The sequence below is a fragment of the Mugil cephalus genome, chromosome 1 (assembly GCF_022458985.1).
Source record: "Mugil cephalus isolate CIBA_MC_2020 chromosome 1, CIBA_Mcephalus_1.1, whole genome shotgun sequence".
Classification (NCBI taxonomy): domain Eukaryota; kingdom Metazoa; phylum Chordata; class Actinopteri; order Mugiliformes; family Mugilidae; genus Mugil; species Mugil cephalus.
Window position 1 is genome coordinate 46,255,788 of NC_061770.1, and position 126,162 is coordinate 46,381,949.

General features: G+C 42.6%; 11 protein-coding genes across 14 annotated transcripts in view; 4 read left to right on the top strand and 7 right to left on the bottom strand.

The window, feature by feature from the left end:
- The first annotated feature begins 860 nt into the window (after window positions 1–860).
- LOC125022109 (thialysine N-epsilon-acetyltransferase-like) lies at window positions 861–7,463 on the top strand. Its single transcript, XM_047608421.1, has 6 exons — window positions 861–1,031; window positions 1,239–1,290; window positions 2,458–2,541; window positions 5,226–5,327; window positions 5,446–5,486; window positions 5,724–7,463. The coding sequence occupies exons 1-6, from the start codon at window positions 969–971 to the stop codon at window positions 5,889–5,891; spliced, it is 510 nt and encodes a 169-aa protein (XP_047464377.1). The 5' UTR covers window positions 861–968; the 3' UTR covers window positions 5,892–7,463.
- Window positions 7,464–10,174: 2,711 nt separating this feature from the next.
- Window positions 10,175–18,988, top strand: tnfsf12 (TNF superfamily member 12). The gene is made up of 6 exons (XM_047573255.1): window positions 10,175–11,012; window positions 12,400–12,481; window positions 14,220–14,279; window positions 14,429–14,452; window positions 14,538–14,665; window positions 16,187–18,988. Exons 1-6 carry the CDS (start codon window positions 10,839–10,841, stop codon window positions 16,460–16,462), a joined length of 744 nt encoding a protein of 247 aa, XP_047429211.1. The 5' UTR covers window positions 10,175–10,838; the 3' UTR covers window positions 16,463–18,988.
- A 2,331-nt stretch (window positions 18,989–21,319) lies between these two features.
- On the bottom strand, window positions 21,320–63,205 carry chd3 (chromodomain helicase DNA binding protein 3). 3 transcript variants are annotated; one of them, XM_047597662.1, is made up of 40 exons: window positions 62,652–63,203; window positions 60,056–60,183; window positions 59,770–59,958; window positions 59,566–59,693; window positions 55,937–56,175; window positions 55,647–55,780; window positions 55,403–55,532; window positions 54,699–54,874; window positions 52,767–53,036; window positions 52,480–52,683; window positions 52,097–52,320; window positions 51,892–52,023; window positions 51,582–51,678; window positions 51,284–51,475; window positions 50,989–51,189; window positions 50,739–50,876; window positions 50,374–50,495; window positions 50,000–50,173; window positions 48,819–48,960; window positions 48,409–48,540; window positions 48,112–48,229; window positions 46,914–47,038; window positions 46,606–46,837; window positions 46,094–46,278; window positions 45,834–46,011; window positions 45,547–45,633; window positions 45,057–45,142; window positions 44,455–44,588; window positions 44,232–44,376; window positions 43,112–43,274; window positions 42,857–43,014; window positions 42,292–42,499; window positions 42,102–42,197; window positions 41,473–41,604; window positions 40,463–40,571; window positions 38,907–39,039; window positions 36,415–36,610; window positions 35,489–35,652; window positions 35,080–35,206; window positions 21,320–23,646 (listed from the first exon to the last, which is right to left on the bottom strand). In XM_047597662.1, the coding sequence occupies exons 1-40, from the start codon at window positions 62,812–62,814 to the stop codon at window positions 23,543–23,545; spliced, it is 6,195 nt and encodes a 2,064-aa protein (XP_047453618.1). In that variant the 5' UTR covers window positions 62,815–63,203; the 3' UTR covers window positions 21,320–23,542. The 3 variants fall into 3 exon arrangements, with proteins under 3 accessions (XP_047453618.1, XP_047453609.1, XP_047453600.1); XM_047597653.1 differs by lacking the exon at window positions 21,320–23,646 and adding an exon at window positions 28,268–31,316 and having other exon boundaries at window positions 45,547–45,612; window positions 62,652–63,205; XM_047597644.1 differs by lacking the exon at window positions 21,320–23,646 and adding an exon at window positions 28,268–31,316 and having other exon boundaries at window positions 62,652–63,204.
- Window positions 63,206–68,013: 4,808 nt separating this feature from the next.
- On the top strand, window positions 68,014–71,121 carry naa38 (N-alpha-acetyltransferase 38, NatC auxiliary subunit). Its single transcript, XM_047597700.1, has 3 exons — window positions 68,014–68,162; window positions 68,890–69,064; window positions 69,420–71,121. Exons 1-3 carry the CDS (start codon window positions 68,124–68,126, stop codon window positions 69,542–69,544), a joined length of 339 nt encoding a protein of 112 aa, XP_047453656.1. The 5' UTR covers window positions 68,014–68,123; the 3' UTR covers window positions 69,545–71,121.
- A 102-nt stretch (window positions 71,122–71,223) lies between these two features.
- On the bottom strand, window positions 71,224–77,441 carry dnajc3b (DnaJ (Hsp40) homolog, subfamily C, member 3b). The gene is made up of 12 exons (XM_047597675.1): window positions 76,936–77,441; window positions 75,429–75,539; window positions 75,120–75,244; window positions 74,942–75,016; window positions 74,707–74,850; window positions 74,444–74,625; window positions 74,211–74,330; window positions 73,991–74,096; window positions 73,752–73,872; window positions 73,334–73,466; window positions 73,097–73,245; window positions 71,224–71,429 (listed from the first exon to the last, which is right to left on the bottom strand). The coding sequence occupies exons 1-12, from the start codon at window positions 77,018–77,020 to the stop codon at window positions 71,278–71,280; spliced, it is 1,503 nt and encodes a 500-aa protein (XP_047453631.1). The 5' UTR covers window positions 77,021–77,441; the 3' UTR covers window positions 71,224–71,277.
- A 1,104-nt stretch (window positions 77,442–78,545) lies between these two features.
- On the bottom strand, window positions 78,546–81,256 carry cldn15a (claudin 15a). Its single transcript, XM_047597688.1, has 5 exons — window positions 80,887–81,256; window positions 80,485–80,649; window positions 80,076–80,157; window positions 79,883–79,990; window positions 78,546–79,169 (listed from the first exon to the last, which is right to left on the bottom strand). Exons 1-5 carry the CDS (start codon window positions 81,101–81,103, stop codon window positions 79,073–79,075), a joined length of 669 nt encoding a protein of 222 aa, XP_047453644.1. The 5' UTR covers window positions 81,104–81,256; the 3' UTR covers window positions 78,546–79,072.
- A 6,307-nt stretch (window positions 81,257–87,563) lies between these two features.
- Window positions 87,564–90,559, bottom strand: fis1 (fission, mitochondrial 1). The gene is made up of 5 exons (XM_047572383.1): window positions 90,411–90,559; window positions 89,798–89,930; window positions 89,167–89,243; window positions 88,359–88,464; window positions 87,564–88,266 (listed from the first exon to the last, which is right to left on the bottom strand). Exons 1-5 carry the CDS (start codon window positions 90,453–90,455, stop codon window positions 88,163–88,165), a joined length of 465 nt encoding a protein of 154 aa, XP_047428339.1. The 5' UTR covers window positions 90,456–90,559; the 3' UTR covers window positions 87,564–88,162.
- Window positions 90,560–90,746: 187 nt separating this feature from the next.
- zgc:103586 lies at window positions 90,747–93,196 on the bottom strand. 2 transcript variants are annotated; one of them, XM_047597712.1, is made up of 5 exons: window positions 93,010–93,196; window positions 92,765–92,881; window positions 91,974–92,085; window positions 91,823–91,880; window positions 90,747–91,005 (listed from the first exon to the last, which is right to left on the bottom strand). In XM_047597712.1, the coding sequence occupies exons 1-5, from the start codon at window positions 93,014–93,016 to the stop codon at window positions 90,892–90,894; spliced, it is 408 nt and encodes a 135-aa protein (XP_047453668.1). In that variant the 5' UTR covers window positions 93,017–93,196; the 3' UTR covers window positions 90,747–90,891. The 2 variants fall into 2 exon arrangements, with proteins under 2 accessions (XP_047453668.1, XP_047453675.1); XM_047597719.1 differs by having other exon boundaries at window positions 92,982–93,196.
- A 1,531-nt stretch (window positions 93,197–94,727) lies between these two features.
- On the bottom strand, window positions 94,728–97,282 carry LOC125010382 (C-type mannose receptor 2-like). Its single transcript, XM_047589003.1, has 4 exons — window positions 97,067–97,282; window positions 96,590–96,862; window positions 96,034–96,363; window positions 94,728–95,704 (listed from the first exon to the last, which is right to left on the bottom strand). Exons 1-4 carry the CDS (start codon window positions 97,092–97,094, stop codon window positions 95,358–95,360), a joined length of 978 nt encoding a protein of 325 aa, XP_047444959.1. The 5' UTR covers window positions 97,095–97,282; the 3' UTR covers window positions 94,728–95,357.
- Window positions 97,283–119,961: 22,679 nt separating this feature from the next.
- LOC124998829 (transmembrane protein 272-like) lies at window positions 119,962–122,767 on the bottom strand. Its single transcript, XM_047573411.1, has 5 exons — window positions 122,056–122,767; window positions 121,541–121,633; window positions 120,717–120,767; window positions 120,435–120,629; window positions 119,962–120,345 (listed from the first exon to the last, which is right to left on the bottom strand). The coding sequence occupies exons 1-5, from the start codon at window positions 122,060–122,062 to the stop codon at window positions 120,128–120,130; spliced, it is 564 nt and encodes a 187-aa protein (XP_047429367.1). The 5' UTR covers window positions 122,063–122,767; the 3' UTR covers window positions 119,962–120,127.
- Window positions 122,768–124,500: 1,733 nt separating this feature from the next.
- Window positions 124,501–126,162, top strand: part of tm4sf5 (transmembrane 4 L six family member 5) — a 6,551-nt gene continuing 4,889 nt past the window's right edge. The window contains exons 1-2 of the mRNA XM_047573398.1: window positions 124,501–124,797; window positions 125,956–126,036. Of these exons, the coding sequence (XP_047429354.1) occupies window positions 124,624–124,797; window positions 125,956–126,036 (255 nt within the window). The 5' untranslated portion in view covers window positions 124,501–124,623. The remainder of the gene's footprint in view (window positions 124,798–125,955; window positions 126,037–126,162) is intronic.

Here is a 126,162-nt window from a genome sequence, read left to right on the forward strand (position 1 = left end):
GCAGTGTTAAATATGATTACAGAAATTACAGCTGGACAACCACATGGTTGTTTAATACGTCTGAGCCTATGACGAAGAGGATGAATATGCTGTGGTTCAAGTCAAAAGTAAAACACCCAGGGATAAAAATAACGGCTGAGAGAGCAAAGTCTCAAACCCAGCTGCGCCCTCTAGAGCCTAAAATGTTTATTGCACCTAACAAAAAAAAGCTGCAGCGAGAGATCACAACGTCAACCGAGACCAGTTAACATCAGCAAAGGGGGGATTGCAATCAGATGATACTAAATAAGAACAAATTACTCCGGCCTTTTTTTTTCTTGAGCCTCAGGTCCGGGAGCAACCGTGCATCAATCACTCAATCAATCAGACTTTATTTGTACTGCACTTTTCATATAAAATGCAGCACAACGTGCTTTATACAATAATCCCACCTGCACCCCAACCCCTGCCCGACACAGACACACACACATACCACTTATTTCTAGGTAGCGTCGGGCCAGATGGCACAAAGCGAACATAGCTGAGGTTGTATGGGCTTTATCAATCAAACACGTGCAAAGAACTGACTGAATGAAGAAGTTGTGTTGTGCAGCCTGTCACTGGTAAGGCTACAGGAAACAAGCATAGTTGAACACATTGGGAATCAATAAGAGTTTTTTTTTTATGTTTTTAACCCTGGAGACTCCCCAGAGGACTAACGTGGATCACGCAGGAAGATAAACAGCACTCAACGAGGCACTTGTCAATAAAATAAAGCATTAGCAGACGAGAGGAGCCTTTTAAAAGAAGACGTCTCGCGAGCGGCGCGAGAGGCTCGTTCCCCCCCAGTGACCTCCACCCTGGAGAGGGCGCTCCCTCCTCAGTTTGCAGCGGAGCTTGTGCTGTCTGACGACTGGACCAGTTCCTCTCCCAGTAGGTGTACAGTGCAAACCGACAGACTGCTGTGCGTCCTCCTCATCTCATTCAACATGGAGTACTCGATCCGGGCGGCCAACGCGGAGGACTGCAAGGACATCGCGCGCATGATCTTGGTGAGTACGGAAGTCATCCAGTAATGACTCACCGGGTTTACCTCGGGGTTCATATACACGATCCCCGCTGCTGTCACATCATCGGCTTATTTTTTATGGATCAGTTCAGCTAGGTTTTGCTGGATTGCAGATGTGCACGTGTTTGCAGGTTCATGCAGTGCCCATACAAGTCATGTTTAAATGTCATTTTATTTCCGTTTCTCGCAGGAACTGGCAGAATACGAGAAAGTGGCGGATAAAATCAAACTCACCCAGAGAGGTAGAGTATTATCACGTGCAAACACTCACGGAGAAACCTGAGGTGAGACAAGCAGTGTCTGGGTTGAGGTGCAGGGTTAATTCATGGATTTGACCCAGGTGCCACAAAAACGGTGGCACGGAAATGTGCATCATTCTGTGCACCTGTCAGTTTTAATTTCTAGAGCATTAACACAAATTCTGTCAAGATGCTTTACATAACCCAGAGTCCCCCCCACCAGAGCACAGGTGTCAAACATACAGCCCGCGGGCCAAAAGTGGCCATCCAGAGGGTCTAATCTGGCCTGCGGCATGAATTGGCAAAGAGTAAAAAATTACCTAGAAGACTTCAAATTTTCAATGAAAATAAGAGAAGTGGACATAATGAAAGGCTGAGACCAGGACTAAACAGCAGACAGCAATGTTAGAGTAGTTTATTAATGTAAATGTTCTCCAAAGTCCTTCTTTGCACTAAAATAAATGGGAAAAAAAAATCTGTTGTTGTCCTTACTTATAGGTTATTATGCTGTTAGATTACTGGTCCGGCCCGCTTGAGGTCAAATTGGGCTGTATGTGACCCCCGGACTAAAATGAGTTTGACCCACCTGCCCCAGAGGAAGCTCTACAGCAACGGTGACAATGGGAAGAAACCCTAAGTGGAATCTTAAGCACTCAGTCATCACCATCTAAAAAACATAGCATGAAGAGAAACCACTATATACCATTAGGTCTTTTATAGCCGCCATCTTGCTGTACTATGCCCCGTGACGTCGGAGAAGACGGAGCTAGAGAACGACAGAAGGTGAAAAATACATATAGTGGGACTTTGCTCAACTCCAGATTAATTATCAACAGTTTGGGTAAATTCTGGCAAACAATGTTGTTTTAGTGTCCTCAGCTCTGGGAGCTGAAATTGAAGGACGACTTAAGATAAGATATTAATATTTGTGGCTGCCGTCTTAAACTTTTTACCCTGTATCCGGGACAATGACATGAGTTGAGCTGCAAAAAAGGAAGCGGTGAAACAAACTGATACCACACATACTAAAATGAGGATGATATTACCCAAACAGTTTCAGTGTTTGATGCATACAGGCAATATCGTGGTGGAAAATCACTGGAATATGGACCAGACCACAGGAAAATATTCTCAAAGTGACAAAAAAAATTATTTATTTATTTTTTTCAGATTTAGAACAAGATGGCTTTTCCAAGAACCCGTTTTTTCACGGGATCATCGCTGAGGTGCCAGAACAGCACAAAACCAAAGAAGGTGAGTGGGTTACTGTACGTCACTGCCATTATTTACATACAGACTGGCACAAATCCTCCCTGAAATATTGTCTGTTAAAAAGTCTGTTAAAAAAAGCACTAAAACTTTCTTGTATCCTCTGTCTGACCTGTGAAGTAACAACTGGGGCTTTTTTGGTCAAATGTGCAACATATTTAATTTTAGTGCAGTGGTATTTTTTTTCTGCACAGTGAATTTCAGTGCTGATTAACCCTTGATGTATTATAATGTCAAAGTGTAACGTCGATTGTTCTCTTGTTCAAACTTGAGGTTATTTGTTTCTATAACCTATAGTGTATACTTTTAAACAGTTTACATCTGTCTCACCAGAGTGACCGTAGACTAAAGCAAACTATGCCTTTGTGTCAAAATAAATCTGGAGTAATCAAGAAACTAAAAGCAGAGAAGCTCGTAATATCTTTGTATATCTTACATAAATGGTTCAGCCAACAGTGATGTTTCTATGCCAGTATGATTTACAGGAAAACTGCTGGAACACTCCAGTTCTAGCTCGCACTAAAATAATAAAACATTTATCTAAATGGCCTTGAAGTGGGTTCAGAACTGATTTGAAGCCAGTCAACTGCTTTTGAGGCCAAAAGTCCACTTTAGTGGCAAAACTCTAGTTGCTACAACATTAATCTAGTTGAGGAGTCTCGCTGTCGTTATCTGCGTCTTAAAAATGTACGATATCATATGATTGAATGAATAATGAATAACGAGGAACATTGGCATCCTTTTGAAGTTGCTTTTTTTTATCCACATGATCAATTTCAGTCCGGTATGCAAAAAGTCTTTTACCTCTGTTTTGGTCTCCACCAACCTCCTTTGGAAAATAATTCAGTTAGTCACCTTGCTTACGAGCTAATAATAATATTGGTTTTATGAGTTTTCTAAGCCCCACATTAGCTTCAAGCTAATTTGCTGATGCTTCTTCTGTACTGTTGTGAATCTGATCGCTGCCGGACATTTTTGCTGGAACCTGTACTCAAAATCATACTAGGCATCTGTTGGTGTAGAAGCCACAGAGTCAGGTAGTTTATCATGTTAACAATAAGGGTAAATTAATGGAAGGAAATGCGAAAGCGGAGGATAAGACTGAGGATGGGACCAATGGAAAAGTAAAGAAAATACAGTTTCTGGATACATTAGCCTTCCCAGATTTTCCTTAATAGGACCCCGTTAATTACAATAATAAAAGCCTGAATAGTTAGAATCCCATTTTGTATATGTGCAGCCTCTTAAGATATTTCACGAGCCCATTAAATTACTGGATCAATTCCTTTTGCAGTAATTGTCAGCCAGTCTCCACGTTTATTAGCCCATATTTATTAGTTGTGTGACCTGATGTAACAGCACACTGCTGATGTGGTCTCTCTCTCTCCTCCTTCCTCACCTCTTACATAACGAGGCTAATGCACTGCTGTTCCTCCTTAGAATGCTTTAATGAGATCATTGACACACGCTCTGCCGCCCAGCTTGGCCTTTTCCTTCCATGACACAGGCCCTTTTTCCATGCAGTCACCACTGTCCGCGATCCACAAGCCTCAGATATCTGACTCCTCACTGAGGAGCGGCTGCTTGTATACGTGCGTTAGACCTATAAAGCCATGATGATCCACTACTGACCAATCCAACCGAGCAAATAAGTCAAGCATACGCCGTGTGTATGTTTGCATTACAGGATACAGATTTACTTCTGGTAGCAAGAATCAGACCGATAACTGTAAACAATACCAACTAGCATGCTAACCTTTTTGAGATTTAGCCACTAGCAGTAGCTAACAAACTGTAGCACAAACTCGTATGAAAGAACAAAAAATAAACACAACATAATGTAACTTTTAAATGTCAGGACATCGAGTTGACTTTTTTTTTTTTTTTGGTACAACTGCACCTATTTTAGGCTAATTGTTTTGCTTTAATTGCCTTTAACTCTTTGTTTATGGTTCAATTCTTTCATGAATGTTGTTCCAAGCTGCAAAAAAAATATATATATACATATAATAGCCCCAGATAAATTAAGCGCACAATAGCAGAGAGAAAACCAGTTAGCTGATGTGTGCTACTCGCTAACATTGCTAAAGTTATTAGTTAAAATGCGATGACTGGAAACATTGACTCCAGGCTAATGCTAATGTTGCTCCTTTCTTTGGACGTGTAAATTGTTCTGCTGCCAAAGAGTAGGATATATGTACTACAAATGAAAGATCTTTTTTTTTTTTAGCCAACCTGGAAAAGCTAAAATGAAAATAACAATTCATCTCTGCTGAAGTAGGTTGTACTAACAAGTAAGGCTGCGGTTTCAAAGATCTGTTTCCAATAAATATGTGTGCAGCCATGTTTGACAGTTCAGCAACACCACACTGCTGAATAGTAAATCAAAAAATGATCATTTCGCAGATGTTTAGCAAAAGAACCACAGTCATGTGTGCATGATATTCAAAAACAGATGGTTTTGAGCTTTGTGATTTGTGATATGAACATTGTAGTTATCTTCTATTATTGTCTTGGCTAAAGTCGCTGAACCCAGTTTAGTAGAGAAGGACCGAAAGAGCAAATGTGGGTAATTTTAGTTTTAAATGCTGAAGTTATTTTGACTGTGTCAAAAAGCAGATTCCTGTAACTGGCTGAAACTGATTTTACACTATGACCTTTGCTTGCAGGCCATACGAAGATAGGCTACGCACTTTACATGTACTCCTACAGCTCGTGGACCGGCAGAGCCATTTATATGGAGGACTTGTACGTGATGCCTGAGTTCAGAGGTACAGCTCGCTGTCTTGACTTGCCATTGTTACGGTTAGCTTTAAGTGAAAATCTTTAAAAGCTTTAATATCACATTTGAATGTGCAGGAAATTTAAAAGAAAGTCTCTGTCTTTCAGGGAAGGGCATCGGTAAAGCACTTATGAGCAAGGTCGCACAGGTGAGTAAAACAAATAATATCAAACTGTGAAACTAGAAATAGAAATGTACTGGAGGTGTAGGGTATTTTTCCTTTTACACACGGTAGGTTGTCACCTGCAAGGAATGCAAGTTTAATATGTAAAATAATGTGGATTTCACAAAGGTAGCAGACATCAGTAGAGTAGTCAGTTATTTAAGTACATCTTGAAGCACGGTGGTCATACATTTGTTGCTGATCCATTTTGCTGTCTTGTAGCTGGGATTGGCTGCCGGCTGCAACCAGCTCAACTTCACCGTCCTGGACTGGAACAAATCGTCTCTGGACTTTTACACGAGCCAGGGATGCTTCAATGTCACAGCAGCCATGGGCTACCAGTGTATGCGCTGCGAGGGAGAGGCCCTTGAGCACCTGGCCCAACCTTAGCTCAACACTAGGCTCCTGACCTCAATAACCACTGCAACCACAAGGTCAACACACACACATAATGCAGGGACAGTGACCCCTTTTCCAAAACTTGACAATGACAATCGTCAACAACGACTGTTTGCAAAACCTTGCCCCCTTTAGTCACTGTGGATATAAATGTTAAAGCCATTCTAAAATGAAGGGTAGACTTACCTCTCAAAATTTGTGATAACATCTTTGAGTTTTGTCCTGTGCACTGGAGTGAACGCCTGTCAAAAGGTTCTGTTCACAACCATCCATCTTCGGCTGAAAAGTCGGCTGCTGGTAGGATTGTTGTAGTTAGCTAATGCTACAACAACAAGAGTCTCTACATATCTACTTATCATATCTACTTACATATCTACGTACTTGCATTCATTGATTTTTCATCCTTACTCCTCTTATAATAGCCAACAGATTTTTGACTGCTATAAAACAATACCGTCTGTCAAAAAACAAAACGGCAGCAAACGAAACTACACATTTCAGTTTTAGATCTTCCCAGAAATAGTTTTCTTGTATCTCAGTGATTTCGACTGATTTGAACCCGTTATCACAAAAATTAGAGTGAGGATAACTGAATAAATACACTTAAACCCCCCCCCAAAAAAAAAAAAAGAAAAACTCCAAGCATGGCCACTGTCAGCCTCCGTAGCTGAGAGCTAGCTTTGTACACGTAAGAGCATTACAGAGTTATTATTCTGTCTTATAGTATTATAATATTGTATGAATGTTATGCTGCCATAAGTAGACAAATGTTTAATTTGCGTTTTTCTAGTGTGAAGTCCGTTAGCACGGCATGCTAGCGTTTGCAGCTTAATTCATTCCATACAATTTTACTCTTGAGATTTTACACATAATTGAATCATGTTATGCACCACAGTATGGAGATGTGTGACAATCACTCTTTGGGAAGGTTTTTAGCAAGCGGTCAATTGTCTTAATAATTGTCTTTGTCTTAATTATCTTAATTATCTTAATACATTTTTTTTAAGTATTGGAACTGGGCCTATGCAATATGTATAATACAGGAGCAATGAAATTTGTGTTGTGTTTTTCCCTTGTGATGTTTTTCTGTGACAAATAGATCAGATAACACAATCGATCTAAAACCAATATGAGGATAAGTGTGTTTGTGTGTGTGGTGAGATTATTAGAAAGAGAAAGCCTTGATGTGTTAAAACATCATTATCCAGAAAATATTATTAGCACTTTGCACAAAGATCCACAAAACCTTATGCGTTACTGCGAAGGCAACACATACATTTCATCATGCGGACAAAGTGACTTTCACATGTGCTGTCCCTTTAAATTTATTGTGACCTGTGAACAGCAACCAAAGAGTCGGTCACCTTTCCCCTTGTCTTCCAGATGAGAAGTGTTGTATAGCTGTCGTAAAGCACAATCCTGGTATTTGCACTGTTCTTTTCCTGCGTTGTACATAGAGAGTTCTTGTGGAGGAGCCGGTTGGACCTAAAACCTCCGTCCACGCAGCCAAACTTTCTGAACTGGTTCGAAAGAAATAAAAAGTGGCATTGTTCTGGTCCGCAATTCAGTTTTATACAGTCTCGTTTTTTTTTTAAAGAGGCATTTTTTTTTGTATCATTTCCAGCTTTTTAATGAAAGCAAGCTGAGTTGTGGGTTATATTTAGCCTGTCTTCTTTCTCTCTAAACAAGTAAAACCACTGACCCGTCTTAGTAACTTTTAATTTGCATTTGTGTTTAAACTAATTCAGTGAAGAATGTGCAGTATTTTATTTCACCATCCATTCTGGGAACTCCAATTAACGCATCTCTGCTTTAATGCAAAATACACAAACTACAGTAGATCTGATATGCCGTGATACTACAAAGTGCGTTGCGCCAAAAGTAAAGAGTCCAAGGAATTACGAAGAGATGGATGTCTCAAGCTATTTCAAAATAAAAGTTCAAGCCGGTTCTTGTCAATTGTAGCTGCGATAAATCTCTGCAGATCAAGCTGAATGCGAGACTTTAAGTTCTACAACTTCGGTGCAATAGGTGTTCACAAATCATGATGTCTTCTTCCAGATGGTTTAATGTGTCCATATTTTCTTATTTTGGCCCATAAAAATAAAGTTTGGCTCAAGCCCTGTGAATCCAAAGCGAACGTTTCAGGAGCATTTAGGATTTTGTCTGGTGCGTTTTAAGGGCTTCAAGGGATCAAATAAATTCTCCCAAACTCTCAAAGGGGCATGAACTCCCTCCGCTTCAGTTAAAACGGTGAAAAAAACCCCAAAAATGGAGTCAATGGTTTTTCACATGACCTCAGCCAAAAGCTCGACGCCGTGATCTTGGCCTCAGAAACGTAGCCGCTACAATTTCGTGTCATTTGCTGGGACAAAACCTGCATGAGAGTCAAACGTCGGTGGTTTCATAAAAGGTACTGTATACTTGTGTGTCACCCCCATGAAAACCACACGTGTTTCACTGTTTACCTGTTGAACTGCTCAGTTTACACTGATCATGGTAATAAAGTCTGCTAAACTACAGCGAACCTGAGTGGGTGATGTTTTCTGAATTTGAGAACTACAGGCACTAATGTAATCCTGTACGACCTATAGGGGGCGCACCACCACCACCACCTGCTCGTTCAGGGGCCCAGCGAACATGATATCTCTGCATACGCTGTAAATGAATATAATACATGTACTAAAGGGGGATTAAATGACATGGCCACGTATCAGGGCGAGGTAGCAGAATAAACCATGACAAAAATGAGCTGAAAAGTGTCACAGTTAGGAGGCACACGTTGCTACATGTTCCATGTGAGGACGTCACAAGTGACGATTAGTGAGGAGTTTTGAACTGCTAGGTATATAAAGGTATATAAAGGTCATACTTGGACATAAAAGCAAAATAAGAGCGCTTTCAAACACCATTCTGCAAAAGTACCACAGGTGTTCTTATGCGGAAAAAGTAACTAGACCCTTGACCTCAGGAGGTTGTGTTACTCCCTTTCTCCCTTTAGTGGAAGTAACTTTTTTTTTTGGAGACTTGTTTCAGGGGCGAGATGTTTGAGGGTTTTCTTGAACGCGCTGTCCCTGCCACACCATTTCAAATCTGGGCACTGACCAGGCCGTGCCACATCCCATCATTCCTTCTCTCCGAGCCTTTCCGCGGTGGAGCTTTCGCGCAGATGGCCTCGGGTTTTCTTCAATTCGTTCTTTGATATGATGCAGAATTTACAGCGGGAATTCGTGGAACCACTGACCGCAAGCTGCCCGTGATATTTCCACCACGTTAGTTCTCCTGAAAAGCTGTTACAGTCTGGGATTCAACTCTCCAGGTCACGTTGTGCTAAAAGGGCCTGGTCTAGCCTCCTTCTGATTGTAGATGCATTAAGTAGTTACCACTTTACATTGTGTTTTTTTTATTTAAATGGCTCCAAAATATCAGTTTATGTCTAATCATTGAGTAAACCCGCTTTACCTGTAGACACTGTACCAAGCGTTTTCTTGTCTAAATATGAACTAAGACATTTTCCGTGGGCTGCAGATGGATAAGAATGTTCACGCTTCGTGCTAATCTGCTGATCAACACTTTAGGGGTTTAATGTGCCAAGAAAGAAGGCCGCTACCTGGAGACAGAGTTTCTAATTTCTCTTTCAACACAACACAACTAAAAAAAAAAAAAAAAAAAGATACACTTAAAGTGGAATCACTCCGCTGACTTTTAAAAGGTGGTTGATATCTTGCCTGATGCGTGGGAGGGTTTGGCTTCTAATTCTCAGGGAGTGGGGCCTCGTAAAAAAATGCACCAGGGCTTTTAAAAATGTCTTAAATCCCTGTTGTTTTAAATGAATAGTTCTCCGAGGAGTGGTGTGCTTATTTAACATAACATTCAGAGATTGTACCCTTGGTATTTTTAGCGCTATGGGTCTCAAGTTAAGGGCCGAAGACCTCGACTGAGGGTCTCCTGTTTTTGGAAACATTCCCCTCCGATATTCAAATAAAACTTTCTGTTTAATGGATTTAAGTTTCAAAACAATCATCTACTTTTACGCCTAAAGTGACAAAAAACACATTAAGATGCGTTTACTGAGTTGTGTGATCTAAGATCTGTCCGTGGAAACTCTTTCCTAGACTCCAGTCCTTGGCTCACCTGTTGATGGAGCAGTGGAAATAAGTCCGGTCAATCTTTACCTATACGGCCATCGTGTGGCTAGAAAGGGTACTGTTGTACTGTACGCATGAATGGCACACATTTCGAAGGCATGCGACTTGATGGAAGTGATTTGACAAGCGAAGGAAGCTCCGGTGCGCCTCGTACGCTTTCTTTGTCCTGGTTTTAACGCTGGATGTCCGCTGGTATCGCAACATCAGAGCTCGCTGGGCGCGCACGCAAAGTTCAACTCTAGTAGTTTCTCTGTGTGTGTGTCTGTCTGTGTCTCTGTGTGTGTGTGTGGATTCAGGATCATGTGTGCTCAGTCAGTCTGTCTGTCTGTCTGTCTAATAGACTGACCCCCCAGCACGCCGTTTAAAGGGAAGACAAGAGAGCTGAGTCAACGAATCACAAGGAGAAGGATGCAATAGTTGATGTGCGCAACTTGCACAGTTTTTCTCGTATTTGGAGACGGCGTGCAGCGCACAAGGAGGATGGTGGCTCTGGTCTGTAAGGAGAAAGAAACGGATGTTTTTGCGGCTTTAAAACTGTGAGATAACCCTTACAATTAAACACCAGACCAGCCTCTCTACAGCGCAGAGGGAGTGAGTTATTCGCGCTCCAGTCGTGCGTGTTTTTTTTTTTTTTAATATATTTTTTTTATTTTTTTATTTTATTTATTTATTTTTTTTAAAACCCAAATGGACATTTGGACTGAAATGCATTTGGAGGGAGTCCGCGCTCTGCTCGAATGGAGTTGAAGCGGCGCTTTCTGCGGTGAGGAGCAGTGCAGTCTGCACCAACATGCATCGGATTCTGCAGAGGAGGCGAGTGCGCAAGCTGCGGGTCGTCTGGGCTTCTCTGGCGCTGGTGGCTCTGTCTCTGGCCGCTTGCAGCGCGCTGTTTACGGCATGGACTTGGCGACAGACGCGGGACCTGTCTCAGTCCTTTAAGATACTGCAGGACCGACTCGAGCAGGTTTGTATCACCCTTAAAACAACACTCACACCTAACCTAGAAAAAAAAGAACACCACTCTCCTGAGAATGGCATGCATTCCTGCACCAACGAAATATTTCACTCGTTTCCAACTTCGACAGACTGCAAGTATTTCTTATGTAACTTCTTTTGTGGCCGCGGTTACGCAGAGTCTTAGTGGGGGGTATACGGACAACTCCACACTCTTTCTCCCATTTGCACGCACCCTATTCGGTTTCACTGTTTTTCTGCTTGGCACTTTTATTACCCACCAATAATTGCGGTAAAGTTGTGCGGAGCCGCTGCTTATTTTTTTATGCCCCACCACCACCACCGCCGCCGCCGCCACCACCACTCCTCCTCCTCCCCCCCGCCATGTTTAATTACTCTGGTGCCAGTCGTGCTCCAGTTTTATCTCCATTTACTGGAAAGCCTCAAACTATTTGGCGCAGGAGCATTTCATACCCCACTGGCTGCGCCGAGGCAACAGGCGTGAAACAGGCTGGATGATAAAGTGTGGCAAGTGTAAATCATTTGCAGCCTGCGTATCCGCTCCTCATGCACAGGTCACCTAAAGCTCGCAGAAAAAAAATAAAAAATAAAAAAAAAATACTCCCGAATCCCGCGCAACCTCACGCAAAGTGCACTTTTGTTCAAACAGCGCGCACTTGCAGCAGATGTTAGAGTCTGGCATGAGGTTGCATCACACGGCTAATTATTTTCTCCGAGGAGCCAAGGGGAGCTGATGGAAATTCTTCTGGTTTTTGAGTTCACAGTATTTACACAACCAAATTGCGCTGGATTTCAGATTATCGAGACAGGTTGGCCGTGTGCGGTGTTGACAAACCTGCACACGCACTATCACCCCAAAATTGGACACGTGGAGTGTTGATGCTGGAGCCTTTCCCGAGGGGCCCCTCTCAGGTCCATTTGACCGTTTGCCAACTCTTGATGAGAGCCAGCTAGTGAGCGTCTGGAGAGCGGAGTGCAACTCTCTGCCTCTATTTCCACGGTAGCAGTAAATTTAAACATACTTTCCCCTGAGCGTCTTCTCCCCCCGTACTCGATTTAGGCCTCGTTTGGTCATCGAGTGGGCCCCAAGCCAGGGATTTAAAACTTGGTCGGCTTGACAAAAAAAAAAAAAAAGGAATGTAAAGCGCTGAAAACATGCATTAAGTGTTGCAACTGGTCTCTGAGGAAGTGGTCGCCCTACGGCCTTGCATGGCGGCGGGGGCAGGATACTGGAAAGGATGAGCCGGCGTATGCCGATGGCTGGAAGAGGTCCGCCACCGTGGATACGTGCCAGAGAAACGTCAGCAAGAGCTAACTGGACACTTGCTAATGGTGTTGGTTTTTTGTTTTTTTTTTCTCTCTGTCCCCTTCAACAGGTCAACACGCAGAGGAAGGCCATCGTCCAGCTCATTCTGGAGAAGAGGGAGCTGCTGGTGGGGCAGCGAGTGAAGAGAGACGGTATTCTAAAAAATCAATAGCCTGCCAGGGCCGAGCCGCTGCCACCAACATATAGGAGTTTTGTTCTTTTTAGCTGCCCGGATCACCACAGACACAATATACTTACAAGTGCAGCCTGTTGTTTTTTTGGGAAGAACATTTAACACAAACGCTGGCCAGTGTTGGCCCACATGCCAATTTGGTCAGGTCTAGCGGGCCACAGGCATTGCCCGCTGCTAAAAGTTGACACAGGAAAAAGTAGGCAGTTGGATGACTGTTTCAGAAATTACAGGTCTGACCAGAGCGCCTCAGGGCCCAGAAAACCAGCTGGCGCGGGAGCGAGGCCTTGTTGCACGCTTTTGGGCAATGAAATTGATTTTCTTTCTCCGCCCTGAGCACACGACTGACACATCCACGGTTTGTTGTGAAAGCAGCGATATTTGATGACCTATCATTGCAGTATTTATAGCCCCTGCTTGCGTCACCATCATGGGACCGCTTGATTGTTTCACATTTTGTCCGGGGGTGAACTCGCAGACGTTTTTTTTTGTGTGTGCTGGAATTCAGCTGAGCAATGAATGTTTCGGGTTTAACAAAAGGATTCCTTCAGAGAGCGGCGTGTCTCGCCAGAAACATCTACGCCGATATCCTGTAGGTACTTATCTTTTTCCTTTAGCAACTGATATCCGATTTCGTCTTCCAGAACACATTAAACCGTTCAGAAATCCATGGCTGTCAATGGAAACAAAAAAAAAAAAAAATCCCAGACAGCTTTTTCCAGTTTGTGGAAAGTTGACCACCGCGGCGCAGCGTTTTAGCAGGACACTGCCGTTATGTTCTCTCCCGCTGACTGACAGCTTAAGTCGGGAAAATCTGGCCGGCCTCGGGGCTTTACGCCGGCCCGTAGCAAATCCTAAGTCTACAGGGTCACCCACCTGCGAGTTATTTTAGCAGCGACTTAATAATCCTGAATGATGGCGGGGGCCCCGGTGTTTGGGTGCCCCGTCCTGAAACATAAAGTGTGCTGTATTTTAAAGCTCGTCCGGGGAGTTGTATCGGCGTTGGAAACGGCTCCCCACAGGCCAGATTGCGAGTCTAAAATAAACCTTTAGTGAGTAACTATCTCAGGCGTTGTTCAGCCCTGGCCTTTAAGTGTTGCGTTTTATTTATTGTATTTATCTGAGCAAGGGGCCCTAGCTGCTCCTCCACTCCTGTTCTCGACTATTTTGCATCACAGAGCAGCCAAAGACCTTTTTGACCGTCTTTTTCCAGCACTTCATTTTTCTTACTTAGCCCTCGACGCCCTCGGCTCCGTCTCTTAAAGCCTGTCTTTAATGCTTTCTTATCCACTTTTCTCCTGTCCGTCTTGTTTTTTGTTTTTTTTTTCTTTTTCGCAGCTCTCCATCCTCCTCCTTCCATCCTTTCACTCTGTTCTGCATTTTCGAGATGACTCGGAGCAGCTGGCGCTAAGATTAGCCCCCCACTGGAGGAAAAAGATAAATAAGTAAAAGACACGCGCTTCTGACCGAGAATAAGGACTTGAGGAAATATATGGAAGCACGTGAAAGGAAATCCTTTGCCCATCTGCTAGCCACGTTAAAGCCGGCCAGGCTCAATCTAAATGGCAGCAAATTAACACACCATGTCATTAGACAGATACAAATGGGAATGGCTGTTTTATCAAAAAAAAAAAAAAAACCACAGACCTTATTTTCTTTGCATTCACACTCACATTCGGTCTGTCTTTGCCTTCCGAAAGGGGGAGCGGCGCGAGGAGGGAGGAATGGAAATGGAAAGAAAGCGGCGTCTCATTTTGAGAGTAAGTGGCTTGGCAGACCCCTTATGGCCGTCTCACGTAGCATCTGCTGAAGTGTTTTCAATCATATACCCCTATACGATTGCACTCATAAAATCTTAATTGACTTTCCCTTTTCTTTCTCTGTGTCGTGTCATGTCTCTTTCCACCAGTAACCAAAGTCTCCTCTCAGCAAGGTAAGAGTCGTAAAAATGACTTATAGGGGATCATTTTGAATCTTTTGTCCGTGATGAATAACCCTGGGCTGTGTGTGTGATGTAGTGGGAGAAGGCGGCGTGATAAAGGGCTGGGAGGAGAGGACGTTGAATATGACTAAAGCGGTGAGGTACAACAAGGAGCAAGGCACCTTCACAGTGGAGAAAGCGGGCGTCTACTTCCTGTTTTGCCAGGTGAGTTTCTGTTGGGAGCATTGAGCTGCGGTTTGACCTTAGCTGTCCCTTTAGTGATATGGAGCGTTTTAGCGTCTTTGAGCCCGATGTCTTGGTTTTCTGGGTCTGGCAGCTTCAAATTTAATTTTTTGGGTCTCAATCTCTGGTCCCAGCATTTATTTTTAGTAAAACAAACTGTGGTAAACTGATTGAAGGCTGCCACACCGCCAACAACAACAGTTAGTGTCTAGCTGGCGTGCATAGCCATCTGTATATGTTTATCTGTCGAACTGTTTTATAAGATGATAATACGCCAGTCGTTTCAGCTTTTACACCGAGTGCAAATAGCCAGAAGTGTATTACAGCAGCGTCAAGTTGCGGAATGCCGTGTATTACTTTTGCAAATCGATGTCATCTTACAGTGTCTATCCAATTTAGCTGATGGATTTTGGCATGAGGTCCGCATATTTATATGTTTCCCGTAAAAACAGAAGTTGGGAGCCGTCCTCCCCTCAACCAACAAGCCCAGTCTTCTGTGATTGGGCTTTTAGAGGAGATCTTGCCAGTACTTGTTCGACCCGAGAGGCATTATAGAAGGAAAGACACAGGTGGAGGGAAGCAAATGGAAATTGAAGAGACAGTTTTTGCAAATTAGTACACGCCCTCAAGAGCAGGATGAGTCATCAATACTTTTAAATTACTTTGCACGAAATCACAATCTATAAAACACTAGACCAGGGGTCTTCACCATTTTCCCGGCAAAAGAACCTCCTAAAATGAAGTAGGGACCCCCTACCTACCTACTATACGTGTTCTATATTACTCTGGAAATAGTGCCGTTTATAAATATACTATTATTATTTGGAATTCAATATTAAGTTATCACTTATCCCTGTACTCAAATATATTGGATTGATGTGTATTTAACGAAATTTAAATTTGGGAGGGAAAAAAATGTATATAAAAAATGTCTAATCAACCAAAGATTGTGCGACCCCCCCTGCAGTGCCTCTGCAGACCCCTTGGGTGTCGTGGACCCCCTGTTGAGGACCTATGCACTAGACAGTACCTACAAAAAGACTTATTTTCTTAATGTTAAGTCTGGTAGTGACATTATTTTTTTTTTAGCTAAAATTGACGTCGAGTTTTATTTCTTTAAAGTAATTTAGTTTGTGATTTCTCGAGTGAAGCTATCAGATATAGAGTCTTTGCTAATGTTCACACATCATCCTGGTCTTGTGATTTACACAATCGGCCTTTATTTTGGTGAAGCGGTCATATTGTAGCAGTGTGTACAGTTTTGTTTTTAGAGAGGTGGATATCAGGTTTTGGGTAATCTCACATAGCCAGACCCTCGTCTTGTCAGGTTGACAGAAGTCTGGAGAAAATCTGGCCAAAAGGGAAAAAAGAAAAAAGTCCTGAAAGCAGCCTTTTAACCTTTTAAATCCGGAGGCAGCCTGGTTAGTTTTCATTTGGAACAGTTTCTGTCTGTGGTCCTGCTGACTTCTCTTTCTGTGGTGTCCCCCCCCCCTGTCTCCTCAGGTGTTGTTCAATGAGCAGCAGTCTCAGTATGTGAAGCTGGACGTGGTGACCTCCGGCCCGAAGTCTCAGAAGCTGCAGTGCATGGAGGGCTACGGGACAACTCCGTCCGCTGGTCCGCACCCTTTCCACTTCCTGAAGCCCTGCCAGGTGTCAGGCCTCCTGCGACTGGACAAAGGCACAGAGCTTCAAGCCATTACAGGCTCATCCTTCAAACTCCATATCGTGGGCAGTCCTTCCGCCTCGCCTCACGTCTTCAGCATCTTTAAAATCAACTGAAGATTTTCCCCGATCTGATATACGCTGGGATCTTTGTACGAGCACACAAACTCGCGTACCACGAACTTACCTTGTTTTCCTATGGATGAGTTTCTTTTTTTTTTCTAAATGGTGAATCAGTCATGGTCTGTTGAGGCATCACTTAATGCTACAGCTTCCTCCTGGAGACATTAATTTGAAAGACAAACCTGAGACTTGTGGAAGCTGTTGTGGAATTTTTCTTTGGACTGCGGGGCTGTTTTGGAAAGCAGATTTTGGATTAAAACCAAGACCCACAGTGAACGAAATGCCTCGATGATCGTGTGCCGAGGGAACAGATGTGATGGAAGCTGTTCTGTAGATAAAGAGCTCCATATAAAAAAAAAAGAAAATTCCTTGGAAGTTCATCTTAGTCTCTGTGTCATGCAATAAATTGTGCTTACTCTCACTTTGTAAGACTGACAGTAAAGCTGCGCATGAACCCTCCACTTCCACAGCTGAGAGCACGTCTGCCAGAGTCTCGACACTATAGAAGCCTGCACAAGTTGCCATTGATATTTTATATAATGTGGCACCTGTGTGTATGAAACAAATCAAATTATTCTTGTTTATACTGATTTTCTGATCTTACCAATGCAATCCGTGTGTGTGTGAAATTAACGGAAGCCTTTCCTTTAAATACTCTGTACATATACGGTATACACATTTTATATATGGGCAGCAAGTGGAACATTTTAAACAACATGGATGTGAATTTGTTCTCTTTTCTAAGGTCAAATGATTGTTTGTATATCTTTCTTTTGAAAAGTAGGTGAAAGTTATGGGAAGCAAGACATACAGCTTTAAACATAGCTCTGTCTGTCTTTTCTGCCTGTCTCCTGTTTGATGACACAATAACCATCACTTCCCTGTTTTTTTTTTTATAAACGACCTGAATTTTTAATCTCTCAAAGTAGGATTGATGAGACCTGAATATATATCTAAAGCCATACCAAGCCAAGTTGACAGGGCATGGTTTTCCCTATTAAAGGACGTTTTTCTTTGTTTAAACCACTTCACCACTGTATGATCACCTGACCTCGTAGCTTTTTAGCAAAGGTGATCATCACCAGCTTGTCAAAATTCATTTAAAATTCCCATTAGCTTCAGCTGGACTTTGAGTTCTGTGCTAATGATCAAACACTAGCATGCTAACATGTCGACCACACATGCTAAATGAACATGTTAGCATTTAGCTCAAGCGACTGCCTCAGAGAGCAGCTAGCGCGGCTCTTTCATAACTTACAACATTAGCCCTGCCATTGAATACCGCACAGCTAGCTGCTAATTGTAGCCAAACATTTGTGCCTTTATTCCGGTGCTTTATTTACACATAAAGACATGTGACCTCACAAAAAGTTCAGCTAACAAAGGAGGTCTGTTCCTGCCTCCACCGTAGGCTAGTTTTGAGTTTTGGTGCTAATTAGGAAATGTTAGCATGCCAACATTAAACTGAGGAAGCATTGAGAGCAGGCTCACTTGCTAATGCTAGCACTTTGTACAGTGTTAGCACGGCAGCAGCTAGCATGCCTGTATCTTTACCCTAATGTGGCTTAACTTAATAGTTGTATTTTTTATTTTTTTTTTCACTGAATTGATAGAAGCCAGATGTTACCCGTTTGCCCTGACACTTCTGGATAACTGCAAAAAATAACCTTTAAGTTTCACTTATTATGTTTGGAATTTCAAATCCAAAGATCAGTATATCCTATCCAGATATCCATATTGTTTTTCAATCACGTCCTCTCTTTTATGTCTTTTCGGAAACTCCTTCCATTCTCTTATATGCTGCTGCTTTCTGTAATATTCCCTGCTACAATACAAACAGTGTGTATTTCTAGCAGTGGGTTTCAGCACTCCCACTCTTGTTTATAAGTAGTTTTTGCGGACAGACCGCACTGGTTTCTCCTCAGCACTTTACTGCAGCGATCGTAGAGTTTTTAATTGCAGCCAAACATTTGTGTTTTCAGATGGAAAAATGTCATATTTTTGAGGTGTAGACATTGTATCCTGTTTGATTTCCTCACCATTTTCCTCTTTCCTTTTGGCGTCTCAGTCACCCCCGTCCACATCCATGCGCACCTCATATTTCCCTGTCAGCACCAATCAAACTGCAAACGCACACACACACACACATGAATACACACACAGGACTCTGAATGTCCTCTACACACGCACACACAGCAGCAGCCATCTAAATTTTCACTTCCTGAATCTCAACCTGAACCACATAGCTTAAGGTCTTTGAGGAAAAACATGCCTTGTCCCTCCCCCGTCACCACACACACACACACACACACACACACACACACACACACAGCCGCACTTCCCTGCCCCGATTCCCTTTTTTTTTTTTTTTTTAAATGTCAAAGTTTATTACCACCTCGGAAAATTTTGTGAAGAAGTTGTCTGTAAAGTGATGATGTATGCATCGTCTTTTTCCTTTTTATTTCTTCTGGGCTCGCTCATCATAAATGTTGAATAAACCTTCCTCGTTGTTTTTGAAAAGCTATATTTTCAGTTATTAATGAAAAAAAAAGAGCAATGAAGGTCAGCAGGAAATAAAAACAGTAAATTATAAAAAAGGAATAAGTCCTCCTGTAAAAGCTGCAGTAATAAATATTTTTCATATTACCCTTAGGTCAAATAAGTGTTTTTAATGTGAAAGGACTCTTTTATAATAATAATCCAACACATTAATATCACTTCAGTTCCTGTCAGCTTTTTTTTTTTTTTTGTGTAAATAAACCCCTTTAAACCATAGGTATTCAACAGGGGGTTCGCGACCCCTAGGGGGTCCGTGGAGGCACTGCAGAGGGGTCGCAAAATCTTTGGTTGATTAGACATTTTTCTGTACATTTTTTTTTTATTTTCCCCAAATTTAAATTTCTTTAAATACACATTAATCCAATCTATTTTAGTAAAGGGATAAGGGATAGCGTAATATTGAATTCAAAATTATAATGATGTATATTTAGAAACGACACTATTCCACATTTCATATAGAACACATATAGTATGTAGGTCCTATGAGTCCTGTGAGTCCTTGACCTGAAAAATGTTGAAGACCCCCTGCTGTAAACCCATTCTCTGATAAACGTATGGAAATGGTAGCTAAAATTAATTAGCTTCTAAGCACTGTGCAGCCACCTAAAACTTCAGAGACCAAAACCGAGCTAAGCGTAGAGCGAACATTAGATGTACATTCATCTGGTGGACTGAAACACGAAGGGAATAATGGTGTGGCTCCATGTCTGCTGGATTTGTGTCACAATCTGCTGTCAAATCCCTGATATTTTGCAGGGCAAAAGAAATGTCCTACATGTAGTTGTGCTTCACCCCAAACTATAAACAATCTCAACCCTTCGACTCCCCAGTAATACATCATTGGCTTAATGTTGTCATAAACTGTAAGCAGTCTGCAAGTTTTCATGTTTATGTGTTGCAATAATGTAGAGATAAAGGCAATGTCATACTAGTTTTCAAATTCAATTAGACAGTCTGACATGAAGTAAGACTTAGTCTATGTGAGAACACGAGATAGCCCCGAGACATAAATGTAAAATGAATGTGCATTCAGTGCAGAAGAGCGTTCGTCTGAGAAAGTCGGTATTTTATGCGCAACGAGCCTTCGCTGGAGTTGACATAATTCCCGGGCTCTCCCATTGGAAACCATGAAGCTGTGATAACAGTAAATAGCAGAATGTGTGGCATCAATCTATTCTGAATAGCAGAGACGTGACTTTTAACCTTCAGTCTTCATGAATCACTGACCATCTGCTTCTCAGGGCGTGTGTGCGTGTGGGGAGGGAGACGGAGGAATATGTGATATAGTCCTGGGAAGAGGAGAAACTGAATTAGTGTTGTTCACACAGCCTCCCACACGCCTCTTACAGCAACTTCCTGCTTCCATGCAGCATCCAATGCCGTCATAGCAAGATGACCAGGCAATTTCCTTTCTCCGAAGACAACTCTTACATTTATTTTTCATTTGCGTGCATTAAGAGCTGATGAATGTGGTATTGCAGAACATATATAAAAGTAAGATTTCCCAACACTGTCCTGTGATTACATGAATCATGCCTGAATTATGAAGGAGTTATGGGAAGGTTTTTGCCACTTAAAGACTTTTAATGTGAGGTAGAAATCGATTGGTCTTTTGACACGATTAGATGCAAATGTTGCAATACACTCAGTGGACCACAGGTTAAATCATCACCATGTTAGCTCACACAGGGTGACATTGCAGAACGGACAACTTGACACAGAACAAAGGCTAAGGTAGGACTACATATACACACACACACAGGCAGAGGACTTAACGATGCTCAGGTGAAACTAATGAGGGAGGAGCACGCGAGGAGAAACCAATTCAAAAAAGTGAGGAGCAGAGTCCAAAACTCAGAACCAAGACAGTGTTAGCAAACTCTGGCACTATTAACGGTAAAGTCAGGTCAGGTCTTCTTTTGCTTGTTTTCAGACCTGAATAAACTACTACAATGTATAAAAATGTTTTTGAGCTGGTTTACAGAGAACGACTAATTCTAGCCTAAGCTAGCTCTCCAACATGTCTACATTGTCAACATGCTAACACGCTAAGTCACTAAGCTAAAACGTCTGACTCTGCTCACGGTATAAAAAGTGGAAAAGGTGCTACGTCTGAGAGTGCTGATGAAAATGAAAATACTGGGGACCATTAAATATACTACAGCGAATCCCCTGAGGAGCATGAATGTGTGTAAAAACTGCTAGCCCCTCTGCTAGCATGGCTAACAACATGAAAAAATTAAAAAAAAAAAAAATGTATGAAGTCAGAATAATTCCACGCAGGCATTTTTGATCATTTCATTCAGTTTTATTACAAACAAAAAAAAAAGAAAGAAAAAAAAGGAGATGCGTCATTATTGACATGTTTTAAACTGCCACTCATCGTTTGATCAGCACCACTACATACACGGTGACACAAGATACCCAGAAATCAACACAAAAAAAAAAATTTGGAAAGAGGACAAAATAAAAGTGAAAAAAAGAACTAAGTGCTTTTTTTTGACATTTTAGTTCGGGGGTTGCAAAACTTCCGTTTGAAACGTAATACATTTTTAAAATGGACTCAGACTACTTCCTGGGAAGATCAGTTTAAACTTTATAGGGTAAATGAACTCTTCGATATCTCGTTTCTTTTTTCTTTTCTTTTTTTTTTTACTTAAAACAGACAATGCAGACTTGGATTTACACGTTGACATCAGATTCTTAATTCATTCAATGACTTTACATTTGTTCAGCTATGTTTATTAAGGCGTTTTTAATGATGCGGTGTATAAAATGGATTTCCAGCCACTGATTTTCCAGATAATAATCATTTATTTTTACTGGAGTTAGATAGTAAGCATTTTCTTTTTGCTTATAGAAGCATTTAGGGTTACATATGGCCTATTTTTCTATATATCATTTGCAAGCCCCAAATCTAAAATGTAAGCAAGAAAAAAATAGTTTTCTTGTTATATATCTACTTCTGAAGTTAGCTCAACTTCTTCGTTTGCGCTCTCTTGAAATATTAGGACCAACATGGCAAAGAGGTGTGTCGTGTGTGTGTCGCGCATACTGTGTTGTTTTCCATAGTTTCTCGTTACAAAAAAATGTCTCTTTTGGTAGAAGCTCTGTCTCGAATAGCAACGGCGAAGGAACAACGGCAACATCGACAACAACAATACTCATAATCGCGAGAGTAAAAACACAAGAGAACACGGATGAGCGGTTTAAATATGCAAAGTATATCACAGGATTTTGTAGAAAGAATTAGAAACTTGGAAAGAAAAAAAACCCTGAAAAACAGGAAAAAAAAAACAATGATTGAGAGAGGAGCGGGAAGGGAAGACGAGGAAGGGGAGTGTTAGAGGTGGTCGATAGGTTTCAATAACACTGATTTGCTTATGAAAGGTTATAAACATTCGTAGGAGGTTTCTGAAAAATAGCGTCGGTCGCGAGGCCTTTTCTGGAACAAACCCCCCAAAATACCTCAAAGCTCTGTACATAAAGGGGGGCGGGATGGGTCGTCGTAAAACACTTCAAACTAGTCCTGAATATATTTGTCATGTCATACTTTGCTGCGCATTTTCGTCAGAACATGTACCATCGCAAAAAAACAAAAAAACGAGACCAAAGGCCAAAAAAAAAAAAAAAAAAAAAGTAAAGTTGTGGAGCTGTGCTTGGAGCTGCTCGGACTGAGAAATCAGGAGTTTCAACCTCTCTCTGAGAATTAGAAACAGTATTAAAACGACTGTAGGCACAGCTTATTAACCTTTTTTTTTTTTCTTCTTTTTTTCCCCACGAGACAGCGTTATTGTGATCAGAGCATGCGTCGGTCGGGGTGGAGGGTTTGGGGTGTTGCGGGGGGGTTGTGCGATGGGAGAAATGAGTTTAGTTTCGCATGCAGCTTCCTGTTGAGAGTTAAAGGAGGAAGGGAAGGAGGAGGATGGTTACATGGTCTTTTGAGAGACCTAAAAGGTTTCTAGTACTGAGGTGGGTTTAGCGTTGTGTGTGTGTATGTGTGTGTGTGTGTGTGTTTGCGCGTATGTGTGTGTGCAGGTGAGGTTAGAAGCATCCCTAGAGGTGGAGGAGGAGGAGGAGGAGGAGGCCTGTGAGAGGAGGCCGTTTATGAGGAGTATAATGGTTTGAGGCAGACGAGAAAAGGTCACAAGAAGTTATGAGACAAGTCGGACTGTGTGTTGTGTTGTGAACGTGCGTGACGGTAAGTGCGAGTGTGCGTGAGTGCTTTTGTTATCTGTGTGTGTGTGTGAGATTGTACTTTTTTTCCTTTTTTTTTTTTTTTTTTTTAAGGAGTACCAGTCGACAGAGCAGAGTTTTAGAGACGTGTGTCGGATGAAGCAACTACAACCGCCAGGCGGGTCAATAAGTTCGCCCCTGTCAGCCGCGCAGTCAGAAGCAACACTGGATGTCGGGGATATTTTACCACCACGGCTTTCCTGGAGAGGAACTGGAGATGTCTTTGCAGCAGATGGGTTTCAGCGTGTGAGTGTGTGCATGTGTGAGCGCGCGTGTGGCCTAGTCGTCGATGCAGATGACCTCTCCGCTGCGCTGCTCCCGCCGGTTGACTAGCAGCTCGGCTTCCCGCTCCTTCTTCACAGACATCGGGGGCCCGTTCAGCACTGCAGCGGGAGAAAGACAATTCAGTCAGGTTAACACGTGCGGTGTGTAGATCGTCATTGTTTTCAGACATTTCAACATAAAACTGGTCAAAGCACACAAATAAGATGCTCTTTCTTGTGTTCTAGAAAGATTTAAACTTGCTAATTCTAAGAGGGTACTAAAGTTAGCAGGTTTTAAGTTGGAGAAAATTTAAAGGAGGAAGAAAATTCTGCAAAAATAGAAAGAGGGCGCTGTTCTTTCAACTCAGCGTGAAAGTAGTCAAAAAAATGATCTATGTTGGATTTAAAACGTGCCTGTTCTCCCAAAATGCCATCACATGATCTGACTGACACAGTCACACCAGGTGGCGATATGTGTCTTTTCAGACATAGAGTCGCTCTTGAGGCATTTCAAACAACAACCAGATGGATAATAGTGGATAACCTAATAATTTAATACCATACGTAATGTGCGCGCTACTTATGGTGCAGATAAGATGATGCTATCCCTCAGGTGGTTCTTCTACCAGCTCTGTTTACGTTCTTCTTCTTGGATGTCTTTGTTCCAGTGTCATACACCAGCGCAGCAGTTGTGGAGCATGCGCACATGCATTGTCCAGTTAAAGTCCAGTTAAGCGTATACATGCCAGAGAAAAAGTGGCTTAATCTGGGCGTCTTAATAAGAGACTTAAATTGTCCAGTTAGAGTCGGATTAAGGCAATAATTTGTTTATTTATCATGCATGTAGATGTACTGACTAACGTACTGGCAAGAGGCGGGGTACACCCCAGGCTAACCATCCATCCATTCACCCTCACATGGACATCTACCAATCTGGAATCAACCTAACGGGTCTGTCTTGGAAGGACACTGAAGTACCCAGAGAGAACCCACAACCCGGAGCCTTCTTTCTGTGACGCTAACCACTACCCCACTGTGTCGCCCTGGATCCCCATTACTCCACCAATAGTTGTTGTAATAATCCAATCAGAACAAAAATGCATCATGTGACGAGCTCAATCAGAACAGACAAGAGCAGCAAGAACTATCAATGAGACTGAGAGAGGTGGTGTAACCCAGGGACATTACTAAGATTTTACTGATGCTGATGCCTCATCAATTCCTCCTGTGAATGTTTGGTTTAGAAAAGTAGGCGTTCATGGTTTCATGTAAACAACAGAAATTTTATTGAGTTTCCAAATTGGTCACTGGATCCTGACGAGCACTACTCTGCTGAGACTTGTCGACCGTAGATTGTTGAACACGTGTCACACTCAGTATTTAATGACAAATGCTTCATCATGTTGGTGGTGTTGCTGCCCTTGCTTGAAATGATGGTGCTGCATAAGTTGCATGTTGCACTGTTGCAGTCCCTTCCCCTCTTCTTCACTTTTGTCTATTTCAGTTTCATCACGTCTTCCGTGTCGTCCCGTGATGCGAATGACGTGCTTTGACCTAAAGGTTCACCGTGAAAATAATCGATAAGCATGAAGGCTGATGACGCTGATGAACTGAACCCGTTGGAACCGTTCTTTTAAAGCGTCGGTTCATCTCTACTGTAATCAGTGACAGCCGTTTGAATAGGAGTGACGTGACCCATTTCTACAAATGCTCGGCCCACATGGGGTAAACATAAGGTGACGATATTCCAGAGAGTGCAAGAAGGCAGAGGCAACACAACCAGGTGTTCAAACCAGAGTTTGAAAAGATGAATAGAGCTGCATTTAAAGTCGGCAGCAACACTGTAGACGTAGATCCAGTCTTGTTAATAAAGTTGAAAAAACAAAAAACAAATAGATGATTCGACAAGCCAGAGTCAAGATGACACCGCAATATTTTGGGGCATGTAAACATATATTGCACATCTCATCAGATAGTATCACTTAGTGTCCATGTAAACAGTTGTTGGAAACAATGTTGGAATTTCTGAGCGTGAGGATTTAATCTGCATTGAAAAAATATTATCCCTGTAAATGTAGCCATAGATAAACGTAGTGGACCAATAATATGTTGGGAATGACATTCTGTGGTAAACTCTGGCCATATATCAAAAGGAAATGAATAAAAAACTATTTAATTATTCAGATATTCCCTTATTAGTCTTATGTCCAAGCAGGAGTTAGTATAAATACGAGTATAAAAAACTGTGGTGCAAGGATTGGCTCCATACGCATCACCGATCCCAAATACCACCCAAATACTACGAACCTCAAGTCACTTTAATGGAGTACTATGTATTTATGAGCGTTTGAGGGTTTTTCTTAGCGCTGCCGCAAAGCCTGACGTCGCTTATAGTAAACCACAGCGGGTGTCTTTTATGTCCTGTCAGCGTTGTTCTGTTGGACATTTGGGTGCTCGGGGACATGGAATCCGTGTTGCATTATTTTGGACCACTGCGCTTCGTTTGTGTTTTGGAACATGAAAACCGAGAGATTGAAGAAAATACACTCACAGATGTTTTCACCAAGAAGAATAGAAATACTTTGCATTGGCACGACACACGATTTCCTCTTTTGTAAAATAAAGCAACACTGTTTGTAGGACATGTCGCCAGATTCTGGGAATAACACGTACTAGAAGAGCATTACTGACACATTAGTTTACAGCCAAGTGTGTTTTTATAATACTAATATTTTTAATGAGAAAACTTGCATAATACAGTACATTAATGTATCATAGTCCACATACAGTATCAGAATGCATAACTATTAACCCGGAGAAAGTGAGGCCAGCAATGAAAACACACAGATTCACAGAGGCACTCCAGGACACGGACACACAAACGCACACACGCACGCGCGCGCACGCACGAAAATTAACTTCTTTCTGCACGGCTGCACAGCTGGCCGGGGAAGAGCTGCGAGCTTCCCACATTTTGTGCGTTATCGTGAATGTGCTCGGGGAGTGGAACAGCGAGTTTAGAGCTCCTTCCAAAACAAAAGCCAGGAATAGACTCGCAGCGCGCTGCGTTCACTCGCGCCACAGGGGCAGATAAACTGTCATAACACCCCGGTGCAGATCAAATATGCGATAAGGAGCGCGCTGATCTGAAGATGTTTTGTGTGTCTGAAACCAGAGGGGGGACCGCTTATGGGAAAAGCGGATGGCGCTTCGCCAGCGGAGGCCAGCAGAGAAGACGGGGAGAAAGAGGCAGTAAGTGTGTATGTGTGTTACGGGGGTGCGGGGGTGCGGGGGGGGGGTAGACAAAATCTGATAAGGAGCAAAACAAATCGAGGTAAAGACTGGGTGAAAGAGCAAGGGAAAATTACACTTGCAGTACAAAGACAAACCTGTAGAAGCAGAGGGAAGAAAACCTGGATGCAGCCACTGATAGAGGAATGTAATAGTATGTTTGGGATAATTGATCTAATAGAGAGAAGGAGATGTTTTCAACTGTAAAATATCCGAAAACCTAATTTAAGGCATTCAAAAGTGTTTTCTGCGCACTTACTTTGAAATACAAAGCCTACTTTTGATGCGCACTCAGAACAGCTGCCTGCAGCTGGAAACGCCGCCTGACTCAGCCATTAAAGCTGCAGGCCACAAAATCAAAACCATGACTCGAGAGATGCTAAAATGTTTCCTTTTATTTTCCCAGAGTAACTCGTCAAAGGTGTTTATTCAATGGTGAAGGGGACAGAAGTGAGTCACGGGGAGCAACGTGCATGTAATCCACTTAATCTGACTGGGAGCAGCCTTTCTGACCAACTGTTTACTTCCTTTAAGAACATGACCCACAAACTTCACTGCAGAGACCCTTTCACATTAAAAGTGTTCCACCGGTGAAACGTCGAGCAGCTTTTATTGTGAAACCGTCAAATGAAATAGAGCGTGGAATATAAGACTGAGACATTCAGCACTTTATAAAAGTAGATGACTTTGATCATTGACCTAGTTCTTTATTAAACGTGGGTTTATTTGGTTCACGGCAGTGAGCTCGAACCATAATTGTCGCTGAAACAAATAAAACGTGAAGGATTTCCATCTGAATGTCGGTTTTTGTGCTGGCCTCACAGCAGCACTGTATCCACTGGGCTCTACTAAAAAGGCATGTGAGGTGAAGCAGCCACGGAGATAAAACACAGGGAGGGATTGAATGGAGCACTTGTCTGTAGCCAGATAACAGAGTCCCTGTGCGACGCACAACTTCGTACATTTCTCTCCGCTGCCAAAAGTCCTCCTGCAGTTCTTCACCTCCGCTCATCCAAACTTTCCCTCTCCCGCTGCCGACACAGCTCGCCAGCTCTCGCCTTTACAGTAGCAAGCAGACGTTTGGAGATAAGTGTTTTGTCGTTCCAGATTAGGCCGGCAGCGGCGGAGTCAAAACACGGCGAACGCAGCGGCTCACGACGTAAGTGAGGAAACTTCGGCCGTTTCATCCCGTTTCATGGAGCGTCTGAGGTCCAAGAAGGCAGCGAAGAGCATTCCTGGCCAACATGTCGGTGTGCGTCTCACCCCTGTAGGTCCTGCCCCCTATCTGATAGAAGCCAAACGCTGCCACCTTGGCAAGAACATCAGCATTCTTGATCTCTGAAAAAGGTTTGCGTGAGTGCATCCATGCCAAAACCTTTCAAGAAGAACAACCTCGTCTCTTTGAACTGTCAACTTTTCAGGAACTAAAAAAGTACGGGCTTGTTTTTTGTTTTGTTTGTTTTTTGTTTTTTCTTTTTTCATAGAATTCAAGAGCCCGAGAAAAGATTTTCCCGAATCCGCAAGTCGCGGGCGTTTCGGCATCCGCACAGCCACAAAGCCGGAAACGTATCAGTTGAAATCATCAGTGGAGGATTTCGGCGTGAAATGATTTATATGCGCGTCTATTCTCCTTTGTATCCACATGTGAGGCTGGCTATCACACTCGGATGCCTCTGAATAACACTTGAAATGTGAGTGAAGACACCTTAATTGACTGAGGCCTTAACATGGCATGAAGAGATTTAATGAGCACTTCTTGGTGGCAACAAAACGTGAACGATTTCTCACCGTGTGTCATTAATCTTGTCTCGAGGTGCTTGTTGACACATCCAGCAGATGACAGTTGTTTGTCTTGCCTCACAGTGGGCGTGACCGTGTTAGTCTTTCCTTTTTGCTCCGTTTTGGTGCTCCACCTCGTTCCCCGGCAAGCGTCCAGGTTTGTTTAGCGATGTACGCCGGGTTTGTCGTCACTGAAGACAGCCGCCTGTCGCTGGAAGCAAGTGCGACGAGGCTCGATGATGAAATTAAAGCTGGAGGCTGTAAAGACGCTGAAATGTTCCTTGAGTTAAAAAATGAACACACAAAAGGGTCGGAGGATCGTTTTCTGGAGGTTTGTCGCCAAAAGCGACACATTTCACACTACACACAGTCATTCCGTTAATATAAAAAAACATCATAAATGCAGCTTTACGTTCGGCTAATTTCTTTAGGTAAAATGTTTTATTTTTAGGATAATATTCCACTGAGGCATGTGTGTTTAGCTTATTTTGTTAAATAGAATAAAAAACGGTTTGTAAAAAATAACAAAAAAAAAACATTTTTATATTCGTCAAAGCAAGTTATCAAAAAAAAAGGATAGTTTTGGAGTCGGTAGATGGTCTCAGATATCATACTGGCACCTGTACTGAACTTTGAACACACAAAAACACACATTTACACGCATTCAGCATCCCTTAACCTACACACACACACACACACACACACACACACACACACACACACACACACACACACAGTATATTCTCATTGCAGGCCGCGCCACTGTAACACTTCTCTGGTCTCGATGTCACTTCAACTTAAAGGGAAATACCACTCGGTTTCAGCTTAAAAATACTCAGGCACCCCAGAAGAGTCTGGACCGTGCAACCGATAATTCACTTTTCTTCCTTCCAGAAGCGAAGCAGAAGGGTTCATCCTGCCTCTCTGCTCGGGGATGTCACACTGATGTACAGCTCCGCCGCGCACACACACACGCACACACACACACACACACACACACACACACGCACGCACACACAGCGAGCTGGAAAAGCGATGACACAGTCCAGAGTGTTTTATTTTCTCAGGGATCAGGGGACATTTTCCAGCGTGGAATCCATCACGCTGTCACAATAAAGAAGCTCGAAGAACAGCGACGTCTCTCCGGGGTTCAAAGTGGCTCTGCCCGTGACGGATTACGGTTTTCATCTTCGGGCAAGAGCCGCTCGTAAATAGCAGCGTTTGCCGTGACGAGGCTTAAAAACAGGAAATGTCAATAGTTTGTCGGAGTGATATTTCCCTTGAAGTGACCCCCTCGCCCAAAAAAAAAAAAGGTGCAACAGTAAATACGCTTTGTAATACAGTACATATCTCAATGGCAGTCCATCTGATTAAGTTATAATAATTCATTTTGCTTCAAACTGTTGGAGAAAGGCAGAGTTTGAGTTTTTTTTTATATCTATGGTTCTTGCTACTATGCTTGGTTGGACTTAGGAATGCCAGGGCAAGACGGTCCATGGGAAGAAGTGTTTTAAACTTAGAAAACTTCTTTTCTTCTTTTTTCCACCCTCCTTTTTTTTGTTTTTTTTTCTGTTTCGCAAGATAATCCCCGTCGAGTTCGTCCATCTCTATTTTAAGTCGGGATTTCGCTAGCCTGCAGCTCTGCAAATAAATCGAGCCTTTCGTAGGTTTTCAGGTTGTGTGTGAGGTCCTCGGTGTGCGCGCGCGCGCGCGAGCGAGCGACTGAGAAATCGAGACGGAGGAGTGGAGGGCTGTGGAGGAATGAGGGAGTACAGGGTCAGAGCGAGGGGACAGGCTTGTTCAGTCAGCCGACGGATGAGGGATTGATCCGGGGGGAAATCTTTTTCGGCTCAGAGGGAGAAACAGAAAGAGAAGCTTCGAGAAATCGAATGCTTAAAGGAGGAATAAAAAATGAAAAAAAAAAAACAACTCCTTTGTTGCGTTTAGCTTTGATTCAGCCTTCACGTCTGAATTCCTGAAAACCTTTGATTGCATTAACATGATGTCTTATTTCCTCCGTCCCAGACCTTCGCAGTCAGATTTTCAGGCAGTGCTTTGTGTCTTTGCTGAAACATTTGTCCCCCCCGGGCGTCCTCCGCAGCCTGATCTCAGGGCCAGACTTTCACCTCGGCCTTTTTTTATTTTGGACCCTCTCTTCCTACGGTTGGCTGCTTATTCTTCTTCGCGGATCAAAGTGCTGCCGCTGCTTTTAAAGTCCTCCCGTTCACATTCGATCCGTCCAGCGAGTTTTTCTTCTCCCTTTGTGTTCCTCACATTCCAGCAGTGTCAGAGTGCTTCTCGCTGGGTCCTTTTTGGAATTCCTTCTCGTGTATTCAGGTCTCTTTATTTAGACTCCGCCGCTCTTTCTGTCCAGGATTCCAGGATTTAATTGTTCTTCTTGCCTCTCATAGGTCCCCCCCACACCCACTCCCCTCCTCCCGTCCCTCCTCAGGGTTTCTTCGGTCGCCCATTGCGAGGCAGGTTCTCCACCGTGTTGCTGAGGCGGTATTTGACGATGATGCTGTGCACCGTGGACTTGGGCATCCTCAGCTCCAGCCCGATGGCCCCCTCGGACTTGCCGTCCTTCCAGAGGTCCACCACCCGCTGCCGCTGCACCACATCGTGCTCCTTGGTCTTCTGGCAGACGCCGGCAGCAGCTGGCCCTCCGGCGCCTCCACCACCAGCGGCTCCCCCGGTGGCCCCAGCGGCGGCGGCGGCTTCTGTGGGGGCAGACAAGCGGCAGACTGTAGTGGAGACTCGGAGAGGGGGGGAGCAGGATAATGTGACACTTTACTGGTCCCCGTAGGGATTTCCCTTTTTTTTTTTTTTTTTTTTTTGTGTGTTTGCCTCCCTCCTCTGCCCGGGAGGTCAGAGGTCAGGGGAGAGCTACTGGAGCCGGGCCGGGGGGGGTTTCGGCGTCCCGCTCAAGGACACTTCAGCGGGGCAGGTGCTTGCAGACGCGAGGGGCTTGAACCCCGTGCGCTCCACTCCATCTGTTTAAAGTCTATGTCCCTAAAAGATGATGTTTTGTCTAGAGTGCGGGACTCCTTTTAGCGCAGATGTGTAGCTTCCTGATGGCAGAAACAGGTTTTCCAAAATACAATTCAAGAAAAGTTGCTGATATATTGCCACGTGTGAGACAGCACAAAACAATCCTTCACTGGAGAACTTCGGTGCATTGTTACATTTTGGAGTTCACAGAGTGCTGCTTGAGTGTGCAGTTAAAACGCGCCACAGCAGACAGTGTATTTTTGGACATGTTTTGTGTACTCAAGTGTGGGAGCTTCTCTCGGGGAAGTGCCGTTAATGGAGGGAAGCTAGGAGGTCGCAAATCAGAGGATTTTGTTATTTTAACTCCGGCTATTTCTCTTGCTCATTTTTTTTTTTCCCTTTTCTGGCCGAAGCTAAAAAGGTCAGGGACCAGCACAACCCCAAATCGCGGTCTCATTTGCCCCCCCCCCACCCCCCCAGCGTCGGGGCTGCGTGCGCCTCGGCTCGGGCAGCTCGCCGCGGGACCCTGGTGAGCTGAAAAACCCATGGAGCAACAGATCGCACACCACTATTTCTGAAACAGCCAGCGCTGGGCCCAGCCCTCCGCCGGTTCACAAGTCACAACACGACGTTTACACAACCGAACTGCTGCGGTTTCTGTCCCTCTCAAAATACCTTGGTACAAAGTCCGAATGTTTTCTTGGCACGGCCAGACTCAGACAGGCTTGAGCATAATGACATTTTCAGAGATAGGCCCTGGCTCTCTAAAATGCAATGCTTTTGACAGATGTCTAGGTCTACAATTACAAAAATCAAGATACACTGAGTGAGAGGCAGGCGCAGCTCCGAGAGAGCCGGGTGCTGTGGTTTTCAGGGCAAAGCTATTGGGGAATATCAGGTTTTACCAGTTATCTCTGCCACATCTCTGCTATCTAAACATCTCCGAACACGAATACACATGCAGAGCAGAGTGTGCGTCTGGAGAGCATATGCTGTTACCAAACTAATTACGAGAAAATAAATTCACAAACTGCCAGTGAGCTCTGACAGGCTGCAGGCGAGCGGAGCGAGACAAGAGGCCAAAACAAAATCAGCTTCTTTTTCTTTTTTTTTTTCTTTTTTTTTTCTTAAACAACTTCAATTCTGACGCTAGCCTAAAGTAGCGAGAGCCACAATAGTACTTCACCGGAGAGAATAAACATGCCTTAAAAAGAAAATTCTCCCCCGACAGGTTTGATAGCACTCCAGACGGTGCTTTATCGTTGCACAATGTGTCATTAGGTCCAATAACTGCTGAGTTGAGTATTGAGGTTTTGAGGTTGGACATGTTAAGAGATGAAAATACCTTATTATAGCAGCACAGCACGTTTGTGTTTGATTTCGGTAATGTCTATTTCAGGTGTCTATCTGGCAGCCACATCAGAAACTTCACTACAGATGTGTTTTTCCGATAAAGCCTCCATTCTGGATTTTAAGGTTTCACAACTTAAGCTGCTCGGGGAGATAAAGAGTCCATTGACAGTGCTTTAAACTGCGCTGCTTTAGAAGCCATTAGGTACTTCTTTGCACTCATTTGAGGATTATAATGAAATTCAAGACTTGCTGTCCTTGATCACTGAACTAAGTGGAGAGCACAGAAATCCCGATTTGTACCCGTTTGCCAAAGACAGTCATTTTCACGAAGACTCAACATGTTTTTCCATTTTCTTTGCTAAATGTTTTTCCACAACAACACAGCCATATAAAGACAACATTCCTCAGATGATATCTTTAAAAATAGGAGAAGCATTTAGAACAGTTTATTTTTTTTCCGTCGTCAGTGCGAGCGGCCAAGTAATCAAGTCGGGAACCATTGAACCTGGATCGGTTCTTCTTCGTGAGGGTGTCATGGCGGCTCTGCGGCTCTACTGCTCTCTCAAGTATGCAGACATTGGAAATGACTGCGAGGCCGATCTGCTTGTGTTTTCCCAGGGGCCTCTAAAGCTACAAGAGACTGAAAACCATGGAGCAAGCACAAGAAAGGCAGAATCAACCCTTTGCTGGTCTTCTGATCAGTCTGCTCACCGTCGGCCGCAGAGCTCCTACCTTTTGATAAATCCAAACTTCCTATGTGACTGGTGCATGGTTAGACAAACCAATCCATTCCACAAAAAAAAAACTGAGAACCTGTAAGAGAGTCTAGAGGTAACATGGAAGTGAGCACAGCTAGCGTTAGCAATGATGCTATAATTGACAGACATTGGAAAATTGGCTAGGCTGCAAACCAGTTTTTTGTTTTCATGTATGGTTATTTCCTCTGATGTGCCTACGCTTGTCACACACTTTGACATTTCTGTTGTTTGTCAAACCAGTAGCACTAAGTCTGGGGAGGTGCTTGTTGGGGTCCGGAGCCAAGTCATACCCGTGCCATCAATTGGCTATAATGGTTGTACCATAAATTATGCTTTAATGAAGAGTTGGAGCTCTCTGAATGGTGGTTAGCAAACCAACTGACAGGCCAACAACAGGTCAGTTATCATCTCCTTCTAAATAATGCCAGGCAAATCTGCAGTCTGTAGTAAAATGTGTTTTTTTTTAATGCAAAATGCTTTGTTTTCTGTTGCTAAAGGAACTTAAAGGAGCATTAAAACATTTTATAATTTCACATCCACAAAAATGGGAGGCCAACATGGAACCTCCTACATTTCCCACAACGCAACTAATCAAATTCTTTGCATCACCCCCTTTGCGCTAAAACGTCTTCGTCAGTTCGCAGTTCCCAAGGCAGAGCTTTCTGTTTTAAATTAGCATCGTCAACCCGAGGCAACCCCACTGACATCACCGTGACTATCATGTAAACTTTATCAAGTGGTGAATTTAAGTAGGACTCTTTTGACATATTTTAATTTTACGCCTGAGCTAGCAAAGCAGCTTCCACCATCCAGCAAATTCAAAGCACATAAACATGACGCTTTTAGGTATAAAATGAATGCACAACATGAACTAAATGAACCAAGTCTGATGCTGCAGTGGTGCCATGACAATCGGCAGCTTAAACGCTGTGCCGAGATATAAATCAGTTCCTGTGCCGGCGGCACCTCCTGAGAGATTGCAATAACACCTCCGCTAAGGAGTATAAATCTGGTTTAAAACTTTACCCTGCCAAGTGTCAGACAGATCAAACAAGTGGTATTCTTCTTCTGTAAATTATGTTGAATGGTGTCATTATCTGAGTCTTAATACCTTATGATGTTTTTTTTTATTACTGATTGTAACTCACCAGCTTTTTCCTCTCCCACATCCACACATGTGCATTTTCCATTCTTGCAGACAAAGCAATTTCGCTGCACTATTATTCCTCAAATTCTCCTCTGAACAGTTAAAGTCAGATCACATATTTTTCTTCACAAACACAATGTTGATAGTTGCTACTTTTTTTTATTACCAGTTGCACACTAACGCAGCATGTCAACAGTAGTGAGAGGACGTCAGTGGGGATTTTCAAACACTGACCTGATATGAAGGATCCGGGCGGCATCTGACTGTAGTTGGCCCCTCCCATGTGCAGGGCGCTCGGGGGGGCCGGGGTGAAGGGGGCTCCGTAGTTCTGCGGTGTGGCGTAGGGTCCCGGAGGTATGGGCTGTGCGAAGAACAAAAACCCCTGATTAGGACTTGTAAAATGGAAAATATAAGAACAAAGGAAGTCAAATGAACCGGTTTCAGGTTATGCGAGCTGAGAAAAAAGAGGAGCTGACTAAGCAAGTTGTGAAAAAGCACAGGTGGGTGACAAGATAATGGGATGTCTGTTTTCACTGGATGCCGTCCATCTAATATTTTTTCCAGTGTGCGGAGGCAGCCCGCGCAGGTTTCGACTTGTGTTTCTGTTCGCGTGTGCGCGCGTCTGTGGGAGCAGACTACTGACCGGGGGGGTGTGCGTCTCGGTGCCCTTGCTGGCCAGTCGGCTGAGGATGCTCCTCTCGGACATTTGCAGGCGGGCGGCGATGGGCGGGACCCTGGACAGCGTGGCCGGTAGCCGAGTCACGTCCGCCTTCATGTCGCTCAGCAGCTCCTCCAACTGGTTCAACACTGAGATGACAGCAACAAATGTGAGCGACCGACTCGACTGGAGGAATGAGCTTTTGCTGCCAGGCTTCCGTTTGACGAGCTTTCATGAATCAAAAAAGTGAATTAATGCGAAGGGTTAAAGTTGACTGACCTGCACTGCACTTAAAATAACTTTGGTGAAGTTTAAATACCCTCAAGTCTCCTATTATAGATAAAATGCCACTTTAACAGACGTGCTGCTTTTATCTCTCAATTAGTCGAGAAATAGCTGTTTAAACAGGACGTTATAGCTCGGCTCTTTTATTATCCGCCCTCTCTGTCATCACGTCCCGGCGCTGAATTCATCACCGACCGAACTATGAGAGCCACTCGCAGCTCGATAAAAATGCTCGGTGCAGACGTACGAGACGAGAGCAAGAACAGTAGTGTGCGGAGCGTGTTATTCTTTGCACGGTACAACATAAACATGGGCAGACTTGCTAGGAAGCCAGTGAGGAAATGTTTGGAGCTTAACATGGTGTAAGCTTATCTGCCTGGCATTACTGCAGCGAGCTCTAGGCGGAGCGATACGGTCGATGCGGCGGGAGAGATTGCACAACAGCTGCGGTGGGATATGTTGATGTGTATCTCTCGCGCCGTGCGTCCCGTCTGCCAATCTCTCTCCCCACTTTCTCCGAATCCATCTGCGCGTCTCAAATTGCTTCAGCGTCTCAGTATGTAAACGCACGACGCAGACGACCGCTTGGTTTATTTTTTTCTGGGGTCATCCCGATCAGAGCTGACCTTTGTGCAGGACAGCGTTGGCCGGCTTGTTGCCCGCCAGCGACTCCTTGCTGAGGTGCTGGTGCGACTCCGCCAGGCACTCCACCTCCGCAAAGCGCGCGTTGAGCGCCATGGCCGGGTGGCTCGGGTCCTGGGTCATGTTTAGGTAAGCAGCCCGCCGCAACTGCTCCTCGATCACCAGCGCCTGCTCCAACAGCTGGAGGGTAGGAGGGTCGGGAACAGGCAGGAAGAGGAAAGAGAGGGACGTTTTTAAGCATTCGTCTACTTCATTATGATGCTAATAATAGACTTCAAATATGCTGCGCTGCTTAAAGCGGTTACACAGGGGTTTACATGTCGTTAGCCTAATAGCATAATTGCCTAAGTCATATTTGAACGTTTTCCAGAAAACAAGGAAAAACGCAACTGTTAGCGAGCACACTGGTGTTTTTATTGACATTGTAACAGCGAGTGAAAAAAATGACCTAGGCAATTATGCTACTAGGCTAACGATATGCTAAAAGTACTGCAGCAATTAAGAGTAACTTTAAGACAAAAAGCAACAATGGAAGCAATAAGAAAACATATTACTAATAATGGTTATTTCTGCACATCTGGGGCCTAAAAAGACATTTGTTTTTCGGAAAATCTGCACTTCAGAATCAGAATACTAGATTAATCCTTAGGGGGAATTGTTTTATTGCATCTACTCCTATAAATAAAACTTTATAAAAATACATAAAAAGTGTAAGATGTCAAATGTAAGTGAATAAAACTCCACTAGACAGCATCGCACAGAGGACGACAGCTGACAAATACTTGTGAGCTACGAATGTTTACAATAGTTAGAAAATAACCTTGAAGATTGCTAATACATGCTAGTTAATGAGTATACATGAATGCTTTCTGTTTTTACTAGGAAATTAAAATCTAGACAGTTTTCTTTTAAGCTTATTTCATTAAATTTGCAACAGTGTAACCTAAATGATTTACATCTGTAAAAGTCATTAACATAATTACATGACGTGATTAAATGATAACATGTAGTTGAATTTCTAATACATTAACTCTGCTTGTTCTGTCTTTGTTTAGTAGAAAACGTGCGTGAGGATCACGAGGATCTGATTGATCTGCAGATTTTTATTTTTTTTTTCATACCATCTGCAGTTTGGGCAATTTGTTTTTATATTTTGCAGCTGTGACTCTTTTATTGTTTTTTCCTCTGCGTTACTGGCACTCGCCAACTTCAGGTGTGTTTAATATGGTCGCTGACTTTGAGCACCGCACGCTTAAATTCTGATCACGGAAACACTGCTTGTTGTGGACAAACAGACAATTTGGTCAAATAAAGTGAGTATATGAGGCATGAAACGAGTCTTAATAGGATAAGTACACTGAGTCAGAGTTGGTTTTGCTGAGGGATTTTCCACAAAAAGAATGAGAAAGCGGCCTGATGATAAGGTCAAAGGTCAGCTATAGGTGGCCTGAAATGAGACGTACGCGTGTGCTCCTGCATCAGATGAAGAGCAGGGTGATCACATATATTTACAGAACTTATGCGACTTGCCTGCACAGCTAAATGAACTGGCAGGTGTCTACAGGTGAAGCCATCCATGATGTAAACTGAAACGGTTAAGGACGCACATCCGATAACGGAGCAAAATGATCTCATCATAAACCTCTTAACATGAATATTCTGTGTGATCAGCGTGTTAAATAAACCAGTTTGAATAAAATATGGATTTCTCACATAATATTTCACCAAATGACAAAAAACTTTTCATTCCTTCTTTTACTACCTCTGTTCTCATTATACGGTCTGAAAATGAATAATCAGTGTCTCAGAGCACAGAGATAGAAGCACTGTAGAAATTCGGTTTCAGCTCGTAATTGAGCTGAGTGGATGTCCCAGAAAAGGGAGTCACTTGTAGTAAACGAGTTGCAAAATTGTGTTGAGAGGCTGATGTTACGCAACCAGCCTTAACTACAACATTACTGGAGAGATACTGGTGACGAATTATATTTTGGGCTGACCTGCACTTTCCTTGTGGCCGATTTATAAAAAAAAAAAAAAAAAAAACTGTGATAATTTAGCTCAACGAGAAACAACGGGAGAGCGACAGAGAAAGAGACAAAGTAAATGAGGATGTTGAGGGCAGGATCTGAAACATGTGAGCCTCTCAAAAACAGGATGAGAGCTCTTCCAGAAATGCAGCCGTCAGCAATACCGTTCAGCTAACATGTGGGTCTAGGGGCATCTGTCATCCGACCATCAAACGAGTCAGGTGATTGAAGAACCTCGAGGTTTATTAATAGCGATCGAAACCAACCGCCGTTGTGTGTCCACCGCACATGGCGTAGAAACGCAACCCACAGTTGGTCACGGCTGTTCAAGATTTTGCCACTCTGGGATTTTTATTTTTAGTGTTTGACGTTCGTATGTAAAAAACGTCTTGTAAGGCCAAATCTGCTTTCGGAAGCCAGAGCGAAGGAGCAGCAGCGTCCTGTCTCACCTTGAAGCGTCGAGCCAAGAACTTGTTCTTCATCTCCAGGAAGTTGCCTTTATTCGCCTGCGACTTGAAAGGCTCGTTGACGATGGCGAACTGAGGGTCGTTCTGGATGTCCTGCCACCGAGCGTAGCCATGTCTGGCACACGGGTCAAAGATCGTGTCACGCTTTGGGTCAGAGATAGGTTGAAGCAACGCTCTGTGGGCCATCGCTCATCCCCGACACCATGAACACAACACTGCATTCATTTCAAAAAATGAAGTAATTCTTTGGAAAATGTGCTCGTTCACTTTCTCTCCAAGCGAGATAAACATTGCCCTTCTCCTTCATGTAGCTCAATGCTGGAGAATATTAGCTAACAGTCTAAAATATTAACATCTTTTAGACTGTTAGCCTAGCCTAGCCTAGCAAAGCAGTAAACACAGTAAGAAGGGAAAAATCTTGAATTAATTTCGACAAACTGATGTGCAAATTTCTGGTTTTAGACTTAAGTTACATAACTTCTTGACAGTGAAAAATGTCAAGCTTTAGTTAGCTGCAAAAGCTAATCCACCAATCCTGATTATGACAAGATTTCAAGCCACATCATGTAACTCCTACAAAAAACACAGACTTAATGCTAAGCTAAGCTAAGCTGACCGCTAAGGAACAGTGACACCTATTTAATTTATCAGCGTAAATTAGAAAAAGAGACGTATTAACAGCCCATTCAGTAAAGTCAGGGCTAGCGGTCGGTTAGCTTAGTTTAAAGACGAGCATAAACACTGGAAGGCAAAGCTAACCAGGTTCTGTCAAAACAAAATCTGCCTGCCAGCTCCACAAATACAAAATCATAATAGTCATGTGACTAATATGTTCGCACACAGAGATATACAATTTACTATTTGTATCCTTTAAAGGGTACTTATGTAGTTAAAGTGAAATTGATGTAATGTTTGAACAAGTGGAAAAAATCTTCTACTGGGAAAGTGAATGAGCGCAAAGTCCGAACTACAACTCAAAAAGCAACAACATTCACAGTTGTGGACGTCATATACACAGAAAAATGGCAGATATTAGGAATAATGTTACAATTACCTCATTTGTCAGGGTTAGGGCTAAAACAGAAGGATTACCTCGACGCTGAGAGCATTCGAGGAGCATGTGAACGCACCGCGAGGACAGAGCCAGGCTAGCTGTAACCCAAGGAACATTTCCCAAAAAGCTGGGCTATTCCTTTAAGCGGAACATTGATTTTTGATGGTTGTTTATTTAAATACTTATTTAAAAAGCTTTCAGGCATTTTCTAAAGCATTTCTCCACTTCTATTTCAGTTTATCTGGACTTTGTCATCAGCTTGGAGAATGAAAACAGATCTTAATGTGAATACTACATGGCCTGAATTACCATAATAGAGGGAACAACATGAACTAAATGACCCACTACATCAGCTTCCAGCAGACACAGTGCGCTGTTTACTGAGCCCTGGCTGGCTTGTTGACTTATTATGCTGGGCTTCTGCCGGCCGACAGAAAAATAAACACACTAGGGTCATCGCCCGGGCAACTGCTGTCAAGGATACATCACGATTCCCGCCAGCAGCCAGAAGTCGTGTCGGCGGTGCCAGATCTCGTTCATCTTCCCGGAGGAGATGGCAGCCCGCTCCTCGTTCTGCCAGAGAGTGTGCAGCTCTGCGGGGTGAAGCCAGCGCGAGGTAAAAATGAGGTTGGTTTTTTTCAAAAGCGCTTCGCCAGCTGAAACACGGCTGCAGGTTACCCACAAGTGTTTGTGATCAAGGTGGAGATAATTTTGGCGCGCAGCTGCCTCCGTACAGACAACTGCGCAAAGCGGGGCGAGTGTTTTGTTTGTTCATTTTAGTGGTATGTGGTTCGTTTTATGCTGTTGTTGGACGGCTGAGCAGCCGTTTCTGGTCGACCTGTTAAAGTTATTTTCACCACTTACACTTTTCTCTGATAATTAGTGAAGAATTCTGCCAGGAAAGGAGCTACTTTTCTCAATCTTTCCTCAAAATATCGAAATATGAAACAATACTTGCTGTGTTTACATTTTGCATTAACCATTTCCAGAGAAAAAAGAGGACATTCTTCGGTAAATCGAGCGCCTATTTCCAGTGTCGTAACCACCGGAAGCATGATATTGTTGTTAGGTGGCATTTCCAGTCAAATTTTCTTTATCCGTAAAATTGCCTCACACTTGGTTCTCTTTTTTTGACAGACACCGTGTGTTGTGTGCAAATGATCTCACCCTGCATGTGTTGAGCTTGGAATTTACTCTTCAGTGCTGCCCTTTCTGATTCATTGTTTCTGACCGCAAGACATTTCCTATAATTTCTCCCACTGACCCTGCTTTCAGTGACTCATTGCTAATTTTGATGTGGACCTAATATCTGATATTTTTTTTGTTTCTCCGACTGCCCGACTGATCAATTAAAATACACACAATACATATCATGTCCCACGTTTTTAAAGCTCTGGACAAAGATAAATGCAGCTAAAACAACCTGAATGTGCGTACAGACCACGACACCTTAAGCGGTCTTTAAATGCATCATGCGGGTACATCAGCACTAACCGGTGAAGCCTCCATCCGCGATGTTGAACATGAAACGAGGTCGCTCAGTCGGAGGCTTTCCGTTACCCTTGGGCGCCTCCTCCTTCGCGGCTTTGACCTCTTTCCCAGCATCCTTTTCACCTTTGACCTCCTCTGTTGTCAAAAAAGACAGTAAAGGTTGGTTTACATCTCTGCGACGGACCTACGCACAAACTGCGTCACAGCCCAGGCTGGCGGCCAGCGCTGTTAAAAGCATTTCTACTTGTGCGCCGGTGCGTCAGCGTCGTCCTATAATTGCGCGGCTGATGTGCCAGTTGCCTGAGTTGTGAAGTTTCCTCTGCGAATTCCAGTTACTTTTACAGTAATGGCTAAAAACGAAGGAGGGCGCCTGAGTAGCTGGTGTGAAGGAGGCAGAACGAGGGGGAATTTTTGTGCGTTTGTCCGGACACTGAGCGTCGTGGACCGGGACGTGCGTTTCGGACTAGTCGTAGCGGCTGCAGGTTGCGTCACTTAAAAGCACCGTTACATTTCTGAAGGGGTGCACCTCAGGCTACGGCGTAGACAAAACACAGACGCGTCAGTGTCGCTCCGAGGTCGCGAAAAACTCACAGCCGCACAACCGACGCAATTATTCACACAGTGACACGTACCTTTTTTCACATCAGTCACCTCTGTCTTTTCCTTGGCATCCGTCGCTTCTGTTGCCGCGGAGGCTTCCTCCTTCTCCCCCCCAGCCTTCTCTCCTTCTGTGAAAACAAACAAGTCACCTGTTGCATGCGTTTGTGCACGTCAGATTGTATCACAAAGGTAAAACTTTGTGTTTTGGTGTTTTTTTTTTACCTGATCTCTCTTCCTTGACCTCTTCTTGCTTAGACGGCTGCTTCGCCTCCTCTTTACTCTCCTCCTGCGCCTTCGTCTCTTCGGCTGCGGCGGCCGGAGCGTCGCTCGCTTCTTTCTTCTCGCCCTCTTTCAGGTCGCCGTCTTCTTTGCCTTCGCTCCTTTGACCGGGGGATGCGCTTTGTGACGTCTCTTTTGTCGAGGAGGAAAGCTGTGCGGAATAAGACGACACGGGGAAAACTTTTTAATGAGCCACACAGTTTACTCAATTTATTATATTTACAATTTATTATTAGTTTTGTTGACTGAAATCGATCATCCCACTACATGAAAATACCAATATAATTAAACTGAATGCATGGATTAGTTTAAGACTACTCTGTTCATCATGCCATTTCAGTTTCAAGTCTGGAAGTAAATAAATAAACCTTCAAAAATTATGAAATTTAAAATGTGAGAGAAAATTTAAAGTTTTGAAAAATACTGGAAGTCATATTGAAAAATATTTGAAGAATTTCAAACATGTTTCGGCCGTGGAGTGTGGTGCTTTTTGAGGACCACGTCCCACCTCTTCAGGGTCTCCAGTCTTGCCGCCATCCACCTCTTTCCCTTCCTCCTTCTCCTTGTCTCTCTCCTTCTCCAGTGGGGCCTCAACTTCCTCCTTGTCCTCCTCCTTCTCTCCCTCCTTCCCGTTCTTTTCCAGCTTCTCCGCCGGAGCCGGGGTCGCTGCATGCGTTCACACAAGCGCACATTAACCTCATTTGAGGGACCTTTATGCGGAGTGCCCCCTGCTGGACGCGCTGCGCGCAGTGTCGCCTGTTACCTGGCTTGGAGGTGCACGGGGTGTTGTTATAGCTGGCGTCGGGGGTGGGCGTGGCCGTCTTCACGGCGGGAGAGGAGGCCCTGGACGAGGATTTGTCTACGCTGACCTCGGGCTTCAGCTCTGGAAGGCTCCACCGCCCGTTGATGTGCTCAAACTCCTGGATCTGCGCGAAAACACGAAACGCTCAGCAAAACATTCAAAAAAAAAAAAAAAAAATACTTGGCACACGCTCACTTTACTTAAACACACCACCCACATGCCCTGTTTGCCTGGTAGTAATCACACATCCCCTGTGGCACAGATAGCAGGTGAGGACGTCCGCAGGTTTGAACACGTCGGACCCAAAACTGGATGGAAGATGTTTGGATTAACTAAAATAAACTGTCAAACCGAAAGCAGTAGAGCAATCAAAACATCTTTCAGAACGTCACGGTTGATTCCTTCACTTCTGCACTTGAAAGAAATTTAATTCACGAGGACAGTGCTGATATTAAGACGATTTTGATAAAGTCAGAAGTTGTTTTTGTGTGTTATTCGCGTCTGACGTTTTTCTGCAAGGAGGATTTGGTGTATTTACACTGTGCCTGTTTAGATTTAATTGTAATTAGTGGAGTTTGCATTCCTACCGCGGATTCAGTTGCTCCACTTTTGCACAAAGGATGCGCGGAGTCGGCCTTTCCAGCTAACAGACTTCTGTCTTAGCGTTTTTGTTCATGGTTCCGGAGCTGTATCAGAATTAATAATAATGGTGATAACACAAAATTAACACTCCCTGCAGCCTGAGACCACCCACCTGGTAGCACAGGTTTCCCTTTGAAGCGCTCATAAGAAATCAATGCGTTTGTCACATTTGTCTCGAGGGAGCTTAAAGGTGCGGGCAGCAGTGGAGCCACTACCTCCTCCTTTTCAGCAAGGCGATAAATTCATGTGTGCAAGTTTTTTTTTACAGTGTAAACGAACCCACGCGGTGGACGTTTTGTTGTGCTTTTGTCAAACGCTGGTGTCTTCAGTGGCGTCAAACCGCAGCTCTCGTCACCTCGGCTCACCCAGATCTGAAACCCCAACCGTTACCACACCACTTATCTTCATCTGAGGCCGAAGCCGACGGCTTTCGTCTGACCTTCTTCTTGACGAGCGACATCACGCCGATGCGGGTGAGGACCGGCTGGCGGCACAGGCCCTCCCTGGGGACGCCGTCGGCGAACGTCTCGGCCCCGTCGGCGACCGGCTCGCACAGGTGGCGCATGAAGAGGGACACGTAAGCTCTGGCAAAAAAAAAAATTAAAGGGATGATTAAAGTTGAATTAGAAGTTTGAGTTATTTTTTCCTTGTGTGTTACTTACTTGAATTCTTTCTCGGTCTTTCCCCTGAGGTCTCTAACGAGCCACTGAGAGGAGAACGCGTCCTGGGACGGCATCCCCCATCGCATCACTGCGTTCAGGAAGGCTTTGCGCTGGCGTGTGTTAAAGCCCAGCACCTAGTATTGGAGTGAGTGATTGCTTAACAGTGGAACTAATGCCAGTTTGTTGGATGTTATCAGTGTATAATTATAAATGCCAGAAAACCCTTATTTATTTTTTATTTTTTCATCCCCCTGCAGACTTATGCGTATTTCTCAACCCTCCTAAGGCCTTTTCTAAATAACTGCCTGATAATGCTAAAATAAACTCCTGATCCTAGCTCGAACAGCGCGGCCCATTATAATCACATCAACCATTATCAGGATGATGAATGAGCCTGGAAGGTTCAGAGTTGCTGCAGATATAATAGCTTAGCTGCCATCCCCAATTTGAGATAATTCCTTTTTTGTTAGATTGTTAGAAAAATATGTACGGGTGCCAGTTTGCTTTAAATAAAAGCTGACAGGTTTGAGTAATGTCACAAGAAAAAAAAAAAAAAAGAAAGAAAAAAACGAGAGCAGAGCTTTTTCCAGAGATGCACAGACCTCAAGGTTGCCTCCCACTCTGGCCAGAAGAGGAGGCAGAGGTTTATCCTTCTCGTTCCTCAGCTGGCGACGCGACTGCCTTCGGCCTGCACATGAAAGCATGCAACAAAGGAGCGTTAGCTGTAAGAAAGCTTTTTTCCTTTTACATTTTGCGGGCTTCTCTTAAAATTTACGGTCAGTAGAGCAACTTCAGCAAAAAAAATTTAAAACTTCTGATAGGCTTGAAGCCTTCACTTCAAAATCTCTGCAGTGGAAGGTGGACGGTGCATTTTTGGCACGCTGGCTCGTGTCGGCTCTGCCAGGGAGCTGTAACCGCTAAATCAATTTCAAACACTAATTCAACACAGACCTGGGAGCGTGTCATACAAGAGACATCTTTCATGGCTCGTGAGGAGCTCTGCTCGTTTTGACGTCTCTCTTTCTCTCTCTCTCTCTCTCTCTAGCTCCCTCTTTCGTAAAAAAAAATAAATAAATACGTCTCTCTTCTAACCTTCTGGCCGATCATCAAAGTCCTCGTCCTCCTCCTCGGATCCCACCGAATACTCGGACTGGTTATCTGAAATGTCAGCATGCCACTCTGAAACAGCACACAGTGGTTTGTCAATAGGCCAGGCCCATTCACTTCCACTGTGCAAGTAATAACTCAAACAGGAGATAATGTCATCTCAAACCCTGCTATAACCACAAGATTAAAATAATAAATCTTGGCAATAAATACCTAAAAGAAGCCCGAGTTCACCGTGTACTAGTCGAGCCTCGGCACGTCTCAACTCCTACCTTGGTCTTCCTGTGCGGCGTCGTTGTAGTTGACAGGCTTGCGGTTCCTCTTGCCTTTCCCCAGTTTGCTTGCCAGATCCTCTTGCTGCTGCTCGTAGTGATGCCGCAACAGTTTCTCCCAATAATCCGGGTCCACGTTCTCCTCCTGTTTGATGATCTCCCGCTCGATCTCCTCGATCTGCGGCGTCAGATACGTACACGCGGGTTTGGAAAAGGATGGTCAAGTATGCATAACAGCAGTAAACGTGGCCGTCTCCCACCTTGTCCTCCTCTCGGACCATGTACTGGGCCACCTTGAAGGAGCTGAGGTACTCGTTCATGTTCTGGACGTCCGAGTCGTCGGTGGCGTCCTGGCTTCGGTCCAGCAGCCTCTCGATGGCGGTGCTGTCGTAGTGGATGACGTTGCCCTCGTCCTCAACTTTATCCCCCGAACTGTTCTTCATACCTGCCAAACACGGGGCTTAGAAGTAGGTTCGTCGGCTTCTTCCAGGCGGATTTAGCAGGAACAAAATGTTCCCGTCGACCAATTACGTTGTCGATAAGTCATCATGCCAAGAAGACCCTGTGGCCAAGCTTGTCAAGATGAGCAAATGATAAAGTGATTGTGTTTGACAAAATTACTTCTTTCAGGAAAAGAAACCTGCCAAACGTTGTCTATTAGAATCAGTCTCACTTTAATGTTTGACCCCATGCTGTTATGTTTTACTGGAAATTGAATTTGACAAAACGATCCAGCGCAGCTATTTTCACACTGAACAGTAACTGTCGTCACCTTCGCCCTCGTCCTTGAAGAGCTCCTCTGTTCCAAACTTGAGGATGTCATCCAGCTCCTGCTTGGTCATGGAGCCGGCCTTGGATCCCAGACCTGGCCGCACCACCAGGTGAGTCAGCATCATCTTCCTCTTGGCCACCTGGGTGATGCGCTCCTCCACGCTGGCTCGCGTCACGAAGCGGTAGATCATAACCTTATTGGCCTGGCCGATACGGTGAGCTCGACTGAACGCCTGCGTGGGGAAACTTGGTTTAAGTTGAGAGACAAATTAAGTTAATCTGTGATTTATTTTGTCCCAAGAATAGCACCTGAATGTCATTGTGGGGGTTCCAGTCAGAGTCGAAAATGATGACGGTGTCCGCTGTGGCCAAGTTGATGCCTAAACCTCCTGCTCTGGTGGAGAGCAAGAAACAAAACTGGCAAGCACCAGGAGCTGGATACAGGGATATAAAGAGAAATAAAGATTGAGATACCGCAGACTCAGTTAAATGCTGTTATTCCATAATTTATGATTTAATCTAGTTCAGTCCAAATCTTGAACTGAGCTCTGTAGATAAAGTTCAGGCTTTGGCTGTTAAAATGTAACACTCTGTATTGTGTGACTGCGCCCCAGGCTTCTGGAGAGCTTTACAAATACAGATACAGATTTCAAATTTCCGCAGTGTTCTCGAAATCAGCTGAACTTAATGGGAAAAAGGTGTTCCTCAAGGTTCTGTCCTCGGCCCCCACGTGAACCCTTAGTTTTCCCATAGTCAGTTCTAATTACACTCTTCTCCTAGGCTTACTTATTCTCTAGGCAGGATCTCTGTTGTTACTTTATAAAAAGATTCGCCTTTGTTTTCTCAGAAAGATGACACACAAAGGGAGTTGGAGATGGCAAATATCCCATCGATGTGAATCACGCAGTGGACACTGATGTCATAAATTATGTACATGAATCATTAGGCCAAACCTATATCTGCACACACAACTTTTATACTGTTATCATTTGTCTAGTAAAATTCTTATTCAAAATAAAAGCTCAATCATATTAACAACTGACCTCATTGACCTCACCAAGATCAAAAGTTTAAAAAGTTGCCATTAAAGTTACCTCAGAGTATAATGAGGTTTCATATGTTCACCTACTCCTATTACATCCTCTGTGTGCTTTATTACATTTTAACATTTTAGCATTTACCTCAGGCAGTAAATGCACTCGTACCAGCTCCAGGATATGCATCACTTATCCCCAAGCTATCAACCATGTTATATAATTTAAAGGCATTCACTGCCAACAAATGCTTGAGCATGGCAGTGATATTCCACATGGAGACAAACATGACCCACTCAGCAACCTCTGTAATGCATGGACATCAAACAGTGGAGGAAGTAGCTTCACAGATCAATAACTCTCGGGAGTGGCGGTAGTTGTAAATAAAAACGTTTATCTGTGGCAGCAGCATGAGTTTATGACAATGTGATAACGTGACTCCTACTCATCCACAGCTGAGGTCCGTGTCTCACCGTTGAAGCGGTCGATGGCCTCTTGTCTCAGTGCTCCCGTGATGCCTCCGTCGATTCTCTCATATTTGTAACCTTCATAGTCCAGAAAATCTTCTAGTAAATCCAGCATTTTAGTCATCTAAAGATAGAAGAGAGAATGTTTTATCTATACTTGACTACTCATGCATCTGCACAGCTGGAATCACAACCTGCTGCAGGTATCCTACATCTACACGACATCTGCGCGGATTAGATGCACATCTGGTGTATTTACAATTTATGCATGCTGTGTTTCATGCATGCTGTATGTGTTCGTACCTGTGAGAAGACCAGCACTCGGTGCCCTTGATCTTTCAGTTTCCTCAGCATCTTTTGCAACAGCGTCAATTTCCCAGAGGCCTTAGTGAGGGCGGAGCCCTCGTAAGCACCGCTGGGGGTTTTCTGAGCTTCCTACAAACACACACAAATTAAACTATAAGGTAAACACTGCTGAATGAGTCTGTTCTCCTGGCAAGCTTTTGCACTGCACCGTGACACCAACAGTAAAAAAAAAAAAAAAAGAATAGGAGAATTATCACACTTGACCACAAGGTGTCACTGTCGAACAGCTGAAGATTAATTTAAAGTGAATCATTTGAGAAGAGGCTAAATGCCAATCAGATTTCAATTTCTAATTTAAGACAGGAAATTATTCAAAGACGAAGGCGTGTATGCTCATGTGTTTTTACCATGGAGGCGACGGGGAAGAGGTAGGGGTGGTTGCAGCACTTCTTTAAATCCATCATAATGTTGAGCAGGGAGACCTGATTTCCTCCACCTTTTGAGTTCAAAGCCTCGAAGTTCTTGGTCAGAATCAGCTTGTAGTATTTCCTGTATTCAAAATAGCACAACATGATAAAATGATAGCATCACAGCCGTACCAACTCAATGAAAACCACATGTAGATTAAGATGAACTTCCTTCCGCTTTCGTCTCTCGAAGCTATATTGCCCAGTATTTAAAGATAACATCAAACACGCTGTACAGTTTGTTTTCTCTTTCTCAAGAGCTGTTCCAGTGTCTAGTTCAATGTTACCAATTACCTTTACAACTTACAATGACAAGAATTAAAAGGGAATTAACTCTTCAACACATTTCAACACATCTTTTCAGATGATTAACAATCACAGCTTATTAACCTTCTCAAAGCATTAATGTGAGGTAAACACTCTGGTTTAATGAAGCTCTGGTAAGTTTGGAATCAAACTAAATGTTTAAGTGTTTTTAAGATGCATATTGCGTTATTCCCACCCCATAGCAGTGACACTCCCTGATGGCAGCAGCACAAGGTATTGACCTGGCCTCCAAATTCACTAAATCCCAACCTGATCACGTATCTGTGGGATGATCCACAGAGGCCCCTCCCCTCAACCCACAGCACCCAAAGGCCTCCACTAATAACATCCTGTTACCAGACACCAATGTTACGCCTGATCAGCGTACAACGCTGACAACATTGATCCAAAAGTAATTATGTGCCCCTCCCTCCCACGGTGTCGCTCCTTAACCAGCAGGACTGCCTTGAACATGTCGGTTCAGGTCAGTGGAGCTGATCAATCAGACCAGCCGGGGCTTTTGCAGAGAGGGGGGGCTAATTCAATCAATTCTATTAAATTTAACTTCCCAAGTTGTTTCACTGGGACTTTCTGGATTCAATCTGGGATTGAAACACATTGAGTGGCTGCTTCAATAGGGTGTTAATCCGATAAAACTAAAACGCACTGAAATGTAGTCTAAACAGTATCGGAAGCTTAGGCTTGAGAAAAAGTCACTGTTCTTCTACAATGTTCTTCTACAGCACGTTCTCTAGAAACTGGTTAACCAGCTGCTTGGATGTCGGCGAGGGGATCTAGATACGTCAGTGTCGTACTTCTGCATAGGACTCAGCTCCACTCTGACGATCAGCTCAGTCTTGGCGGGCATGTTCTTGAAGACGTCGGCCTTCAGCCTCCGAAGCATGTGAGGCCCCAGCAGGTCGTGGAGCTTCTTGATCTGGTCCTCCTTGGAGATGTCGGCAAACTCTTCCAGAAAGCCCTCAAGGTTACTGCACAGAAACAGAAAAAGGGACAGAGTGAAGGACAGGTGGAAATTTCTCTTAAATTTGTTCCTGATTCAAAAAAAATATGCTAAATGACAAGTTGTAAACATGTAAACAAGCATTACTACCACTGCAGGAAAAAATACATATTTGCCAGGAAAACATAAGGTAATTTATTGTGTGTGATACAAAAACAGACGCCCTACTTGAAGCGATTGGGCGTGAGGAAGTTGAGCAGGTGAAACAGCTCCTCCAGGTTGTTCTGTAGAGGAGTTCCTGTCAGCAGGAGCTTGTGGTCGATCTTATAGTCATTCAGACGTCTGAAAAACTGGAACCAGGAACAAGAAAGAATATAAGGTCAACTATTTCTCGTTTGATTTAAAAGCAGAAAAAAAACTAAAATAACGTCTTATATTTATTACTTGAAATTATTATCATCATCAGTTCTACAAATGATATCAACACAAGGCTTTCTGGTGTTATTTTTCCAAAGAGTATTGCTATTACACAGTTTGTCCACCAGAGAGCGCTGAGGTGCACTTTCACGTGTACCCCACTGTAGTTTCAGTACCTTAGACTGGTTGTTCTTAAGGCGGTGGGCCTCATCCACCACCAGACAGGCCCAGTCGATAGACTTCAGCGCCGTCTGATCAATGGTCACCAACTCATAGGAGGTCAGCAGCACGTGGAATTTAATGGGAGCCTCTCGCTGCAGGGGGAGGAACAGGGAGGGAGGGATGAGTGGATGTCATTTTATATCACGCCACGGTTTTTCCCCCCGTTATGGTGATTCACGATCACTGCCTTCGACCCCTCCTCACCCTCAGTTTGAAGGTCTTCTTTCCACCTTTAACGGCCGTGTCGTCGAAAGAGAACTCGTTCTCCCGGATGATGGCTCGGCTGTCCTTGTCCCCCGTGTACGTCACCACGTAGAAGTCGGGCGCCCACATCTCAAACTCCCGCTCCCAGTTGATGATGGTGGAGAGCGGAGCGCTGACCAGGAACGGACCTTTAGTGTGACCCTGGGGAGGAAAAAACGAGGACGCTAAATAACGGGAGACTTCGGTTGGGTAGAACACGTAGAAATTAAATAAAAAATAAAACCCCGTAACGTACCTCTTTAAAGAGCGAATAGAGGAAGACAATGGTTTGGATGGTCTTGCCCAGGCCCATCTCGTCTGCCAGGATAGTGTCAGTGCCCTGAGCCCAGGAAAAGCGAAGCCAGTTGAGGCCCTCGAGCTGGTACAGATGCAGCGTGCCACCCGTCGACGTGACAAAGTCTGGCTGCTCCTCGTATTTTATTGTCGGCTGGAAGGACAGGACAGAACAGGAAACAACATGTTATTGTTCGGTTTCTTTAAAAGAAGGTAGTTTATACGACTGTAAAACCAGTGGAAATTACAGTTACACTCACATCAGTGACGGGTGAGGCAGGAGACTCATCTTCACCCTCCGAGTTCTTGCTCCTCATCTTCTTGGGTTTGTCTGGGTCCTCCTTCATGATGCTGTCCCTGTTAAACAGCGACAATATTACAGCCACTCTACGTTGGCGAGATCCCAAGAGGAGAGATCAGATTGATCAATGACAGCTGGAGATATGACGATACATTAATGCACTCTACAAACACTGGGATTCTCTGATCAAACTTTAACCTAATGAAAACTACAAACTGACTTGCTGGAAAGACTGAAAACGAACATTAAAAATAAGGCAATTCTTCTACCTGTGTCTCCAGTAACTGGCCTTATAAATTGCAAAGTCGGGGATATCCAGGTCGTCCCTCTCCCAGGTACACTGGTCGTAGGTGAGGTCTCTCCACTTGACCAGGTAATGATACGTCCCCTTCTTATCCACACTGTCAGGGAGACACATGCAGATCAGTGAATGGGCCACGGGAACGAGTATCTGGAACGCTCGTTTTCACATACCTGTGGTTGATGATGCGGTGGATCATCATCCACTCAGGCTTGATGCCATATTTGTAGTACTTGTCCTCCAGGATGGCATACTGCGGGTCTTTGGCCCTCCTCTTCTCACTCTTCCCCACGCCGTTCTCGTCCTCGCCGCCCGACCCGTAGTCCAGGCTGGGAGGCTCGTCCATGTCCGTCTTCCTCTGGTAGTTCCTGTACATCACCGAGTGGAAGATCTCCAGCTGCAGGGACGGAGAAAGACCCGTCAGGAGAAAAAAACGGGCAGTTTTGTATATATCTGGAGAGATCGAGCTGCGCTGGATTCTGTTTAAGGATGAGCGGGATCGAAACAGTTGGGAACGCATTAAATATTTATACCAGCTTTCTGGTTCCTCTCCCACCTGCAGCTCGGTGATCCAGGTGCAGTGCCAGTAGGACTGGCCCGTCAGCTTGACGAAGAACTCCCTCTCGGCTCTGCCTTTCATGGGCGGAGGCGGCGGAGCGTCGGGTGGAGCGTCAGGAGCCGGAGGGACGGGAATGGGAGTGGGAGGCTCCCCCCATCGCCAGTGGAGGATCTTCTGGACGCGTCCTTTGATTGGCGGACACTGGAGCGAGAAACACGTCAACGAATCCGATTACCGCCGTTTGTTTCAGCCGAACCCAGAGGGAGAGCAGGAGAGACACTCACCTTGCATCTCGGACACAGCCACTCTCCGTTGGGGATCTCGGGCAGCGGCGGGTTCAGACAGTGGATGTGGTAGGAGGAGGTGCAGGTGTCGCAGCACAGCAGTTCGCCGCCGTCTTTGCACACCCGGCAGAACTCCATGTGGTCGTCCTCCTCCTCCTCCGCCCCGGTGGAGATGCCCACACTCACCTCGGATATCACCCGGTCCTCGCTGTCCTCCTCGAAATCCTCAAAGTCCTCGTCTTTTGCTTCCCACTGGATTCCTTCTTTTTCCTGGGACAGAAATAGTAAATAGTAAATTCTACTCAGTTTTATTTAGAAAATGTTAACATCAAGAACTCCTAGCACCAAACCCCAAGAGCAAGCAGACGGACCAGGCTGATTGAGAAAAAAAATCAAAAATAAATAACAAAAACATACAAACTATTCCAGATATCCAGCCCTAGACCACCTAGCTTTTTTTGACGTGAATCCAGCTACGAGTTCTTACAGTGTTCAAAGTTGAGCTGGAGGAGGACTCAGGAGGCCTCCAGTGGAGCCGCTCAGCCACTGTTTTAAATAAGAGAAGTGCTGTGTTCATGAAAAATAGATCACTGCTCCAGGTGAAACTGTTCTGGGTGAATAAAAGTTTTTTTTTAAAAAAAAGAACTACCTGGTTCTTCAACCACGTGTTTAACCCATATTTTGTGGTGTCTACGCATCAGCAAATGTCTATGAAATTGTCACAGTTTGACTCATGAACTGCTTTTGTGTGATTAGCCTGGTAGCAGACAGAAAGCTAACGCTCAGAATTAAAGGAGAATATAAACCGTGCTTTGAGTCATTGCTCCAATTTACTGTCTGGACCGTAATGTAGTTGTTTAAACTGAAAACCAGCGAAAAGCCCAAAGTAAATAGCCCAAACTGTTTGTTTTACCACTTCAAAAACCACATCACATTAAAGCCAGCCTCGTTTTGGCGGCGTGTTTAGAGATCCCGGCCTTGGACTGAAGGATCACCGGTTCAAATCCCGGGACCGACAAGCGTGTAAAGGCTGAGAGAACAAGCAGGGCTTTCCCTGCAGCGTTCACTGCTGACACGGTCACGGGCAAGGCACCCGATCCCCACCGAGCTCTCTGCGGCGCTACGTGGGAGTGAAACGCTGGGTTCGAGCGCGCGAAGGTTCTTCTTCTGCGCTATTTTCAGGTAGCTCACTTTCGCAAACCGAGTCGACCAACTCCAAAACATGTTTGACCCTTTCATGAGAAAACAGCCACCCAAGTTTCTCAGTGATAACAGACACGTCAGTGCACAACCACATTTCCATTTAAGGGACGGGGAAACCAGAAAACTACAAGCAGCCGTCTCTGTTGATCTCCCGTCACTCGCTCGCGCACACTTTCACTTTCTCTGTCCTCCTTTTCTCCGCGCTCACTCCAACTTTTTTTCTTTTACCAATTTTAACATTGATATTATGTAATTTATTTAAATTCCTGATAGAAATGTCAATTGTCTACATAAAACGTGTGGTTTTCTACTTCCTTTTGTACAACCTCCCACAGCAGATCAAGCAGCAGTTTCACATCAGCTATCTGAAAGCGTAGATGCACTTCAGATTACCGGCTGTGACTAATCTAACCTGTTCCGCATCAAAGATTAAAAAGAGCTACAAATTATTCATGCTCTTTTATTTGTGACATTACTGAATAGATCTACACCTACAGCACCACTTCTTGCCCGTCTCGCCTTTGGGCAGGATTTCTGTTAGTCTGCATATGAAGTCAGATTTGTCACTCAGCCACAAAAGCTCCCATTCATCTCATCCCGGAGGCGACTGCGAGCAACCTTCAGCTGTTTGTTTTTCCACGCGCAGGTGCGCCAAGCGGCCGCGTCGCCGGCAGATAAGGATTAAAGCCGTGTAAAAGCGGAGGCATCCACTCGACGGCGCGCACTCACGCAGTGGGGGCAGCTCCACTTGCCCTCGGGGGCCTTGTCCAGCTCGGGCTCGAGGCAGACGAGGTGGTACGCCCGGGGGCAGGTGTCGCACAGGATGATCTCCCCGCCCTGCTGGCAGACCTCGCAGTAGTCCTGGTGGTCCGTCTCGTAGCCGTCCCCTTCCTCCTCGCCTGGGACTGGAGATAGCGGAAGAAAAAAAAAACAAAAAACACTGAGTGAACAGGATGGGTTTCTTTTATGTCCTCGATCCAGCCGTTCTGCTCGTGCATGCTCCTTCAAGAGCAGATTCACAAAAGAACAACATGCATGTACGCTTTCCGTGTAGACGCCACGTGCATTACAATGTGCATCTTCAAAAGATAAAAGTGCATTTTTTGATTTGCTTGCTAAAACTTTATGCATTCACAGATAGTGAGAAACTCCTGCCTGACAAAGAGCTGCATAAACAAGTCGTTCTTCTCTCCTCAAAAGAAAGCTGGAGACACCATCGTTCTCCGCCGATCTCATCCCATGTGTAGTTTTGATGTAAACCAACACGCTAAGTTACAGTGATTTAAAGCAGCCGCGTTCGGTTCAGGTGAAAGGTCAGAAATTATTCCTCTAAAGTAAACTTGAATGCAGCAGTCGTAAGACGGATGAGGACCAGGAGACTGTGTATAATTTATAATTACTTGTTGTACATCTAACAGGCAGCCTGTGCTTACTTTTCTTCTTCTTCTTGGCAGGCCGTCCTCGCTTGTTCTTCTTCACCCTGCCAGAGCTGTCAGAGCGAACCGAGGAGCTGTGAACGCTGGAGTCCTCCTGCTCCGACTCGTCCTCGTCCATGTCCTCGCTCTTACAGGAGGCAAAGGAGGAAAGGAAGATGCAGGTAACAAAAATCAGAGGAGGTCAGTTTATTTATGCTATGTCCACGAGGAGTTCGCAGCTGTCCATAAACTTTATACTCACCGAGCAGCTCTTCTTCCTCTTAGCGCCTATAGGCGATAGCTTAATACGAATGGGCGCCATCTTTTTAGCCTTGGCTAGAGCCTTCTTTTTGTCTGGAACTCGAGGACTTTTACTGCGCTTCTTATAGCCTGGACCTGGACAGGCGACAACAGATAATCAGCAGAAAAAAAAACTTCAGCATGTCCGTGATTTAACACACTTATATGTTTAACATATTCCACTCAGACCTCTGCTCTATAAATAGTCAAAAACAACCCAAAGGGAGGGAGCGCTACAGATCTGAAGCCGACCTTTGCCCTCTTTCGTCTTGGCCTTTCTGATCGGCGGCGGCTGGAGCGGGGGCTCGGGCGAGGCGGTCGCTGCAGAGACCTGCTCGGCAACAGCGATGGCGGCGGCAGCGGCGGCCGCCGCGACGGCAGCGGCGTTGCCTTTGAAGGGGTTGTTAGAGCTGAACTCCCTCCACTTGGCCCCGAGGATGGTCATCATCTTTGACATTGGGATCTTAGGGTTCTTCTTGGCAATCATTGGCCTGGAAATCGAGAGGAGTCGAAGAATACTTCATTTGAGAAACCACATCAGTACAGTTTCCCTTGGGATAAATCTATCTATCTATCTATCTAGCTAGCTAGCTAGCTAGCTAGCTAGCTATATTGCATTAATTAATAAAGGTTTGAATTTTGTATTTGGCTGAGAGGAGTTGAGACGGCGAAACGTGACACCCACACATGAGCGCGCGCTGGGCGTCACAGATTACTTAATGCTATCCGAGTCAAAGGAGGTATGAGTCAGCGACAGAGGCCGAGGCTCAGGCTGCTGCTGACACAGTGTCAGTGCTGCTGCCTTTCTAATACAGCGAGCCGGGATGATAAAGACACAGCTGCCAGGGGAAGACAGGGGCTCGTGATCAGCCCGAGCTGCCTGCACCTGTGACGGTGCGCTGTTGGTCGTCACACTGTGGACCGGTTTAGCTGAATGCGGAATGAGAGTGGGATGAAGGAACGGAAACAATGGGGCAAACTTTTTTTTTTTTTTGAAGACACTGATTTGCCACCGAAGCAGTCACGTACAGACACAAAGTCGTGCTCTAACTGTGGCACCAGCTCGAACAGTCGGCTTGGTTTGAGCCCGCAGACGCGTAGCCACATACAGAAAGCATGTCATGCGAGCAGAGCATTGATATTAAGCTATCTAGTGCGAGTACACAGTTAGGCTCAGGTTCTTCAGAGTGACAGCAACATGAATAGTTAGTGCTGGACTATCTGCAGAACTGTCCTGGTACAGTTATTCAAAAAACAAAACAAAAAAAACAAACTAGCAGCGATCACGTCCACATGGCAGAACTGAGATACATATGGTACAACACAACATCCCACAGACAGACAGGTGTCAGCATGGCAGCGAAACAAGTGTTTCCTCAGCAGCTCATCCTGTTAAGAGCTGTTACAGCTGCAGGAGGGAGACCTTTGCTAAGACAAGCCCTTCTCCACTTGGGGGTCTTGTATCTGCACTCTGAAGCTTGGTTTATGCCTCTGCGGGACATAGACGCCTACGTAACCTACGTACGTAGCCTACGCCAGCCGTTTATGCTCGTGTGTTTGTCAGTCTGACTCACTCTGTAAAGACGCCACCCAGCCACTAGTCGGCAGCGTATCTTTTTTTGTCCTGACATCCAGTCGGGTTATTTTTGGTTTCTGCTCGCTGCTTCACTTTCAACAGTGGTTGAATTTGAAAATTCTGGAGACGGAGAAGCAGCTGGAAATACTAATGCAGAAATATGCTGCGACCAAGCGGACCAATCACAGTTTTATTGCGTGGTTTGCGTCACTGCGCCGCGTGGTTAACATTTCTGGGAGCACGTTAGGCTACGGCGTTAGGGTCTGGGTAGTGTCCCGGCTGTTACTGTGGCTACGACGTCAAATTGACACAGAAGCCTAGACCATGCATGAGGATGGGAAGATGCATGCTTTGAAAATATTCTGTCCATGTGGCTTAATTCCCATAAACTAAATAATTTATAAATCAAAACAAGAACTGATAAACAAATTCGCTGAACATGAGTCCACTGTCTTCAGCGAAAACCTATCGCTGCTATCGACGCGATCGTGCTGATCTAAGGTGTCTGTAGTGAGGTTACTTATTTCCTCAATAATGGCCTGTGTCTTTATCTCACATTTGCATGTTTTCCGTCACCGCTTCAAACAGCACAATGTGCATACGGAGGTTTTCAGGTTCCCAGTGATAATCTGAGCTGTGAGCAAGTCTCTAAAATAAATGACATCAGGACAGAGATCAATAAATAAATAACTTAATGTGTGTGATTTTAGGTATCATTTCCCCAACGAAGCACACACAACAAACCACTGTTCACGGCTGTGAAAACAACAATAGCGATTCATTAGAGATGGTAGCTGTTGAAATATTCTACTGTGGTGTTGGTATTTATTTACATACAGAGCAGAAAACTGGAATCTGATCCGAAGAGCTGACTGGGGACACATGTGGACACGTGTGGACATGCGTTTTAATGCCAGGTGTGAACACAGGTACTTAAAGTTACATCTGAACAAAGCCAATGTTACAGTCACTAGGTTACATCAACAATAGCAACGAGGGGGTATATTCCCCATAATAAAACACTGAAAACCTGCTAGGCTTAGTTAGCATTAAAACTTGTAATTGCGATTCTTTAAAATCATGAAAAATGGACAAGTGGATGATTTTTTTCTGTGGGAAAAATGGGGCTCCCTGCACGCCTGTTGTTACTAGGAACTGTCACATAGGACGCCGGACTTGACAAAAGCTAAGACATCTCTGGTAGAAAAGCTGAGTGATACCGGCTACCTGGACGGCATTGTTGGTCACACGTACATACAGAGAGGCTCAGTTTGTAACACTTTTTGACTAAAGCCCCTTTCACATTGCACGGAAACCCTGCGCTGTCCCAGGTTGTCGCGGGCCTTTTCGGCAGTGTGAAACAACTGCTGCTGCCTTTCAAACATTGTACTGTTTTGTCAAGAACTGCACCGCTGTGCTGCCACAATCAAGCACATTACACATGAGAAAGCCACAAAAACATATTCGACTGTGGTGAGATTCTCTAAAGGCCTCAGGCTCTTTTGTTTTTTACCCTTGTTTCGTTTGCGCTGCATGTATCTTTGTAAGTATATATAGGCGTCTGTTTGTATGTAAGGTTTGTGTGGTGCACAGTAATAAATTTTTTTTTAAAAAAGGTAGAAGCTCCAGGGCTGAGAGAGCTGCTCACTCAGATCTCAAAACAGAGCAAAGTTTTGTTCCACCCCCATAAGATGAGTCTACCTGTTGATCTCCCCCACACCGATCCCTGAAGGGCAGAGATTTTCCTCCATTTTTTTCAATCAAACAAATCAAACGCGTAGCTACACGATCTGTAATGGAAGCATACACGTGAATTAGCGGCTTGATCCTGGTCAGAAAACCCGCAGCAACCCGCCACTGTCTGTGTGAAAGCTGGTGGAGGAAGATGCGCTCAACAATTGTAAGCAACAACTCAACATCTTTATAGTCAGCTGCAACAAATTTCTATCATTTCTGATGCCTTTAGCTAATTTAACAGGGTTTCGGCTCAACATGTCGCCACTCAGTTTCTCATGAAATAAAAGTCATCTACACATGTTCGAAAACAATTATAGTGTAGTTATACCGAACTTCAACAAGGCAAGAAGAAAAGAAAATGTGTTGTTTGGTGGTGATGTTTTCAGACAACCTTTTGTTCCCAATAGTTGAGGGGGATCTCAAACTATCCAACCATCCAACAAACATCTCATGGTGCATAGCGGAGGAGTTTTAACAGCACCGTGTACGCAGCTGTTTGATTGTCTCGATGTAACCCATTCTCGCAGCCTCAGTCCACATCAACGCTGTGTGAAAACAACAGCCCTACCTCATAAACTGGCTGAACGCTTTGTAGTTGGTGAGCTCCCTGTAGTCCTCCTCTGTGAAGGTATGATCAACATCCTCCAGACCCCACTCCTTCGCCAGCTGCGCCGAGGTCTTCTGCTCTATGGGTTGCTGAGAAGAAACCACCAATCAGGCCACGAAATCGCAAAGCGTAAAAAAATTTGACTCTGACTGAGAAACCCTTTACCTTCGTCGTTTCCTCCTGGCTGCTGTCTCGGTCCCCGTCGTCTTTTTTCTTCCTCTTGGTTTTCTTCTCCTTCCTTTCTTTATGTTTCTTCTTTTTCTTCTTCTCGCCGGAGCCATAATCGCTGGCTATGCTGTCCGAGTTCTCCCCGTAGTCTCTTTCCCTGTCGGAGTCCCTCTCTACGTCACTGTCCTGTGAAGCGGATGAAAACAAAAAACAAAAAAATCATGAGTAAGGTGATGTTCATGAAAATGGAAATACTCAAAGACTGACAGCTTAAGACACGTACGATCTTCTTGCGTTTCTTGGCTTTTGCGGGTTTCCCCTCTTTATCCTTCTTCTTCGCATCCTTCTTCTTCTTCGGCCGGCCTTTCTTCCTGCACGGGACCTCTCTGTCTGATATGTCCGCCTCTTCCTCTGGGGGGGGGGGAGAGACAGGGTTGAAAGATCGACAATTATCTCCTCCAAACTCTTCCCCGTGAGCCCGCTAATCCCTGCCGAGGACGATTACGCACAACAAAAGCTGCACGGCGGCCACAGTGGCTGCGGTGACCTCTGACCTCGTCCGAACTGTGACACCTGCTAAACGTGTCAGAAGGCTGTAAGTAGATCTGACATCTGGTATTGGCGATAGAGATAATTGGTTAATGGAAACACAAAAGGGGGTGACAACAAGTAAATGAGCCGTTACTGGTGGCCGTAGCTGAAGACCGTCCGCATGGGCTGATGGGTAAAAAAAGATCCAGCGTTATAGCGATGAAACTTTTCAGTTCAGGGTGATTTATCGCCTTAAATCATAGAGGACTCTCGGTCGGGGTGCACCTAAAGCACAGGTTAATATCTCCGCTTTCGGAGAGCACAGAATGCGAGGATGTCGGGGCCACTTATTCCCCGTGGTACCTGGGCAATATACCAAACACATGGAGAGCAATTTAACCTGCAACCCGACCTGTCTCGGGAGCTGAAAAGAGAAACAGAAAGAGGCGGCAGCCCGGGCTTCAGAGAGTGAGCAGCAAAGCATTAAAGCATGACCAAAATACGGGCTGCGGTCTCCTCCGGGCGGGCGGCCTGTTAGATAGGCAACGTTTCGTCGGGTTTTATTGTCTGCCTGCCTTTGTTGGTGCGCGCTCCCACTGTAACAACAGCAGCAGCGGCAGCAGCAACAGCCCCCCCCCCTCCCTCCTTCTCCTCCTGCTTCTCCTCTTCCTCACTCCCACCCCGTCCAACAAGCAGCCCCCGCTCCAGCGTGCAGCCCGCCGAAGACGCGCCGGGGGCGGCAGCGGCGCGCACGCAGGGCTCGGTGCTTGAGAGGCCGCTCAGAGCTCAGACCTCGGTGAACTGGAGCGACTCCCCACACCGGGACCCGGACCACCGCCGCGACCGCTGCTAGAGGTCGCGGCGGGGTTAAGGTCCTCCTCCGGGGGGGGGGAAGCTCGACACTGATTTATCTGTCTGCTACGGCACGGCGGCGGGTTCAAAGCCGAGCTAATTAAGCCCAGAGACAATGGATGATCCCTGCGTTCCTCACGCAGGAAATTAGGACCACCTTATCCCTTAACGTGCAACACTTATTTTTTGACTTTTAAACAATTCTCGCACACACTATTAAAATGACTGTGTTTTTTTTTTTTTTTTTTTTTATTAATGAACAAGCTGCAGCCTCGAGGCTTCGCCGCTGCGCTGTGGTTAACGGATCTCCACTTTCTGCAGCCCTTTACATTCACCGCAACCTCATGCAAGTTCGCAGTCAGAGAAACTTCCAGAATGTCACGCCGCGCATTCGTCTCAGTCACTCTTCAGCCTCGCCGGAGTCGACGCTGCGCGTTTTTTAGCAGCGGGGGGAAAGAGCAGCAGCAGCCCAGCCTGCAGAAAACGCGCAGATGCGCGGAGGTTTCGACGAGGATGTTTTTTGTTTATTTTTTTGGTTTATTTCAGGGGCCAGCCGATCGACTCACACCTTTACGTCCCAGCGGCGGTGTCCCGTTTTGACCCCGCCGTATATAGCGACAATTTAGTGATAAGTTTGTCTGACACCACGACTTCACACCATCACCACCACCACCACCACCACCACCCGGCTTTCACGTCTGCACAGCAAAGCGCACCATCTCTCCAGACTGCCTTCAAATATGTGTAGCCTAAAGGCAGGGGAGTCCATGTTTGTTTGTTTTGTTTTTTTTAAATCTCTAGTTATTATTATTTTTATTTTTGCCCTTCGGGGCGAGTTCATAACCCACAACCGCTTGTATTACACGTCCCGTCTTAAAAACGGGGGGATTTGTGAGACTAAAAAAAAAAAAAAAAGAAGAAGAAGAAAAAAGCTGCAACTTTTCACACGGGGGGAGAAGTGAGGCTCGCGGCGACAGGCGGCTGGTGGAAGTTGTTTTTTTTTTTTAAAGTTTGTCGGGATGTGCCGGAGGTCGAAGGGGGGAAGCGGAGCGGGGACGCTTCGTGTTTTTCCTCCCAAACTGTTTTTCGAGGCTCACCCCAGCTCCTCTCTCGACGGCTGCAAACATGGCACCTACACGGCATCCACGGAGGTGGAGTGAGCGGAGGGCATGCGCGCGGTCCGTGCCGTTGCAAATGTCTCTTTTGGAAATAATGAAACAGTTATTTCTGTTTCTTTTTTTTTTTTTTTTTTAAAGTGCGCGCACTCGGGGTCCTGGCTGTCGACACTGTGGCGTCCGGGACCACGGAGAGGCGCAAAGTGATGCGAGGCACAGCGCAAACTGCGGCTACTTCTGAGGAGACAGCCGCTGTGTGTTTTTTTTTTTTTTTTTTTTAATTCCTCTCGCCTCTCTCCTCCGACTTAAAAAGTGGGCTTTTTTTAATTTCGTGTGTGCGCGCGCTCCCGACTTGTCCGCCAGTTTTTCTTTTTACCGTACCTGGCGCGGCTGCCGTTGCAGTTTCCCGAGGCGCCGCCGGCGAGTTTATGTCGCTTGCGTTCTCGTCTAGGTCTCCGTCGTCGTCTTCTTCATCAAAATCTCCTCCCTCGGAATTAACCACCATGCCCTCGTCTTCCTCACAGGACCGGAGAGGAGAGGACATTATATCCCTGTCATTGGATCCGTCCTTGTGTTCCAAAAAAAAAAGAAGGAGAAGAAGAAGCGGATTCTTCGCCCGAATATATGATATTTATTTAATATTCAAATCGGCACAGAAAAAAGTGGGGGGCGTTTTGGCATATTTTACACTAGGCAGAGCAACAAAGATGGCCGCCCTCTTATATTTATTTTTTAACAACCCCCCCAATAAGAAAAAAAAAATCCCCTTACATAAAAAATGGCTGACTATATTATTTCAGAACGCACCCCCCTCCTCCTTTCTCTATCTCTCTCCGTCTCGCTTTCTCCCTCCGCGCGCCCCCTCCCTCCTTAAAAACGTACACATTGTTACAAGCAAAAGGGGTGTGTGACTGCATGTAAGTTACATTGTTACTTGTTTGTTTCTTTTCTGTCTGCCCCCCCCCCTCTCTTTTTTTCCCTCTCTCTCTCTCTTCTCTCTCTCCCCCTCTTTCCCTCCCTCTCTATTTTTCCTTCCCTCTCTCTTTCTCTTTTTCTCCAAGTCCGGATCAGTCACGAATCCGGCACACTTGCCTGGTGTCACTGTCACTTTGCAAGATCACAAGCAACAACTCTCGCTTTCTGCATTGCAGAGCCCCGACACAAATCTATCAAATATGGCCACCTTATATTCTCCGGAGCCCCCACCGTTGTATAAAAAAATTATTTTGGAGCAGCAGCAGGGTTGAGCGTGTGTGTGTGTGTGTGTGCTGGGGAGGGATTGAGAGAGAGAGAGAGAGTGAGAGAGAGAGAGAGAGAGGGGGGTTGGGAAAATCTGCCGCAGCCATGCCCAGACTTACATCAGATTGTATTGCTTAAAAATTAACTACTTGTGGTGGGGATTGGAAACAATTCACAGTGTGCGAACTGCGTTTCCACCTCTGAGGAGCGCCTGTAACTCCACTCGGAGCTTCGCGGCTGCTCTCTCCCCCCCCTGCAGAGGTGCAAAGGCATCCCTGGAGGTTTTCTGAGCTCTCACTGTAAATTTGGGCTCTTGTTGGGGAGCAGCAGCAGCGGCAGCGGCAGCGGCAGCAGCGGAGGGGGCCGTGTCAACTGGATGGCAGTAAGGCCATGGGAATCCCTAGACCCGGACCCCCGCCGCCGGCCTCCCCCCCTCCCTCGGCGTCCGCCCCGGGGGCACTTTTGTTTTTTTTGACAAAAGGAATTTTGATTTTGCTGCTCACATTCAAACCTCGCGTCGAGGTCAGACGCCGGAATAAGGAAAATATCTGCATTCTCAGAGCAGGGGGGGGGCATTTCAAACAAAAAGGAGAAGCGAAGGTTTCATTTCTATCACCTATGAGTGACAGACGGACAGAAATGAGCAAAATATATATATATTTGGTCTTTAATTCCCTAGAATAAATAACAGTGAGCCCTTCAGTTATTAAATATTCAATTCCCCCGAGGCCAGAAAGTTCAAACTTAACGTCTGCATGTGACACCAGAGAAGGATGAGTTGTGGTGTCCTGGATGCGGACACCACACCGTCACACCAGCATGACAACAAAAACTCCCTCAGTCATATTTTTAACACCCAACAGCCTTGTGAGCTACTCCACTGTCCGTACGGCTGAATTTAGAGCTTCAGAGCAAATAGTTCCATCTCAAAATGACAAAGTGTACAATTCCATTTTACACACACCCCGATCAGCCACAACATTAAAACCACCGACAGGAGATGTGAATAACATTGAGCAGCTTGGGACAATTCAGTGTTCTGCTTCGAAACCTTTGGACCTGGCGTTCATTCATGTGGATGTTACTTAGACATGTACCACCCACCTAGACCAGACCAGGCGCCTCCACCCCATAGCAATGATGATCCTCAGAAGCCCCTCCCCTCAACCCATAGGACCTAAATGACATTCTGTTTCCAGACACCGCAGAACGCCCCCAAAAGGTTCCCTGTCTATTCTCTGATGAGTCACAACTGTTTTGAAGACACAAGGGAGGCCTACACAATAACAGAAAAGTGGTCATAATGATGTGCCTGGTTGGTGTATGTTACAACCATGCACAGTAACTCAGAGGGTTATCTGCCTGATTTACTCACAGTTTTTTCTGATTTTTACAAGAAATTTATGTATGTTTTTTAAACACATTTCAGGCCTGAGCTATTGACTGCAAGAATGTGTCATAAGCATCACAATAACATGACTGGACACAGCTGAACGAGGGGCCCGAGCTAAAAAATGAACGACTGCGCGAAGTTCAACGAGAGCGCACGCTTTAAGGGGTCAGCGCAACACAAAGCGAGCGCAAGCAGGCGGCGGTTCGGTTGGACGGCCGCCCTGAAGCTAAATCTTGGAGCCCTCCATCTCGACAGCCCGCTGCCGGTCTAACCAAACTGTAAATAAAGGAAGCAAATTCGTAAATAGGACATGAATTAAAATGGCTTTTCAGTACGGGAGCTGGGGCTGAACTTATGACATCCTGAGCTCATGGCCGGCAGCCCAGCCTGTAACAATGCTGTGGAAAGCATCATTTTTTTTTTTTTGCCTGTGTGTAATATGTCAGCTTCCAATAACTGGAAGTCACTGCATCACAATAACACGACTGGAAATCTAAACTCGCTTAAAAGTTTATAAGACGCCGTTTTTTTAAGGCATCACCTTAGAGCAGGTGAGCAGGCATTTCCTCCGGTTTAAAAGCAGAAGTGAAATAACTGAACCTTCCGCTGCGATGACGAATGACGTAACTTAATGTCGCTATTCGCAGCACAGAAGCCCGAGAGCCGGGGGGCGCGTGGCTGAGCCCGGCCCGGCCACGTTATTAGAGCGTGGCGCTCCAGGCCGGTAACCCCGTAACCGTACGGTGTTTTTTTGGTGTAACTCCATCAGCTTCCACACCAATAACGGGACACGGTGCAAACAGGCGTTCCAGTTGCGCCTCGCACGCTGAGCGCGCTCCTCTCCTCCCCGCTGCAACAGGTGCCTGAGCTGCTCTGGCTCCGTTTATGCCCGCGAACGGGAGGACAGGAATTTGTTAGCGTCTGATCCAACCGGCTGCATCTGCCAAAAGAGGGAAACGCTGCAATGCAAGACGCACAGGAAGAGGGGATGTCTGCGCTTCTTAGTGTGTGTGTGTGTGTGTGTGTGTGTGTGTGTGTGTGTGTGTCTGGAGGCCCCCCCACTAAGCCCCTGGCCGCTGAGGTGTGCGCTACTGCCAGACAGAGCGGCTGGTGAGACGGCTTCAGTGTGTGTGCGTGTGTGGTTATAAACCTTCTGCATCCGTGTGTGTGTGTGTGTGTGTGTGGAAGGTATTTGCAGCCGTGACTGTGCATGCGCCTCGCTACGTAACAAGCCAGGACTCTCGCACGCCGCAGGCCCTGACACACTGCACTACTGCGCCGCGACCACCCCCCTGCGTCCGTTTGGCAGGATGAGAGGGAGACGCGCCTCCCCGGGGGTGCTGCGCTCCAGCTAACCCAGATTTTATGCAGCGCGACACTCAGAGGAAGACACCGCGCTCCTCCCGGAGCCGAGCTGCGTGAACTGAGGCAACCCAGAGAGCAGGTGATGCTTAAATAACAGTCACGCAGGGAAGAAGAAGAAGAAGTTAGCGCGGGATTAAATTAGGACGAGCTCTCGTTGCCTCGGTTCTGGGTCACCTGACGGCGTAATAAGTACGTTCTTGTCGCAGTTTAGTCTTAATTGGGCCATTTGGTTCCAGTTTGCGTCTTATGCACTTAGTGACTTGACCAGTGTCTCGAGGGGTTTGTCGTTAGTCGATGTCACAATACGTGTAAATTCCAGTATTTTGTAGGAGACGCACCTTCCACTGCATTCCCAAATGTCACTGATTTTTTTTAGCCATAACAAAGTTGTAGCTTGATAAGAGTTTAAACTGTGTGAGTGCTTAAATGTTTAATGAGATTAATCAAATGGGAAATTGTTTTCTGTTCATTATTTGTTTTTTTTTTTAGAAGAAAAAGTGTTTGTGTTGTGCTATGAGCCACAAAGCTTTTGACGCAAACACTTCCTGGCCTTGTATTTGTATACTGACTGGAAGGCAAAATAAATAAAATTCTAGCATTTGCTACTCACTCACAGCTGTTAAAGTTAAATGTCAAGGCTTCTAGGTCCACCTAGTGCCATTACGTCCTCCTCCAGGGCACAGTCTGTATGAGTGCAGGCAAAAAAAAACAAAAAAAAACATGATACAAATGCTTGAGAAAAGAAGATGCAAAAAGCACAGTTTTCAGTGACTGATACATCAATCAGCCACAACATTAAAACCACCGACAGGAGAAGCAGATAACATTGACCATTCTGCTGGGAAACGTCTGGACCTGGTATTCATGTGGATGTTACTTAGACATGTACCACCCACCTGGACCAGACCAGACACCTCGACTCCATAGCGATGACACTCCTTGATGGCAGCAGCCATCCAAAGCAGGATGCAGCCTGACACAGACACACACACAAAAGCAGTTTAGGAACAACTCAGAAAACATGAAGAGCAGCACAAGGTGTTGACCTGGCCTCCAAATTCACTAGATCCCAAACTGATCAAGTATCTGTGGGATGATCCACAGAGGCCCCACTCCTCAACCCACAGGACCCAAAGTCCTCCACTAATAACATTTTGTACCCAGACACCACAGGACCATTCTCTGATGTTTTATGTGCTCATACAAGGACTCCATCAAATTCATAATCTGTGTCATTTCTTGTCATGTTTCTTGCTGCACGAAAAGGGAGATTGGAGAAAAGAATATATATGTTTCTTAAAGGATACAAGTTTCAAAAAACAATAACATGACCCCCCTTACAAATGAGGGCACATGTAGCAGCAATGCACCAGGAGTCAACCCTGTTAGCTTTATTAGAAAAGCAAAAAGGAGACAGTGCCTAGCTCAGTCCAGGTTGTGGAGGTTAGTTTTTTTTTTCAATAGTTTTGCAGTTATTGCTTTGCCCCTTAAACGTCTCATAAAAATGTATATGCTAAAAAATGCGGTATGTGGGAAACAGTTTTTAGCCAAATAGACCAATGACATTATTCTAAATGTCAAAAGTCAATGTCGAATATTAGCTTTCTTTAGTAATAAACACTTACTTTTAACAGTGTTGCGTCCGCGTGTGTGTTGCCTCTTATATTAATTGTAACATATCGAAGTGATTGTTGATTTAATTTTAATCTAATTCCTAACTTTAAATAATACAGTCTAGTCTAGTATCCATCCTGGCGCTCGTTCCCTTTAAGAAAAAAAACTGCATCTACTTCCGGTTTAGCTGGTCCGTCATTTAAATTGCTCCGTAAGCAAATGTAGGCGAAGAAGAGAAGGTTATGGCAGCAATGATTGAGGAAAATGGTCCCTCGACTCATGTATGTATTTCCACGCATTTTACATAACTTAATTGTTGGCGTCTGTTTACACACCTTAGCCAAAAGAATACGCGATTTGCTCCAAACGTATTTCAACAATGTCCTGGCTTCAGTTGTAGCTGGATGTTAGCCGGTGGCTGCTAAGTTAGCTTGTACATCTAAGCTGTAAACTGTTAACAATGTTACGCTAACACGTTACTTTGGCTTAATGTTTTCACAAAGACAGTAGCTACTCAACCCCGGCTATAAAATGTTTATTTTTATTTTATTTTATTACTATTACTTATTTATTTTTTACTTTAGTTTATTTCGGACATGTAAAATGCATAGAAAATAATCACGAATGGACATAATGAACACAAATAACAAAAAACGAAAGTAAACATAAACTGAAAATTACATATTCCGCATGTCCAAAAATATACCTGCGTACAGTTTCTTGGACGCATTTAGGAATAAAGTGAGCTGCAACTTAAATCAAATTTATTTTATATAAAATTGACGTTTTTATTAGACCATAAAAACATTTTTATATACCGTTATATATTGTTTACTGGCTTTGGCTTAGGATTATATGCAGTGATTACACCAATCCTTAATTTAACTGCATGATGGATTTACTGTGAATCAAATCTATTCTGGTGGCTACTTGATAAATGAAATGAGCACTTATTTCAGAATCCATGTGAGTAATTGATCCGTCTCCTTACCCTGTGCCCTCACCCAGGAGCAGTCTGACGTGTCGTCATCGTCTCAGGCCAGGCACAAGCTGGAGGGGCTCCTGAACAAGAACATGAGGATCCGCATGACGGATGGACGGACTCTGGTGGGGCTGTTCCTCTGCACCGACCGGGACTGCAACGTCATCCTGGGCTCGGCTCAGGAATTCCTCAAATCCACGGGTAGGTGGAGGCTGGGGACCACGTCAGTGCCATGGGCATGAGGTCTTAAGTCTTAGTCTCTGTGTGTTTTTTTTGCAGCCTTCGGTGCTTTCTTCTTTCAAAACTGGGTCTAAAGTGAAAAGTCTAAAAATAAATAGAGCAACCTTTTTCAAGAGGAAGGGTTTATTTTCATAATTTGCAATTAATTGAATTAGTTTCTGTATTAATTGTTTAATACAGAGTCCAGCTGCTCGCTGAGCTTCCAATTTACAACAGATGGTTCTTTTTTCTGCTCCAATAGTTAATGGACTCATCTTTTTATTTATTTATTTATTTTTTTCAATGGACCAATAATAAGGTGCCTTTCCTTCCTCAGACACGTTCTCCCAGGGTGAGCCCAGAGTCCTGGGTCTGGCCATGATCCCCGGCCACCACGTGGTGTCCATCGAGGTGGAGGCCGACAGCCTAGAAGACGCACAAGGATTCGGAGCAAACCACTGACAAAAGACGTGTCTCTGGACTGCGCTCACGTGTGTGACTCCCGTCGCGCCGGGTGTCGAGGCTGCGGCCGAGCCCAGAGAAGAGCGGGCGTCTCGGTTTTCAGGATTTTTTGAATCGAGCCGCTTTGCTGCAGAACATCTAGCGTCAGTGTTCTGGATTTAGTCATTTCCTCCGAGACTGAAGGAGAGTCCGTTTTGCAGTGACGGCTGAACGATACAGGGAGTGTGGAAACTGTCCCGAGTGTGTGAATGACAAGTGTGTGTGTGTGTGTGTTCTGGTGTCTACAAAAAAACATCTTTGTTACCGTGTTTTAAAATAAATCACTTTATTTGAAGCTTTGATGTGAGCGGCGTCGCTTTGCTTCGCGCAACATTAAGAAACGAACGCACACTTGGCTGTTTCAACATTTTAATACACTTTAGCACGTCAGCCGATTCGGTTTGGCAACAGGAAAAAAAAAAATCGATGCCACTAACAACAGAAACCCGGAAAACCCACTTAAATACGAGGAGCCTGTCACATTTTGGTTGGATGGATGGCGCGTTAGAAGCAGTCTAGAAGCACGGTCACCGTGTCCTCACGCCCGACGCAATAATTTAACTCGCGCTAAAACAAAGAAAATCGGACGCGTGTCTCGCGCGGCCGCAAAATCGGAGCCTCATTTACAAAAAAAAACTGCATCCGCGACTTGGAAGTTGTGTCTCAGTGCAACTCATTGGATAAATATTATCCAAGTATTCTGCTTATGAAGTACGTACGGTCAGACCTCAGGGCTTCAAGCTTAGGCTCAGCTCAACGTTTGACACTTTTCCTGTAAGAGCTTCTTCTTTTTTTTTTTTTATAAATGAGGTTCCCAGACGGCCACTGAAGACACACTTTGTTTGTAAAGTGTCTGAAAAGTATCGTCAGTAACTTCAGGAGTGGAGAAGATGTGGAGTGGTTTTTTTGAAAACAAACAAAAAAAAAGTAAAAGTGCAAGTTTTGAAAGATGTGCTTTGAAATGAGCAGAAAGGGAAGGAGAGGACGTTAACAAGCCTTGATTCAGTCATTAGCTGCTACACTTTTTAAGATTTAGTCGCATTCAGTTGAACTGTCACATTCATCATAACTGTAGAAACCAGCGCTAGTTCAAATGAAAACCACGGAGCACCTACACCGACCCAAGATCCATAGGATTTCTAAACCTTTACACCCACAAAGCTTCACGTAATAGTGCTCGAGTCTCACCATTAACAATGAAATGGATCTCCTGGTGTTAAATATAAAAATCTTCTAGTCATCTAGTGTAGAGACGCTTCAGCTGAGATCAGTTTAAAGAATACTGCAAGCGGGAAAACAACATCTTTCTATGCATCGCCCGAGCGACAGTTACTGCACTGAAAAGAGTCAGTAAATGTTCATAGAATGGCACGAAGAAAGAAACAGGAGCAGACACACCCACCCTCCCCGAATATCCCACGTCGGCCGCTTATAACCACCACCTCTCCATGTTTAAAGGAGACGCTTCATATTCAACTTAATTCACCAGCAGCCAAAGTCAGGTCCTTAGCTTTTTTCTAATAAGAAGTCCAGATTTTTTAAAAAAAGAAATCGAACGTTCGAGTGAAGCCGCGTCCGAGACGAAGCACAAGTTCTGAGGAAGACGTCTCCGCGGATCAGCCGCCGCTCTTCCTCCCAGTGGCCCACCCGTGTGAAAGTGCCCCCGCCCCCGTGTGTCCGTGAGGGCCGGCGGTCTAGTTGTACTGGAACTTGAAGTGGAAGCTGCCGCCGGACTCGAAGGGGTTGAAGTGGAACGGCCAGCCCTGCTGTCCTCCTCCGCCGCCGCCGCCCTGCTGGTTTTCGGGGTCCAGGGGATCGTCGCCGGCGTCAAACTTCTGTCTCATTTCTGGGGGAAAAGATTTGAGGAAACAAAAGCTAAATCAGTCATCAACATAAGGCCTGCTTTGGATTTTCTGTCATTTCCGAGTTTTGAAAACTGCTGACAGGTTTGAGCAGAAATGTCCATTCACACAAATTATTTACGCTGAGATTTCTGGCTTTTTTAACCAGTTTAACTTGGGTGATGAGAACATGAATCAGCAGCTTGTTAGATTTATTTTACAGTCGGCACACGAACCTTGAGAAACATTTATTTGTCATTTATTTGAAGCCTTTCTAGTGGATTTCAAGGCAGCCAGTTATCTCCTTTCCAACCTCAGCTGAGCTAAACAGATGGAGGCTGAAGTGAATGAGCAGCATCCTTTTAAAATACTGTGAAAAAACTCTATAATACACACATCATGAGCTCCATTTCACTCCAATCAGACACTAAAATTGAACCTGATGATGCGGACGAACTAAGCCGACATCACAGTGGCAGTGAAGGTCAACGGCCTTGTCACGTGGCCTGTACCTGGACCACACACTGTCCATAAATATGGACAAGGCATGTCCACTTCCTTCGCTGGACAAACTGACTCTGGAATTCCAGGGACATGGGCGGTGCCACGTGGCCGGCGTGGAGCTGATAGCGAGTCTGATACGTGGATCACGTGGAGCCCCCATTATCGATGCCCCACCCACACTTCCGCCAGACTCACTCATGTGTTTGTTTGTTTAATACCGTGCTTATTTATTTTGCCCTGCTCTCGTGGTCCTACGGGACCGCTTCACAGCGCGGTTGGCATGGCAACTGGTAGTCATCGTGATGTCACGTTCTATTTCCATTGTGCCAAAGAACTACGAGCGACACTTATCTAGAAAAATGGAAACTTGAACATACAGCATCATCCTTATTATTGATCTTTATTAGCGCTACAGCCTGAGATCTAGAACAGCTGGGCTCTGTTACTGCTTCATACCTCAGGCCATAAGACTGATGAACTGCAAACAGTCTGGAGTCTGTTTTTAGTAATAATGTCAGGACAATAATCCAGTGCAGCATTTTTATGCACCTTATTTCATCACCGTTTTTTTTTTTATATACTTTTTTTTTTTTTTTTTACTTTTTTTATATACTCTTTATACTTTTTACTGTGCTTCTGTTACTGAGTACTGTGACTGTGTACTGTTACTGAGTACTGTGACTGTGTACTGTTACTGTGAGTTTGTGCCTTGCTCTTTGTTATATGAGCCATTTAATCTTTCTTAACTACCTAAAATAAGAGAAACCATCTTTTAAAGAATGATTTGATGTGTGTTTTAGTTTGGTCCCATCCACTAACATGAAGTGGGTGGAGCTTATGACCTGTACTGAAGTCAGGTGGTGACTGGTTTCAGTACAAGTCATAAGCTCTAACTTCTTTGGCCTCGTACAGTCCAACAGGTGCTGTACTTGAACTCAATGCAAAGACTACACACACACACTTTCTGCTCCTGCATAACCTCCTACCAGCAGGTGGCAGTATAATGTATTAGCCAATGGAGAAGTTGTTGTATAAAAGTTGCCAATTTGCTTTTCTTTTTGTCAACCGCTGGCTCGGTGCGTCACAATCTTTACATGCTGAATACCTTTCTACTAAATTCCTAAAATAACAAGGGCCTGTTACGTAGGAAACAATCCGAGCTCCTGACCTGGGTCGGTGAGGACTTCTTTAGCTGACGCGATGTCGATAAACTTCTTTTCAGCTTCCTTCTTCTCGGCCTCGGACTGGAAGTTGTCGGGGTGCCACTGCTGAGCCAGCTTTCTGTAGGCCTTGATGATCTCCTGCTTGTTGGCACTCCTGAGGATAAACCACGGCATGTGCATTGAAGTCGTAAACCTTTGCAGAGGTGAGCGATGCTCCTAACAAAACTGGTCGGACTGGCTACCTGTTGACACCGAGGATCTTGTAGTAGTCCCTCTTACGGGAGATTTTGAGCAGCTTCTGTGCACGTTCCAGCCCTTCTCTGATTTCGTTGCTGTCGCCGTCAAACTCCCTGGCCTCCTGGTAGTCCTCCACCGCTGCACCAAGACAGATACCGAAAGACTTCATGAAATACGTGCGTGTAATTTGATTGTCTGATTTTATTTTATTTTGAAGGGCTGTGGCCTGAAGCTAAAGTCTACACTTATATTGTTTTATTAAAGTAGCTCGGTTAACTTTTACTGTTTTTTTATCCGACATATACTGTTTAAAATCAAAGGCCTGCTTTATGACTATTCTACTTCCTGTTAGCTGGTCTCTTATAATCGGGGCTTACGACTGTAAGAAGAAGGCGGATTAACCGTCACTGAGGCGTGTGCTACCTTTCTCGTAGTCCTGGTTGAGGATGTGGGCTTCTGCTCGGTCTCGGAGGATGTTGGTGTTGCGGGGGTCTCTCTGGTGGGCCTCTGAACACACGTCTATCGCCTCGGTGGCCAACTTGTTCTGGGATTGTAAGGAGGTTCAAAGGAGGTTTTAGGAGAAATATCGCGACCGAAGCAGCTCATTTAAAAGTTTGACATCACCGGGCCGGAACCTTAAAGACGTTCTCACGCTCTCTCACCTTGACAAGACAGAAGCAGATCCTCTCTTTGGCCAGGTTGGTGTAGAACGGGACATTAGGCTCCGTCTTCATCGCCGACTCATACTTTTCAATGGCTTCCTGATACCTGTGGGTAGAGGTGCAAGTAGATGTATTTATTACAGATCCCAACATAGTTTATGCATATTTCACAGCACTCAACATGAGCTTTCCTCTTCATTAACTAAACCGGTGTACTCACCTCTCCTCCTGAATTAGCTCTTCTGCGGAGTCGAGCTGTTTGCTGAGCTTCTTCACCTGCTTGTAGTGGGTGAAACACTCTTTGTCGTCCTGGTCGAGCTTCAGACACTCCCTGATGTGACTGCGCGACAAGATAAGGACAGCTGGGGTGAAACGACAGCACGGCAAAAGGAAACGCGACCTCATTTGCATGGCTCGGAGTAGTTTGCCTGTCGTCCGGTATTCAAAGCTCACTTGAGGGACTCGTGGTGCTCCCCGAGGCTGTAGTGCAGCATGCTGAGCTTCAGGAAGGCGGCGCGGTTGTCGTTGCGTAGCCTCGTCGTCGGCGTGAGGTCCTGGATGGCTTTCTGCGGGTCCCCCATCCGGATGTAGCATTCTGCGCGGAGCTCCCGTGACTCAGGGTCCCAGGGAGAGATCTGCAGAAACATGGACACTTTGAGAAAATAACCAATGCATTTAATGGGCCCCATTCCACCCAACGTTGCAAAGACGCCGACCTCTATGACTCTCTCCAACACGTTGATGGTGGTGCTGTAGTCTCCTTGGTGGTAGGCAGCGTGGGCGTCCTCCTGCAGCTCCTCCAGCTCGTTCGCCTTCATCAGCTGGTCGTGAGCTTCTTCGTGGTCTGGAGAGCGCTGCAGCTGAGACGACAGGTAGATTTTCAAGCGTTAATGAGACACGTCATTCTGGCAAACACTCAAAAAAACAGAGGCGCCGTGTCGTTACACCTACCACCGCTTCAAAGTCGTCTTTCGCCTCTTGCGTGTTTCCCTGCTTCAACAGGATGTTCCCTCTCTGTAACCGGGCCTGGAAACGCAAGAACACGATGAGGTGGGATGACATGAAGCGAAGACGTAGGAGAGGACAGGAGACGGAATCTCTGGGTTAGCAGAGCACGAGTTGGACTTACAGCCAGGAAGTCGGGCTTTAGCTGGATGGCCCTGGTCAGATCTGGAAGAGCAGATTTGGATTTCCCCATGGCCAGGAACACTGCAGCTCTCTTGTAGTAGGTCAGATAATTCTTAGAGTCTCCCTCTGGGAAAAAAAAAATCAGCAGCGATAAATTGGAAATTTCTGGCATTCCTGCTTTACAAAAACACACCTTTGTTTGCCCGTAAAGACACATTTTTGCGGCAAATTTGGCCGAAACAAGGAATTAACAGCGCGCAGACTGAAAATGTCAGCCGGTACGTAAATGTGTGTCGGCGTGTAACCTTACCCACAGCAGAGTGGTAGTGGGACAAGGCTTCAGCCAGCTGACCGGCCGCCAGGAGCTTGCGGCCCATCTCCAAGTGGTGCTCGATCTCCACATGGGTAGCCCCTAAGACACCTGTAACACAACTCTGGGGCTTTAGCCTCGCTGGAAATACAGCGCTGACAAGCATCATCAGCTCAATCATCATTTTCATCAGTCTGGACGGTTTTGCACTTTAAATATAGTCCGGCATCACACGAGTTATGAAGGGTGAGCCACACATGCAGATATATCATTCCTTTTTTTTTCACATGCCTGATTCAAACAGCTGCAGAAATTTAGATTTCTAGTAATTCAGTATAACGTAGAAAATCAGTGAGGCGACGTAAATCAACACTGGCTTTTTGTGCTGCATTACGACTTTGTTTTGATATTCTGTTTGAGAGATTAGCAAAAACAGTTCAGTTTCTCACTTTATTTGACATATTTTGTGCTAAATCGCAACATACGAATACCACTAAATAATATGCCTCATATAATAATATATTTTTTTAAGATTTCATCTCAAATAAACAGTAATAAGTGGACATCTACTAAGGTAATGGTAACAGCAACAACAACAGCAGTAATGTAATTCCAAAAAACAAACAAAAAATCATGACTGGTGAATGTTAGGCTCCTCCCTGCATTGTGAAACGAAAGTATTTATTCTTGTATTTGAAGTGACTCCTATTTGTTTAAGCTCTACATTCAGACTGTCCCAGAGTTTAACCTCAGTAACTGATACAGCAAACATTTCCTTTTCCTTCGACTTGTAGAGTTTGATTTTTCCCTTAAGTTGTACCATCTTTCCTGAAACACTTTCTGTATGTTGTATGGTCATATGTCGTTTCTAGCTTTTGTACGTGAATGTTGGTGATTGAAGCTGCGCAATGTCGCAAAGCTTAAGTAGTTGTGATTTTATGAATGATGGATTTGTGTGACCTCGGAAGGCGGCGCTGTGAAATGTCCTGATGGCTCGTTTCTCTTTTCTCCAGCATAAACAATGGATGTAAGGAACTGATGCGTGTGTTACCCCAAACCTCTAATGCAATAGATTAAATATGGTAATATTAGTGAACATTATAGGACTTGAAATACGGGTGAATTAGAAATGTTTTTTCTGGGGTCCTGGTGGTGGGGGGCGGCCTGCAAAATCATGGCTACGCCTCTGTGCACACATACCATTGACTGTATATATGTGCATGACTCTTACATTCATTATAAAGCTCTTGCATTTAACTTCTACATTCTGAATTATTTTAAATCAGAGAACCAACATTTTACAACATTTACTTTTAGTTTTATGTATTTATTTATTTATTTAACGTCCGGACGTAACGTAACTAACCTGTGTTAAGCTAACACTCACTGACAGTTTGGAGAACTTTTATTTTACAGCTAGACGGAATAAACCAGCGGGAAACATTTGCAGTCGTGTTCCTAGGAGACTCGTAAAAGCTTGTTTATCCCCGGGACCGTCCTGTCTTACCGTCCAGCTGGATGTCCAGGATGACACACAGCAGTGACAGGGAGCACAAGACCCCGCTGAGTCCCGTCCGCCGACACGACTCCATTTCCCGATGTATTCACGCTTCGACGCCGGAACCAGCAAACTTAAAGCCCCCCGAGTCCACGTCGAGTGAAAGTGCCGCTTCGTGTCATTGAACATGTGATATCACCTACTGAATCATCATCGTCATTTTCTCCCTCTTCTCTCAGCGCGGAGAAACTGCTACGACAGTGTATTTACGGTCCCGGTAGGACAGTGTTCCGTGTGGAAATTAGCCACGAAAAGGTTCCCCCCCACAAAGAAAATCAGTTCAACAGCTCCAATATAAATAAAACCAGGAACTAAAAAAAAATAACTTCACATGAAGCTAAAACAACTCCGCGTAACCCGATAATGGAGAAGTCAAACAGCTGACGGTGTACACTTCGCAAACGAAACCTTTCTGCTTGCTTTCGTCGTCCCCTCCCTGACTGCCCTGCGTCTCCGTGGTTGGTCCGCACGGCGCACATCCGCGTTCGTCCAGAAACGTGGGGCGCTCTCATTGGAGAGACTATTTTAACACTGACGGCACTCCCATAATATCCCTGCATGGGCCAGGCAGCCGGCACCCTCTAACCAAACATCACCGAAGGGCATACAGTTCTCATAGCGACACATCATGCCAGCGGGTAACGCAGTGTATATAACTATTGATGTGGCCTTAGCCATATCAGCGAGGCTTTGTATGGAAACATAATTATGCCAAATTTATTGACAAGTATTAAAGTTGTTTTATGTGTTATTCTGTCCTAAAATATAATAAAATATAAAGCATTATAAGAAATGTATTCCCCCCTTAATTTTATTTCAAATAATGACATAAATAGTGACATAAGTGTTATTTTAAAGCATTTTAGTTTGGGAGCCACATACAGCCCAATCTTATCATAAGTTCATAAGTGGTCCGGACATGTAACATTTTTTTTTTCAAGAAAATCAAGAAAATGTTTACATTTAATAAACTATCCTTAATAAAACAAATGAAATATGTGCACATTACAGTCTGCACTTCCCTTTTCTAAAACAGTGGATGTTATTTTTATTATTTATTATTAGTTATTTTCTTTGCAAAACTGCAGTCTTCTATGTGAGTTCGTTACTTTGCAAATTCATTCTGTGGCCCAGATTAGACCCTCCGGTGGGCCGCCGTTGGCCCACCAGCCGTATGTTTGACACCTGTGTTTTAAAGACTTCAAAATGAATTTGAATGTATTTATAGGAAAATGTAAGGACATTTCCGCAGTGGCAGCAATGTACAAAATATATTTATGTCAAATAATATTTATGTTACATTTTATCACGTAGATATTAATTACGAAGCAGAAGAGTGTAATGCACAATATAGTTTATACAACCAGAAAGACAGCATATGAATTTCGTCTTTTTTTTTAAATAGTAAATTCTGTCATTTGAGAGAAACATGTGTGAATAATTTGTAATTTCTCAACCTATATATTATACGATACAGTATTTTTAATAAATGTGCCATTTTGAAAAGTGCTATCACAGCCATTGTTCGGATTACAGAGATGTAAAGTCAATCCAAAACATTTAGCATAAAACCTTTTAATGTGTGGAGTCGTAAAAAACAAAATATACCATCAAAACAAAGATAATTTGTCCTAAACCATCTTTCCCACACGTCCTATCCACAAAACTGTACAAAAACAACACACAAATATATGAATCATCACCCTCTTGACCCTTCCTTCACAAGTGCCTAGCTGTGTTTAAGCAGATCATCATATGATTGAATTTCTTTGGAAATGAGTTACTGTAAATGCGGGTGAAAATATACAAAGAATCATTGGAAAGCATGGAGTATGTTTGAAGCATAATGATGCAGCAACATCAATGCTACCATGACAATGCTATAATTTATCGAGAATACACACTAGATATTGTGGTTATATACAGTACATTGTTGAAATGCTCCTTCCGTCAGTGATGACAGTCGCGGGCAAAAAGTTCCATCTGAAGTATAAAAACTGACCACAGTTATATATGTTAGATACTGAAACATAAACAGAAGACGTGAAAAAGTCCCCACCCACAAAGTTCAGTGTTCATGTCCAGCTCAAACATAAGCATTTCGTCCATAAGTACTGTTGGCCACGCTTCGGGTGGGTGCAACTCCAGAATATATAGTTCCTCTGGGGTGGTAAGGCACATTGCTGCAAAGCAAGTCAGACAAACGTGTCAGTCTCACAAGTTGGAGAAATAAAACAGAAGTTTGGCACAACAGACATTTTGACTTGTTAAAAATAAGTTAATTCCAGAGTGAAAGTATAAGAAAGGTTCAATTCTATAATTGTGCAGAAACATGTTTTTATCTGGCCACTGGGGGGCGCCATAGTCAATCTTTTTCAAATCGGCTTTACCCAGACTTCAGCCTCCAACCCACAGGTAGGAGATGGGTATAGTTACCCATTGATTCGTAGATTACTTTTTTGAAGCATTTATGTCACGCCTGTAGTCTAATCTAATTAATTACGGAATTATTTTCGACAACAACTGATTAGAAAAAGTGAATTTAGCTAAGGACTTCATAGTTACTTATGTGAAAAAAACAGTGATTTAGTATTTCATGAGCTACATTTATGATTTTTGAATAGGAGACTACTGAAGTCTGACATTTGCTGGTGCAAACCCCTAGTATACGTCACTGGTTTCATTTAGTTGGCCTTGTGGCTATGGTATATTTTACACGAGTGTTAATAAATTCTGCCACAGCACGGCGCCAGAGTGCCATGGAACACTTTTAAGGTTAAAGAGGAGTTTATACAGTTAATCCACATGAAATTTGTCAAGTATAAGTCAAGTTAAGTCAAATTATTATTATTATCACTAACTATAAATCCTGAAAGACATTTAACACTGGACTCACTATTTTTCCTCTGTGCCCAGTTTGCAGGAACAGGTGAGGCAGATTCCTCCAGCGATGGCGAGCACACCAGAGCACCACCCGATGTAAAGTCCCTCTCCTATTTCATACCTGGGACACGGGGCAGAGTTTCGGTCAAACAGTTTTAGGTTCATTCATATCACACGAACCACCGTCACCACGGGCAGCATCTTACCTTATCCCAGGATAGAAAGGGTCGAAGAATTCCTGAGTGATATTGAAGGCGTACCAGGAGATCGCGACCATAGTGCACACACCTTTTTATAGAAAAACAATTAAAAAATGTTTATTGAGAAAGTGTCAAAGGAGCTGTCAGATTGTTAAACACCGGTCCAAAGTCTTGACAGAAACCAAGGGGAAATTTATGGACTACTAAATGAGTGTACATTAAATCACGATAATGATTTATTCGTCTGTTAAGAGACAAGGGTTCTTTATCTACAGTTTTTATGTAAGGTAGTGCATTGGGAGGATATTATTATCTGAATGTAGTGTCCTTGACTTTGGACCGAAATCTCGATTTACTCACTAGTAAAACCCATTTTCTGACAGTTTTGAATGCATTTTTGCTTTCGTTATGTTACCTTGAAGTATAAAAAGGACTCCACCGGTGCCTGCAATCCTCCCTTTGAGAACAAGGTTGTCTCCCCCTGCTTTCGAACACTGCAGTCCTATCAGGGCCGCTACAAGTCCAAAGGTGCCAAACACTATAGATGTGATCATCAAGGCACGAGACGCCTGGATGTAACCTGGAGGTGGCATAAACAAACAGAACAGAAATTAAATCTTCTTGTCGTGTGTTTGAAAGGAAGTGATGAGGATTTTTTTTTATGCTTGCTTATAGTCAAGTTTTGTAATAAGCAATTAAAGTCCAACAAGTGAAAGGACGAATAAAGTCATCATTGCTTTTTATTGGTATAATGAGCTGTGATAAGTGTTGTAGTCGAACTGGTTGATTGATTGAATGATTTTTTGTGCCAACATACCACTCAATGCCAGCAGTGAAGGGAACTCCCTGCAGTTGTGCACCCCGGTTGAATCTGTCGCGCAGGACATCCACAAGTTCTCATAGATGGTGGAGGTGGTGATGACGGTCCCGTCGACCGTGGAGGTCCTCCAGTAACGGTTCGGCAGAGTAACCCCCACCATGACCCAACCGATGAACCCCAAAATCAAAGCCACGACTTCCACGATTGGATCCATGATGCCTCGTTGGCCCAGCAGTCAGTCAAAGTTATATCCAGATCTCGGATTGTTGAATCAGTAAAAGAAATATGAACTTCAGAACATCAGATTTGGCTTGACAAGTCTCGGAGAGCGTGTGTGATGTCTGGTCTGCAACTGTGTCCAGCTCAACAGATATGTATAATGATTTATATGACTTGCTGTTTCTCCTCCCCCTGCACACACACTCGCACTCACACACACACACACGCATGTGTATGGCTATCTTTGTGAGGACATTAATTGATGTAATACATTCCCTAATCCCTTACCCTAACCCTAATCACCTCAGCTAAGTGTCTAACCCTAACCATATCCTAATTGCAACATTTACCCCAGTAATTGAGTCTTAGCCCTCAAACAGTCGTGTAAAATGAGGACTAGCCAAAATGTCTTCACTTTGCACAAATGTCCTCACTCCGATGGTATAAAACCAGAATTGGGTCCTCAGAAAGACAGCTGTACAACGGCGCATGCACACACAGCCACAATCTTTTTTTTTTTTTTTTTTGCATTTACACCCCTGAAACTGAACAGGTGTTTATTGTCTCACTCTCAGGGTCCAATGGTCGTCAGTTGCTCTTCATTGTGTATGTTTTTAAGTTAGGTTTATAAGACAGGATTTAAATAATAAATGTAACAACCAACAAGTTAAAATCGAATTAGGAGCAGCCTATTGACAAACACTGCAAATTTAGATTTCCTTCCTTCATTTTTTGCATTTTCCCTTAAATGCTCGTTTAAGACCTCGTGCAGTTCGCTTTTAAAACTGAAGAGTCATTATAAACAGATTTTTTATTGCTAAGTGGACCTTGCTAGTTTTATTGTTGTGGTTTGCCAAGACCATAAAATGCACCACGTGCCACACCCTGTATTTTGGAAGGATTTCAACTCTTAATTTGAAATCACAACCACCAGCCTGAGACAAAGGTCTAAGTTAATCAGTTCATCCAGAACTTTCTGTGTTTGTCCATCCCCATCAATAACCAGCCCTGATAGTTGTTTTGGCAGCTCTGAGTTCACCACACTGATAATATTAAGATAAATCGGAACGTGCATTTCACACAAAGCTGTCAAGTGTATAGAGGTGAGGAGATTTACAAAAAAGGTAACTCATTAGTTTAAAGGTTAAGAATGAGGCTCCTAAAATAGTCTCGGTCCACCAACAATAAACCTGAGCTGAGAGGAGTTGAAGGAGGGACTATTTTTTTGGAAATAAATGTTTGCAAATGAGCTGCACGAGGCTGCTGGTAGGTAGGAATGAGTATCCGGTTTCAGGTTTTATCTGATACCGGTACCAAACCGGTACTTTTGAAATGGTGCGGTGCTTAAACAGTGCCTGGACCGGTGCTTAAAGAATGGAAAACTTTGTCGCTAAACGGTGCCGTTTTACTTTTTAAGGAATTTTGTGACGTGAAAGCTGAACAGAATATTAATTTAAACAATATAAATACAACTAAGAAATAAATTAACCAATATAAAATAAAATTGTCATAATCATCACAACAAAAACAGTGGGGTCTTGCAGGCTATCAAACACGGTACATTTTTGGGCTTGCCATGTGTCCTCAGATAATTAATGAAATGCGAGGTGTTGCCTCCCTTGCACAATATCTCCTTTGTCTCCTACGCCTGCTGCCGGTACTTCAGTGGAGTCCACGTGGGTGAAAAACTGACATTACATCACGTGTAGCGTTGGCACAGCAATAGAGTTAAGGGGGCCGTAATTAAAAATTCAGTGGCACTAAAATTTATGTTACTTTTTGTTCCGTTTGCGTCCGTATCAGTATGGGCACCCATCCCTATCTGCTGGCATTGTGAAATCAACAGATGACAGACAATGATAAGACATTTTCATTGTAATAATGAAGACACGTGCAAGTGTGAAAAGGGTTCATGTCAGTGACAGAGGTGTGTGGAACAAGTGTCTAGATGTGTTTAAGTTGGCTATGTGGTTCTTAAAAGTATAATTTAGCCTCACACACATTTGAAGTGTTTCCAAAGTTTTGAACTGACAACAGGAGAATTTCACCAAAGTTTTAATATCCTGTTTTGTTTTTTAATTGATGAAAATGTATGTTTTTTAAGCCATCTTTTTCTGAGAAGCTAATAAATTTCCATCATCCACAGCTGTCATTAGCATGTTAATAGGGTCCCTGTCAGCATATTAGCGGCATTAGCTTAAAGCACTATTAGCAGTTAGCTGGGCTGTTGGAAATGAGTTTCTAGAGTTTTGGTTTCTTCTTTTCTTTTCATTTTCATTCTTTCTCACCTTTGACCGTACTTGTGCGTATTGGTTTATGTTAGCATGCAATATAGAAAGCTATCTAGCTAGCTAGCTAGATAGATAGATAGACAGATAGATAGATAGATAGATTCAGTGTCCAGTGGTATTAGTAGAGTGGGCATATTAGCTCACAGGTGTTAGCATTTAGTCAAAATAATCTGCTGTTGCATACAATATTATTTAAAAACTGTGATCTCATTCTTACAAGAAAAACTCATTCTCGTTTCAGGCTAACCACATTTGAACTGTTGCTGTGAAATTGCTAAAAAAAAACAAAAACAAAAAAAATGATGTAGTGACAATAGTTTTATATGATAGTGTTGTCAGTATTATAAAGTAAAACAGAATTTTTAAATCAAAATTATTCGATGTATAACTATGCAGCCACTAATGGACAATTGTACAGAGAACAGATAGATACATTGTAGACATCCCAAAATGCAATTTCTGCTCGTAACGATTTGATCCTGTGTGTTTTTAATAACCATTCTGACAAGTAAAACTATAATTCAGAGAAAGATAAATGCTATTATTGGAATATAAAATGAAGAGTGACATGATCTTTTATTTATTTATTTTAATTTTTATGTATATTTATATATAATATGTAGTTGATGTCAATTTAAGGTAATAATAATTAATACCTTAAACACGTGACATCAGCCTGCTACTGGAGATTGTTGCCCAACAAAATTCCGTAACTTGTGTGCAATTACATTTCAGTTGTTATTATTATTATTAACATGTATATATTTTATACATACTAATATGTTATTTCTTTTAATGTATTCATATAGGACCAATGTTTAAATCTATTTTGCAAATAACCCCAATCCAATATAATCCAATATTGGATAATAAGCATTGATGCAATACATGACAAAAAACTTACTTGCTGCAACCTGATTTTAATTTCTATTATTTTATTTAGATTTTTATTCATTTCTATTAATTTAATTTAAATGTAGACTCAGCAGTCATACCTTCTTTGCCCAGACCTGAAGCTTTCTGAATATTTACTCCTGGCCCACCATAAAAGTCTCTTTTTATAGCTGAGCTGTTTGCAAAGCTAATTTTTACAGTTGCTGTTAAGTTACTTCCTTCAGATGTATATAACATGTGGACTTTGTCTGTGACAACAACCATTTACATGTTTTTACATATATATATGGTACCTGGAAAGTTAGTTTGCTTTTTCCAGGAATTAGTGAATGAAGAGAAATTAGATGAGTAAACAAATCTCAGTTCACTGCACAGACGAGAAAGAACTCAGCAAAGCACCTGACACTGATCGGCTTAATCAGCACTGTGAACTCATTTAGCAAAGGCTGTTCATTTTATACTTAAAAGTCTGTCTCTACAACGTGAATATAAAAGCGAGAAAATTTGATTTCTTTACAAGTGAGAACAATGTTCACGTAACCACTTAGCTGTTCTAGTGGCACGACTATGGCAAACTGTTGGCAGGTTTGTCCGTCCTCAACTTATTTGTCCATACTTAACTAAATTAGTTAGTACTGCACTGGCACAAAACTGATCTAGAGTAACTATCTTGACTAACTAACATTTGGGATGGTTTGCAAGTGCTTATTAGCAATTAACAGCATCACCATTAGTCACCATTAGTGTCTAAGTGTGTTAGCTGTGGGCACTTATACGTGTTCTATATTAAACTAGTGCTATTTATACATATACATCGTTATTAGCATTTTGCATTTAGTATTAAGCTATTCAAATAATACAAAGGGCCATTTTTTTATTTCAAACATGTGCAACAGTAGTTATACATGTTAAAAAATGTATAAAAAATGTCTAGATTTCGCGACCCCCCCCCCCCCCCCCCCCCCCCTCCAGTACCTCCACGGACCCCCTAGGGGCCACGGACCCTCGATTGAAGACCTAGACACCCAGAGCATTTATACTTATTCTCTGGTGTCCTGGCGTCGCCTCGTCTTGAGTCAGTTCATCAGTTCTTTAAACAAAGGAACTATGTTTGAGTTGGAGCTAATAATAAAACGCTGAACAGCTGCTTTCTGAAACAGGGAAAAGATGAGCTGATGAGGTGTGGACGTGGGAGAAGAAAGAAGGTTGCTGAGCTAAGAGTTGTTCTCATGCACACGAGCTTAGATCTGACACAGGGTTAAACTTTAAACTGGGTTTACACTCCTGCCACCCGAACTGAAGAACGTGCCACTGGCAGCATTTACACCTGCGATTGTGTGTCCGCATCATTCTGTGATCGCACAGCTCCAGCGCTCAGTCAGTTGCGCGGCCTTTGCCAGCGACCACAACCGTGCGGCTAACGTCCGAATAAATGTTGAACTCCAGTTTCACATGGATGAGGAGAATGCATTCCTGACCCCGGATCGCAGCTGCCGCAGTGTGCATCGCCACAACGTGCTCTTGCTTTTCAGGGGAGGTGTATACGAAGGTACGCTGTTGGTAGACGCAGAGGAAACTCACTTTGATAGGCTACATCACAGATTGGTACCAGCCACCAGGTCGTTTCTGCAAACAAAGCATTAACCGTGTCATCGCACCGCTTTTCATGCAACTACAATAACAAATGAACAAAAACGGAGCGAAAACAAGCGGAAATGACAGAATCGAGGTGGGCTGCGAAGAAAATAACACATCGTCTGCACGTAACACTGTGACAAAAGTGAAATTTTACTGCCTCTCTCTATAAATACCTGCAATCATGAGGTGACAGACAATAAAGAGCTGCTCTCCTGGTTTATACAGTAACTTTAAATTACAGTGTGATGACACATATACAGCGTGTGTCTTCAGCATGTTCCCACTCCCTTTCTATTTCACCACAGTGACTACACATTAATACCCCTCAGCCGTGCGTTAAAGCCTGAGGATGGTCAATGAACATTGTCCCTAGTAACTCAAAGTCACTGGAGCCGATCTGAATTACACCAGCTTTGATGAATCATTGATGTTAAAGCGCGTTTAAACGATGAGAAGACGTCGAAGGCGACTAAGAGCTTTGGATGGATTCTGTGTTTTTATCCGGGTCCTCTGTTTGGGCATTTGTTTGTAGTGTTCAAGGCTTTCAAGCCAGAGATCAGCTTCCCTCCTTTTATCTGCCCACTTGATCACCTCATTGACACCAACGAAGATTTTTGTTTTCACTGATCTGTCCCTGGGGAGTTTCGGTCCTGGTTAATGAGTGACCTCCCACAAGACTGATAACGGCGCACACCACTGATAGCCTTCGTAAGCCTTCCTGTCGTAAAAAAAAAAAAAAAAAAAAAAAAAAAAAAACGACGGCGGCCTGAATCCCCTGGGGGTCAAGACATGAGGACGATCGACCACTAGTTAACTAGGCCAGGCACGTTTTCTTTTTTTTTCCCTTTTTTTTCCAAACATGCTGATATTAGTGCTACTGTAGATACCCAGTTAGGTGGCGATCACAACACAAACGCTCCCGCGGTGACCACTGCTTCATTATTATCAGTAGGCTCAGCCGAGAGATTATAATAGACAAACTATGGACTTTGTTTCATCAATGCACGATTAAAAAACGTGGATCAGCTGCGAGCTCAGATAAATGGAAAGTTACAGCTTCCTGGTTTCATAACAGTAACAACACACTCATAATATGTGTACAATTACGGTGTCTTGATCAAAGGTAACAGCTTTCTCTGCTGCTCTTCCGGTCAAACCGTGTCTAAATTATAGTCTGCAATAAAACAAAATTTGTTTCCAAGAACACATTTAAAACTAGTTACTGAACCTTACAAATGTCAAGGAATTTGGTTAGATGTTGGTGTGGTGTATGAAGACCTTAATTCAGATACTGCAAATAAATCAATAAATAATGACTAGTTTATCAATAAACATGGACACGGTTTAATTCTGTAGCATTTCTTTCAAAGATATATAAGTACAAGTTCATTTGCCTTTCTTTCATTCAGTTCACCTTTTAATGGTGTGTGTTTTTCAAATCTGAGCATTTACTGCTGCTGCCTTTATCTGGTCAAACAGCTATATGCAGGACATACAAACAATGTAAATATGTCACCTGGTAAATGTGTAACCGAAGGCCTATTTAAAGATGTTTCTCGTGTTTATCGGCACCGTGTGATAAAGCGCGTCGTGTTTGTGTAATGCCCGAGAAGGAGCGACTCACAAATCTTGTCAATCACAAATCATTTTATTAACCAAGGCGGAAATCAAAACTCCTTAAAGTTTAGCACGGGGCAAATGTAAGGTAAAGTATTTCACACATGGAAGTTGTATGTAGTTTTCATTAAGTGCAACCCTTGAAGTCTTAAAACCTGCAAGTCCTCAGTTAATTTAAACATCGCCAACGAACGACTCCACAAATACTCCTCTTGGCACATACAATCAGAACTTCATAGTGAACTTCTTTAACAGCCCCTCATCAACCACATCCGCTATTTTAGAAACATATTTTACAAAATGTAACTTAGAATGTGATATGAACTTACATAAAATTAAACTGCAACTTGTCTATTATAGTTTATTTATACAAGTAAAGAGCAAGTGCGATGCTATAACATGTGAACAGACGGTAATGTTACATATGCGGTGACTTTCTATCAGTATGAAAATGGTTTATTCACTGGCATTATTCAAACCCTTTAATATGCTGCAGCACATATTCAGCCTCAAGCCAAAATTATACACCCGTCAAGCTTCCAACACAAAACTTGTAATTGTTCTTTTATGCATGTAAGTGAATATAAGTCCAGCAAAATGAAGACACGTCCGGGTTAGGATTTGGCGGCCCCCTTTGACACGGCGAGCCCGATGAGGCCCGCCAAACCGGCCACGCCGAGTCCGATTCCCCCGACGATCGCCATGCCAACCAAGCCGTCTGCATAGCGACAGATCAGATTTGAATCACACGGAGAAGCAAAACAGGTTACAACTTTCAACTAGCGAAGCTAAGCTAGGCCCTACTCTTACCTTTCTTTAAAGCTTTGTCGATGAGCTTCTCCAGCTCCAGAGCCTGCTTGTTCCCGGGCTCGTTCTTCAGAAGAGTCCGGATGTACTTCAGGGCTTTCTCATATTCCTGAGAAAAAGAGTAGGGAAGGGGTATGGATGTGAGGCAGCAACAATAAATAGTGCCATAAGTCTTTGCAGTAATTTACGTAAATGTCATTTAAAAATAATCATGAGGCAAAAAACACAACAGGACGACACACATTATATCAGTACTGGGTCTGTTATATATTCAGCTGAAGTCAGATATAAATGATATGACACCTATGTCATCACGTTGAGGAGCGTGGCAGAGAACAGAGAGATTATCTTGACCTGCAGATTCTTAAAGAGGAAATTAGTTCCCTTTAATGTTGAGCTTGGGAGGGAGCAGAGACAGGCACACTGCTGTACAAGAATGTAGACGAGGACCTTCCTGATACACAGCAAGCAGCTCGGATAATTAGGCGTCTTGCCAGCTACGCCCAAGGGGCTGCATGAGCAGCATTTTGAAATCAGACCAATCAGATGCCTCGGATCCCGACCAATCGCTGTGTCCCTCACGGAAACAAGCACGAGGTCGAAAGGTTTGTTGTTTAAAATATGCTGAGAAAGAAAACAAACCTCTCCCTGAATTCTTAAACGGTGGTTCATTCCAAGTCACTTTGTGTCACCGTGTGGTAGGTGCAGAATAAAAGCTACGTGGCACCCTGTTTGTCTATGTTTTTAGTTCCTCTGACACCGATTTTCGGAAGTTTTGAAGAGAAAACGACAGTTAAGAAAGTCCTCTCACTTTGAGTCTGTAATTGGCCACTGCAAGGTAGAACAAAAAGTCCCGGGAGTCGTCCTTTGATGCTTTCTGAACGAGCTCTGCGGACCAAAACAAAAACAAACCATTACAGCTGCAAACACACGATGTACTAAGTTGCAATCACACAGTCATCACTATGCAAACAGTAATTCTTAAGTAATTCCACAACTGGTTTTTATGATACAGATAAGACATTTACTGACCTTACGTGATTGCTGATGTGTCACAATAAATTGAGATTCAAGTACTACGCTGCAGATACACGGGTCAGCCACAACATTAAAACCAGTGAAGTGAAATAAAATTGATAATCTGTTCAATGTCAATTTTGGGTGGAGGAGGAGTTCACTTCCTGCCTGATATATCCCACATGTTCAGTGATAAAAAGATAATCAGTGCGCAGTCACTTCACCGGTGGTCTTAATGTTATGGCAGACCAATATATCTTTAAAGTCTAATGATCTTTCGACAGTTTTTGAGTTTCAAACGTCATCAGAAACCTCAGAAATTCTGCTTCGGATGGGCTTCATTCAGACAACACTGCCTCCGATTCATACGAAAACAATATTAATTAAAATATCATAATTACACAGGATAGATGTAATGAACTTACCCTCCAGGAGCACAATGCCCTTCTTGATGTCTTCTGAGTATTTACTCCTGATCAAACACCAGGCATATTCAAACTTCGTATCTCTGGAGACGGCTCCCTTCGCCAGCTCACTTTTGTACTTCTTCTCAAATTTCTGGCGCAACAAAGAACGCACTGTCTTATACGAAGTGATCACAGAGCTGAATTTATGTAATACATCAGTGAATCGTCTGTTCGGGAACCCCGTTCAACGGAAAACACGACCTGTACCGATTTTACGTTTAACATTTCTTGTGTTTTGACACATGTAGCAGTCGTTGTGTAATATTGAGTGTGTATTTTAAACGGTAACTGTAGTTAATCTTCAGCTGTGGCGAAAGTAATTCCCAAACTGATGTCGGGTTGTTTTAGAAACTGAAATAATGGTGACGCAGTGGGCAGATTTCAATCGTAAACATAACTATTAGCATTAGCTAGCTACGTGACGCGACACAGTACGTGTCGACACGTCGTATTTCATAGACGTCTCAGCGTTAACGAAGATAAGAGAAGCTACGAGGACCTCAGCGCGTGTCGGTCATGGGCCTAAATGCGTTTAACGAATGGAAAGAGGTTTAATGATGTGAAAACTTACTATGAGGTCTTCTGGTGCTACCACATCACTCAATACAGCCTCCATGTTTCCGGAAACGGCTCTCGGGCCCGCCCACTTTTAATCACGTGATGCAAGATTTCGACGTCATCCTTAGATTTCTCTGGTAAAGCCAAAGCCCATTACCAAATAATAATAATAATAATAATAATAATAATAATAACGATGATGATGATAATAATAATAATAATAATAATGACAACAACAACAATACTAAAAATGGTATAATAATGTAAGGAAAAAATAAGTAGTAAACTGTTCAAATATAAATGATTACTATGTATTTTGATAATGATAATAACGAAACAATAGACATGATAAAATCTATGAACCAAGTTTTATTGTGTTATTGTAAGTATGGTCTGATGCCAAATGTGTCGTAAAAAAGGACAGACAAGCGGCACAAAATTGTGTTTTGGCCCGTAGCAACATCAGCGGAACCAGCATCAAGGCTGAGGTTGAATCAGATTTTTCCAAGGTGAGCTGGGGAAAAGGCTAAAGGCAGCAGCTCACGGAGACTTGTCTCTTTGTACGTTCCATCCGGCTTCGTCAAGTAAACTGTCCAGTCTGGCCCAAACTGTCAAGAGGGAGAGAGAAGCAGAGCAGTCAGCGTGCGTGCAGGTACGGTAAGGAGACTGTCAACTCACACCCAGAAGTTTGGCTGCAAAGTTAAGGGAAGTTTTTGTCACAGTTCATTTTACATTAATGTTGTGGTCTCTGGTTGGCAGTAAAATATCTTTTGTTATTATTTAACACTGAAGCAAAAGTGGATTTAAATTATTTATCTGAAAACTCTATAAAACATCCAACTTGCCTGTAGGTTTCATGGTGTAAAACGTGAACTTACACCAGCTTCCTAAATTCCCTATAAATGCGGGGTTGATAGATCACTTTGACATGACCTTGATGTCCCAGAGCTATTTATGTGTCTTAAATAATCTTGAGTTAATTGTTTATTTGATCGCAACCATCATTTACTACTTAGAAGCTACTTAAAAGAAAATCTTATCAGTCAGGCGCATAATGCTTCAAAATGACACTTTAACTCACTCCTCCAAAGCAGCCTCTGTCTACAAGGAAGCAATAACATCTTACCGTACCAGGTTATTATTATCAATGTTTAACATGGTCATAAAACACACCAGCCACACAGCCACTGCTGACTGTAATGTCAATAATAAAATGTATTTGAGAGTTGAAAAAATGCTCTTCACACTATAATTCAACTACATAGATAATTTTTTTGTAGAGCAAATTAAAAAAAAAAAAAATTGTTCAAATAAGATGATTTATTACTGAAAGTGTAAACCATCGCCGGTGTGCAGTACATTTAAAAAGGACATCATTATTTTTAAATTCAGTAATAGAAATAAGATGATAGCCAGGCGTCTCACCTCCATAAGAACCTGTCGACATGCTCCACATGGCCCAACAAAGCTGTCTTTGATATCACTGCACGCAAGACAGGAGAGGAGAGGCGATTAACGCGTGAGAAAAATGTTGCGAAAGGAAACCCTTAATGTCTCATCACACTGGGGGTCTAACCATGTCACCGCGATGGCAGTGAACTTCTTGTGTCCCTCCACTACAGCTCTCTGGACAGCTGTCCGCTCGGCACACATCGTCAGACCGTAGGAGGCATTCTCCACATTGCAGCCTAAAAATACAGAAATACTTCAACTCTGGGCTGCTTCACTGTGGCCAAAGAAGCACTTAAATCATTTAAAACACTTTTTTTTTCTTCCTTTCATGGCTTTTGCACATTTCACTTTTTACGAGTCGCACGTTTGATTTGTATGTTTATCACCTTCTTTCTTCTTCTAATGGTAAAACATAATAATTTCCTTGTTTTTAAGTTTGCATGAAATACTACTTTTTTATATTAAAAAATTATACATTTTATTTTTGGCACCTATTTAAAAACAAATGAGCACCGTGGACATCTACTAAGAAACCATCAAGCATATTAAACTGAAGATAACATTCATCTACAAGGTATACTATAAGTACTATATACTTAAATAGTAACTATTAATTATCTAAAATCATTAATCTAAAATGATTCACACGAAACAAATGTAATTTGACATGTTTTAGTTGCTGGATAATTAATATGACTGAATTAATGTGTGAGCATTATTATTATTATGGGTAGCTGTGTTAGTAGCTGTATTAACGTTGTTTTTAAAGTAGCTTCTAGTAGAATAGAATTGAACACAACAGATAAATACTTGATTAAATGTAGGCTACTTTGGTACTGTTATTAGTGTGTTTTAGTAACCCCTTTTCTTTCAGCTGTGATGGATGAACGTGAAAGAAGAGTGGTTGGTTATTACCTGTGATTATAGCGCCATCTGCTGTTAGAAGGGCAGCACCTACGGGGAAGCGGCTGTACGGACAGTACGCCATGTCGCGGGCCTGCAGGCACTTTGAAACGAGCTCTTTCACTTTATCTGCGCAAAACAGAGAACAAGTTAACAAAACTTACCTCAAACTTAGTATGCATTCACAACGAGACAACGTGTACGTCAATATAAGCCGATCTGCATTTACAATGCGTGGCACGGAGAGGTGTACTGGCCTGCCATTGTTGATGAAGAACGCAAACCAAGTGTTTGCTGGGAAGTTCTGGATTATTTAACAGCTAGACCGTTGAATGACAGGCCTGTTATACTTTATAATGTGGTTTGGTTTCAGACTGATAAATCGAGGCGAGCTGGGCCCATGACAGCTGCGCGCGCGCTGTTTACCTTCACCCCATTGGCTGGGAGGACGAAGCGTCATCGACCCCGTGTGGGGATGTCATGAGCAGATGGACACTTTCTCGCGATAGAAATTGAAGGAGAACCACATCAGAAGCAAAACAATACCAAACTAACAAAAATCCATAATTTAATGTAATCATTGATCGTGGTTTAAAAACTACACTAAAACAGCAAAGATTTTATGATCAAACCAATAAGAGAAACATTTCTCCTAACCTTTATAGTTAATTAGCTGTTTAGTGAATATCTTACTTGGCTTTATTTGAGCTAAGATTATCTTGTTTTAAGTAGTCACATTACTACTGCTTTTTAAGAAACCTGCGTAGTATTTAAAATATGGTTTGTACCCGCCACTTCAATCACCCGTCACAGTTTTGATGTAACCAGTGGAGAAATGTGGCTTTCAGTGGGATCATACATCATCTGTCAAAGTGTTTCATAGAAGGAAAAAATAATTTATTACACACATCAGTCAGTACAGTAGGTGAGTTTTCAGGTGTAGAGAGAGAAATGTGTCACTTTCATTTTACATTACTGAACGTAATTTGAAAAAACAAAACAAACAAACCAAAAATAAATAAATAAATAAATAAAAATAAAAAAATCCATACAAAAAGTTGAACTGTTGCATGTTTAGTTAATGTCCGGATATTTTATGACAGAGAACCGCTCCTAAGTCAAAATTAAACTTGACCAAACAAACTCATTATTCAAACATTCAAATGTGGAAAAAGTGGCACTATAAAGTCAACTGTAATCCTGTAGGGCATAGGTGTCAAACTCTGGCCAAATTTGGCCCTTAGTATAATTATATTTGGCCCCACGAGACCAAATACCAAATGACTATTAGAGCTGCCTGCCGGTGATATATAGCGCATGCATCACTGATACTGCAGATCCTAGAATACTCTGCTGGTGGCGCGTCAATCAGGACAGGACCCGTTAACATCCTCCCCTCTGTTGACAGTAGTCACAGCGTCCGCATGCTACTACTGACCTGACACAGTGCGACACCTCCCACAAAATGGAGAAAAGAAAGGCAGAAAACAGGAGCTTTCCGGACAGGTGGGAGGCAGAATATCTGTTTACATGTAATATAAGGGACTGAGACAAAATACAATTGGAAAGTACATTAGCAACGAAAAGGATGAGTTATTGAAAAACGCATTGAATTCAGTCCTTGCTGAGTATGTAGAGGGGGGGCATACAAAACAAGGACCCAAATACTTAGTTTCTTGGACAAAAATGTGTAAATAAATCACAATGGAAGACCTGCCTCACTTGACCTAAAGCATTAATAATGTTTATTAAATGTTGGCCCGCTATGAATTTGAGTTTGACCCCCCTGCTGTAGGGCATCTAGGTTTAATGGACATCTTTACGTCAATGGAGGAAATGTGTTGTAAACAAATGACAAATGAAATAAAATCATTAACACATAACGCTGACATTTCACACATTAAAAGATGAATTCAAAGAAATAAAACCAATGACAACGTACAGCTTTTCATTTCTTTTATATATTTTTTTGGTTTGTGATTACATACATTGGGTAAATGGTTCATCTTCTAAACTTGTGTCTATATATTCAATGGTAGATAAGATGTAGATGAACAAACTGAAGTAAATGAACATTACACGCCAACAGAGAATTCAACTATCCATTTAAAGCAAGCCCCAGGAATTGACCATAACATACATGTCATTTTATAGAATATAATATCAGCAAAAGATTCAACATAACATAGTCTCCCTGTTTTCTCTTGAAAGCAAATGAGCTCAGTGTTGTGAGAGAAGTCTACACGTTAGAAAGGAGAGAAAGTGAGAAAGAAGGAGAAACTTCACACTTGAGATACAAATGGTGCTGGTTATTTGACACCTGGAGTCTTTGAGGTGTTTCTGCACCAGTTACATGACAATTGTGTTAACATCATCACATCACATTATCCACTTATTCCACTTTAAACATCCACAGTAAAGCTGCACTACTTTACAACTGACTATAGTGGAGCTTCTTCCTCTCACAATCTGAAGACAGCTTTTACACATTTCACGTTGGGATTCCTACATTTCCCAGTTCACCATTCAAGACAGATGGAAAGAATAAGTTTAATACACAACCAACATTCAGAGTATATGAATAAAAAGACAGTTATCAGTGAGTTTAAGACTTAGAACAGATGAAATTAAACTTCTTGTTATCGATTATTTTGACCCACTGATGTTCTCCTCCTGTGTCCATGGCTCCAGACATGTCACAGTCGTCATTCTTTCCATCTGAGGCCCAGTTCTTATAGCTGACTACCTCATCACTGACCCAGAACCAGAAATCCAGAAAGCAGGAGTAACGCAGTCCCAGCCAGACAAAAGGAGTTGAGGCGTTCTTGGCTCTCTCTTGAACCCATCTCTGTTCATCAAGGTTAGTGATGGAGACCAGGTCATTGTAGTTGTCTCTGCAGTAATACAAGGCTTCCTCCCAGGTCTTATTTTCTTTGATCAGGATCACGTTATCTGTCATTGAAAGACATGGTCACATTGATTAAAGACTTTTAAAAGCATCAAACAAAGTCTCTTTTTATTTGGTGAATTCCCTTCATATTCTGATATTTTGATGCATATCCATGCAGCTGGGAAATAAAATTACAGACTGATTCCAAATCTGTTTTTGTGACGTTGTTATAGTGTAGATTTAATCATCTCTGAAATAATTGTACATTAACTCATACATAAATAGATGTGGATATTGTGGAATAATAGATTCTGGTAGATCTTCAGACAGTTTCCAGTTCTGGAGCTAAATGTGGAGATGTTACTTTATCTTCATATCTTTAAAAACTCACCATCATAACAGAAGAAAGGTTTTTGGTCCTCACAGTCAGCGTTCTTCCACCTTCCTCTTTCATTCAACATGGTCACTGCACATTTGTCTCCTGATGACAGAGTCTGATTCCAGTGTCTGAAAGAGGAACTGCTTCCATCTGACCACCTCCAGGTGTCTCTGAACAGGCCGATCCAATAGGGTATCTTATAACCGAGTTCTACTTCATGTCCTTCATCTAACTGGTTGTATCCACTGACCAGGTCTGTGTTATGATCTCTGCAGTATTTCTGAGCATCAATCCAGTTCTTCTTCGTTTCATTATTCAAATGGATCTTTGTGGATCCACTTTCTGTGGAGTAAACACACAAACATCAATCATAGTTGTCATTAACCGTCTTTGTCCATCAACAAACAAAACAACTGGAATTATTAGAGACTTATATTCCCACCATTGTAGCAGATAAAAGGTTTCAGATCTGTATCACTTGTAGCTGAACATGAGTAATCAAACAATTTCCTGTCTCTTGTTGCGACACAGTTCTCAATAACTGCTCCACTTGCATCATTTGGTTCACCATCAGCCCATTTTGTTCCATTATCTTTATACTCCACTCCAGGTAGAGACCAGTGCCATGTCCGGTTGACATCTGCTCTGTTGTTCAGTCCAATCCAGGCTTCAGTCTGATTCCCTGTAGATTCTTTAATGAGTCTCTTCATGTCTGTCATGTTAGACACTGTGGCCAGATCAGTGTATTTTTTTCTGCAGTACTCCTGAGCTTCTGTCCAGTTCTTTGTATCTTCAACATAGTGGTACTGGTAGAGTTGACATGAGATGAAGTAACACTGACCTGAAATCAGAGAAAACACAGACGTAAAGCTGATTGTAAGACACATTCAATCATTTTATTGACTGTGTTTCAGCCCAGTTTATTTCCTCCTTAAGTGAAATTAAAAAACCTGGCAGGGACACCAAACAAAGCAACAAAGTAGATGTTTGTGAAGATATATAAAGACATACAGCAGTATGGTTGATGTTGATCTGATCCACTTACCCATCACAAGGAGCAGACTCCACTGCATCTTTGCTCTGTTGGATGAAACTGACGTTTGATTTCAGCTGTTTGTCTCTGTTGGATGAAGCTCACATTTAAACACGTCATGTGACGTTGTCAAAAGATCCAACATTGGCTCCATTGTACAGTCTTCTGTTTTCAGGAAGAGGAAAACAAGCAGGTGGAAAACACCAATTCATTCAAAACAGGACTAAAACTTCCTCCTCTACTCTGAAAATAGTGCAACTGACCAACCTTGAACAACCTTCTACTACTGTAGGTTTTTGTTTTGGACTCAAGTCTCCAGGTGGACTGACAGATACGGTAGATTTGCTCTTTTCAGAAGGAGAAAAGTGTTTCAGGTTTAATCTGGAGTCTTGCATATAGACTGTGGATTAATCCTGATCAGCTTCAAGCCTGTGGACACAATAACATGAGTCTGATGGTGTCACTGTTAAAGCATCACTTTACATGTCACAGCTCAACAACCAAACACAACTGTAGGCTAACTTGTAACGCTAGTTAGATGCTTGTGTTTGACACTTGAGTGTGAACATGTGAGAAATATGAGGACACTGGTCAGTGTGTGGCTAGAATTTGAGAATGAAATCATTCACCATCAGGTTAAAATGATCTAATATGCTGCAACAGATGAATAAGAAACCCATTAAAACTGCTGCCTGCTGAGGCCGTCCTCTAGACGACCATGAGAATAAACGGAAGCGTAAGGTATGTGGAGACCAGACAGCTAAGATCAGCCATAGATTTGAAGGCAGATGCACATTCTGTTGCTACCTTCCTGGACATTTATCAACAACAACTATTCTTTAAACACCGTATATGACTATGTAGAGTATAAAGTATTAAAATACACTCAGTGCTTCATGTCAAAGTTTAAAAAAGCAGCGACACTGAGGTCAGTGTATTAAGGAAGAGGAAAACAAGCAGGTGGGGAATATACAAATGAATTCAAACTAGGACCAAAAGTACTGAGTCATTTCTTCCTCAACATCCTGGAAAACTCTGCTACTACTGTAGGTCTATGTTTAGGACTGAAGTCTCCAGGTGGACTGATCCATTGGTTGGTTGATTCCTTCTTGTCCAAAGGAGAAAAGTGTTTCAGGTTTAATCTGTAGTTTTACTCAAGGAAGACGGATGAATCCTAAAGGAGACTGTTAGGTCTCATTTATTTAATGTTTACTGAATGTTTACTCAGAGTCCACTTCAAACTTAGTGACACAAGGTCAAAGAAGTTGAGTTTAAACTTTCCAAAGAGGAAGTTTTCATATCACAGATTAACATCCAACACAGCAGAGCATCTAAAAACCACAGACTGAATACGTAAAGTTCTCTAACTGTTGCAAAACTGTCAAGATATTTGTTCATTTAGGTGAACATGGGCAATGCAGCTTTTTGAGTTTATTCTACAGTATCTTAAGCACAAATTGTGTAATGATGGTAAATTGAAGTAATGCCCTTTACTCTCTAATGTCCTTTACTCCTGAGTGAGTAATATTTGCTAAAACCTACACAGTCAAGCTTTAACACTTTCATTACATTTTCTGACATGAACACAAACAACAAAACAACATGGCCACAAAAACAAACCTCTGACAACTTGTTGTGTGATATACACAGTAAAGTACACTCGTCTCCCTGTACTAACAAGCTGTGAGAGTATCACTGGAAGGATGTGGGAACCAAGTATATGTACACAATCACACATACACATAAGGAAACATATCTCCAAAGAAAGAAGAGAAATAAAGAAAATAACAATGTCACTTTAGAGAGAAAATGCTGTTTTTTAAAAATGAAAATGAATAAATTAAAAAATAAGTATAAGTAAATGAATCTCTAAACTTATGACCCAAAAACATCAGTTGGCCAGTTTTCCTCACTGCCATCTATCATCTCTTTTAATACAATGGTTGTGAGTCTTTTACCTGCATATTTAAAGAAAGGGGTCCAAATCCTACAAAAATCATCCATTTTACGTTTGAATCTGTATGTTAGGTATTCCATCGGTAGAAAGTCAAAAATCACTTTGTGCCAACCCCTAATTGTAGGTGGAACATTATCAATCCATCTAAGCAATAAATGTTTCTTTGATGAGACCCTTTAATATGACGACCGGGCAAAGCCAAGAAGCAGAATCTGAGGATCAGCATCAAGCTGGACATTAAAAATCTAATTAAGTTTGCTAACAATTTTACTCCAGTACTCCTCAATATGGAGACATGTCCATATACAGTGCCTATAACGTCCCACCTCTGCTTGACATTTGGAACGCTTTTCAGACAAACTTGAGTTCATCCTGTGTCTAAGCTGTGGTGTAATCTGCAAGCGATGTAATATTCTGAACTGGGTCTCTCTGGTTCTGTGTATTTACTTTGATCTGAAACAGATTACACAATAAAAGCAGAGATCCAGAATGATATTTACAGCATAGATTTCTACGTGATAATAAAGGCACACGTTCACAGTAAAATGAAGCTATGAACTTGACCACAGTCATCACTGCTCCATCAGTGTCTCAGACTTGTCTATAAAAGTCTGTGTTGGATGGCACAGGAGTCATCACCACATAAACTCAAACTTTATTTATTTATGTAGCACTTTTCATACTAAAATAAAAAAAACAACAAAGAAAACAAAAACAAGACAATATAAAAGTTTACAACAAGGCACACAAACACATAAACAATCACATATACACACAACACATACATACATACAGGCATGCACACAGCATATACACAGGTACACACACGTCCTCACTCACTCCGGGCAGAGAGGCCCCCACACCAAGGTGCAGAATGTCTAACTACCCAGGCCAGAGGGACCCAAGGAGCGACACCCCCATGGGCAGACAGGAACAACCCCGAGTGTGGGAGGACACCCCCCATGTGTCCTAGATCTAACTTGTGGTATTGTTAAAAGGCCGGTGCCAGAGGACCTCAGGGTTCGTGGGGGTTGATACGGTAAAAGTAAGTCAGACAAATAAGAAGGCCCAAGACCATTAAGACATTTAAAAACTACTAATAGAACCTTAAAATCGATCCTGAGGTGCTCAGGGACCCAATGCAGCGATTTTAAAAGTGGTGTAATGTGCTCTCGCCCTCTGGTCCTCGTCAGCACACGAGCAGCTGAATTTTGTAACAGCCGCAAATTGTAAGTGTCCATTACAATAGTCCAGACGACAAGAAATAAAAGCATTGATCAGCACCTCCGTGCTAACCTGAGAGAGAAACGGGCGGACTCTGGCTATATTCTTGAGATGGTAAAAACCTATCTTTGTAATTTTTTTAATATGCGGAATGAAAATAAGCTCAGAGTTAAATATCACGCCCCCGAGATTTTTTACAGATTGTGAAATCTTTAAATCCTGTAGTTTTGGTAAAAGTTTCTCTCTCTGGCGTTCAGGCCCAATGACTAAAACCTCTGTTTTGTCCTGGTTGAGCTGTAGGAAATTCTCTGCCTTAATATCTAAAATACAGTTTAAAAGGGCATCAATAGGCCCTGTGTTGTCAGGAGACACGACGATGTACAGCTGTGTATCATCAGGAAAACTATGAAAGTTTATGCCGTGTCTCCTGATGATGTCCCCCAGGGGAAGCATATATAAGTTAAAGAGGGTTGGGCCTAGAATTGACCCCTGGGGAACCCCACACTCAATCCCATGGTTTCCTGAGGAACAGGTATCCAGACTTACAAAGAAGCTTCTATCAGAGAGGTATGAGATGAACTAGTTAAGAACAGTGCCAGAGAGGTAATTAGAATACGATGGTCTACTGGATCGAAGGCAGTAGATCTTTAAAAGGGCTGTCTCTGTACTGTGGTTCATCCTAAAACCAGACTGATGCTTCTCTAAGACGTTGTTCCTACTCAAGAAATCATTGACTTGAATAAAAACTATTTTTTCTATGATGTTGCTTAAAAATGGTTACTTGGATACTGGCCAATAGTTATTAAAATTATTTGGGTCCAGATTGCTCTTCTTCAGAACGGGCCTCACCACCGCTGCCTTAAAGGAGGCGGGGAGGACACCTGCCTGAAGAGAGAAATTCACCATATATTGCAGCTATTCCTCAAAGAGTCCGTGAAATGTTTTAAAAAACAGTGTGGGAATTGGGTCTAAAAGGCAGGTTGTGGGCTTTACTTGGGAGAAAACTTGACCAAGTGTCCTCGCATCAACCAGGGTGAAACTCTCCAGTGTTTTCTCGCGTAAAATCAATGATCCATGTGCGTCAGTGGTTAAAATCTGTTGAGGCAAAAGACTCAACCTAATGTCATTGATTTTACCTCTGAAGTGGTCTGCAAAGTCCTCACAAAGGGCGTCACTAGGTATCCTTGATGAGCTGTTAAAATTTATGTTGGTTACATGATCTATTGTGGAGAAAAGGAACTTGGGGTCGTTGTTGTATTCTGTGATTAATTTGTAGAGGTGGGAAATTCTGGCCTGTTTGACTGAGTTATTGTAAGTTTTGAGGAGTTCCTGTAATATTTCATAGTGAACTGTAAGCTTTGATTCTCTCCATCTCCTTTCAGCGCTCCTGCAGTTTCTTTTGAGATGTTTAATTTCTTCATTTCTCCACGGCGGTGTAGGTTTCTATTTAATTATCTTAATAACAGGTGGAGCCACTGAGTCCAGCGCTGACTTCAGTTTGTTGTTAAAATCATTAATGATAAAATCACAGGACGCTGGTAAAATCTCTGCAGGAGTGCTCTGTAGAACCTGGATAAAATTTGCAGCCACTTCAGGAGTAAGGTAGTGTTTCCTCACTGTTCTCACAGGGGCCTCCCGCTGGTTAAAACTTGTGATGTTAAAAAACACACAGAAACGGTCAGACACAGCCAGATCCACGACAGAGGACACAACCACGGATAGGCCATAAGATATAACCAGGTCCAGGGTGTCTCCCCTGCTGTGGGTCGGCTGCGTGACATGTTAAGTAAAATCAAAGCATTGTAAAACGTTTAAAAGTTCTCTGGACACAGAGTCTGAGGAGACATCCATGTGTATATTAACATCACCAGTTATTAAAATTCTGTTATATGATGTGTGGATGATTGATAACAGATCAGAGAAGTCTCTGATAAAAGGAGGAGGAAGAGCGGGGTGGTCTGTAGATGTGAGACAGAGGATAGGTGGGCTGCTAAAAAACAAAGGCATGATTACTCAAATGATGTGTAACTGTTAAAATGAGTTGCATTTGGTACATGTTATTTTTCATATCGATGCAGTCTCCCTCCTCCTCTTTTCGTCCCACATGGTTGGAATAAGGAACAGTTGAAAATTTGGTGGGAAAGCCTAGAACACCGAGTCCTTTGCAGAAGTTGGCCAAAGACGACTCAAAGCACAACGGATCCTAAAAACGCATTCCAGAGTGCCAATGTGTACAAGGTCTTATTACAATAAAGACACGTCTCAGCGGTGGGATCATAGTTTGGCTGGTACACTGAGAGGACCCCACTTCACAATACAAGGGAACGAGAAAAATTAATGGCTACTTGGGTCTAGTTTATAAAACCATATAGGATCTTAGGGTAAAGACTGGACCCAGCATGGATCCATATGAAAATAAAAAAGGCCTATTAACCTTGCAGTACTGGCTTTACAGCATGGGGCTTCTACCGGTGGGAATGAACGTCACAGGGTAGGTCACAATTGGTATGTTGCTCAGAGGGGATTTCCAAAGCCAGCCCTAACAGATAGTTGGGGATGTATGGGTTGATGAGGGCAGTCTTTGAAAATAACAAACACCTGCAAGAGACGGTGGGTTGAGATAGGTGCTGACGACTGAAGCAATGAATTAAGATATGTTGAGGAAAGAAGGAGTACATCACAAAGAAGACTCGAGCCACTGTAAGGACACAGCACACAAATACAGCACCAGACTAGAAAGGCCACGAGGGGAAATCATTTGTTTTTTTAATTATCAGCCACGTATGGTTAACATTTTAAAATATGTTCTTTAGACACACTTTTCAACTTTTTTTGAAAAATAAAGTTCTATGCAAATAAATGTTATTAATAATTCACTTATCACATGCATTATTTTAGATGTTGTCCTGTCCCAACAGGAAGCTAGGGGAGTCCAGTGTCCTCTGATTGGTTAGTAATCTTGCTCTGAGCAAGATCCGCCACCAATCTGTATCGCTGTATGCGGGGAGCTGATATGTAGATTTTACTGAGGAAGCAGGAAAACTAGCTGGGTGAAGGAAATAGGCTGGCAGAGGAGAGATTTCAGAATCTGAGATAGCTTTCATTGGATGTAGGTAGTACAAGTGCAGGATGAGTCATCAACCCTTTGTTTAAAATTTGAAGCTCTAAAGGAATAACTACAAAAACCACGTTTGTTTCAGGCTAGAGACTGGGGCATAGATAACATAAGTTCAAGGACTATGGTTTGATTTGATTCATTGGATACTTTAGTGCTCTGGAAGTTACTGTTTGAGTTGGTTTTAAAAGACAGCCTGGTGTCGACAGGATGAACGCAGGATACACAATACAATTGACTTCACAAAGCTAAAACTCCAATGTCACTCTGTTCTTGTAAAACACCTGATCAAAACTTAACTTCATAACCTTCTTTGCTGGTGATTTATTGAACCATTTATTAATGTTGGCCCCGTATGAATTTGAGTTTGACCCCCCTGCTGTAGTAGGCTTCTAGGTTTTTAAGGCACATTCTTTCGTCAACGGAGGAATGTGTTGTAAACAAATGACAAATAAATTAAAATCATTAAAACATAATGCTGACAGTTTCACACATGAAATATGTATTCAGAAATAAAACAAATGTCTTAACGTACAGCTTTTCATTTTCTTTTATATTATTTTTTTGGTTGTGATTACATACATATGGGGGTTAAATGGTTATCTTCTAAACTTGTGTTATGTAGTCAATGGTAGATAAGATGTAGATTAAAACCAAACTGAAGTAAATATGAACATTACACGGCCAACAGAGGATTCAACTTCCATGTAAAGCAAGCCCCAGGAATTGACCATAAATACATGTCATTTTATAGAATATATATCTCAGCAAAAGATTCAACTATAACATAGTCTCCCTGTTTCTCTTGAAAGCAAATGAGCTCAGTGTTTGTGAGAGAAGTCTACACGGTTAGAAAGGAGAGAAAGTGAGAAAGAAGGAGAAACTTCACATTGAGCTACAAATGGTGTGGTTATTTGACCACTGGAGTCTTTCAGGTGTTTCTGCTCCAGTTCCATGTTAATTGTGTAACATAATCACATCACATTTATCCACTTATTCCACTTTAAAACATCCAAGTAAAGCTGCACTACTTACAACTGCACTATAGTGTTGCTTCTTCCTCTCAAAATCTGTAAGACAGCCTTTTACACATTTCACAGTTGGGATTCTACCATTTCGCACTTCTCCCATTCGAAGACAGATGGAAGAATACGTGTAGATAAACAACAGACTTTTCAGAGGTATATGAATAAAAGACCAGTTATCAGTGAGTCTAAGACTTAGAACAGAATGAAATTAAACTCCTTGGTTGGTCGCCTTGTTTCCCCCCCATTATTTTGACCACAGATGGTTTCCCTCTGTGTCATGGCTCCGCAGACATGTCACAGTCATCATTCTTTCATTGAGGCCAGTTCTTATAGCTGACTACCTCATCATGACCCAGAACCCAGGAAATCCAGAAAGCAGGGAGTACGCCAGTCCAAGTCCCAGAAGACAAAGGAGTTGAGGCCTTCTTGGCTCTCTCTTGAACCCATCTTGTTCATCAAGGTTAGTGATGGTGACCAGTGTTCATTGTAGTTGTCTCTGCAGTATATACAAGGCCTTCCTCCAGGTCTTATTTTCTTTGATCAGGATCACGTTATTCTGTCATTGAAAGACATGGTCACATTTTGATTAAAGACTTTTTAAGCATAAATTTGGTTTCAATTTGGTGACTTTCTTATATTCTGATATTTTGTTTGGCATATCCCATGCAGCTGGGAAATTAAAATTACAAACTGAATGTGAATCTGTTTTTGAGACGTTATTATGTGTAGATGTAATTATTGTCTGAAATTATAGTGGAGGTATGTTGTTTGGAAGCTATAAATGTGGAGATGTTACTTTATTTTATGGATCTTTTAAAACTCACCATCATAACAGAGTAAGGTTTTTTTGTCAGTACAGATCGGGTTCTTCCACCTTGTCTTTCATTCTTAACATGGTCACTGCACCTTCGTGTTATGGTGACAGAGTCTGATTCCAGTGTCTGAAAGAGGAACTGTTCCCATCTGACCTCCTCCAGGTGTATCTGAACAGGCCGCATCCAATAGGGTGTGTTATAACGAGTTTACTTCATGTCTTCATCTAACTGTTGTTCCACTGACCAGGTCTGTGTGATGATCTCTGCCAGTATTTCTGAGCATCAATCCAGTTTCTTCTTACGTTTATTAATCAAATGGATCTTTGTGGATCCACTTTCTGTGGAGTATACACTCGAACTTCAATCAAAGTCGTCATTAACCGTCATCAACGTCATAAATATATCAACTATATAGAAAAATGTTGAATGTGAAGGAGAATGATTTTTCTCACAGAGTCTTAAAGTTGTGGAATCAATAATGTATGATGAAAACAAGAAATCATGTTATCTGAAAGTCCTGCTGATGTCAACTAACAATAAAAATATACTGATTGAACTGTGGCCATATCTCCTTACCAGATTCAGTCAGAATTTAGAAATTCCTCCAACCGGTCATGTTTCTCATGTTATATACCTGTGTCACTCATTATAATGAGCTGAAGATGTATGATGATTTTTTCTTCTACTGTTGTCGTGAACTCTGTCTTCACTATTTTGAACAAATCAGAAAAAATCAAACAACAGGAACAACTAGAATTATTAGAGACTTATATCTTCTCACCATCGAGCAGAGATTAAGGTTTTTTGTCTGCACAGGAAAATCATGCATTTGCTGTTTTGTTATATACATAGTTCTCAACATTTCCAACATGATTTGGTTGACCATCAGCCCATCTGTTCCATTATCTTTATACTCCACTCCAGGGTTTAGAGGACCAGTGCCATGTCCTGTTGACATCTGTTCTGTTTTTCAGTCCCAATCCAGGCTTCTGTTTGATTCTGTAGTTTTTCCAGGGAGTCTGCTTCATGTCTGTATGTTAGACACTGGGGCCAGATCAGTGTATTTTTTTCTGCAGTTACTCCTGAGTTCTGTCCAGTTCTTTGTATCTTTAAAATAGTGGTACTGGTAGAGTGACATGAGATGAAGTAACACTGACCTGAATCAGTGAAACACCAGACGTAGAGCTGAGTGTAGACCATTCAATCATGTTTTTGACTGTGTTTAGCACAGTTTATTTCTCCTTAAGTGAAATTAAAAAACCTGCAGGGCACAAATAAGCTACAAAGTAGATTTTTGTGAAGATATTATAAAAGAACTTACAGCAGTATGGTTTATGTTGATCTGATCCCTTACCCATCACAGGAGCAGACTGCCACTGCATCTTTGCTCTGTTGGTATGAAAACTGACGTTTGGATTTCAGCTGTTTGTCTCTGTTGGATGAAGCTCACATTTAAACACGTAAATGTGACTTTTGTCAAAAAGATGCAAACACTGGCTCCATTGTACAGTCTTGTTGTTTTCAGAAGAGGAAAAAAAGCAAGGTGGAAAACTCCAATATCATTCTAAACAGGACTAAAAACTTCTCCTTTCTCTGTAAATAGTTGCTACTGACCAACCGTTGAACGATCATTCTATTTCTGTAGGTTTTTGTTTTGGACTCAAGTTCTCCAGGTGTGACTGACAGATAGGTAGATTTTGCTATTTTCAGAAGGAGAAAATGGGTTCAGGTTTATATTCTGGAGTCTTGCAATAGATGTGGACTAATCCTTATCGGCTTCATGTCTGGTGGACACAATAACAAAAGAGTCTGATGGTTGTCACTGTTAATGGCATCCACTTTACATGTCACAGCTCAACAACCTAACACAACTGCAGGCTTAACTTGTATCGCTAGTTAGATGCTTGTGTTGGCACCTCCCTGAGTCAGTGTGATACATGTGAGAATTATGGACAGGAGGACATGGTCAGTGTATGGCTAGAATTTTGAGATGAAATCATTCACCATCAGGTTAAAATGATCTAATAGGCTGCAACTGATGAATCAGAAACCTATTATAAACTGCTGCCTGGCGGAGGCCGTCCTCTAGACGAACATTGAGTATAACGGAAGATAAGGGTGGGGAGACCCAGACTAGCTAAGTTCAGCCATAGATTTGATGGCGCTGAGGCACATGCTGGTGCTACCCTGTCCTGGACATTATCAAACTATCTTCTATTCACGTTATACCAGTATTATGACCACGTTGAGAGTATAAAGTATATTAATAGACTCTCAGTGCTTCATGTTTATTGAATAAAGCTGGCTTCACTGTGTTCAGTGTTTTATGGAAGAGGAGAACAAGCGAGGTGGGGGCATATACAAATGAATTCAAACAAGGGACCAAAAGTGTGAGTCATTAATTCCTCAAAATCCTGAAAACTCGTGCTTACTACTGTAGGTCTATGTTTAGGACTGAAGTCTCCAGGGGGGACTGATCATTGGGTTGGTTCATTCCTTCTGGTCCAAAGGGAAAAAGGTGTTTCAGGTTTAATCTGTAGTTTTACACAGGAAGACAGATGAATCCTAGAGGAGTCGTTAGGTTAACTTTTACTGAATGTTTACATCTAGAGTCACTTTCAAACTTAGTGACACAAGGTTAAATGAAGTTGAGGTTTAAACGCAATAGGGAAAGTTTTACATCACAGATTAACCATCCAATACAGCTCAGAGCATTAAAAACCACAGACTGAATACGTAAAGTCGCTAACTGTTGCAAAACTGTCAAGATATTTGTTCATTTAGGTGACACATGGGAAAAGTTTACAGCTTTTGTGGAGTTTATTCCACAAGTATCTTGAGCACAAAATTGTGGCAAATTGAAGTAATTGCCTTTACTCTTAATGTCTTTACTCTGAGTGAGTAAAAATTTGCTAAAAAACCTACCACGGGGGGGGATGGGGGACGGGGGTGTTTTTTTTTTTTTATTTTTTTTTTAATGTTTTTTTTTTTTTTTATCTTTTTTTTTTTTATTTTTTTTTTTTTTTTTTTTATTTTTTTTTTTTGTTATTTTTTTTTTTTATTTTTTTTTTTTATTTTTTTTTTAATTTTTTTTTTTTTTTTTTTTTTTTTGTTTTTTTTTTTTTTTTTTTTTTTTTTTTTTTTTTTTTTTTAATGCTTTTATACTTTCATTACATTTTCTGTCATGACACAAACAACAATAAACAAAAACAACATGGCCACAAAAACAAACCTCTGACAACTTGTTGTGTGATATTACACAGTAAATAATACACTCAGAGATAATCGTCTTCTCTGTACTAACAAGCTTGTGAGAGTATCACTGGAAGATGTGGGAACAAGTATATGTACACAATCACACTACACATTAAGGAAACATATCTCCAAAGAAAGAAGAGAAAATAAGAAAATAACAAAGTCACCTTAGAGGAAATGTGTTTTTTTAAAAATGAAAATGAATAAATTATAAATAATCATAAGTAAATGAATGTACAACCTTTATGACCCAAAAAACATCAGTTGGCCAGTTTTCCTCACTGTCTTCTTTCATCCCTTTTAATTTACAATGGTTGTGAGTCTTTTACTGCTATTTAAGAAAGGGGTCCTAATCCTACAAAAAATTATCCATTTTTCGTTTGAATCTGTATGTTAGGTATTCTTCAGTAGAAAGTCAAAAATCACTTGTGCCAAACCCCCACCCACCCCTAATTGTAGGGGGAACTTTATCAAAATCCATGATGAGCAATAATTGTTTCTTTGATGAGGGACCCTTTAATATGACGATGGGCAAAAGATGAGAAGCAGAATTGGGATCAGTATCAAGTGGACATTAAAAATCTAATTAGTTTGCTAACAATTTTACTCCAGTATCCTCAATATGGAGACGATTGTCCATATACAGTGACGTATAACGTCTCCACCTCTGCTTGACATTTGGAACGCTTTCAGATCAAACTTGAGTTAATCCTGGTGTTTGCTGTGGGTAATCTGCAAGCGATGTTAATATTCTGAAACTGGGTCTCTCTGGTTCTTGTATTTACTTTGTTCTGAAACAGATTACACAATAAAAGCAGAGTTCCATGAATGTTATTTACAGCATTGATTCTAGTGATAATACAGGCACACTTTCACAGGTAGAAAATGAAGCTATGTGAACTTGACCACAGTCATCACTGCCTCCATCTGTGTCTCAGACTTGTCCATAAAAGTCTGTGTTGGATGGCACAGGTGGCATCTCCACATATAAAACTCAAACTTTATTTATTTTATATTCACTTGTCATACCAAAATAAAAAAACAACAAAGAAACAAAAAAAAAGAAATATAGAACATCCCAACAAGGAAACACAAACACATAAACAATCACGCATACACACGACACATAATTACTGTTCGGAATTATTGTACATAAGTTCTCTTTATCTGGAGTGTTCTTTATGTATCTATTAATTTCCAGGTAGGCCAATGTGCAACAGTATATGCCTGTAGAGTTGCTTTGCAGGAAGGAGAAGTGGAGAGACTGTGGTTTCATCCGGAGCCACCGGTGACATGCAGGAAGTGCGTTTTCTTCCCCACAGAAATAAGGACTGAGGCGGAGCACACAGTCCTGTGAGGACATGGTTTGAAGTGAATTAAACAGTACCAAGAGAGAAGATAATGTTGTAGTCATGTGAGAGTTACAGCTATGTATTCCCCTCTCCATTAGTGCTGTAGTCTTGTTGTAATCAGGGACCTCCTAAAGAAATAAAGAGTGGGGACGGCAAGGTGCGCTTCAGAGCGGTAGGAGATTGTAACTGGACGTATCTCTGCGTTCTCCTCGGGAGTAAAAAAGGAACTCTTGTCTTTCTCTTCTTTGTGCAATGTTATAAATGTTTTAGGTCGCTGAAACCTGACATTTATTGTCGCTGAACCTGAACATTACATACAGGCCCATTTTTTGCCCCCCCCCCCCCCAAATTAGAAAAAACCCCCAGAAATATAACAGGCACACACAAGTCCTCATCATCGGGCAGAGAAGGCCCCCACATCAAGATGCAGAACGACAACTACCCAGGCCAGAGGACCCAAGGAGCGCCACCCCCATGGGCAGACAGACAGGAACAACCCGAGTGTGGGAGGGACACCCCCTCCCATGAGGAAACACTGTGGAGGACTAAAGACTAAACCAATAAGTCAATAATATATGGTAAGACAATAAAACAAGTAGATAAATACACATAAAAGCTAGATTTACAATAGATGGAATAAAGTAATAAAATCAGTAAGAATGAAGAAGGCTGAAACACGTCTTTACATAAAAGTCATTTTAAAAGTAAAATAAACGAACCATGTAAAAGTAATAACACACAATATTATCCAAATAAGATTAACTCCAAATTCAATGTTGATAAATGAGGAGTTATATAGCAATTATAAATCATGAATAGCTTGATCAAAGCGATGATCTTGAGCCTCTTTTTAAATGTATCAAACAGTCTCTGTGGCCCTGAGGTTCTCCAGCGTTCACAGTTGGGGGCCCATATTATAAATGAATGCCGCTCCTTGTGTGTCCTAGATCTACTTGTGGTATTGGTAAAAGGCCGGTGCCTGGCAGGATCAGGGTTCCTTGGGAGAAAAAGTTGAACCAAAGTGTCCTCACCATCAACAGGGTGAAACTCTCAGTGTTTCATCGTGTAAAATCAATGGATCATTTGCGTCAATGGTTAAATCTGTTTCTTTTTTTTTGAGGTAAAGAGTCGACTGATGTCATTGATTTTACCTTGAAGTGGTCTGCACAGTCTCACAAGGGCAGTCACTAGGTTTCCTTGATGAGCTGTTAAAATTTATTTTGGTTATACGAAATCTATTGTGAGAAAAGGAACTTGGGGTTGTTTTTGTTTTACTGTGATTAGTTTGTGGAGGTGGGAAAGTCTGCCTGTTTGAGTTATTGTAAAGTTTGAAGGAGTCTGTAATCTTTTCACAATGAAACTGTAAGTTTGATTTTCTCCATCTCACTCTCAGTGCTCCTGCAGTTCTTTTGAGCGGTTTATTTCTTATTTTCTCACGTCGGTGTAGGTTTGATTTATTATTCTTAATAACAGGTGGAGCACTGAGGTCCAGCCGCTGACTTCAGTTTCGTGTTAAAATCATTAATAATGAAAATCACAGGACGTGGTAAAATTCTCTGCAGGAAGTGCTCTGTTAGAACCTGGATAAAAATTTGCAAGCCACTTCAGGGTAAGGTGATTTCCTCATGTTCTCACATGGGGCTCCCGCTGGTTAAAACTTGGTTGATGTTAAAAATCACACAGAATGGTCAAGACACAGCAGTCCTACGACAAGAGGACAAAACCACAGGCTAGGCATAAGATATGACCACGGTCCAGGGTGTGCCCTCTGCCAGGGTTGGCTGGTGAACATGTTAAGTAAAACGTTTTTAAAAGTTTCTCTTGGACACAGAGTCCGAGGAAGACAGCCATTGTGTATATTAAAATCACCAGTTATTAAAATTTGTTATATGATGGTGTGGATGATGATAAACAGATCAGGAGAAGTCTCTAAAAAAAAAAGGTGAATAGCGAGGGTGTGTCTGTAGATTGTTGAGGACAGAGGATAGCTGGTCGCTATAAACAAAGGCATGATATCAAATGATGGGGTACTGTTAAAAAGAGTTGCATTTGAGTACATGTTATTTTTTATAATCGATGCAGTCCCTCCTCCTCTTTTGTCCCCCCTGGTAGAAAATAAAAAGTTGAAATTTGTTGATGAAGCCTTGAAAAAGATTCCTTTGTAGAAGTTGGCAAAAACGACTCCAAGCACAACGCTCTCAAAAACAGCATTCCAGAAAGCAACCCACACACAAGGACCCACACATCACCTAGAAGGGACGAGAACATTAAGAAGTTAATTAGCGACTCTTTGGGTAGTTTATAAAACCATATAGGATCTTAGAAGTAAAAGACTGACCCAGCAGGATCATATGAAAATAAAACAGGCCTATTAAACCTTGCTGTACGGCTTTACAGCCCCTGGGGGTTCTCACTTGTGGATGAACGTCACAGGGGTAAGGTCACAAATGGTATGTTGATCAGTGTCACCAAAGTAAGCTATGGAGTTCCTCAGGGTTCTGTGCTAGGACCAATATATTATTCACATTATTACATGCTTCCCTTAGGCATTTTATGAGAAGCACGGCATAAACTTCCATTGCTAGGCAGTGATACCAAGCTATTTTATCCATGAACAGATGAAACCAATCCGCTGGTTAAACTCCAAGCATGCCTTTAAGACTAAAGGATTGATGACCTGTAATTTTCTACTTTAAACTCAGACAAACTGATAGTTATTGTATTTGGCTCTAAACATGTCAGAGGATCATTATTCTAAGCACCTGCTTTGGTGGATGGCATTACCTTGGCCTCCAGTATCTATGTGAAAAACTTGGTGTTTTATTTGACCAGGATATGTCTTTGACTTCTCACATAAAGCAGGTGACCAGGACTGCTTTTCTGTCACCTTCGTAATATCATCAAAATTAGGAGACATCTTTTCAGAGTGGTGCGAATAAAACTAGTTATGCATTTGTGTCTTCCAGGCTGGATTATTGTTTACGCGTTACTGTCCTGCTGTCCAAGTAGCTCTTTAAAAAGGCTCCTCCAATTGTTTCTCAAATTCGCTGCAGCTAGAGCTACTGTACAGAAATTAGGAAGAGAGATCCATATTACTTCCAGTATTAGGCTTCTCTTCACTGGCTCCCTTTAAAATTAGAATTGAATTTAAAATCCTCCTCCTTTAATTACAAGGCCCTGAAAGGGCCTAGCTACATCATTTATGAAAATCCTCATCGTACCATTACTGTCCCAACAGATCACTACGATCTCTAAGTGCAGGTCTGCTTGTGGTTCTAGAGTTTCTAAAAGTAGAATGGGAGGGTAGAGCTCATTTCAGCTATCAGGGCTCTCTCTATGGAAACTGCTCCCAGTTTGGGTTTGGGGAGGAGACAAGACCACAGTCTCTGCGTTGAAGGTCAGGCTTAAGAATTTCCTTTTTGATAATATGCCTATAGTCTTTGGGCTGGACTTAACCATCCTTAATTAGTGCTACCGGCCTAGGCTGGCAGGGGGACGATGCACTGAGGACATTGTCCTCTCCTCTTTCTACTCTGGCTCCTGTCCTCTAATATCTTATCTTCTCTTATTATTTACTTAAACCTCTGTGTCTTACTCTCTCCCCTACGACTCCCCTCCCCCTCCATCATCTTGTGAGGGTCTCTGGTCTGAGTGTATGAAGATTGACCTGTGGAGTTCTAAGCTTACATCTGCTGCAGTGGCTCATCAACCAGCCAGTCTTCATGGTCTGGAGTGCTGTGTATCAGACCTGTGGGAGCTCCATAAACGACTCTGCCCAGTCATCTGGCCTCCTCTAGTTGTTCCACTCCTACCAAGATGAACAAATCTCCAACCTGCCCATAATTCCTGTTAAACTCACAATTTGTCACAGATCATCAGCTATGTGTTATAGTACTAGACCCTACATGTTTTCCTTCCGCTTGAAGTATGTATCTATGACAGAAGTTTGTTTACTCTTGTTTCTCCTGCTCGCCTGTTTTCTCTCTGTCTCTTGTTTCTAAACGGCTGGCTTTCGAGGTGGGTTCGCCTCCAATGAACTGGGTTTTGTCAAGGTGTTCTCCCCTGTTTAAAAGGAAGTTTTTCCTTGCCACTCCGTCACCCTCAGGCTTGCTCTGGATGGTCGCAGGCTGGTTTTTGTGGAAGCGTCTTGAGGACCGATTTGTCTTGTATTGAATCAAAGCCAGCCCTAACAGATAGTTGGGGATGTTGGGTTGCTTGAGGGCAGTCTTTGAAATACACAACACCTGCATAAGAGACGGTGGGGTAAGAAAGAGCTGCTTGGCGACTGAAATTAGTTTGCATATGATATTTAGATATGGTGAGGAAAGAAGGAGTTACTCACCAAAGATGACTCGAAGCACTGTAAAGACACAAGCACACATAACTACGCACAACTAGAAGGGCACGTGAGAAAGCATTTTGTTTTTTTTTAATTATCTGCCATGTATGTAACATTTAAAATGATTGTTCTTTAGACACACTTTACAATTTTTTATGAAAAGTGTATGCAAAAAATGTTATGATAATATGCTTATCAATACAATGTTATTTCGAAGTTTCCCCTTCCTGTAAAACAGGAAGCTAGTGGAGTCTCCAGTGTCCTCTTATTTGGTTAGTAATCTGCGGAGCAAGCTACGCCCACTAATCTGCATCAGCTGTAACAGGGAAGCTAGGATATGTAGATTTTACTGAGGAAGCAGAAACTAGTGGTGAAGGAAATAGGCTGGCAGAGGGGAGAGATTTCTGAATCTGAGATAGCTTTCATGGATGTGAAGGTTAGACAACGTGAGGATGGGTGATCAACCCTTTTCTTTAAATTAGTAAGCTCTAAAGAATACTGCAAAAAACCACTGTTTGTTTCAGGCTAGAGACTGGGGCATAGATGACATAAAAGTGCAAGACTCTGGTTTGATTTGATTTCATGGTGACGTTAGTGTGGCGTGCCAATATTTTGATTATATTTATAAATGTTTATTTTGATATTATTCTAGTGTGAACATTCCCAAAACTAGTGTGATGGTGTCTGTATGTCTGTTTTAGTTTTATGTTTTTTGTTTTATTGAGTATACATATTTCCGGTTTAGTCGGTAGTAGGCACGGGGGGACTTAATATATGGCGCACAGAGTGTGACGCATGTGCAGTGTAGCCACACCTCCCGCCCATAACTTGGGAAGAGTAGTATACCGGTAAGCTGTGTAGGGATGCTCTCTCTCATTTAAACTATGCTGCATGTTTAAAAGTGGGCTTCTTTGTTGAAAGTCCTGAAATGTAGAGGTCGGTTGTATTGTAATATTTTGTGTGTTTTAGGTTATTGAAAAATGTTGTTTATATTAGTTTGGTCAGTTTGAGGCTTCATGTGTATATTTTCTGTCCTGCGGCAGCTGTGAGAGCGAGCTTGGTGCCGTGTCCTCAGCTCACTGTGTTCCCCCTGACTTGATAGGGAATAAAGTGCAGATCCTACTTCTGGCACCTGAGCATTTATTCTCTCGAGCAACCAGATTAAAGCTGCTAACATTAGTGCATGGAGGTTATGTTTAGTTGGTTTTAAAGAGCTGGGCTGTCGACAGATGAACACAGGATCACAATACAACTGAACATCACAAAGCTACAACCTCCAACATCACTTGTCTCTATAAAACCTGACAAATCTTACCATCAAAACCTTCATGCAGGTCGATTTATTGTACACCATTTATAAATGTTGGCCGCTATGAAATTTGAGTTTGACCCCCTGCTTGTAGGGCTCTAGGTTTAATGCACATCTTTACGTCAACGGAGGAAATATGTTGTAAAACATAAGACAAATGATAATACAATCATTAAAAGCATAACGGCTGTACAATTCACACATTAAAAGACGATTTCAAAGTATTAAAACCAATGAACAAAGTACAGCTTTTCATTTCCTTTTATAGATTTTTGGTTTGTGATGACAACATTGGGTAAATGGTTCATCTTCTAAAACTTGTTGGCTATGTATTCAATGGTAGTATAGTTGTAGATGAACAAACTGATGTAATGAACATTAAACGCCAACAGAGAATTCATCTATCCATTTAAAGCAAGCCCCAGGAATTGACCATAACAACATGTCATCTTTATAGAAGTATAATATCAGCAAAAGATTCAATAAACATAGTCTCCTGTTTTCTCTTGAAAGCAAATGAGCTCTCAGTGTGGTGAGAGATGTCTACACGTTAGAAAGGATGAGAAAGTGAGAAGAGAGGAGATACTTCACATTGGATACAAATGGTGTGGTTATTTGACACAGTGGAGTCTTTCAGGAGTTTCCGCACAGTACATGATAATTGTGTTAATTCATCACATCACATTATCACTTATTCCACTTTAAACATCCACAGTTAATGCTGCACTACTGTACAACTGACTATAGTGGAGATTCTTCCTTCACATATCTGAGACAGCTTTTACACATTTCACGTTGGGATCCTAACATTCCACGTTCACCATCAAGAACAGATGGAAAGAATTACGTTGATACACAAACCAACATCAGAGTATATGAATAAAAAGACAGTTAATCAGTGAGGTATAGAATTTGATCGATGAATTTAAACGGTTCTCGTTATCTTGTTCTTGTGACCATTGATGTTTTCTCCTGTGTCCGTGGCTCAGACATGTCAAGTCGTCATTCTTTCCATCTGAGGGCCCAGTTCTTATAAGCCGGACTACCTCATCACTGACCAGACCAGAATCCAGAGTGAGAGTGTAGCGCTGCAGTCCCTGCAGACAAAAGGAGTTGAGGCTTTCTTGGCTCTCTCTTGAACCATCTTGGTCATCAAGGTTAGTGATGGAGACAAGGTCATTGTAGTTGTCTCTGCAGTAATACAAGGCTTTCCTCCAGGTTTATTTTCTTTGTTCGGATCACGTTATCTGTTCATTGAAAGACATGGTCAATTGATTAAAGACTTTTAAAAGCATCAAACAAAGTCTCTTTGTTATTTTGGTGACTTCACTTCATTTTCTGTTATTTTGATGATAACCATGCAGGCTGGGAAATAAATTACTGACTGACTCCAAAACTGTTTTGCGATGTTGTTGTATTGTAGATTTATTAGTCTAAATAATTGTACATTAACTCATACATAAATAGATCAGTGATTGTGGAAGATAGTTCTGGTTGATCTTCAGACTGTTTCAGTTCTGGAGCTAAATGTGGAGATGTTACTTTATCTTATTCATGGATCTTTAATATATCTCACCATCATGCAGAAGATAAGGTTTTGGTCCTACAGTTGGCGTTCTTCCATATTCCTTGTTCTTCATTCAACATGGGTACTGCCTTTTGTGTTCTGATGACAAGTCTGATTCAGTGTCTGAAGAGGAACTGCTCCCATCTTGACCACTCCAGAGGGGTCTCTGAACAGGCGATCCCAATAGTCTGTGTCACACTGAGTTTTATTGATCAACTGGTTCAAATCCACTGACCATGTCTGTGTGATGTTCTCCTGCAGTATTACTGAGCATCAATCCAGTTCTTTGTTTCATTAATAAATTGATCTTTTTGGATCCACTTTCTGTGGAAGTAAACACACAAACATCCAATCGTAGTCGTCATCAACCGTTCCTTTGTCCACGTCATGAAATACTATCACTAAATAGAAAACTACTGAATATGAAGGTAATGATTTTTCTCACAGAATCTTAAACAGGTTTGAATCAATAATGATGATGAAAGAACTCATTCATTGTAATCAGGAAAGTCTTGTGATGTAACTCAAACAATAAAATATACTAATTCAACATGTGCCATTTCTCCTACCAGAATTTATAGAGTTTAGTTCACCAACAGATCTTGTTACTCATGTTATAACCTGTGACCCTATTATAACTGAGCTGATAGATAAATGTGATTTGTCTTTTACTGTTGTGTGAAACCTCTGTCATCAATATTTGACAAATCAGTAACAAATCAAACAAACAAAACAACTAGAATTTTTAGAGCCTTATATTCTACCATTGTAGCAGAGAAAAAGGTTTTAGTTGTGCAATGGAAATCAAGCCATGTGCTGTTTCTAGTTATAACACAGTTCTCAACATTTCCATTTTTATCATTTGGTTCACCACCATACCATCTTGTTCCATCATCTTTAAACTCCACTCCAGGTAGAGACCAGTGCCATGTCCTGTTGACATCTGTTCTGTTGTTCAGTCCAATCCAGGCTTCAGTTTGACTCCCCATAGGTTTTTTCATGAGTCTCTTCATGTCTTTTATGTTAAACACTGTGGCCAGATCAGTGTATTTTTTTCTGCAGTACTCCTGAGCTTCTGTCCAGGTCTTTGTTTCTTCAACATAGTGGTACTGGTAGAGTTGACATGAGATGAAGTAACACTGACCTGAAATCAGAGAAAACACAGACGTAGAGCTGATTGTAAGACACATTCAATCGTTTTATTGACTGTGTTTCAGCCCAGTTTATTTCCTCCTTAAGTGAAATTCAAAGACCTGGCAGGGACCAAACAAAGCAACAAAGTAGATGTTTGATGTATCTGTTCACATGTCAAACACAGTGGTGTCAGCTGTTCTACAAATCCTCATCAAGCTGTAATGATTTGTGATTGTGAAGATATATAAAGACATACAGCAGTATGGTTGATGTAGATCTGATCCACTTACCCATCACAAGGAGCAGACTCCACTGCATCTTTGCTCTGTTGGATGAAACTGACGTTTGATTCCAGCTGTTTGTCTCTGTTGGATGAAACTGACGTTTGATTTCAGCTGTTTGTCGCTGTTGGATGAAGCTCACATTTAAACACGTCATGTGACGTCAAAAGATGCAACACTGGCTCCATTGTACAGTCTCGTGTTTTCAGGATAAGGAAAACAAGCAGGTGGAAAATACAAAATTATTCAAAACAGGACTAAAATGTCCTCCTCTACTATGAAAATAGTGCAACTGACCAACCTTGAACAACCTTCTACTACTGTAGGTTTTTGTTTTGGACTCAAGTCTCCAGGTGGACTGACAGATACGGTAGATTTGCTCTTTTCAGAAGGAGAAAAGAGATTCAGGTTTAATCTGGAGTCTTGCACATAGACTGTGGATTAATCCTAATCAGCCTCAAGCCTGTGGACACAATAACAAAGAGTCTGATGGTGTCACTGTTAAAGCATCACTTTACATGTCACAGCTCAACAACCAAACACAACTGCAGGCTAACTTGTAACGATAGTTAGATGCTTGTGTTTGACACTTGAGTGTGAACATGTGAGAAATATGGACAGGAGGACACTGGTCAGTGTGTGGCTAGAATTTGAGAATGAAATCATTCACCATCAGGTTAAAATGATCTAATATGCTGCAACAGATGAATCAGAAACCCATTAAAACTGCTGCCTGCTGAGGCCGTCCTCTAGACGACCATGAGAATAAACGGAAGCGTAAGGTATGTGGAGACCAGACAGCTAAGATCAGCCATAGATTTGAAGGCAGCTGCACATTCTGTTGCTACCTTCCTGGACATTTATCAACAACAAATATTCTTTAAACACCGTCTATGACTATGTAGAGTATAAAGTATTAATCTACAGTCAGTGCTTCATGTCAAAGTTTAAAAAAGCAGCAACACTGAGTTCAGTGTATTAAGGAAGAGGAAAACAGGCAGGTGGGGAATATACAAATGAATTCAAACAAGGACCAAAAGTGCTGAGTCATTACTTCCTCAACATCCTGGAAAACTCTGCTACTACTGTAGGTCTATGTTTAGGACTGAAGTCTCCAGGTGGACTGATCCATTGGTTGGTTCATTCCTTCTTGTCCAAAGGAGAAAAGTGTTTCAGGTTTAATCTGTAGTTTTACTCAAGGAAGACAGATGAATCCTAAAGGAGACTGTTAGGTCTCACTTATTTAAAGATTACTGAATGTTTACTCAGAGTCCACTTCAAACTTAGTGACACAAGGGCAAAGAAGTTGAGTTTAAACTTTCCAAAGAGGAAGTTTTCATATCACAGATTAACATCCAACACAGCAGAGCATCCTAAAACCACAGACTGAATATGTAAAGTTCTCTAACTGTTCCAAAACTGTCAAGATATTTGTTCATTAAGGTGAACATGGGCAGTGTAGCTTTTTTTGAGTTTATTCCACATTATCTTAAGCACAAATTGTGATGTAATGTAATATTCTGAACTGGGTCTCTCCGGTTCTGTGTATTTACTTTGATTTGAAACAGATTACAAAATAAAAGCAGAGATCCAGAAAGATATTTACAGCATTGATTTCTACGTGATAATAAAGGCACATTTGCACAGTAAAATGAAGCTATGAATTTGACCACAGTCATCACTGCTCCATCAGTGTCTCAGACTTGTCCATAAAAGTCTGTGTTGGATGGCACAGGAGTCATCACCACATAGAACATGATTCCTTTGCAGAAGCTGGGAAAGAGGACTCCAAGCCCAACGCTCTCAAAAACAGCATTCCAGAAAGCAAATGTGTACAAGGTCTTATTACAATAAAGACCGTCTGCAGAGGTGGGATCATAGTTTGGCTGGTACACTGAGAGGACCCACACATCACCTACAAGGGACGAGAACATTAAGAAGTTAATTAGCGACTCTTTGGGTAGTTTATAAAACCATATAGGATCTTAGAAGTAAAAGACTGACCCAGCAGGATCCATATGAAAATAAACAGGCCTATTAAACCTTGCAGTACGGCTTTACAGCCCCTGGGGTTCTCCCGTGGATGAAAGTCACAGGGTAAGGTCACAAATGGTATGTTGATCAGAGTGATCAAAGCCAGCCCTAACAGATAGTTGGGGATGTTGGGTTGCTGAGGGCAGTCTTTGAAATACACAACACCTGCAAAGAGACGATGGGTTAAGAAAGAGCTGCTGACGACTGAAAGGCAATGAATTAAGATATATTGAGGAAAGAAAGAGTACTCACCAAAGATGACTCGAGCCACTGTAAGGACACAGCACACAACTACAGCACCAACTAGAAGGGCACGAGGGAAAACATTTGTTGTTTTAATTATCAGCCATGTATGTAACATTTAAAATATGTTCTTTAGACACACTTTACAACTTTTTATGAAAAGTTCTATGCAAATAAATGTTATGATAATATCACTTATCACATACAATGTTTTTAGAAGTTTCCTGTCAAACAGGAAGCTAGGGGAGTCCAGTGTCCTCTGATTGGTTAGTAATCTGCCTGAGCAAGCTCCGCCCACCAATCTGCATCAGCTGTAACCAGGGAAGCTAGATATGCAGATTTTACTGAGGAAGCAGAAACTAGCTGGTGAAGGAAATAGGCTGGCAGAGGGAGAGATTTCAAAATCTGAGATAGCTTTCACTGGATGTACGGTTAGTACAAGTGCAGGATGAGTCATCAACCCTTTTGTTTAAAATTACAAGCTCTAAAGAATATCTACAAAACCACTGTTTGTTTCAGGCTAGAGACTGGGGCATAGATGACATAAAGTGCAAGACTCTGGTTTGATTTGATTTCATGGACACGTTAGTGCTCATGGAGGTTACTGTTTAGTTGGTTTTAAAGACGCTGGTGTGGACAGATGAACACAGGATACACAATACAACTGAACATCAACAAAAGCTACAACCTCCAAAGTCACTCTGTCTCTGTAAAACACCTGAACAAATCCTAACATCATAACCTTCATGCATGTCGATTTATTGTACACCAGTTGTATCAGCCTTGATTAACCTGTGATTATTATATTATTATATATACAGTATACTACTCACCAGTCAGTCTTGGGGACGTGGGCGGTGGGGGTCGGACCTGAAACCTCCAAACTGTACCCACAGTTATTGCCACAGGTTGGCCTGCAGATGGGGCTAAAGAGAAATTATAGATACAGCCTCATTGTTTTATTGACTTCACATCCCAAAGTGAAACTGAAGGAAAAAGTTTCTGCTGTCGCTTGAAGTTAAATAGTCGTCTCATATATAATGTATACTTGAGTTATTTGGATAGTTGACATGACATATTTATATCATATATTACTATCAAATGAATGCCACATTTTCCTCATCATAGGTTAAATCATTAAAAAATAAATGATTGCAGTGCAGATCAGTACTCTGTAATGTAGAGGAATACTGACGTGCTCTCTGATCAGTACTCTATCATAAAAGTCATGCTATGACACAGTATTAAATATTATTTGAGAGAAATAGGAGCTTGCTTTGCTTGTATTTACCATCCACCACCTAAAACGCCAGATAAGTTATATGTAAATACACAGGAGCAGACTTACCTGCCATTCTTATGAATGTTGATCCTGTCTCTGAATGCGCCGTCAGATGACTTTACCACTGCACTTAAACAACTTAGACCAATGATTGGGGATTTCCACCGTCTAATGTTTTGGTGTGTGGCTGGCACCAAATCAGTTTGAGAGGGCCGACTTTCAGCGAGATGGCACGTCGTGTCATCACACCATCATGTCAATAATGCAGCGAAAGTAAAAGCAAAAGATACCGTATGTTGTTGTCACAGATCAAGAACATAGTTAAAGAGGTCAAGTTTTAACCACAATAAGAGGATTAAGAAGCTAAACACGTTTGTGCAGAAAACACTGAACAGAATGTAAATACTATTGCATTAGGAGAATAAAAAATACACTATCACACTATTAATAACAGCATCTCCTAAACTGCTGGGTTCAGGCCACTGCTTTTCAAATAATCGCGTGCCAGTGTTTCATGAGCTGTGATCAACCCACGAGTCAAGGTGTGCTGCAGGGGTCTGGGCTGTGTGTGCAGTTTCGTTGACTAATTGTGTAATAAAAAAGTGGAAATAAAAAAAAAGAGGGGACATACTTTCATTTCAGAATAAAAGTTGAAGCCTTCACAGCTCAACACGAGGAATTATTGAAAAAATAAACAGTGGTATGTTGACTTTCTGCATGAGTGCTGATTTGTTTGAATTCTTAATTAAAGAAGGATGGCCTAACGCAATGACCATCTGGTCATAATCAGTAACAGTTATTATCTTGCCATCATGCCTCCTGTCAGTGGGCGTCTTATATTAGTGAGCATTCTGTCCAATAAGTGGACGTTAGAAGCAGCAGGTCAGTACTTATGAATGGAAGGAATTAAGAGAAATAAACCAGCGTCAGGGTCTGGGGTGGCCACGGGTCACTGATGCTTGTGGGGAACGAAGCGTGATCATGTGGTCCGATCCCATACTTTGAGATACCTCAAACTGCTGAAAACAGACAATGTGGGTTGTTATACAAAGACGTCAGAAGACACAGTGCATCATGGTTTGCATCTCATGTTATTAGTGTGGTCATGAATTTCATGCTTTCTGGTCTTTCCTAAAAGGGCATTTTGAACCTCCAGTTTTTATAAACTTCAATTCGAACAAGGACCAGAGGGCGGGAGCACATTACAGCAGTTATAAAACAGCTGAGTTGGCTCTCTGTGCATTTCAGGATCTATTTTAAGGGTCTTTTAGTAGTTTTTAAGTGTCTTAATGGTATTGGGCATTCAGTAATCATGGCTCGTGGCTGTGGAACAGCCTGCCGGAGAACCTCAGGGCCACAGAGACTGCTGATGCTTTTAAAAAGAGGCCCAAGACTCATCTTTTTAATCAGGCTTTACATGATTGTAATTCTTCTTTAATTCTACTTCATCACAATCTTTATTTATGTTATTAGTGTTTTATATTACTTATTTTAATACTAATAATTTATTCCACTGTTCTAGATTATTTTAAAAATAAAAAAGTGCTTCTTTATTTACATTTATAACCTTTTTTTATTAGATAAAGAGTGTTTAAAATTATTTATAGATTTTACGTTTTTAATTTTTTTTTAATTTCTAACTACATTTTATTTTTTTTTAGTTCTCCACTGTTTCCTCGTGGGGGCCTGCCACGTTTGGTGCTGTCAGGTGGATCCCTTCAGCCTGGGTGGTTGGACGCTCTGCACTTCTATGTGTGGTGTCCGCTTGTCTGCCTGGATCGGGGTGATCTGACGCCCCCTATGGTCAAGTGGCTGATAATGAACTCCAAATAATCTGACAGGTTCTCTATTGTACTGTATAGCACAATACAAACGGGTGGCCGCAGGTGTGAGTGCGGAGGTTGTACCCCACCCTTCGCTCAGTCACAGCTGGGTTACATCCCCCCACGCGTCCCTCTAGAGGACAAGCGGTCACAGAGGATGAGAATGAGTATAAAAAAGCAAATGTTTGCATGTGGGGAATAATTCACATACTGCAATCAGTTACTTTGGATTCTGTATCTTATTAAGATAAACTGTGGGCCGAGCCCTCTCTAGTGTTTACAATAGGCTATAAATAGAATGGACTGATAACATCATCAGCAGGTATCAAAGGGCGTCCAACGGCACGATGGGGGCCCCCTGCACAAACACGAATACACACAGATACGCCCCCACTCTCTAGGTTCTGTTCGGGTTTCGTGTTTGCTCTGTGTAACGTCGCTTACTTAAATAATCTAATTTTCTGCACCTCCTCTTCATCTTTATCCGGGACCTGAATAAGAGCAGACATGCTGCTCCGATATCAGTCTGCCGACGCCTACACCAAGGCTTGGCCTCCGTTCCCTCTTCTCCTCCCCACTGCAGTTGTGTCACTGGTTGTGTTTGACTTTCACCACCGTCAGCATCTCTCTCTCTCTCTCTCCCTCTCTCTCACACACACACCTCCTGTTGTTTTTTTTTTCTTTTGGTGTCACACACCTTTTCACTGACTTCCTTTTGACTCCGGGAGGGTGAGCGAGACAGAAGAAGAAGAAGAAGAAGAAGAAGAAAGGAGAGCAGCCAAACAAGAGGAACAATAGAGAAGCTAAAAGCATGTGCTGTACGGGAAAGTGTGCCCGCCTGGTGGGCCTGATCCTGCTGCCTTCAGCCTTCATCTGCATGATCTCCAACCTGCTGCTGTTCTTCCCCGACGGGCAGAGTCTGGACAATGACCACATCTCCCTCCAGGTCTGGCTCATGGGGGGGCTCATCGGAGGAGGACTCTTTGTGAGTAGTCTACGTACACGTACATACGCACAATTCTGGTTTGATGCTTTACAGTTTGTTTTCACTGGGGTTTTAAGTCATTAACTCAGGCTTAAGTAAGCTAGTAAAATCATATCACGCGGTTTTATAGAGTTTTATTGGCCGTTATTATTACTCTAAGGCCACCTTTAGACATATAACAGAATTTTATTTTAGTTCTTCTGAAGGTTTATCTGGATCTTTTCACCGTTTAGTTTAGTCTCTAGGTTGGTCTCACAGATTAGACAAACGATAAACAATCCACACATGAAAAGGGAGCTCAACATTAAGTTGTCTCTGTTTAATGTAATGACCGTTCAACTTTTAAAACACTAAATACCAAAGTCAGCCGAAGCACAAATGAGCTTCGACGACTCCTTAATAAAGAAAGATATATTTATATGTCTAATACGTTAAAATAAAGAAAGAAAATACAGTACTTTATACTTTTACCATCCTCACATGGGAAGGTTTTACACAAATAACAAAAATATACTGATATTATAAAATATGTAGATGCGTAGACTGATATTATATAATTATTAAGCTGTAGTCTATAAAAGACAAAACTAAACTTGATCAGAAAATAATGGCAGAATTCAAGTTACACATTCATACTTTTGTGTAATACTTAATAAACTTACTTAGTCATTTTGTTAATGTCCGAAATTTACTTTTTTACACTTTGGTACGGCTCCTCTCTTTATTATGACACCATGGTTGAATGTGTTTACGCAGTGTTTCCACTGACTCTATCTTGACATTTGTAATAAAACAATAATTAATTCATATAATAAAAGTAATTGATAATGGCTCAGAGCGACCTTTGAGTCGGGGTAGGACACGCTTTTGTCATCGTGATCGTGCGCCTTGGAACAGGGAGCAGGATGTTTGATCTCACTCCTCTCACAATGGGAGGAGACACAACCCGGTGGGACGAGAGAGTAAAACTCACAAATATTCACAAATATTTGCTTTAAGAGATAAGCGCATATGCACATATTGTGCATATGCTACACACACTGCACGTGTGCATATATGCAGACGCTAACCTACACATTTTAAATGCTCTAGTAGTTGATGATTGTATTTCAAACACCTTGCGCCCATTGAAAACACCTTTTTCACACAACTTTTCAGATGCTGTGTCCGAGCTGCTCGGCTATCAGAGCCGGGGGCAAGGGTTGCTGTGGAACAGGTTGCTGTGGCAACCGCTGCCGGGTGAGTCGAGCTGTTTTGAAGATTTACATGTACCCCACGTGACATCATTGGTACGGGACTGATAATGACGAGTGGTAAAAGGTGATGGCGGGGGAGATGCAGTATCAAGGACCAAAGGACAAACCT

Excerpts from the sequence above, each read along its gene's own strand:
- cldn15a (XM_047597688.1), bottom strand. The coding sequence starts at position 81,103 with ATGGATCCAATCGTGGAAGTCGTGGCTTTGATTTTGGGGTTCATCGGT. Across the intron at positions 80,158-80,484 it reads AGTCCTTTTTATACTTCAAG|GTGTGTGCACTATGGTCGCG; the intron begins GTAACATAACGA and ends TTCTATAAAAAG. Across the intron at positions 79,991-80,075 it reads CCTTTCTATCCTGGGATAAG|GTATGAAATAGGAGAGGGAC; the intron begins GTAAGATGCTGC and ends CCCGTGTCCCAG.
- LOC125010382 (XM_047589003.1), bottom strand. The coding sequence starts at position 97,094 with ATGCAGTGGAGTCTGCTCCTTGTGATGG. Across the intron at positions 96,863-97,066 it reads GAGTCTGCTCCTTGTGATGG|GTCAGTGTTACTTCATCTCA; the intron begins GTAAGTGGATCA and ends CTCTGATTTCAG. Across the intron at positions 95,705-96,033 it reads ACCTTTCTTCTGTTATGATG|ATAACGTGATCCTGATCAAA; the intron begins GTGAGTTTTTAA and ends TTTCAATGACAG.
- chd3 (XM_047597644.1), bottom strand. The coding sequence starts at position 62,814 with ATGTCCTCTCCTCTCCGGTCCTGTGAGGAAGACGAGGGCATGGTGGTT. Across the intron at positions 50,877-50,988 it reads AGAAGACCTTCAAACTGAGG|CGAGAGGCTCCCATTAAATT; the intron begins GTGAGGAGGGGT and ends CTCCCCCTGCAG. Across the intron at positions 50,496-50,738 it reads TTAAGAACAACCAGTCTAAG|TTTTTCAGACGTCTGAATGA; the intron begins GTACTGAAACTA and ends TCCTGGTTCCAG.
- LOC124998829 (XM_047573411.1), bottom strand. Across the intron at positions 120,630-120,716 it reads AGTGGCTCGAGTCATCTTTG|GTGTTGTGTATTTCAAAGAC; the intron begins GTGAGTACTCTT and ends GTCTCTTTGCAG. Across the intron at positions 120,346-120,434 it reads TTTCATATGGATCCTGCTGG|GTGATGTGTGGGTCCTCTCA; the intron begins GTCAGTCTTTTA and ends CGTCCCTTGTAG.
- LOC125022109 (XM_047608421.1), top strand. The coding sequence starts at position 969 with ATGGAGTACTCGATCCGGGCGGCCAACGCGGAGGACTGCAAGGACATC. Across the intron at positions 2,542-5,225 it reads ACAGCACAAAACCAAAGAAG|GCCATACGAAGATAGGCTAC; the intron begins GTGAGTGGGTTA and ends CTTTGCTTGCAG. Across the intron at positions 5,487-5,723 it reads TTATGAGCAAGGTCGCACAG|CTGGGATTGGCTGCCGGCTG; the intron begins GTGAGTAAAACA and ends GCTGTCTTGTAG.
- zgc:103586 (XM_047597712.1), bottom strand. Across the intron at positions 92,086-92,764 it reads AGATGGCGCTATAATCACAG|GCTGCAATGTGGAGAATGCC; the intron begins GTAATAACCAAC and ends CTGTATTTTTAG. Across the intron at positions 91,006-91,822 it reads GTCGACAGGTTCTTATGGAG|TTTGGGCCAGACTGGACAGT; the intron begins GTGAGACGCCTG and ends CCCTCTTGACAG.
- dnajc3b (XM_047597675.1), bottom strand. The coding sequence starts at position 77,020 with ATGGAGTCGTGTCGGCGGACGGGACTCAGCGGGGTCTTGTGCTCCCTG. Across the intron at positions 75,540-76,935 it reads CCTGGACATCCAGCTGGACG|GTGTCTTAGGGGCTACCCAT; the intron begins GTAAGACAGGAC and ends GTTGTGTTACAG. Across the intron at positions 73,467-73,751 it reads CAACCAGGACTACGAGAAAG|CGGTGGAGGACTACCAGGAG; the intron begins GTAGCACACGCC and ends GTCTTGGTGCAG.
- naa38 (XM_047597700.1), top strand. The coding sequence starts at position 68,124 with ATGGCAGCAATGATTGAGGAAAATGGTCCCTCGACTCAT. Across the intron at positions 68,163-68,889 it reads AAAATGGTCCCTCGACTCAT|GAGCAGTCTGACGTGTCGTC; the intron begins GTATGTATTTCC and ends GCCCTCACCCAG. Across the intron at positions 69,065-69,419 it reads GGAATTCCTCAAATCCACGG|ACACGTTCTCCCAGGGTGAG; the intron begins GTAGGTGGAGGC and ends TTCCTTCCTCAG.
- tnfsf12 (XM_047573255.1), top strand. The coding sequence starts at position 10,839 with ATGCATCGGATTCTGCAGAGGAGGCGAGTGCGCAAGCTGCGGGTCGTC. Across the intron at positions 11,013-12,399 it reads TGCAGGACCGACTCGAGCAG|GTCAACACGCAGAGGAAGGC; the intron begins GTTTGTATCACC and ends CCCCTTCAACAG. Across the intron at positions 14,453-14,537 it reads CAAAGTCTCCTCTCAGCAAG|TGGGAGAAGGCGGCGTGATA; the intron begins GTAAGAGTCGTA and ends TGTGTGATGTAG.
- fis1 (XM_047572383.1), bottom strand. The coding sequence starts at position 90,455 with ATGGAGGCTGTATTGAGTGATGTGGTAGCACCAGAAGACCTCATA. Across the intron at positions 89,244-89,797 it reads GGGCATTGTGCTCCTGGAGG|AGCTCGTTCAGAAAGCATCA; the intron begins GTAAGTTCATTA and ends TTTGGTCCGCAG. Across the intron at positions 88,267-88,358 it reads CGACAAAGCTTTAAAGAAAG|ACGGCTTGGTTGGCATGGCG; the intron begins GTAAGAGTAGGG and ends GTCGCTATGCAG.